The 131725-nt window shown below is 39.6% G+C and overlaps 8 protein-coding genes across 24 annotated transcripts in view; 4 read left to right on the forward strand and 4 right to left on the reverse strand.

Moving 5' to 3' along the window:
- The window catches only part of camk2g1 (calcium/calmodulin-dependent protein kinase (CaM kinase) II gamma 1), a 74627-nt gene extending 55487 nt beyond the window's left edge, over window positions 1-19140 (reverse strand). For 4 of the 9 annotated variants that reach the window (XM_017681626.2, XM_037544087.1, XM_017681627.2 and 1 more), the window contains exons 1-2: window positions 18931-19139; window positions 17875-17969 (exon numbers count right to left, since the gene is read on the reverse strand). In XM_017681626.2, the coding sequence (XP_017537115.1) occupies window positions 17875-17969; window positions 18931-18995 (160 nt within the window). In that variant the 5' untranslated portion in view covers window positions 18996-19139. Of the gene's footprint in view, window positions 1-17874; window positions 17970-18930 lie in introns of all 9 variants that reach the window. The other 5 variants (XM_017681624.2, XM_017681623.2, XM_017681621.2 and 2 more) reach the window with 2 other exon arrangements.
- A 25394-nt stretch (window positions 19141-44534) lies between these two features.
- On the reverse strand, window positions 44535-66601 carry sec24c (SEC24 homolog C, COPII coat complex component). 6 transcript variants are annotated; one of them, XM_017681613.2, is made up of 25 exons: window positions 66379-66601; window positions 63908-64098; window positions 63083-63169; window positions 62225-62342; window positions 60647-60819; window positions 59812-60510; window positions 55909-56051; window positions 55329-55397; window positions 53864-53975; window positions 53485-53612; window positions 52486-52624; window positions 52141-52256; window positions 51893-52017; window positions 51558-51749; window positions 51380-51473; window positions 51111-51227; window positions 50779-50949; window positions 50535-50631; window positions 50251-50396; window positions 50020-50158; window positions 49754-49872; window positions 49429-49608; window positions 48077-48268; window positions 47213-47302; window positions 44535-47028 (listed from the first exon to the last, which is right to left on the reverse strand). In XM_017681613.2, exons 2-25 carry the CDS (start codon window positions 64077-64079, stop codon window positions 46888-46890), a joined length of 3759 nt encoding a protein of 1252 aa, XP_017537102.1. In that variant the 5' UTR covers window positions 64080-64098; window positions 66379-66601; the 3' UTR covers window positions 44535-46887. The 6 variants fall into 6 exon arrangements, with proteins under 6 accessions (XP_017537102.1, XP_017537103.1, XP_017537106.1 ...); XM_017681614.2 differs by having other exon boundaries at window positions 46888-47028; window positions 60647-60816; XM_017681617.2 differs by lacking the exon at window positions 63083-63169 and having other exon boundaries at window positions 46888-47028; window positions 60647-60816.
- Window positions 66602-66693: 92 nt separating this feature from the next.
- On the forward strand, window positions 66694-74735 carry hexdc (hexosaminidase (glycosyl hydrolase family 20, catalytic domain) containing). 2 transcript variants are annotated; one of them, XM_017681620.2, is made up of 13 exons: window positions 66694-66840; window positions 67092-67231; window positions 67318-67433; window positions 67537-67624; window positions 67774-67938; window positions 69369-69552; window positions 70164-70235; window positions 71165-71363; window positions 71466-71548; window positions 71721-71799; window positions 73591-73701; window positions 73840-73929; window positions 74223-74735. In XM_017681620.2, the coding sequence occupies exons 2-13, from the start codon at window positions 67130-67132 to the stop codon at window positions 74425-74427; spliced, it is 1494 nt and encodes a 497-aa protein (XP_017537109.1). In that variant the 5' UTR covers window positions 66694-66840; window positions 67092-67129; the 3' UTR covers window positions 74428-74735. The 2 variants fall into 2 exon arrangements, with proteins under 2 accessions (XP_017537109.1, XP_017537108.1); XM_017681619.2 differs by having other exon boundaries at window positions 66764-66937.
- Window positions 74736-75130: 395 nt separating this feature from the next.
- On the forward strand, window positions 75131-87378 carry kctd2 (potassium channel tetramerization domain containing 2). Its single transcript, XM_017681634.2, has 6 exons — window positions 75131-75812; window positions 77267-77375; window positions 77983-78074; window positions 82475-82570; window positions 83066-83191; window positions 83486-87378. The coding sequence occupies exons 1-6, from the start codon at window positions 75474-75476 to the stop codon at window positions 83513-83515; spliced, it is 792 nt and encodes a 263-aa protein (XP_017537123.1). The 5' UTR covers window positions 75131-75473; the 3' UTR covers window positions 83516-87378.
- Window positions 87379-88381: 1003 nt separating this feature from the next.
- On the forward strand, window positions 88382-104289 carry slc16a5a (solute carrier family 16 member 5a). The gene is made up of 5 exons (XM_017681611.2): window positions 88382-88460; window positions 90543-90978; window positions 94861-95004; window positions 95757-96587; window positions 102911-104289. Exons 2-5 carry the CDS (start codon window positions 90696-90698, stop codon window positions 103159-103161), a joined length of 1509 nt encoding a protein of 502 aa, XP_017537100.1. The 5' UTR covers window positions 88382-88460; window positions 90543-90695; the 3' UTR covers window positions 103162-104289.
- Window positions 104290-104378: 89 nt separating this feature from the next.
- Window positions 104379-114635, forward strand: tap2t (transporter associated with antigen processing, subunit type t, teleost specific). 2 transcript variants are annotated; one of them, XM_017681610.2, is made up of 12 exons: window positions 104379-104618; window positions 105654-106210; window positions 107329-107443; window positions 107527-107657; window positions 107849-108054; window positions 110037-110234; window positions 110439-110567; window positions 111492-111677; window positions 111845-112018; window positions 112761-112920; window positions 113000-113136; window positions 113701-114635. In XM_017681610.2, exons 2-12 carry the CDS (start codon window positions 105682-105684, stop codon window positions 113908-113910), a joined length of 2175 nt encoding a protein of 724 aa, XP_017537099.1. In that variant the 5' UTR covers window positions 104379-104618; window positions 105654-105681; the 3' UTR covers window positions 113911-114635. The 2 variants fall into 2 exon arrangements, with proteins under 2 accessions (XP_017537099.1, XP_017537098.1); XM_017681609.2 differs by lacking the exon at window positions 104379-104618 and adding an exon at window positions 104930-105104.
- Window positions 114092-121590, reverse strand: faap100 (FA core complex associated protein 100). Its single transcript, XM_017681608.2, has 9 exons — window positions 120828-121590; window positions 120635-120750; window positions 119780-120408; window positions 118994-119254; window positions 117493-117649; window positions 115702-116584; window positions 115434-115550; window positions 115257-115343; window positions 114092-114812 (listed from the first exon to the last, which is right to left on the reverse strand). Exons 1-9 carry the CDS (start codon window positions 120972-120974, stop codon window positions 114684-114686), a joined length of 2526 nt encoding a protein of 841 aa, XP_017537097.1. The 5' UTR covers window positions 120975-121590; the 3' UTR covers window positions 114092-114683.
- A 3206-nt stretch (window positions 121591-124796) lies between these two features.
- LOC119264932 lies at window positions 124797-129442 on the reverse strand. Of its 2 annotated transcripts, none has more exons than XM_037543888.1 (6): window positions 129064-129442; window positions 128137-128166; window positions 127816-127850; window positions 126896-127051; window positions 126730-126822; window positions 124797-126048 (listed from the first exon to the last, which is right to left on the reverse strand). In XM_037543888.1, the coding sequence occupies exons 1-6, from the start codon at window positions 129092-129094 to the stop codon at window positions 125752-125754; spliced, it is 642 nt and encodes a 213-aa protein (XP_037399785.1). In that variant the 5' UTR covers window positions 129095-129442; the 3' UTR covers window positions 124797-125751. The 2 variants fall into 2 exon arrangements, with proteins under 2 accessions (XP_037399785.1, XP_037399784.1); XM_037543887.1 differs by having other exon boundaries at window positions 127789-127850.
- Window positions 129443-131725: the final 2283 nt, after the last annotated feature.

Below are 131725 nucleotides of genomic sequence, written 5' to 3' on the forward strand. Positions count from 1 at the left end.
GACATTGGGGTAGAGGGCAGGAGGGAAGAGGGACGGCGGGGTAAAGAGAGAAAGAAAGTGATGCAGACATTGTGCTGCCTCTTAACAGATATTGCTCATGTTTTAATGATAATATAATTAAATACAATAAATAATGGGAAATGTGTTGAAATGCAACATTAAACAATTTCCTTTAACTCCTGTTTCTGCAATAACATTAAAAAGCATAGCTGATTCTTCTTGCCCCGTTCAACTGGAGGGATTACTGGCCCTTCATTTAACATGACAGTAGGCAGAACAATAGTGTGGATAAATGCATCATCTTTCAACAAAAATAACTTTATGGTGCTGTATTGTGTGCAACACAGAATAGGTTTTTGACAGTCCCAGGGTGGTGCTGGATGAATGCATTGTTCAGGGCACAGGTTCTAGGGCGCACAAAAGCTGCATTCGGTCACTCAATCTAGAATTAGGGCCGTCATAATATCAGTATTTTGACTTGAATACTAATCCCAAATGTAGTACCACAATGCACCAGCACCAAACAATATCATGGCAAAAAGTAAAAAAGAAGAAATTTTTTTGGGAATTGTGGCACGATGCCAATATCCAATGTTTCTCATGTATATTCACAGAAAAAAGGTACAAAATTTTCACTGGGGTACGGGCACAAGGTGGTACCAAGTACTTTTAATCAGGGAACATAAGTAAACACATAACTAACTACATAACTATTCATATTTTGGGGGTGGCAGAATGACAGTATTTTATCTTTACTGTGATAAATCACATCACAGTATGCTTTTCTGAGAATATAGAAGATATCATCTGTACTTAAAAATAAAATAGCCAACTGAATGTTTCATTACAAAAGAAAATGTTTTAAATACGTCAATTGTGTGTGAAACATAGAATAAAATTCCCTGTATTCATAGTTTCTAACAGTACTTTTTAATGTAATATTACTGGTTCTTATTTGTCTGTTCCAACTTAATCTCAGAAAAAAATATACATATATTTTCATACTTATCATGTACTGCGAAAATGTCTTCATTGGACAGATCATGTGTGGTGATTTTATATTTTTTGCTACATCATCCATCCCTAATCATATTCCACTTCAGTTACATGTTTTTACATAACTAACTCCACACAGTTCATCTTGACTCCAGGCTTTTTATTCTTTAATTTTATTTTTGTTTTAAAATCGTAGGTCATAAATAGGTACGCAACTATACATGTTTCCCCAACGAAACTAAATGCAGTGTTTCTCCAAAATTGGACCTTAGAACCCTTTTTTCACCTTTGCTGGTATATTTACACTATATGTAAATAGATAAACAAAAAAGTTACCCCTACAGAAAGCCTTCTTCCTGGCAGTGTACATTTCTGCTGATGCTGATACACAAACACTTACCTTAGACAATAGAAAAGGAAAAAATTTGAGACTTTTAGACGGTTTCTCAACACCACAGAAAACCTGTGCTTTAAAGTGCCCCAATCCAATGTGCAAGCCAAAAGCAACTACGTCAGGCATAATCCAATGATACAATATGCTATTCTACGATACAATGCAATGCATACACCCATATGTTTTCTATATGCTTCTAAGCATATTAGCATGCATATTTTGATTTGCTTATAAGCAGAACAACAACAACAAATAATAGAAAGCATTGAATGTTACCGTACTGATCCTTTCAATACATCAGGCAACTCTACCTGGACTCACTGTTCAAGGTTACAGAACAGTATAGTGGTTTACAAACACAGCTGGAGCTCACTTTGTTCCTTAGAAATGAACTGGTTTACAGAATATTTCAAATACAGTACAATACAAAGCCAGAGTATTTTTGTTGTGTCCCTGGCAATGGATACTCATAATGACCATCCTTTTTGGCAGTTTGAATCCTAATCTTGGAAAGCAGCAGCGTTGATTGCAGTGCACAAAACAGGAGTAAATAATTTTCTGCAATAAACACACAGGGGTTCAAGGGGGGTGAGAATTGTGAGGATTGTGAATTGTGAGGATTCTAGATTTGGTGCACTAATCTAGTCCTTATTTTGACACCAAACTGTTGATCAAGCCTAGAGCAGCAGCAAACAATTATTTCAGCCATTAGTAAAAATAAAATTAAATTAAAATACAGTGTTTTAGCTTGTTTGTACATAATATGAATGCCAATGTCAGTCAGATCTTGTGATGTGATCACCTGAATATTACTAAATTAAGCATTGCAATTAAGCAGATGCTTAATCCAATGATCCACAGAACCTATGCTGTGTGGTTTTTATGATGACAGAATACTCACAGTTGTTAGCGACTGTAAAAAATGGGGATGTTTATCAAGACTGAGTGACCGCTGCACGTGCAGCGTCATACAGGTGGACTGCTGCTTATTCAAACGGAATTCTTTTAAAACAGAGCAAGTGCCAAAAAACGTTAATATGCTGTCTTAGATCAAAAAAGTAGGCATTTTGCAAATTTTGTAATAATACTTAAGTGTTAAATTAAGTGACCCTTATTAGTCCCACAACGGGGAAATTTCACCTCCACATTTAACCCATCTGTGAAGTGAAATAGCACATACACACTAGTGAGCACACACACACACTGGGGAGCAGTGAGCACACTTGCCTGGAGCGGTGAGCAGCCTTATCCGCAGCACCTGGGGAGCGGTTGGGGGTTAGGTGTCTTGCTCAAGGACACCTCAGTCATGTACTGTCAGCTCTGGGGATCGAACCGGTCGAACCGGTCACAGGGCGGTTTCCTCAACCTTCAGCCCCCACCCCTAAACATGTGTAGGTTCTACCGAGATACAATAGACACAAGATAAGCTACACTGTCCTCTGAAAATCAGTAATTTGGCCATAAGAACATTTCACCTTCTCTCAAACAAACAATGCCTCAATTCTGAACAATTTACATTTGACAGCATGACAATACATTACTATTTGTATTGACAACCTCAATACCATGGTCATCACATCAAATATGTGCTTCTTATATAAATGCTATTTAAGACTTGTTAAACATCATCAAACTGCACTAACACTCAACAGACTACATTTAAATTATCAGCTGGTTCATTTCACTCTGCATTTAAAAAATATTTACAATATTTATAGAGGATCCTGAAATGGATTCAGCATGAAATATACATCTGTAGTCCTGTGAGCCCCTTTCTGAATGCTTTTCAGAGATATATCATTATACATACATACCGCATTTGATTAACTTCACCACACATCTTGCATTGACAAATGCAATAAATCTGCCAAGTAATTGGGCCAGTTTTAATAGGGTTAGGGTTAGACTGGCTGCAAACATGATACACAGTATTTCAATTTGGCAATCCATGTGGCCACTCTGTAGTGGCAAAATCAGCGATGTCAGGTTTGTGGAAACAAGCTCCAAGTGAGGAAGCGCTCACATTGGTGATTTTACATCCCGCTGTCTACGTCACATGTGTGTTGTTCGGCTCACGCTTGTTCATGTGATTTGATGAGTGCTGACTCATTCAACGTTAAGCCTCTTAAGAGGAGTCTGTCTGTCCCCACAGGAACACAGAACAGAGAGACAGAAGGTACATTTTCCCTCTAAAGGTGCACAGGCCTTCCACAGATGTAATGTTTGTCGCATTTCATTCTCCAGATTTTTGTGAAGCATTGTAAAGATGTTATTTACACATTTAAAAAAACAAACAAACAAAAAAACCAAATGCACACAAGTTTTCCCCTTACCCCTAATGCATGTTGTCTTGGGTTTGCATCTTTAGCTGTGCACTGGCGCTATGAGGCTGATGTTTATTTCCCCATTTACAAAATAATGATTGCACTACTACTTCTTTCATCAAGCAAAAAAAGAAAATTTAGGCAAAACTTCTTATAACAAATGTGCAGTGACCAGCTATGGTACTAAATTAATCAGAATTATTAGCCTATGCAATGGTGGAAAGGTGTTACTGACAAAAGTTTAATTCTTTCCTCATCTGGAAAGCGTCTCATCTTTTTTTTTCCCCCGTCATTTATGAAGCTGAAAAGGTTTTAGTTTGGATTACACTATGTTAGGGACCTTACTTACAGCTCAACATGTAACCAGTAACACAGTTTAAAGTACTCTAAACTTTATCTGGGTTACTGTATTCAGTAACGGTCAGTTTAACATGATCTCATAATAAATAATGTTAAAGGAGTTAGCTAGCCAAGTTAGCTGTTCTTAATATTGCCACTGACAGTTTGATAAATAGGTTAGACACTGTTCTGCACTGTGTATAATGTGTACAATTTTCTGCATATGGATAAATATAAACACCACTATTCATGCAAGCGCTTCATATTGTTTCATTAACCTATGACCTTGTGGACCTCCAGATGAGTCCTCCTCAGCCAGTGATGCCTAATAGCTTGTTAGCTTTAGCTTTAGCTCATTTAAATGGGCAGCTTCTCTTGCTCCATCTTCCTTATTCAGTTCAGTTCCGTTTTAATAGGAACCACATGAAAGACACAGAGTTGTCATTTCACATCAGGATTTCTCACATATGCGTCCTATACACAAACATACATCTGCAACTGTCAGGCGCTGCTAGAATTTGGTAAATATTACAAGTAATTCACCTTAATATTACCAGCTAATGAACCAGGCCCCAAGACTGCAGTGTCTTCTGATGCAGCTGAGAAGTGAGGCAGCCCTGCAGACAGTGAGAGAAGAAACTAGCTGGATTTCATGCTACACTACTGTCTCAGGCTGCAACTGGCTAAACAGTGGGAGATAATGGAACGGCTGCTACATTTTTTACTTGTACTTGAAACAGGACTTACTCAGCCATTCAGCTGAAGGAGATAATGAAAGGATTACAACCCAACATTAAGTTCCAGAATCATTATTTTGCTTGTAATTAATCTACAATTATCATGCATATGTCTGCACTGAACATCCTATAAGGGAAGGTCATTTTTGAGTAAGAAAATATTTTTTAAATGTACTCCTTTGTGTGAATTTTCCTGTGCTAATACTGAGCTATTTAGTCTTTTAGTACCAATGCTAAAGATACTACTACCACATTTCCTTAGTTGGAATTATGTTGGCCATAGCAACAACAACTAAGTGAACCGAGACTGATCAGTATTTTGCAAAGGTTCAATTAGCATAAAACTGCTTGTTTCAGCGACTACGCACTTGTATCAAACGGCATCAACCTGCGACATAAACCTGGTTATGTGGTTAAGACCAGGTATGAAATACTTTTGTTAACTTTATGAGTAGCAGCCATTTTAAAACATTTTTTAAAATTTTATTCATACTCTTGCCATTATTTGGACATCAAACATGTCTTGGCTGATCTACATTTCAGGTATGGAGGTAATCTGTGTAAATTAGATTTTTGCTGAATTATTGCCTTAAGGGCTAACTTCGCAGAAGAGTTGATGCACTGAGGATGTGGCTTGAGTTTGGGGTAAAACTGTTGCTAAGCAATGTAAAGTAGAATACAGGGCAGTGCAAAGGTGCCGACTTGGTGTCAGTCCAGGAGGAGTGCAGTCCAGTGCAGCTGAAGAGGGGCGTCTGACATTTCCACGATGGAATGAAGCCACTGCAGAGCCCAAGAGAGAGAAAGGGGGGCTAAGAATAGCAAAGAGAGAAGGTGTGTGTCCCCTCAGACATGGGCATGGATATATTTGGAGATGAAGCCCTCTGGGAGTGACCCCACACACATGCACATGCGCACACATGAGGGAGACGCCCCTCATTTTCTACCCCATAAGCAGTCTCCGCCACCAGCCGTGATGAGCAGCTGCTGGTTTGTCTGAGGGGAAATCAGCATGAGACGTTTTCAATCTTACTGTTCCATCAAGGCTGACGAGGACAAAGAACATAGTGGCTCTAGAGCATATGGATCAACTGCACTTCAGAAAAAGTAATGTTCCATAGAAGCTCCAGAACAGCTGCTAGTTCACAAACACAAAGAATAAGAATCGATCATGACCGTGCTTAAATACAATCCTGAAAGCCATGCTCTAGGCTTAATGAGCTATTACGGTGCATGTGCAATGCGCACACTTTCCTCTGAGAAGACAAATTCAGAATGAATAGTTTTAGAGGGAAAATTAAATCAGAGGGATTACATAATACAAGCACAAGAGAAAGAAAAACATTTCATTATGAATGTTGCAGACAGATGATGGTCAAATACAAATGCACAGCATCCCTTGAAATATGAATGCACTGTTAATCACTAGAATCCATCATGATAAATACTAAACAAGATGCTGTCCTCTTTAAATCTGTTCGCAAACCATTCAAAACATCAAAACACTGTGTACCAGGCCTATATCAGCATGTGTCCACTTGCTTGTCATCAATGCAGTTTGTAGAGGAATAACACAGGATGACGTGCCAGGTAAAGCAGACCATTTAAGTTTTGTTTTCACGCTTGTCTTGAAAACTTGGACCATTCCTAGGTTTGTTTGAGGGAGAGGCTCATTATTGTAGGTTTCTCACAGCAGAAATTGTTCCAAACTGTGGATCAATTGAACAATTCCATACATCACCTCTGTGAGTACGGTTACCATCAGTAACATGACAAAATGAACAAAACGTGTTACTCGATGTGCAACACCAGGGGCCAATATCTTTCACTCGTGTTGCTGTCCACACTTAGGTCTGCTTGAAGCAAATCCCAGACCACCACTTTCAGGAGGACCAGGACAGCATTTCCTTGGACCAGCGTTGGAAAACAGCTTTTACAAACCATCCTTAGCTTTCAGGGCAAATATCACTAGAAAAGAATAGTACACACATGTTCCTCTTATTTTTCAGCTAAGAAGCTACCTACTATATCTCTATCAAATTGCCATGCAGGCAAAGACAGCTCAACATGCTTGGAGTTGGATGTTAAATGCTCTGTTACACAAGGCTCAGTGGGTATGAACATTGCAAAGAAAAAGTGTGAACATTGTGAAGTTGTTTGCCTCAAATATATTACAGGTTACAAAACAGTCTAATTAGACAGTCACAAAGCTGTTTTGTCAAAGACAGTACCAATATAATGACACCAAAATTTTAGTAAACCTATACGAATGTTAAGTTAATAGTGTTTTCATACTCAAAAGGTGGGATGTTACCAACATATCAAACCAAAATATGTTTTAATAAATCACGTTTATTGTCACATGACATTTACACAGGTGGAAAGTAAGTGAAAATCTTAGGTGCGTAGCCCCCTTATAGAATTTAAATACAAAAAAAAATTAATATCTATCTATCTATCTATCTATCTATCTATCTATCTATCTATCTATCTATCTATCTATCTATCTATCTATCTATCTATCTATCTATCTATCTATCTATCTATCTATCTATCTATCTATCTATATCTATATATCTATATATATATATGGATGGATGGTGGTCGTGGGCTGGAGGATAGAGTACTGGTCCTGTGACCGGAAGGTTGTCGGTTCAATCCCCAGCGCTGACAGTGCATGACTGAGGTGTCCTTGAGCAAGACACCTAACCCCCAGTTGCTCCCGGGCACCATGGATAGGACTGCCCACCACTCCAGGCAAGTGTGCTCACTGCCCCCTAGTGTGCGTGTGCTCACTAGTGTGTGTATGTGGTGCTTCACCTACAAATGCAGTCACATGAAAAACCCAACATGGCCTACACATTCTCCTATTCTGGAATACAGTAAATGAATCATCAAAAGATTTGAAACATTGGTTAAATCTAAACATCTAATGGCAATATTTTCCCCCAATATAATTTTGATATTATCAAGCAGCTATATTTTCTGAATTCACTTTCCATTTCTCTTTTTCATCAGTGGTTTTAGACGTACTTCATGTTGTTGCCACAGTGTACTAATGTTCATAACTTCACTCAAATGGTGTCAGAGAATGGCTGGATGATTAAGAAATACTTTGGAAATAAACTGCCTTCTGTTCACATAGGAGCCCTCAAAATAATTTCCCTGGAACAGCACTAGGTCGACCAGGTCTCTCCCAGGAGGGTGACACTTGCGTTTGATTAATTACCAGTGAATTTCTATGTGGAAGTGAAAAGTAAGATTGAGCTTACAAACACACAACCAGTAGCCAGCTCTTACACTTTGACTCTTATAAACTAATGAACCGAAAAGTACAAGACCAAATGCTAAGATGAGCTCTGCACAATTACTATTTGCATATATTATTTTTGCTGTAGTTGCACAGCTCAAACTGAATAGACACACACACGCACACACGCACACACACACACACACACACACACACACACACACACCTGCAAATGATTTCTAAGGAAAAACACCAAACCGTAACACGCAGGCAAAATTCCAAACAGATCTTTTGGGGAATTGAATAAACTCACAACAAACTCAGTCACACTGAAGAGCTCTTTGTTGCAGCGAGAGTGTGACAGTTAAAGGTGCTTGTTCCCTCCCCTCTGGTCTGTTTGTGGTCAGTGTTTGTGAAGTGGCTGCTGGTGTGGACGGAGCCCTCATCCAGAGCCCTGCAGCACTGAAGAGAGACTCCTCATGCAGCCAGCATCAGTGTGCTCAGTAAACCTTTTGTTTGATAACAGAGACTCTCCCATTCTTTCACGCCTCTCACACACTCGCCCACGTTCAACAACACGTCCTCATATTCGCAATGTACCTCAGCTCGTAAAAGACTGTAGAGTAACATTTTAATGTAATGCTCCTCATTGAAATGTAAAAAAGTGGCTTAATCCATTAATGAGAGACAGAAAATATTCAACTCCCCTTTTTGGTATTTAACAATAAACAACTGTGATATGTCTTACATGCTTAAGCACAAGCAGCACTTAAGAAATACATAGTGACTTACACAAGAGATGCACTTGCACACACTGTAGTGGAAGGCAGCCTGGCCCACCACAGTGCCCTGCTGGAGTATCTTGAGTACACCATCAGAAGACCAGGCTCTCCTTCACAAAGCCTGTCACCACCAGCAGTGCTCAACGGCTCCTTTACTGAAGTTAAATATCACAAAACACTTTAGTACACCTCACTTCCTTAAGCTCATAAGTACACCCAGCTCACTACCTTTATCTACAAGAGGCACAGCTGAAACTGCCAGGAGTTTCCATCCAACCGCCTCTGCACTCTACAAATGCAACAAGTCCCAGCTGAAATACGCTTATCAGGAAAGAGAAGAATACATAGTTGTCCGTGTTTGTGTCAAATTTGCCATTGAAAAATGATTATGTTATTACCAGCAACCGTTTAACATTTTGACTAAAAAAAGTTAGAACAGTAAATGTATCTACCTGTCATATAATAAAAACCAACATGTCAAAAACTTTACACTTTAGCCAACAAAAGGCATCCTCCAGTGCTAATGTTATGATGTAGCCAGCATCAGCAGTGTTTCACTGGTAAATAATACTTTAGACTCAAGGTACTTCAGTGTCATACAAATTCATAGCATGGCAGCAGCTGGAAATAACTATTAACAACAAAGCCATCAAAGGAGACTGGCATTTTAAGCACTGTATCTGACAGAGAAGGCAACAATAGCAGTTCATAGTATCAGCACTTGAGCAGCTTGGATTCATGAAACTACGACTGGGACCACTAAAACCTCTTTTAGTGTTTAAAACAAGGTATTAAAAACGTTCAGGAAGTCAAGGTGTTAGGACTACTATCAGCATTTAAATGTTTTTAACGTTAACCTACTCTGGGCACAGTAAGAGGTTGTAGCTGGGGCTTTTGCTTTTATGTGTGCAGAGAGTAGCTGGTGTGGAATCAGTAGCTAAGACTAGCGGAATCCATGGAGACTGAGAAACGCTCGCTCTGGCCTGCATCCTGAGCTCTACAGAGGAGTGAACTGCGACAGAGACACAGACAGAGGACAGTATGCCTGCATGAGAAAAGCAGGCAGGTCCACAAACAGACAAAGTGTGTGCATGCATATTAATTCTTCGCATTCCAACTTGGTGCAGTGGAGCAGCTGTGTACTGCATTACACACATCGCTCTGTCACTCGCCATGTGCAGAAACACAATCCAACCCAGAAGAGGCAGGTTATAATGACTCTTTCAAAAACACTGTTTTTTTTGTGTGTGTGTGTGTGTGTGTGTGTGTGTGTGTGTGTGTGTGTGTGTGTGTGTGTGTGTCTGCATGCAGTAAACTTGCCCACTCTGTGTCAACTGCACCACACCACAGCGACACAGCCAACCACATAAAAACAGAACAAGAGAAAGACACACAATCAGAAGAGCTATAGAGACTAAGAGTCATGAAAGAGAAAATTAGCAGAGAAAAACGATAGATTGCAGAAGACAGATAAAGACACTTGTCAAGAGAAGGAGAGAGTGAGACACATGACTTCAGGGAGCAAGAAAAAGAAACTGGAGAAAAAAATAAATGAAAAGACTAAAGAAAAGAGAAAGAGATGGGGAAAGCAGGGTTGTCACTATTAATTATAATCAGCAATACCAGGTATTTTGAGTATTATGATTGAGTTTCCCCACAATCTCAATTTCATAAAATCCAAAGTACTTGAGTCCAATGAAAAACATGCATTTCCATTTTTTTTATTTTCTGCATCATTTGAGCTCAGCAGCTGTCCTTTACAATGTGTGAACATTTTATGATGATTGGACCAACAGAAATGCGCCAAAACTGCTTAGAATAAAATCTTTTTCCATTAACTTACAATGAAAGTAAAGAACATTTTTGCCCTCTCCTGTAAAGTTACCATTTCAGACATACTAGATTTTTCCTTAGGACAGTGATGATATTTTGCCATAAGTGCAAAAAATTACAGGTGCATCAATCAGGAATTTTTATGGAGAATTCCCATTACTTTACAGCCAAATCAGCTAATAGCAGAACTAGCTTTAATTTATTCAGTCACAATATAAATAACATATTTTGCTCTTTAATGGGCCAAACTAGCATTTTTAAATTGAAAAAGTGGACAAATGTGCTACACCATGTACAATCGAGTCATGTACAATTAGGCCAATATAAAACTACAACACAATGCAGCCAACATCAAAACAATAAATAGGCTGACTGCTGATTTCATGTTTTAAACAAAAATCTGTCCTATTCTGGTAGTGCATCCTTAATACAAATGGATGTGTATTACTGTAAGAGTAAAGTAAAAATATGCATTAAATATTTTTAAAAATTGTATTACCATCATGCAAAAGCCCAGAACATCACTGTCTATTCATCAAGATGGTACAAGTAATTTTAAGGAATCATGACATCTGTAGGTGAGAGTAATGGCTGAAAAGAAACAGAAGACAGAGAGAGAGAACGAAAGAGCTTGTGCGCCAGTGCCAGGAGAGAGCACTGTATTAGCTGACATTTCATAAACATTAGAGCACAGCATGCACTGAAAGATGGGCCAAAGTATTTACTAAGTGTTACTGGAGGCCCAGGGTGATTTATACAGCCCTGTAGACAACACACACACAGAGTTAACAGTAAAGGCCAACATCAAATAAACAACACAGAGCTCAGCCAATATTTATACAGAAGAGGTTGAGGTGTTAGGGAGGGTGTGTCATGCATATGTGGATTAGCCATGGCAAACAATGTAGCAACAGCTATAAAATCCCCTTTGGAAAAGGCTTGTCCTGAAAGGCATGATCCTGACACACCTAGATTCCTTACTTCAACACTGACCTTACTGTAAACATTATTAGGAACTGTCACTATCAGCCATTGCGCTCACGTTCTCTTCTCAGGTAAGCTAACATCCTAACCAAATTGGCATCTCCCCTGTAACTGACAACGTGTAGGTAGTCAAAACCCTCTTAGTCTGTGCCTTCATGTCAGGGTGTGTGTGTAAGTCTCAGAGGATTGGGCTTAGCTTAAGTCAGTCGTAAGAGCAGTCAATGACGCAATGACACCCAGGCAGCCTCCAAACCACTTTCAGCATAAGGCAGATAGAGCCGTGCAGACTGGGAGAGGAAGGCTATTGTCAGCATTTTTCAGAGAGTATGGGATTTCAGCCTTTCAAACCATTCCTGTTCATTTTTCCTATAAGTCTACTGTCAGCACAACATGATAAGTGCATGTGTATGTGCCTTATTTTAGTTCAGTGATCACAGTTTCTGTATTCTTGTTAGGAGCTGCTGGTCAAAACATGTCATTGATTAAGCCTGAACCTGACCCCGTTTCATTAAAACTGAATTAGGGCTCATATTATGCTGCCTATAATAAAGTGCAATCAGCCAGCCACACCTTAAATTTCCATTTTATTGCAGCCTACATCTTCAGTGGATGATTAAAAGGACAGTTATTTGCATGCCAGGCGACATTTCAACAGATAAAACCGACTATGTTTCCTGAGTCACTCCATTATAGTCCACTACATTTGAAAGAACAGCTTGGTATAGTCTATTTCATGTTTCTCCCTATGCTAATCCTTCTGTTTCCCTCACTGCCTCAACATTTTCTGTCTTTTTGTGCCTTCTGTCTGTCTCTGTTGCTGTTTCTCCGTCTCCAGGAGGCCGTTTGGAGCAGCTGCCAGAGCAGCCCATTCCCACCTCCCCACTCCCACTCAGGTGAGTAATCACATTGTTCTGGCTTCCAAACCTCTGGCTCGTGCCCAGCTCTTAAAGACTCCCATCCACTGCTGTTCAACTCCCCATTCACCCCCCTCCCATTGCTTTCATAAGCGCAGTGGGCGGAAAATTGAGCAAACTCAATTTCAGTTAGAAAATGCCAACTTGATTTCACAATATCTTGATTTTAATCAGAGTATCATATCAGAAGATAAGCAATGAGTAAGAGGAGGTTTGCAGTGAGAACAAGTAAGAAAGAGCAAGAGAGTGAGCCTGAGGAGGAAGGGCAGGGAGGAAAGAAGCAATCAATATGAGTTCCACAAAAAGGCACAGTATGGAGTCACGTAGAACAAAGTGCTCAAAAGAGGCGCAGTGGAAACATGCGTAGCTCTCATTTTGAAAGGATGGTCATGGATAAAGCCTGAAATAAAGCCATTCCACTTCCTACTGTTAAGACATGTTCGTATCGTTCTGTAGTCTGGTCCTATTAGCACCTCTCCACTTGACACAATACGACTGAGAATGGTGGGGAACAAAAGCAGCCAGCTGTCCCAGAACAGACTGCGGATAAGGGCTGTCTGATATATACAATGAATAACAAGGGTACTGATCAACTGGGCTGGAGATCCAAGATATCTGGATAGTTTCCTACCAAGTGCTCCACAGGCCAATCACATAGTTTGTATGGAACTAATAAAGAGAACGTGATTAAATCCAGGGGCTGAAGAAGTGATAAAATACAACTGAATGCTAGCATGTTATTGTCCCATGATTAGATTACCACAACACAGATACCGAGACAAACCCAATAAAGGTAAATCACAAACAGTGCTGCCCACAACACAAACTAAACACAAACCTGAATAACTCTAATACCTTTTTGTATATTATGTAATCTACGGCTGTCACAAGCATGAAATTGCAACTGATAACTGACATAAATGAATAAATATGATTAATGATTGTCTTTTCTTTTTCATTATATGCATATAATATAGTATAAACCAAAAGTGGAAAAACTGCTTTATTAGCTGGCTTGCTTCCTAGGTACGTTTAGTAAATGTCTAACACAGTTAGGACTGTTGAACTGGTACACTACACACTCTCTCACAAATGCCTGTTACATAGAATCATGCGTAGTCGAGCAAAAAATCTCATTCTGTCAGCACACGTGCTGAAAACAACACAATTAGCTACATCAGTTCTTTAAACAAGTCAGAACATCTTTTGTTGTTCCCATGGCGTGTCTCAATGAATGCATTTACTGTTTTCTTTTATTTACATTTATTTGCATCAACCCAGCTCACTCAATTCACATTTTGTTTGTTGCAGCTTAATATTTTTGGGAAATCTGCTGTGGAAACTATTACAATCACCTTAAAAAACTGCAATCATCTAAAAAAATTCAAATGTCTCAAATAATTGTGATTAAATGACTATGTAATAATTGCAACAGGCCTAATTAAGTTATTGGAAAATGTTCTGACAGTGAGTTCATATTACCCATCCATAGGGTGAAGTAACATTCAGAAGCTCGCTGTATAATAGCATAATATACATCTAATCTCTTGAATGGCTCTCTTGCTAACAAAAATGTCTGCATCAGCTTCCATAACAACCTACCTCTATATTACATAAATTGGCTTAGCCTAGTGAAAATAGCAGCACTCCCAGAGCATAGTGAAAGCAGCAAGACTGCAGCAAAAGACTAACCTAATGAAGGAGTCTGAGAAAATGTACAGCCAGGGTGAGATGCATACAGGATAAGTGACAGTGATCTTAATGGGCCCTGATGTCAAAATGGGTTTGGATGCTTCTGGTCAGATCACTGTGATGCAGAGGGGAATGCTGTAGGGCAGGCTGACTCACTCAGGGCAGGCCAACTCTTCACATGTGCCTGCATGGCAACCCATTTTTTTCTAAAGCAAACAGCCCCATGCATAGAGAAATGTATTTAGGTTCCCTAAAAATGAACTCTTCTTTCATGCAGACTCACCACTGACTGCCATCTTAATGGTTGTAACACTGGACCAAAAACCTCAATTAGGCTGGTGGAAGATGACCAAAGCATGAGAGCTAGCTCCTTAAACTAGCTCGGTGCCGCTATAGGGCACGTGTCATTCTCAGTGATGCTCTACTCAGAGTACGCTACACAGGACTCTGACAGCTCCTTTAACCCACTTCTGTCTTACGCAATAACCAACATACAGGACATAAAGTTCCATCTAAATAATTTATGTGTCTTGGAGGATAAAACATCCATGCATGAAGAAACAAGTGCAAAACAAGAGAGTCTGCAATGGGATCCCCCTGGGTCTTAGCCAGATACAATTAAATAAGTGGATTAACCTCAATACAAAGCAATCCCCCACGCAAATAAAGAGAGAGGACGAGATGGATGTAGAGAGCACAACAAAGATAGGGAAAGGGTTTTTCCACAGACAATTACACCAAATAAACATGGTCAACAGTAACACACAATGAATAGCATTGGTAGTAAGGTAATGGACAAAGCAGGGGCAGTCAACATAAGGCTTTTTGTTTAGCCTCAAGAAACAACCAGTGCGAGTCACTTTGCCATTCATACACTATTAAACTGTCTCTGAAGTGTGAGTCAAGCCGGCAAGGGTCATTTGGATAGCATTTAAGTCACTGTAGGGGACCGTGCACCTGACAGCCCTAATGGCCCACTCTATAGCCAACCATCTCCACCCCTCCGCCAGCAAAGATAATGAACTGGGGGGGGAGGGGGATGCACAGACAGCCGGCTCTATTAGGAGAGAATATAACAATAAAGAAACAGGAAGCCATCCCCACACCCAGGACAACACACAATGGTGGCAGAGCCACAATCAAATAGATATTCACATCTATAAACACTATAGGCATTCAGATACACATTTATTACAGCAAACCTTCACCAAAAAAATAAGCCAGCAGGTCCCCGTTCTTCTCGGAGTATGGGTCAATTCCAAGTTGTAAGTGTACAGAGTAAGGCTTTGTGATGTAAAGCCCTTAGCCATCTCACGTGTGGCTCCTGGTCAGCCCTACAGTTCACATCAGGGCGCCAGGCACAGAAGGAGGGATTAGGGGAGATTTTGTTCATGAGAGACTTCTCTCTTTCATTTCTTCGTTCATTAGTTAGTTCCCTTTGTCTCCCTTTCTCCCCCATTTCCTCTGGACTCCAGCTATCTGCCACCAGCTCAACTAGTCTTGTCCTCCTCATCTGCACCAGCCAATCAGCAACAGCGCCAGGAAAATGGTTGCCTAGCTACTGCAACAAGCTCTGGGTCAAAGCCTCCAATCACTGGGCCATTATAGTTACACACTACATCTGAGATGCTTTTCAGTTCAACCTTTTCAATGTCTGTGAAGACTGGCAAAAATAGGACAGAAGGAGGAAAAAAAGGCATGGCACAAATCACCATTTGAGGTGGGGGTATTCAGGGCATTGATCTACTCTCCAAATACATGCCAACTGCACAGACATCAGGGAAACTGGGTTTGCGGCAGGAAAAGGCCAGCTAAACCATACCAGACAGGCACTGGACGGATTGAATCAAGTGTTAAACCAAGCAGATAGGTCTGAATGGTCCTGGGCAGCCATGCAGTTTCTCCATATGACTGGCCTGAGCTTTTGGTCATACCCCTTGCTCAGCTAACAGGACGTCTGTAGCATAGTCCACTCTAGCAGCCCTTAATTGGGCTGGCTGCTGAAGAAAAGCATCTCCTCAAAGACAGAGGCCGAGTCCCAAATGAGGCCCTTACATTCTGTACAGAGAACTACTTGCGCCATTAACTGAATGAAAAATGCCTGTTCTACACAATAAGGGAGAGTAAAAGACTGTATTTAAGGAACAAGCCCTCTCTTACACACATAGTGACTAATGGACATACTCAAAAATGCTGACGCAGGAGCAATTAGATCTCATTTGACGGGCCACAATACAACTAGTCACAATTGCATAAGACATTCATATTTCATTAAAAATAACTGGATGGTTGAATATGATTTATGTCTACAGGAGTCAGATCACTCATTTAGGGGTGAATGAAGATCAGTATTTGATGTGCTTGTAATTAATCACTATATAAAATTTTACATAATAACCAAAGAGGCCTGTAAACAGCTACAACAGCAGAAGATTCTCATATTGCTGAGTGCTTTCTAATGTATTCTTGAGGCAAGTCAACATCTTGATTATACTGCCAAATCTTGAAGGTAACAAGGAAATAAACTATACTTGAATAAAAATAGAAGAGGGTAGAGCACAGACCATTAAACACAACTTACAACAGTAACTATATGGTTGTAAAGGCCTGAAGCATACCTTATGGGTACATACTATGGAAATTATCTTTAGCAATGATTACAGAAAAGCAAAGTGTCAAAACACACCATTCACTCCGCATTCCACACAGTCCATATGAACAAGCCAAGCTGTGAAATTTGCCTGTATTGAACTCACTGTTGTCACAAAACACACTGCCTAATCAGCCCTTAGCAGTTTAGTCCAACCTTTTGACACTGAAGTTATAAGAAGTATTTCAGCCTGAACTTTTGAATGAGGCACAATACAGGGCAGCCAAATATCATTTACATGTACCAGTCTTCAAGGCACAGTAACAAAAACAGCTGGTTAATTCTAAGGGGTAAGGAGATGTTGGAAAACGATCATGTGAAAAATGATGGCTGTTTCTGGTACATAAGACCACACAAACATTATAACAGGCCCAGGGTGATTGAGTGGGGGAGAATAAAATTCAAGGAAAATATAAGACATGGATCCTTAACATCATACTGAGAAGTCACCCATGTAATAGTGCAAATACAGAATATTTCTGAAAGGGAAAAGACAAAAGCACATTCAGATATTCAAAGCAGGCTTTAAAAAATAACACATTACAATGCATGAACTCACTTTGACAACACAAAATCAGTTCTCTTAAAACCCTAAAACAAACCAAACACCAACACTGCACTAATTAACATCAGTACCGATTCACTGTGCATTTCGTTTGCTGCTCTAAATACTAGCACATGACCAGCGAGGATTTTTCACCTCAGCATCCCTGTAAAAAAACATGCCAGGGCACAGCTGGAAGGCCTGCAGACACCAGGAGCTGCACAGAGGAGTCAGCTGCCCTATTCTAAAGAGCACTCTCTTCTATTAACGACATGTAACCCCAGGAGACAGCAAACACACCAGATCTTCTGCCTCCTCCTCCCCCAATGTACATAGTAATAAAATGCAGAGCAGGTTTATCTTGGTGCAGTGCAACTGAGCAGGTGATGTCACTTGAGTTGATCCATACAGGCTATAAACGTGCCACAGCAGTCTTACCTCTTGCTGATAGTTTCTTTGTGTTGATAATTTTAGCAGCATATTCCTGGCCTGTGGACTTCTTCACGCATCTGCGCACCACTGAGAAGGCACCCCTATACAAGAAACAAGATAACGTGCTGTTGGTCAAATACACTGGAGGTTGAGTTTCCCTGAAAAAAAACAAAACAGATAAGGATGCAATCCAACTGACAAGTGGGAACGCGGAGAGGCTGCCAGTCACCTCGGACGTGGAGGACCCTTTACAAATGCATGCCAGACAGAGTATGAATGACCCACTACACAAAGCGCCACACAAGGCACTGCATTTCAGCGTGATTTTATTTTAATGACCAAATGCAAACGGTTCATTTCCAACGTCAGTGAAGTCCATGTAAAATCCACGGCAGGAACGAAGCTATAGGCACGCACAGACATCAACATCTGCTCTTCTAAAAAGTGAGATGTAATTCTCAGAAAAGGCGTCACCACTCGCTTACACAGCTTCTTAAACCCCACCTTATGAAAAGAACCCTCATAATGACACGGAGAAGTGATTCACTGTGTATTTGTGCGCGTTTCTATCCCAACCTGCGATGTATTTGATGTTTCACGAGCTAGCTAACTGTTACTAGCCTACAGTCGAAGCTTTTTGTTATTATCACAGCTAAACTGCTGCAGAACCAAACAAATCGCCTCCGACAACAGTAACACCACGAAGGCTCTGCACTGTAACAACAGAACGGAGCCGTTAATCGGGCAACGCGATAGAAATGAATAGGAAACAAGTAGCAGCAGAAGGAAAAGGCTTCCCGTCTGACGAGCCCTTCCTTCAAGTGGAAGGCGTAAACAGTGAATACTGAGCATATGCTGAAGTGTTTCGCCGCGCTCGCTCCGCAAGCAAACACAAATACGGAATCGATACATCCTCGGGTCTGCTCCGCTCCGCTCCGCGAAGCCCCACCGAGCTTCACGGGTAGCTCGCGAGTCATTTCGCTTCTGTCAGCGTCCAACTACAAACAATGGGATTAAAGGAAAAGGCTGCGAAGTTACGCGGAAGGCACCGAAGTGACTTACTTCCCGAGCTCCTCGTAAAGCTGGTATTCGTCAGTAAACCTGGTCGAGGTTGCGATCGTAGCCATGTTGTGTGGGGAGGGGGTTCTCCGGCCGCTTCGGTGACTGCTGTGCTCGTGTTTGGGGAGGAGAGCCTCCGAATTTCATGTGTTCCAGAGAGAAAGGCTGCGAGAGAGCGAGAGACGGAAAGAGAGAAGGGGAGGGAGGAGAGAGGAGGGGGCGGAGGGAAAATAACGCCAACTATCGCGAGAGTTCACAGAAGCCAGCCGAGTCATGATTACGGGTAAGATGCAGGAGACTCTGTTGAAGTAGAAATAACGCCACACGGTTTTTTTACGTAATTTGCGTTCGGTATCTCTTTATTTTTTTTACCACGGAATTCAGTTTGGAAAGATAAAGTTGTTCATTCAAAGACCCTCTTTGTTTGACTTTTTTGTTGTCGTAAAAACAGAACTCAGTAAAATAAATTTGCTCCTTCTCAGCTAATTTAAATCACTAAAAAGAAAACAAGAATGTGAATAAAGTCTGTAAACTATTTTGTCAGATAGGTTTAATGGGTATACAGCTATAGGAACCGCAGCTGAAAATGAACCCTTGGTTAAACTAGAACATACAGAAACGTTCAATTTCTGTAATTTGTGCTTGTAAACTGGAACTGCTGTAGGAACAAGTGTCCACAAATAGGCCCAATTCTATCACATTTGAAGACCATAACATAATTAAATGTGTTTGCAGCATTTGTTTATAATATTTAACTTTAAATGGTTTAAAAATAGACTCTTTCCAGGACTAAAATATGTGTTTACAAACAGAGCAAGTTGTGTAAAACGACTATAAAATTTTTAAAAATCATATTGTTTATGTACAGAATAATCATTGTTGATACATAAGCAGTGCCTAATCGGTAACAGAGATATTGTAATTATAGACTGTGCTGTAACTGTATCCACCATAAAATAACATCTTGCACTCCTTTTTGCTGAGGTTTTTGTCTGTAAAGAAACTGATGTCTAAAAGGTCTGACCCTGCCTAATCATGTGATATTACAGCTTGAGAGAAAAGGCTCAAAAACCAACAGGAAAAAAATGTAAATTTATCATAAAACAGCAAAGTTTAGTACTTTAGAGTCCAATGGGGAAAATATAGGCATTTCACCCTCTATGATGAGTCATCCAACCGAAAGGGTTGCCCATATTATTATATCTCACATTTTGTAATGTGAAACATTGAATTACCCTCTGGTAATTCTAAACACTTTCCCCCCATATAAACACATTGTCCTTCTTTCCTTTGGCCATAAAGTCTATATAAAAATCAGGTCACACTCCACACAAATGCCCAAAAGATTTCTTACCTCTGCTATGGCTGGGTTATCTAAGGACATGTTGTGTTCACTCTGTAAATGCTTCTGTGTCACTGTATAAGTGATAGTGTGCACATAGCCTAATTCAGTATTATAAAAGGAAAAGTCTGGTCTGTATTCAAAGAGGCATTAAACTGACATACAAAGTGTAGTATGCAAACCTTTCAAGATAGGATTGTCGCCAGAGAGTGGTAACGTTTATATTGGCTGTTAAGTGTCCATTCTAGCAATAGATTCCCTTAAATGGTGTTCAGCACAGAGCACTCATGGAATGGTTAGTGCCCTTTCTCATCGCCAGCTGGTTAGTGGTCTTTGCTTAATCTCTCCTTTACTGGCAATCTCACCAGCTATGGCCCTTAAATAGGCCCTTAAATTCAAGACCCCAGTCCCTCAGGGGTTTCAAGGGGTCTTGGCTAAACATGTTTGAAAAATTCAAGTTCTTTCTCCTTTTCATTGTTAGTGTAAATGGCTTCTAACTGGATGTGTTCATTTTTATTTACAGTACTGGTATTATTCAGAAAACAATCAGTCACAACTAGTGGAGTTATTTAGCAGTGGAATATTCAGCATGATGGAAACATTTTGCTTGACAAAAATTGCATCGGGTGGGATTTGACTTTACAAGTGAGGGGACTGACATCAAGAGGCTTTAGCTTGTGTACAACGCTAGCACCACATAAAAGTTCAGATTTCATACATAGAAGTAGATAAAGAAAGTATGGTGGGTTACCATGATCTCATGATATCTAATTATATATATATAACATATATACATATGTAACATTTAAACACAGAAACAAACAATACTATTAATATTAATTACAAATGAGGACACTTTGTAGCATAGCTAGATAATAATTGCATAATTCTGCTCTAATGGAAGGTAGTAACGTTAACTGTTGGGCTACCTGCTTTAGTAAGTGATGCTGCACACCAACAGAGACTCTTCTTGGTGTAACTTGGTGTAGGCGCAAATATGCCTGACTGGATGCATGGTGCATATTCATTATTCTGAGTAGAGAGGGAGTTTTAACGAGAAATATTATTATTAATATAAGCAATGTACTTTTGTAGACAACCGTTGTGTTATTACATAAGTCTTACGTACATATATCTTGTGGAAATTCAAAATGATATGCATTTGCATATCATGAGTGGCCCATCTACATCCAGAAGCAAAAATCACACTATACAAACAGCATTCTTATAGGATCCCTATCAGAAATATTTAAATGTTTAACGAGACAGTGATAGAGATAGATAGAGGTGCTCCTAGCATTCAGGCTCTATCTGACATTTTTGTCCAAATTGAGTCACATATACTTATTCTGTGATAACGTCTTAACATTATATGAGGTTTTTCTTTTTGACCCTTTATTCAGAAAACAACAAAGTTCTATCTCTAAATTCAAACTCAGTCCTATAAGGTTCTATGTGCAAGCCAGTCAGCACATTGAATACACACAGGTCTTCTTGTAGTTTTTTAAAAACTCTTATTATCTTACATATTATCAATTTTAAGCCTTAAAGACAATTAAATAGTTTACATTTGAGTTGACAGGGTCTTAATTACAATATAAACATTCATTTAATTTGTTCATTCAATAAGACATTTTGCTGCATTGGATTTAACAGTCCTGATGCAAAACAAAACATGCTGCATTTATACTGACCTGCTGCACTTGTTTGCTAGGACAGTTTATTACTGTAGCTGGTCACTAACTAACCCAAAGGAAACTTAAACAAATGGTTTCTACCAAAAATTGACCTCTGGGCTAGACAAAATATTAGCACTGACCTTTATTCTTAATCTGCAGTGATTTTATGAATAAAAAAAATTCGATTTGTCCTAAAACAATGCCATAAAAAGCATTTAATTTAACTTTCTGACACAGGTAGACTCTCTGATACAACATTTTAATTGTATATTTTAAAACAAATACTAGTAAACTGTTTGTGTTCCTTTAAAATAATTGCTTCTTTTCATGTTTTGCCAGATAGAACCTTCTAATTCCAAGCAGAAAATGTTCCTAGGATTAGAAGGTTCTGTCTGCATTTGACCTGTTCCAGAAAACTCATTTACAAATTTGATAGGATTTTGATATTGTATATTTAGAATAAATTCAGGGCGTCTACTATTTGGAATGTAAAATCTTTGAAGCTCAATGTCTCAAAACTGCTCACAACGCAGATAGAACCTTGTCATTCCAATGGGACGATACACTGAGAAGCTCATAATCAAACGAAATGAAGTCATGCTAACAAGAAGCACCCTCAACAAAGCATCCTCACCATGCCAGAGCAGACAGATGACATGGAAAAGATGATCTTCAGAGTATGCATTACCACATTACAACTTAAAGAGTTATCTAAATGGTTTTCTTTCTTTTTATATATATATATATATATATATATATATATATATATATCACTAGTCTTACTACTGTAGTTGAATGAACTTAAGTCAGACTTCTACAACTCATACTACAAAACAAGGCTGCCTGGTGAAAGGCACATGAATTAGTCATCAGTCAATACAGATCAATTGACTTATTTTAAACTGCAGACAAGAGACACAGGGCTCTCTTCTGGTCCCAGAGTGAAGTATCTAGTCTCAGCTGCTCTCAGCATTTGGCCACTGATTGCAGCTACAGTATGCATACAAATTCACAGATGGCACTGTGTGAAGAATGTATGGTATCTTCATGAAATATTAATAAAGCAGCATGTGAAAAGTTCATGACTTGCTTAATGTATGATATTTGTAATTTACAGTGTCTAAACCCAACATTAAACATGACAGACAGAAGTCTCGGAGTTGTGTCAGGGTGCCATAAAACGCAGAAATCTTATTTTATCATCAAAATATGTTATCTATGGAAACGTTTGCAGACACATGCTCATCCAACATATCTTCTGCTGTCAAAGGTATTAAATGGCCCATATAGTGGAAAACCAAATACATTTTCTCTGCTTTTTATGAAAGAAAGGAAATTGAAGTGAAAACACTGCAAAAACACTGCTTCAAAACATACCATTCTCTACGCAGTCCATAAGGTCCATGTATGAAAACTATGTTGCAAATACAGCTGTTCAGCCTACAGTAGCTTAGCTCCACCCATTCAAGCTGAAGTGCTTTGTGAATGAAGCCCGTTTAAAAACAGCCTGTTTAATTCTAAGGGAAAAAGAGGTTGGAAAATGGTCACGTAAAATGTCCTTTTTAGCACATAAAACCAAACAAATGTTATAAATGGACTTCAAGTGAAAAACAAAATACAAGAAAAATGTAAGATATTGACTCTTTAACAGACAGTAAGCAGTAGTAGATTCCAGGAGTTGGAAAAGTATCTAGAAATTATATTTAAGTGATAATATGGGTGCTGTGTCAAAAACTTAGCTCAAAGTATGGAAACAAAACTATATGTATAAGTAAATGTAAATGATTTATCACATGGAGAAAAATTAAGTTAGATGCTGAGCATGAGCTGATCCCTGACCACTATACATGATTAACATTCTCCTAAGTCTCTTTTCTATAACATATTCTAGGTGTGGTGCAGTGACTAATGAGCAGTACTGGTCTTTGCACAAATTAGAATTAGCACAGTTGTGTTGCAGTTTAATTTTACACTGATATGAATTTTTAAAAAATGTAACTGAATGTAACTCTTGTAACTGAAAAATATTCAGTTTCAATGATACTTAAGTAAATGACAAATCTTCTAAACTAATAATTAAGTAAAATAACACAGTATTTTCAGCATGGGTAGTTCGAGTTCTCTACACTCCAAGGCTGAGGGCTTCATACCTATCAAGCTGATGCTTGGGCTCATGTGTAGCTGCTTCAGAACATCCTATTTAATTGTCAATAAAGACTATAGCCATGTGCACAATTGAACACTATAAATGTATACACTATAAAATATCTGTTTTCTAAAATATCTGTTATCATCAAATGCTGTGCTGACAGGGCATAAAACACAAATTCTTGTTAAGTTAACTAAAAAATTTAAAGCAGAACAAACACTTAAAAACAGACCTAAAACTTTTGAAAGTTTTTTTACAGTGATGATGATCATCGATAAATGGTTGATTAAATGTTTAAACTGGTTAAAATACAAAGGACAATGAACAATGAAAGAATAAATGCGTGTAAAATTAAATCAAAAGGCCAAAAGGCCAGAGCAGCATTACACCAACACTTAGATATGTCTCTCTGTTTCCAGATTCATATATCAAACTGGTGACCAAATCTTGAGGCAGATAAGTTTTTGTTGTTCCTAAAATACTACATATATAATATTGAATTAAACATGAAAAAGTAAAAACTCTTTTCAATTCTATAATGTTTAAATATACATTGTTATTAAATCTACCAGTTGCAGATAAAATAACAGAAATATTCAAATATTGAAAATATTCAGACGAGATTTAAAACTTGTAGAGTACAAAATGTATAGATCCCATTACCAAGCTCTGAAAGGTATATAGTCATTCTAAATTTGATGCCAGCAACACATTTCAAAAAAGTTGGGACAGGGTCATGTTTACCACTGTGTTACACCACCTTTTAACAACACTCTATGAGCTCTATACTAATTGCTGTAGTTTTGAAAGTGAAATGTTTCCCATTCTTGCTTGATAATGGACCACAAGACACTTGTCCACTTGGACTCAGTCCATCTTGAGCTCTAGCCCAGAGAAGGTGGTGGTGTTTCTGGATCTTGTTCATATATAGACACTGTTTTTCTGTAAGTGTTCCAGAGTTCATGCAGTAATTTCCACTACAGAATCGTGTCTGTTTTTAATGCAGTGCTGCCCGAGGGCCTGAAGATCACAGCCATCCAATACTGGTTTTCAACCTAGCATAAAAATATTTCTTGGGATTCTCTAAATCTTTTTATGATATTATGTATCATAAATAATGAAATCCCCAAGTTCTTTGCTATTTTGCTTTGAGAAATGTTTTTCCTGAATTGTTTCACTATTTGTCTACGCAGACTGTCACAGAATGGTGATCCCCTCCCCATCTTTACTTTAGAAAGACTCAGCCTCTCTGAGATGCTCTTTTTATACCCAATCATGTTATTGGCCTGTTGCCAATTAACCTAATTAGTTGTAAAATGTTACACCAGGTGCTTTGTTAGCATTATACAATTTAACCAACTTTTTAGGAAACAGGGTTGCATATATATGTATATATATTTAGAAAGAGTGAGAGACGGTAAATGAAAGATGAAAGTAGATTAGGAAAGGCACCTAAATGTCACTACCACTAGCACTATCTGGATTCACTTGCTGAGAAGGCCTCTGACCCCCTCATTCTTCCAATTGAAGGACAGTTTGTGCATGGTCTTCCAGCACATGCTCACTCATCCCACACAGAGTCGTGCATCTCTCTCATACCATCTGAGTGTGTGTGTTAGTCTGAGCTGGGCTGAGAGATTCACTTTATTTCAGCATGTCTACAAGAGTCTGACATCTGCCTGTATGAACAGCACTCAGGATGGAGAGCAGCCCTACACCAAAACCTGTCAGCGGCCATCCACAACAGCAGGGCTGTTTAAATCCTGATAAATGTTTGATACATTGGAGAGTCAGGAGCTGCCCATTCCATTAGAGCAAGGCAGCCTTCCTCAAAAGCAGAGCAATGTTATAAAAGTGAGCAGCGTAGGCTTCTGGTGTGGGTGGAGAAGAGAGCATGCACGAGGCAACCATTCCACCAAATTTGCTGAAGGTGGTTTAGAGTCGTGCAGTAATGCATGAAAATGTACAAAATGCCTTCTTTTGTAGAGCTTTGCTAGCTGTCACTGCTTGGTTTATGAACAGAATGCCATACTTTAAACTCTTATTTTTGTATCTGCCATTTACTGGATAGATTATCATTATACATTTTTTTTGTCTGCTTTTGATTTATTTCTGTTCAGTTCATTTTAATTTATTCTATTCAATTCAGTAACTCTTCTATTTCTATCAAGAAAATGATATGTTTTTCTGTTTATATCTAAGTGTATTTACCTCAGTTTTTAGTTGTTTTACAGCCATTGCGTACAGAAAAACAGAACACATATATTCAGTCTGTTTACGGACAAAAGGATGGACAAAAACACATTTTTTCAGATCTGAAGCAAGAGTGGAACTTGATTTTCTTTTCTCTCTCAAAGATGAAAGATTTAAGTGCTAGTCATCTGATGTGGCAGTTCTTGTGGTCTACCAGGCGTTGGGTGGTTGTTAAGGGTTCCATTTTCTCTTCTTTCATTTCAGGTCATCTTATATCTAATCTCCTCAGAAATAGCTCCCAAAGGCTGCTTTAACTGGAAATTAAACAAAAGAAAGAGGTCTCAGATTTTGCATAGTACTATATAAGTTTTAATTAAAAAAGTAGTCTAACACAAACATTTAGATTAACATTAGATGCTACTGGGTAGATTGACATGTCTTGAGAGCATCAACCTATTTAAGATTTAATATTAATTAAGCAAGCAAATTACATTGTCATTTTTTAATCACTGAAAGTGATTTTCATAAACAGGGCTCATTCATTTTTTTCGGCATGGAGGCCCATAACATCCTAATTACGCCACTGATGTAGGCATACAAAAAAGCTTTCTGAGTCATATATAGACAGTGATGGCTTGATTAGAGTAGATGATGTGTACACTGAGAGCTTGTTAATGCCTGGTCTTTTTTCACACATTATCGACTAGGATGCTTTGAGTGACAGCAGTTGTCCTTATCCGGAGAATCAAGCAGCCCGGCGGTGGAAGAGGCTGTAATTGGGAGATTGTGAGGACAGTATGCTGCAGGAGAGCGTTAGCTTTATTGTTAGCCACAGTACGCTGGGCAGCAGAGGCCAGTGGGATGGTGTCCCGCGGCCCTCCCACATCGTGTTTATGTAACAGAGAGCAGCACACTTCAGCTCGTGTTAGCAGCTTCCCTCTCACCACACGCTCCCAACTGACCCGCTTTATACTCACACCACACCAGAGAGAGAGACGGAGAGAGAGAGAGAGAGAGTGGGGGGAGAGAGAGGAACAAAGGAAAGAAAAGAAAACAGAGTGAAGAGTGAAGAGAACACTGAGCTGAGGGAAGGTGGAGGCGAGAGAGAGAAACAGAGAGAGAAGAAGAGAAAGAGAGAGAGAGAGAGAGAATGTGTGAGTGAAAGAGGAGAAACAGAAAAAGGGTGTGTTGGGAGAAGAATATAGAGAGAAAGATGTGGATGAAAGAGTGATAGAGAGAAACAGAGAGTAGTAGAAAAAATTAGTAAGACAGAAATTTAGAGAGTGAAAAGACTAAAGATGAGAGAGAGTAAAAAGAATGAGAGAGAAACTGGAGGAAGAAAAGAGTAAAGAATGGGAAAATAGGGGAGAAGAGAGGAAATGAAGTAAAAGAGAATGAAAGAGAGTGATTGACAGAGAGGTGGATGAAAGGGGAGAAACAGAAAAAGGAAGAGATGGTAAAGTGATAGAGAGAGAAAGAGATGGATGAAAGAGAGTGATAGAGCGGGAAAGGAGTAGAAGAGAAAATCACTAAGAAAGAAATTGAGAGAGAAAACGGAGAGAAGAAAAAAGTAAAGAGTGGGAGAAGAGAGAAAGTAGAAGTAAAAAAGAGATAGAGAGGTAGAAAGTAAAAAAGTCAGTGCAAGAAAGAAAGAAAAAGAGTAACAGAGAACGAAAGAGAAAGTGAATGTGAAAGAGAGAGAGAGAGAGAGATGGGATAATTGGGATTAAACTATGAGAAATTCATAAGATGAACACAAAAGAAAGGGATGATGTTCTTACTGTATCAAGTTTACACAGTCTTGACTCTCTTTCAGCTCTGTGCTCCTCCAGACAGCGGTCAGATAATGTAATGATTCTGGACACTGTAACTTTACTACCAGCACCTCTTCCTTTTACAATATTTAACAGAGGGAGTGTCCCAAGGTTGGAGAATAATATGCAGAGAGTGATTCGGAGAGATGGAGAGAGGGGGGAGATGTGGAAAGAGAGAGTGCAAGAGTTTTGTACTAATGGCTTTGAGCAATGTGCACGCTATTCCCCATCTGCTGCCTGTTAAGGCCTGCTTCAGTCCCTTGGTCTCATTGCAGCACACACTCTGCAAAGGTACCTGTAATGCTTTACCACCATTTGGTGCCTGTGTCATGTTGACAGATGGGAATATGCTAAAAGATATCTGGAGATCACATCTGCAGGTTTAAAAACGGATTTCATCCATTTCTCAAAATTTCTGCATGATTCAGTCGCTGAGATGTAAATGAAGAAGTAATTCAGAGTGATTGGATGTCTTTGTAGTGGTGGTGATACATTATACATATACACTATTGCCAAAAGTTTTCACTCATCAAGTCCAGCCACCTATGCAATAATTCCAGTTGTGAAATGTTCTCACTACTAAATATTCCACAGTCAATGGTCAGTGGTATTTTAACAACATGCTAGCGATTGGGAACAACAGCCACATAAAATGACAGAGCAGGGTCAGTGGATGCTGAGGTACATAGTGTTCAGACGTTGCCAACTTTCTGCAGAGTCAATCGCTACAGACCTCGAAACTTCATGTGGCCTTCAGATTAGCTCAAGAACAGTGCATAGAGACCTTCATGGAATGGGTTTCCATGGCCGAACAGCTGCATCTAAGCCTTACATCACCAAGAGCAATGCAAAGCATTGAATGCAGTGGTGTAAAGTGCCACCACTGGACTCTAGATCAGTGCAGATGTGCATTGTGCCAAGTGTAAAGTTTGGTGGAGGGGGTATTATGGTGTGGGGTTGTTTTTCAGGAGTTGGGCTCGGCCCCTTAGTTCCAGTCAAAGGAGCTCTTAATGCTTCAGCAGACCAAGAGATTTTGGACAATTTCATGCTCCCAACTTTGTAGGAACAGTTTGGGGATGGCCCTTTCTGTTCCAACATGGGTGTGGACCAATGCACAAAGCAAGGTCCATAAAGACATGGACGAGCGAGTTTGGTGTGGAAGAACTTGACTGGCCTCCACAGAGTCCTGACCTCAACCTGATGGAACACCTTAGGGTTGAATTAGAGCGGAGACTGTGAGCCAGGCCTTCTCGTCCAACATCGGTGTCTGAGCTCACAAATGTGCTTCTGGAAGAATGGTCAAAAAAACCCATAACCACACTCCTAACCCTTGTGGAAAGCCTTCCCAGAAGAGTTGAAGCTGTTATAGCTGCAAAGGGTGGGCCAACATCATATTAAACCCTATGAATTAAGAACAGGACACACACACACACACACACACACACACACACACACACACACACACATATATATATATATATATATATATATATATATATGTGTGTGTGTGTGTGTGTGTGTGTGTGTGTATATATATATATATATATATATATGTGTGTGTGTGTATATATATATATATATATATATATATATATATATATATATACATACATATATCTCTTCTCAAAACTGTCATAAAACAATGTGTGAGACAGTATGTCCAATCATATTGTATAATGACGTGTAATAACGTTCTGTGAGGAAGATTTTAGTCATTAAATGGACATCTGGTTCTTATCACTTCTGCTGTGAATAATTCTGACTCACTAAATTTCTCTAGAGGGGAGCATTTCACATCAAATCACTCTGAGTGACCGGTTTACATTTAACAATCTAATTATGAGGAAATGTTGGAAAATAATAATCTAAATAAAAAATATGTTTATTAATATGTGTGATGATAAACAAAATTAAGATTTATGGTCATGTCTATGCTCCTGGCAATATCACTGAGAAGTTGTCATGCTGATGCTTTCATAGCTGATTTTCATAGTCTGGCATAAGCTAAATGTGCTCTATAGTTTAGTTGTAGTGAGGGTTCTCGTTGTGCAGGGGCCTGTGGGTGTCTTGTGTCACTGTGACTCTCTTTCCTCTTGCCAGACGAGCGAGTGACACATCCATGACCGTCCTTTTGTGAGTTTATGGGTTTGCATGTGTGTCTGAATGGCAAAGTGAGCAAGCCAATAATTTTGGGTCAGAAACTCAGTGTGGACACTACATGTCCATACCCTTTATTATTAGTGTATTTAGCTACTTTAAGGTACACTCACTGCTGATACAGACCTTAAATTCACACACATAGTTTGTATAGTCTCCATAGAAACGCACTGCCAATAGAATGGGACTGTCTAAGGCAGCCTCACAGGAGCCTAAGGCTGGTTGTTTCAAATGGTTCTTTGGAGTAACACCACAACAACATAACAACCATTTTTGATTCCCTAAAATAACTTTTCAACCGTTGCTTATTTAAAGGCATACCCAAGCATTTTTCAACCATATCTACAACTGCCGTATCTATAGCATGTGGTGGGTTACCACGGACAGTAATTTAGATGCTTCTACCTGCAGTTAGAAAACTTACATGATAGAATATAATGAGCAGTATGTTTTGGTCAACAGGTTTTCTGTTCTGGGAAATGCAATCTATCTGTGGAAAGCAACCTTAGGCTACAGATCAGTTTTTTCATTTATTTTGCTTTGTATCAACTGTAACCACTTAAAATTTCAGGCTCATTACATACTAAGGCTTGTTGTTCCATCATTGCAGGGACTTCAGTGCAAACTGGCTGAATTATTTTTAGGTTTCTAGAAGTGTGAAATAAAACTGTACACAGCTGTTAAGGGTTTTTCCTGGGCCCACTGGACAAGAGACTCTAGCTCTGAGTTCTCACCTCTGCACTATAGATACATTTATAACAGACCACTTATAATAGGCAGGATGTCCACTGATTTGTTTTTTTTCATTAAATGCTGGAAAAAGTGTTTAAGTTGTTGTCTGTGCTAATGGGCCATAGTGTGCAGAGGAAGCAAAAAGATTAGATTGAGAATATTTCTTTAAAAACCATCCACTGAAAGGTTCCTTAAGTAACCATAGGTTCTGTGCTATTTCTTCAAACAAGGATGGCTTACTTTGCTGGGCTTGTGGAACAAGTGCCAAGGGGGGCTCTAACTGCCAGAGGCTGGCCTGGTCAAAGACATGGGACAATCCACTTCAGATACAAAACCTGGGTGAACTAGTAATCCTTAAATTTCTACAAATGACTGAATAAATGAAATAAATAAAGAAACGTTACCTTTCCACATACCGACACCATTCCTATCTTAAGTAGTACTATATTATATGGAATGTTTTTTTATGATTTGTGGCCATATTTCAGACATACAAACCTTATTCAAGAGGCATAAATCAAGAGGATGTGAACACAATATGCTACTGCACATATATAAATCATTTTTTTGCAGCAGTGTTCAAAACACAAAGAAATATAAAATGGAACTGTTAATTAAAGGAATGGTTCTGCGAAAAAAAAAAAAAAGTTTTCCACTTACGCTAGATGAAATTTATCAGCAAAGACATGTTTGGTGTGTAAATTTGCTTTTCTCAGTTTCCAACTGGAGCTATGAGGCTCCCAACCTGCTCAAAGCACATACATGTCCACATTAAGGTTATGGAGTCTTGACAGTCTGATGTAGTATGATCCACTGTGAGGTATAAAACCTAAGAAAACTTCACAGCATAGCTGAATGCTGGGGGCAGCCGTTTTAGACAAGAAGTGTTTTGTTCTTTTTTCATTATAGCTCATAGTACGTCTTATTGTGTCCTAAACCACATCGACAAGTCTGTATAACCTTAATGGAGACCTGTAAGTGGTTTCAGTTGGTTGATGTATTTACAAAAAAGTATTAACTACTTTTTTGTTAGCAACGATAGCATTGTAGCTCCAGTGCTAAACTAATGAAGAAAAATCTGGACACCAACCTACACTAACATATCTTGGCTGATCTACTACATCTGTTGTAAAAGGAAAATTGTGCAGATCTGATTTTTGGCCAAATCTTTCCTTTATGTCATTTTTCAGATTTAAAAAAAATTATCAATTTATTTTAATACTTCTGTATTTGTTGGTATTTTGACACATGCATTATTGTTGTAATGGGTGGGAAGCCTCCTTAGATGCTTGTGTCTAGGGGTCTCGCAAGACTGTGATCCATTCCAAGCTTATAAGAACTCTTTTGTCATCTTTATTTTAAGAGTGTTCTCTCTGCTGTCATGATATTAAAAATAACAGTGTCTCTATGCTGTGCACTGGCATAGCCCAGGCCAGTTTGAGGGCATGAAATGCTACATTCTCTGACCGCATGACTAAGAATGTGAATAATGAATGAAGAGACATATACTGAAGCAGAGAGAGCACTACAGTTCAGTGCAGTCTAAGCAGCTCACTTTGCATCTGTGTGTGTGTTTGTGAGCCAATACACACTCATTCAAGTGTAGACACAAGGAGATCTTCAGAGGCAGTGACAGCAGCAGTGCAGCATGAGCCTGCTCTATTGTCTGTGTGGAGTATGAGTGTGTGTGTGAGAGTGCGCTATGTGGGCGCATCTCTAAGGCTGGCTGAGATGCCAATGATACACGACGGCTCATCTTCTTTGCTAAAAGAACGAAGCCCACGCTGCAGTCAAATATGCATCCCCTCTGCAAACACGTATCCTTGTTGCATTTTATAAGCTCTTTCTTATTTTGCTTCTGTCAGTGCATAACAACAATGTGAGAGCCAGAGAACACAAAGATAATGTCACTTTGATCAAATACAAAAACAAATCCATAGCCTCCCTCTCCCTGCTCCACCTTGCACATGACAGGACAGAGCAATATGGTGGAAAATCTAATCAGCCAACCAAGGGGGTTGTCAGGGAGGCAGCCAGACTGCTAACAACCATGCATTTATTTAAAACATGTGCACACTTGCCCACGATGAAGCAACACACCCGCTGTCAGTGAGCTTCTGAAGACACACTGGATTAAGTAAAGCCCTTAACCTGATGACCTGCATTACAAAATTATAGCCACATGTCTGACCTTAAGCATATTCCAAAATCCAGCTGTGCTAAATGCAATACGTAAACCTCTGATGAAGTAACAATTCCAGGATTCTTTTTTTATTTCTCTCTCTGACGTAGGAGTAAAAGCCCAAAGCACACTAATCCAGAAAATAGAATAAACCCAGACAGTGTGCAATACCTAGAGCAGGGACTGGCAATCCAAATGTTAAGAAGAACCAAATGTTAAGAACTTTTGTCCTTTCAATAAAAATCAAACCACCTTGGGAGCCACAACATTTTATGTCCATTTTACCATCTTGGCTATAAATATGTCTCAGTATGTGATACTAGCATATGCTAAAAATATAAATGAAAATGCAGACTTACTTCACTCTGCTTTTAGCTTTAGTTTTTTCTCGCATCTCTGGTAGGAAACGTTTCTGCAAAAGTAGAATAGTTTCTTATAGAATGTCTTTCAACATTCGACTTTTTACAAGGCCAAAATCAGCTTGTCATTCACCAGCTTCAACTTCCCGTTCCACCTTAAATGGTGCCTGGGTCACCAGAATGTAACTGCTGCACCTTTAAAGGTGGAATGGGAAAATTTGAACAAGAAGACTTCAGCTTTGTGACTTTTTAGTGTTTGACAGTTTCTTATTGTGAATTAAATGTTTCTGCTGGAGTGATTACGAGTGCAAATAAGTCCACTTGTCTCTAAATCATTGATTTAGATTTGTCTTTCTCTATCTATCTTTCTCTTTGCCTTTTCATTAGCTACTAGCTAGGCGAGACAGCAGTCTGCATACCAACCTTCAGGGTTAAAGGTTGGTGAATTAGCTGTTATAGGGTACATTAACTCTAGTGTTTAAGACCATTTCTTGCTAGAACTGTGTTAGAATGTTATGTCAAATGATTAGCAAAGCTTTATTTTACTGCAGTGTGGGATTATTTTATTTTTACCTAAAAATCTAATTCTGCTGTGGAGCCACAACAGGCAGTAAAAAACCCACATGCGGCACCGGAGCTCCATGTTGCTGACTCCTGACCTAGTGTGACTGCAGGGATTCTCTAGAACTTTCTCATCTCTCTCACATTGTTCTAGAATCTTCTCTCCATTCTCATGCATCTCTAGATTTTTCTTCCATTTTCATACTGTTCTAGAATTTTCTTCTCCTTTCACACTATTCTAGAACCTTCTCTCCATTCTCACGCTGTTCTAGAATCTTCTCCCCCCTCACACTGTTCTAGAATTGTCTCCCCCTCACGCTGTTCTAGAATCTTCTCCCCCCCTCTCACTGTTCTAGAATCCCCCCCCCACTCTGTTCTAGAATTGTCTCCCCCTCATACTGTTCTAGAATCTTCTCCCCAGTTTTTCCCTTAACACTGTTATTAGATTAATTAGCTCTCTGTGTGAAATGCTCTGCCTCTTTGTTGAGCTGCTAGTGATCAATGATGTGTGAAATGGGAGGGCTGAGAACCCCCTACTGTGGTAGGCCATGCCAGGATGAAATGGACAGTCCGACTTTCTCAATAAAAAAAACTGGATAAACCACTACAATGTAAAAAAAATATTAACACTTGTATAAATGTTCACTTGCTTGCTTAACTATAAAGACTAAACTCTAGCTTTGCTTCCAGATTTGTATATCATACACACTGCCTTTAAAATATATTCCACCAACATTATTGAAGACAAAAAACACAATTCAGCAGAGGGACATTTAATGACTGTGAAAAGGGGTTAACACAAAATTCCAGCATGTAAAATTCAAACTTCCATTGCTTTACACGTAGTAGTAGTTGTTGAGTTTTGGCCATTTAAGTGTTGATGAGTATGAAGAGTGACTAGATGGGTTGAATTTACATGAGAGATTAAAAAGAGCTTTGCCGCTACTTAGACTGTATGCACAGCTCTTTTAAATCACATCATGGAGCACAATGCACCATAGAATTCTGTTCTATTCTACTCTATTCAATTCTATTCTATTCTACTCGTCACTCAGGCTTTAAATATCCCACATCTGATCTTTTAAACATTCACCAAGATAAATGTGTCTAAATCAGTCCAATGTTATTGATGAAGAAGCAGAGAAAGAGACAGAATAATCAGTCTGATGTGATCTGTCATCAAAACACATAATAATGGTAATGAAACATGAGATATTGAGACTGTCTGTCCTCAGGACAGTGGCTACTTTATTTAACTTTTGGTTGATGGTTGTGTCGCTGAAGGAGGTTATCTTTGGAGACGGCAGAAACAGCAAGATGAAACTGCGGGAATAGTAAAGACCTGGGTATAAGGAGCCCAGGCAAAAGCAGCCAGACGTATAAACAGACTGAAATTATCCAGCTCCAAATGTTTTTCTGAAGAGGTTTCAATCTCACGCTGTGGAGATTCACACAGCAGGGCATCAGTGCCAGTCCCCAGTATCCTACACCTGTCCTCTACACACACACATACACACACACCAGGCGGCAGTGTAGATGGATGACTCAGGAGCCAGCGGAGCCGGTGCCTGCGTGTGCGTGTTGGGGGATGGGTGTAGATGATGCTTCTCCTCTCACACGTACGCAACTACCCATCTGGATCAAGAACACAAGACAACAGATACTTTTTAAAGGTAGGATTGTGTAAGAAACCGACCTGATAACTGCCTCTATTACATAATCATTGTTGTATCATCATTGCTGTAACAAAACTTTCTGTCTATGAAATGATAACTTTATATAATGTTCTTAACTTTAATGCACATTAATACAACATGCAGTTTTGGATCATTTCTATTGGTTCGTTCATCATAAAATGGAATTATGAAGTTTTGAGGCAGAGATGATATACGGTACTGTGCAAAAGTCTTAGGCACCTCAGAAAATTATATTTGAAAAAAACTATCTGGTGTTTATTATTTTTTATTTTAGGTGTTCATTGGAAAAAAGAAAGAAAAAACCCACTAACATTACGACAAACAGAAACAACCTTAGTACAAAAGTGATTTTATGCATTTTATTGCGTTTGCTTACCTCCCTGCAGAGCCTAGTTCCAACCCCAACTTTCCACATCTGGTTCAGTTAAACAACCTCTTCCAAAGTCCCTGATTGGCTGGATTAGGCATGTTAAGTAAGGGGCAGAGCAGCTTATTGGATGCAAGTTGGACCTTATGCTGCCTTCAATTCCTCTTGGAAATATCAGATTTAAGAGATGAATGCACATAAATGGCACCACAATTTCATATTTACTAGTTGGAAACTCTCAGTGAGCCTAGAATTTCTGAGTTGGGGTGCATCAACAAAAAAAGTAAAGATAGCTGCTGATAAACTAGCCCTATTTCAGTTATTCATCTGCCATAGCATTAACAATGCAGGCTAAAACCATCCACACATGGAAATACAGATGCATAAGCATGTTATGTGATACATCCAACTGCATAAAAACATTACTCTGCACGTAAGCATCCTCTGCTCTTCAGTGAACCAAAAACATTATTTCCAGTGTATCTATCTCATTTCCAACCAAAACCACTTGAACACAAATGAAACCATACTTATAACCTCCTGAGTCGTGAGAAGGGATTTGAAGGCAGCATCAACCCTGCAGGAAGGTACACCTCCAGGACCAGGGTTGGAGACCACTCAAAACTAGTTTAATTAAAAATAAATAAATAAAAACTTCATTACTGTCCCACATTTTCAGGTCACCACTGAAACACAGAGTTGTAGTCCATATGTGGAATCTTATTTTAGCCACACTCCATTTTAGAGCCAGAAGTGAGACTGCATCCCTGTCCCTCATGGCCACACGGTGAGCAGTTAGATCTTATTGTTTTGAAGGGAATGTGTCCCAATATCTCAAAACACGTATTTTCTGCAATTAAGTAAACGTACTTGCATTTTATATGTATATTATGATTTTATGTGTACACATCTGTTCAAAGCTGTGCTCGCTAGTCATGTACTGAGCTGGTTATGCTCAGGATTAGCTAAAATTGGCATTACCAAAACAGACATTACCAAACATTCAGTGAAGTTTTGGAGCTGATGTTGCATTGGTAGTGACAAAATGAAGGTTCAATTGTTTATTTTAATGAAATAAATATAATTAAACTATATGATCAATCCAAGCAAAAGTCTAAGTCAGTTAGATCGGTCCAAGTCTATAATGTGTTTTCAACTCTGACTTTGAACCAATTCAGTGGAATGATCCATACAGCATTTGTTAATAGAGCTAGTACTTCGCCATTTAAATTAGCTGTGAATAATGGTAGACTCTTGCGTTGGGAAGTCTGTCTGGTTTACTGGGTCTGTCCTGTGAAGTGTGAAAGCATGAGCCATGGGCAGTTTAGTGTCCTTGACAGAGGACTGGTGAGAGCGACGCAAATGGGCTGTTTTCAATATGGGTCAGTGCAAGCGTGCTGCTGTAGAGGCGAGAGCTGATTTGGGCTCAGTTTTATTTTTCCCAAGCTCTTCTGATGCTATTCTTCATAAAGTCTCACGGCTGTTCCTGGGTCAGTAAGAAAATGCTGCCAGACGCACTCGCAGCTTCTCCTTCGCGAGTCCTCAGCGAGAGCCAGACACGGTGATGGACGAGCCGGGGGGCCAAGGGAGTGCGGAAGGGCGCAGCATCCCTCCCTGTTTCCATCGCTCCCTCCTTTCTTCCTTCTCTCCTATCTCATCATTAGCACAAACGCAGACTATCTATAGTGCACCTCTGACCTCGTTTGACAAGAACATGAGCACCTGCCTTCCTCTCGACAACAAACAGAAAGTGTGTGTGTGAGTATATTTGTTTTTGATCACAATCAGGACAAAAATGGACAGACTTTGTAGAAAAAACAGAGAATAATCTAATACATGAGGGCTAAAACTGGTCTAGACTGTTACAGGGTTGTGTATTTATTTTCTCATTATCACCCCCATCAAGAGGGACATGGCACTATAAGCTGAATATCAGAACAAAATATTCCATCATTAATCCCTTACACCTTTTTATTCAGTTATTCATCTTAAAGTTTAGTATTCAGTTCAGTACATTGCCCACGATTATCAATAATTCAGTAGCACCTGTAAAAGTAATAAGTAATTATGAGACTAGGACATTTAAATTTGGGACTAAATACAGACTCATAGGGTTTAACTGCTTAAACCTTGTACTTATTACGTTGTTAATTAATCTTGAGACTTATTATTCTGTAACTACTATTAATTATCCAGTAATTACTATGGAACTGACATGAAAGTCATGTGCAAGGAGAATAACAACACAATGTACTGTTTTGTCCAATCGGAGCTTTTCAATTCATTTTGCACAAGTATTGAATAACACATTCATCTATAAATAAAGTACTCAAGTTTAATACTGATTGTATTGCTTTAAGAATTGCTAAAAGCAAGCTTATAATGAGGGCAGATCTTCTTCTTCTGAAAATATCACCTCCTCTGTACCTCAAATTCAAGAACAGGGAGGAAAAACTTACTCCTTGTAAGCACATTTTAGCTTGTTTGCTAGTGTGGGATTATAAAATATTGTAGTTTTATAATGTTAATGGGGGCAGTCATGGCCTGGAGGTTAGGGAACTGGCCCTGTGACCAGAAGATTGCCGGTTCAATCCCCAGTGCCGACAGTCCATGACTGAGGTGTCCTTGAGCAAGACACCTAACCCCCAATTGCTCCCTGGGCGCCGTGGATAGGGCTGCCCACCACTGTGGGGCAAGTGTACTCACTGCCCCCTAGTGTGTGTGTATTCACTAGTGTGTATGTGGTGTTTAATTTCACGGATAGGTTAAATGCGGAGGTGGAGTTTTCCCCGTTTGTGGGATTAAAAAAGTATCACTTAACTTAAGCACATTAATAAGATGAAATGGAAACAGATTTTCAGGCACTCATTATTTTAGCTGTATTGAAAAATGCATTGAACCAAGACAACACCATATCGTATTGAACTGAAATATATATGTATGTATGTATGTATGTATGTATATATGTATTTGCTACTACAGCAAGTAGCAAGTTACTACTATAATACTACATTTTGGTCCTTATAGTTAAAGGGGTTAGCATTAGGCATAAGACTCGGGTACTATTTAAGCATTTCCTCTTTTAAACAAACCTGAAAGTAATGCTGGGCTGCATCTCAGAATCAGGGCAGGTAGCTGAAGAGACGCACATACACACACAGCAGTGACCCACATAGCTGACAGGTAATGAGGCAGGAGGAGGCAGGTGGTCATCCTGTTGGGCGGGTAGAGCTGTCCGTTATACACACACGCACACACATACACCCAGATGGTCCCAGAGTCCTGCCCCTCATCTGCCTCTCTCAGAGTGGACTGAAGTTCATCAGCAAGTCTCCAGAGAGGAGAGTGCTGTGGAACATATGCATAAGTGTACAGTGAATTGGCTATGAAAAGGGATGCTGAAGAGGATACAAGAGTTTGCCAGAGCATATGAAGCACAAACAGCAGCATCTGCTGGACAAAGTGGTGAAATGCTGTGTTACAGAAAGCAAAACTTTCTTTCTCTTTAGAGCATGAGAAGCAAGAAATGTATAGGTGGGATGAACTTATATAAGAGGTTAAAAAGAGCTTCTACAGCATTCGTGTACAGCTCTTTTAAACCACTCTAAGCAAAATAGGGCAATAATCTACAGATTCACACCTCAAAATAAACCAAAACAAATGGAATCAATCAGCCACCTATTGATTTTAACAATACACGTCAAAAGTCTGGGAACACCTGACTATGCTTTGTTTATAATCTTACACACATTTTGCTCTAAAGAATACAATAATCGTGCAAAGAGGGGTAATTTCTAAACAAATCCAAAATAGAAGATTTAACAATGTTTTGATGTCTGAACTATCATTCTACAGTAGAAAACAGTAAAAATTAGAAAAAAGTATGTGCAAACCTGACTGGTAGAGTATATAAATTATAGCTAATTTTCTGTGCTGGTCATGGAGGATTTCATTGTTCTGGCTTTTTAATGGTTTTTAGTCTTGCAAGCCAGACTTCAGTCTATCATCAGAGATACATTATATGGCCAAAAGTATGCGGACACACCTCCTAATTGCTAACAGGTGTAAATCCAGCACATAGCTTTGCAATCTCCGTAGACAACTATACTCTTCTGACAGATCTGCCCCCATTAGCTACAAGTGCTATAATTGTAAAATGGTATCTTGGAGGCATAACAGTTGAGCCACAAAGCCCCCTTAAAGACCAATCAATCTCACAGCCTGGGGCCACTGAATGTCCTATAGCACATAGCCTGTAAAAAGCCCTCAGTTACATCACTCACTAAATGTCCCAAACTGCCTCTGGAAGCATTCATTTAAACTGAAACAGCTCCTTACAGAAAGTTGCAATGGTAATAGGATTTTAATAGCATATAGCAAAATAATAGCTTATTTTGACAAACTATTACTGCATAGATGCACATTGCTTAAGGAATGATCAAACGAATTATATTTATCATCCTGACATTTCTTATGACCCATTCTAACAAAACAAATATATGCATTTTTGCATTCTTTCTGTGTAACAGTTTAGTAAAGCATATCAAGGCACGTTGGCCATACTAGTAGTTTTGGAGTTCTGGTCATTTAAGTATAACAAATGAGTGGACTGAATTTACATAAATGAGGTTTTAAAAAGGGGCTTTGCCATTTCAACAGACTTTCTGTAGGACAATACACCATATAGTTGTACATCCATATTAACCAGACTGATGCCACCCACTGTCATTTCTCTCAACAAAGCTTTAGTAATGCTGAGAGGCTTCTCCTTAGTCTACATAATGACCTTTAATGAGTATAATTATCTTCAGTCCAGTCAGGGTCTTGCTTTTAGTAGACCACAAAAACTCTAATTGCATATAGCAGAACAGAGTAAAGATAAAGATGTGCAAAGGGAAAAGTGGTCAAAAGTGACCAGAGGCAAAAGAGAGACTCTCTTGCAAATCACTAAACAGTGCTCCCCTGGGACTGAAGCTAATCACTACAGCCTCAGATTCAAAGCACTGTGTGTGTGCGGGGTGTGAGGAGGGGTTGGAGTGATAAGGCCTTGTTAATGTTAAATGTCTGATGAAGGATGGGATTGATCTCACAGCAGGTATCAAAGACTTAATTGGCCTCAAACAAAGACCAAGTCTCAGCAGGCATTCTGCTGCCAAAAAGCCAATAGCAGTGTTAATTGGACTTCAATTTTGAAGAATTTGGAATAATTTAAGATATGCATATTTAGACACACGTCGATAATTAGCTCCAGGAGAATCCTATTACATCTTACTTCAGGCTATACCATATGCATGGACAGTGGGGTATGTAGTATCTCAAGGGTCTCAGTACAAATAAAAATATACTTCCTTGGACAAGAAAAAGGGCTGATGCACAGTTTTATCAGAATCATATCGGTAGCTGCAGATATCTACTTAAAAACGACTGTGCATAGGTGAAAGATGGTTTACAGCAGTGGTTCCCAGTCCTGGAGTGTCTCATATACAGTGCATCCGGAAAGTATTCACAGCGCTTCACTTTTTCCACATTTTGTTTTGTTACAGCCTTATTCCAAATTGAATTAAATTAATCTTTTTCCTCTAAATTCTACACAAAATACCCCATTGTGACCATGTGAAAAACGTTTTCTCGAGAGTTTTGAAAATTTATTAAAATTAAAAAACAAAGAAATCATATTTACATAAGTATTCACAGCCTTTGCTTAATACTTTGTAGAACCACCTTTGGCAGCAACTACAGCCTCAAGTCTTTTTGAATATGATGCCACAAGCTTGGCACACCTATCTTTAGGCAGTTTTGCCCATTCTTCTTTGCAGTACCTCTGAAGCTCCATCAGGTTGGATGGGAGACGTCTGTGCACAGCCATTTTCAGATCTCTCCAGAGATGTTCAATCGGATTCAAGTCTGGGCTCTGGCTGGGCCACTCCAGGACATTCACAGAGTGGTCCTGAAGCCACTGCTTTGAGATCTTGGCTGTGTGCTTCGGATCGTTGTCCTGCTGAAAAATGAACCGTCGCCCCAGTCTGAGGTCAAGAGCGCTCTGGAGCAGGTTTTTATCCAGGATGTCTCTGTACATTGCGGCATTCATCTTTCCCTCTATCCTGACTAGTCTGCCAGTTCCTGCTGCTGAGAAACATCCCCATAGCATGATGCTGCCACCACCATGCTTGACTGTAGGGATGGTATTGGCCTCGTGATGAGCAGTGCCTGGTTTCCTCCAAACATGACGCCTGGCATTCACACCAAAGAGTTCAATCTTTGTCTCATCAGACCAGAGAATTTTGTTTCTCATGGTCTGAGAGTCCTTCAGGTGCCTTTTTGCAAATTCCAGACGGGCTGCCTTGTGCCTTTTACTAAGGAGTGGCTTTCGCCTGGCCACTCTGCCATACAGGCCTGATTGGTGGATTGCTGCAGAGATGGTTGTCCTTCTGCAAGGTTCTCCTCTCTCCACGGAGGAACGCTGGAGCTCTGACAGAGTGATCATTGGGTTCTTGGTCACCTCCCTGACCAAGGCCCTTCTCCCCCGATCGCTCAATTTAGACGGCCGGCCAGCTCTAGGAAGAGTCCTGGTGGTTCCGAACTTCTTCCATTTACGAATGATGGAGGCCACTGTGCTCATTGGGACCTTCAACGCAGCAGTAATTTTTCTGTATCCTTCCCCAGATTTGTGCCTCGAGACAATTTTGTCTCGGAGGTCTACAGACAATTCCTTTGACTTCATGCTTGGTGTTTGCGCTCTGACATGCAGTCAACTGTGGGACCTTATATAGACAGGTGTGTGCCTTTCCAAATCATGTCCAATCAACCACAGGTGGACTCCATTTAAGCTGTAGAAACATCTCAAGGATGATCAGTGGAAACAGGATGCACCTGAGCTCAATTTTGAGCTTCATGGCAAAGGCTGTGAATACTTATGTAAATATGATTTCTTTGTTTTTTAATTTTAATACATTTTCAAAACTCTCGAGAAAACTTTTTTCACATGGTCACAATGGGGTATTTTGTGTAGAATTTTGAGGAAAAAGATTAATATAATTAAATTTGGAATAAGGCTGTAACAAAACAAAATGTGGAAAAAGTGAAGCGCTGTGAATACTTTCCGGATGCACTGTAATATTAGTGTCTTCTGCCTCAAAAAAACAGATCCAACTACACAGTTTATCAACAACTCCGTCCACCGTTGAAGTGAGTGTGCTAGGGCACTAAAACATTAAAACATTCAGGGCAGGGGTAGCCCAGGAGTCTGTCTCACAAAGCATGCTCAACTTAAACAGGGTTCCTGACTTTCTGCTTCACAAAACCTTCAGGGCAATTTGTTCAACAACTTTCTCTGATAACCCAAGTTTATAGTGACCAATATCGCCGTCTTTGACATCACTCACCCTAGCCGATCACATAATACCCTACTGGATATTTCCTGGCCCTAGGCATTGTAGGATAGCCAAGATTAATCCTTGTGTGCATGCACATGAAAGTACAGCATTTACAACAAACAGCAGGCATGGGAAACATAAGGAGTCCAGTGGATTATTTTCCAAAGAAGGAAAGAATCATATTATGTAAATATGGAGAAAGTAAAGCAACAGCAAAAACTCTTGCCATTTACATGTCAGCGGTTAATTGCGTGATGCCTTTATATTTGTGATATCTATGAAGTTTGATTCTTTTTTCATTATATTTTTCCACTAACATCACAAAGAAAAAAGCGACTCAAAAAGGACACAAAGGGTCCACCTTTGTCAGAAGCTTGGCTTTGATTGGCGCATGAGCTGTTTACGAGCCAACATCCCTAACTTAACCAGCCCTGGGGCAGGATGGTTGTGCAGTAGAAATTGAAATGGTGATTTAGCCACTGTGCGAAATAGCCCCTGGTATCCCTTTAGAGGCACAGAATGAAAGAGCCATGTTTGTGTCCGTGTGCGTGAAAGTGAGCATGTTACAGATGGGAAAACAAATAAGAGTATGAGCAGTCGAGCAGGTGTTTCATTTACTCAAACACTCCCTACAAGCAGAGAGATGGAGAGAGAGAGAGAGAGAGGGAGAGGGAAAGGGAGAGGGATTTATGAGTGGTAAGCCTCCACTTCAAAAAAATGAAGCATAACCTACATGATGTAATTGAAAAATACAGTTGGCAGAGTGTAATGTGCAGATATATGAGCGAGAAATGATCCATTGCAGCCACCAAACTGCATTACCTCTAAGACTCACTGGGGAAAGTTTCACTAAAAGCACTCTACCACAGTACAGGGACTTCCGAGGCCTTAAAAAAAAGCCTAGTGTGCAACTTCTAAAAACACACCAGAATACATCCTCAGCACTTCTGGTTTCAAAATAGCAATACTTTTATCAACACAATAAGGCAGTACACATTTGTGTAATATTCTAAAACAACCACTTTAATAGTTTGATATTCCAATTTTAAGGTCATTCCTGGGTCACACTTCTTTTGCAATGCCATGAGTGAAAGGATCAGAAGAGCACATACAAGTGAGAAACATACAAAGAGCAAACTCAGAAAGTGATTCATGAGGTGGTGCATACACTCAACCGCCTGCAGAAGCCATTATGTGACAAACAAAGCAACCAGTTTATTTGCAGTCAGATGGCAAAAATGGAACAGTAGATGTCAATTCTAAGCTTATGAACAGATAGTTGAATGACTGTGAGGTTCTGGTGAACAAAGCCAGGAACAGATAGAAGGGTTTGGAAAAAAAATACAAAAGAAAAGCAAAAGGACAAATAAAAGTCACTGTTTAAAGGCAGATCCCTCAGTTCTTCATATGTTTAAAGAATTTCACTGGGATGTGCCTTTGAACAACACAAATACAGGCAAGATTACAGTGGGTTAGATATCATTTAGAAGTTCTCTTAGACCCTCTCCAAATCTCACTTCACCAGGGCACAGGAGCAGTGAAAGTATTCTGGAAGACAAGGGAAGACTTAAAAACGAATACAAAGAAACAAAAACAGAACATCAAAAGAAAGACAGATAGAAAGAGGAAGTCTGAGATGGTGCAACACTCTCTGTCCTAGCCTTCACAGATATGATGGGCAGTTTTTTTTCTTTTTTAAAAATCACTAAACGCAGCCAACAAAGCACACTAATTGAGCGTAGTTTTTAAAATGTGATTTAATTCTGTACATGTAATAAATGTGATGACAAGGTATTCAGTGTTGATTGCTTTTCAGGTCACAATCCCGTATGTGCTTGACAACAGCGCTCACTTTGAAAACGGTTAAGAAATCACCCGTTCTAAATCACTCACTCCACTCTTGCCATATTCTTTCATTGTACAAAGATTTTGCTAGAAAGAAAGACAAAAGCAGGGCAGGCAAGTGCTCATGCTTAACTTTGCAGAAACCTGCACCAGACTGCACGTGCCCCAGGATTATAACCTTTCAAAACAGATTTAGAAAACAATATTAGATCAAAAACGAAACAGGATGATCAGGACATTTGTGGTTAACAGTGGATCATAAATCGAAACAGAAAGGAAAGAAATAAACAAAATCCAGACACCAGGAACAGTAAGGTATATTTTTGTTCCTGCTCTTTTAATATATGTCCAAATAGTGAAGCCTCGTTTGAAGACAGACTACTCATATGGACTACAATTCCCCATCCTCTTTTTTAGAAAAGCTCAACTGATGAATTCCCGTCCAGCTGGCTTATCTGAACTACAACGTGCGGCCCAGTCAGAGAGGTATCCAAAAGGGTCCATACCCTCTCCACAATAGGAGAATCCTTCATCCATTATCAGAGCGCGTACCACATCACAGCGCTATGTATGCCCACTTAACAGGAGGCCCAGGACAGATAATTTCTGTTCCCATTTAATTTAGATAACGCAGTTCCTCCATCCGCAGCTAAGCTGATGCATAGAATTTTAATAGTGAGTAATATCTCAAGAGTTAAGATGTTTGTATGGACAGTGAAGAGCACACTTAAAATACACTCAGCTTCCCATATAATCTATTAGTCAAAGGTTTCTTTTCACACTTTAAAAACAATAACGATTACAATGACTCGTAACAAAAAAAAAAAAAAAAAAAAAAAAACCACAACAGAACAGCAGGAGAGTGGGTGAGAAATGGGATCAGTAAGGCCATGGTTGAAGGAGAATAACGAACACAAGGATTAACTGAACAAAACAGTGATAACAATAAGTTATTTGGAAGGTTTCTTAAGGATCTCATTATGTTGTTTTAAGAATGTCTGGTTCAATCATTAATGCTGTCAGTTTCTTCACCCCCCAGCCCACCCTACCCCACCCACAGTACAGTGCCAGGGTCCCGCAACCCCAAATATCAACCTGTTCACAGTCCTAACACACAAACATGCACAAGCACACATTTTTGAAGCTCGTTTTAGCTCCAACCTCTTGATTGTTAATTTTGTACTTAATGGTACTTTTCTTGTTCTGAATAAAAGTGATCCTTATATCAGTTATGAGGAGGGGTGAATCAATCAAAACATCTCATACATAACTTATACACACACACGGACAAAGTCTCCTGAAACTTGCAACCTTCAGCAAAAACCATCCAGACCTCTAGTAGAGTCTAGCAGAGCATCCTTGCCTGATCCCAACAGGTGCCCCCCCCCCCTCACCCAGGAGAAGATTACATAAGAGGAGGAGATGATGATGGGAGGAGGAATTTAATTTATTATTATGTCAAATAAAAAGGATAAAGCGCATCCGAGTAAAAGTGTCGGGGGGAGCTCTCCTAGCTCAGGAGCTGGCGAATCTCCTTGTGCATGTGACACAAGAAGTCCACGTAAGACGCCCCACCACTGTTGTTTTTATCCTCCACAAGGAAGTGCTTAAAGATGAGCTCCAGTTTATCTTCCTGCTTTACCACCATCAGCTGAAACAAAGAGGACACGCAGTGAAGCACAGATAACAGGGAACAACAAACAAACAAACAAAGCCAGTAAGTAAGTAAGGGGGGGGCACAGAGCAAAAGGCAATGTGACTGAATGTGACAGACTGAAAAGCAGAGCACAATAACTGCACATAAGAAGCAGAAGGAAGCTGTTGACATATTTTACCTTCATGTAACGTGAGCGCTGTGCACGGAAAGACTCAACAATCTCCCTCACCCTCTTCGAGTAAGGATTATCCAAAATTGGCAAAGATGTCTAACAGTAAACATGAGAATGCAAGTATGAGATAGACAATATATACACACACAAAATACAAAAAAGCCATTTACACAGACAGGCCAATTCATCAATTATATCTCCATGGTTCTATATTTCTTGTCCATTCTATCAGTTCCACTTACCATACTGATGCACTTTGTAGTTCTACAGTTACAGCTACAAAGTTTGATTCACTGCCTACTTTGTTAGCTTCCATTTACCTTGTTCTTCAATGGTAAAGAACCCCATAGCACCACCACAGAACAGGTTTTATTTAGGTGGTGGCTCTCTTAGCTCTGCAGTGATACTGATGTAGTGGTGTTGGTGTGTGTTGCGCTGAACAGCTGCTGGAGTTTTTAAACACGGTGTCCACTCTATTAGACACACACAGTTTGTGTAAGTCATCCACTAGTACTTCATCAGCAGTCAAAGGATACTGTCCACAGTATGCCATTGGCTGGACAGTTTTAGTTTGGTGAGCCTGAGCCGCTTGTACCAGCGCAACACACACTAACACGCCACCATCATGTCAATGTCGCTGCATTCCTGAGAATGATCCAATACCCAAATAATACTTATCCTGTGGGAGTCCTGACCACTGAACAACAGTGTGAAAGGGGCATAAAGTATGCAAAGAAACAGATGGACTACAGATTACTACTGTAATTGTAGAACTATGAAATGCTCATATGGTAAGTGGAGCTGATATCACGGACAAGGAGGTATACGTAACAAAATGGTTGGTGTTTATTAGGTTATTACACGTCATACCATGTTGGAATCTATCTGGCCGAAGGCAGGAGTGCCAAATATGTTCTGAAGCAGCTCCTGCTGCGCATTGGCCCCCACCCAGAGGAAAAGGTTGAGTCCTGTCTCCAGCAGGTATATTCCTCCTTTAGACAGTCTCTCTTCAGAGTCCCGAATGGCCACTGGAAGAGTGTCGCACTCCACATCCAGCTTGTGCTACACACAGAGAGAAGATGGATGCCCATATTGATATATGTATCCGTAATCATCATTAAATGCTTCATTTAAATTAATTATTAATTAAATAATTAATTTAAATAAATTATGTTTAAATGTTTATATTAGTGCTGTCAAGGGAAAATTTTTAACGCGATGCATTACAAGATGACTAAATCAAGTATTTTTCTGACTTGACCCTTCTAACCATCCACAGTAGTGCAGGCTGACGCCCAGCTGCTTGTATGCTTTGTTACCAAGACAGAATCTGCAACTGCAGATTTCTCAGTCAAATGCAACTTTACAATGGATTTTAAATCAATACTCTCAGCACTTCCTGACGACTATGCTGGACAGGACTTGCAGGAGACCTACAGATAAATCAACTGGTAGCAAAATAATAATAATAATAATAATAATAATAATAAATCATCATCTCAATGGAAGGCTATCATTAACCACAATTAAAAACAAGCTCTAAGAACGAGAGAGGGCTATGACTGCTTAAACTTTATGCATTTTATACATACATATATACATCAACAGCAGTTAATAGTTTTACTGATTAACTATAGCATGTGTTGGATGAGAACTACAATAAATACTGAGCTGCCATGAGTAGAGGTTTAGAAATGGTCATAAGAAACCCCCGACAACAGTAAAATCACTACTTATTGAATTAATATGCCTTGTTCTTATTGTAATATTGGTGCTTGTCACAAATAAATGCTTATTCACAAGATAAACAGATATACTTGAATAGCTTTTGCACAGCTTTCTAAAATACTTTAACTGCACTTTAATGCAATTACCTACACAAAATAATAAGATTAATCACAATTAAGTATTTTAATGGTTCGATAGCTCTAGTACAAATGCATTACCGATTTATGTATTTCAGCATGTAAGTGTTCAACATTAAAATGCCAGCATCCTCAAAAAATTAATTCTAAATCAAAAAGTTTTTTAAAACTGATGGTATAGATCGTGGTTGCTATCATTTTCTGTTAGTATGTCCAAAACAGTAATGACAAAATAAACAGAATAGTAAGACAACAGTTCTTGACCAAAATGCTATGTTATACTGCTTGTAAAACACTCATTCTGTCTCCAGCATTTAGGCAAAAATGAAACTCATTTTGTGTGCACGCATATCTCACCACTGGAAGCAGTCGTGGGTAAAAGAACACATGGCTCTCTGCCACATCCATGGCGCTGACCAGCTGTCTCAGGTAGGCACGATCATCCAGGGAGACATCAGCTCCAGGGTGCAGAACATCACTCTTCAGTACACAGTTCAGATAAACAGGGAGCAGCTTCATACACTCCGGGAGGATCAGCTGCACACATCCAGACGTGAGATAATTAGAAAAAATGTTTATTTAAATTCTACTTTGCTCTGGTATGCTTGTCACAATTAGTCAATTCAGATCAAATAAAAATTCCACTATTAGTAGAAACAGCATGGAGTGCAGCTGAATTCACCTGTCCAGCAGAAGATGGGCTAGCACAGTTCTTGCGGTAGCATGCCAGGATTTGGGCGCACTGGTTCACTAGACTGTCCCGCACATTCTTCGTAGGGTTATTCAGTACACAGCGATATGCTATAAACACAAAAACAATTGATCAATAATTAAAATATCAATAAATAAATTAATTAATTAAACAAAAACCCACACAACTGTGCTGCAAAGTTCTTCAAGGAGTAGATCAGACATAATATTGGGATGACATGACATTGTCTCACTTACCGTACTTGGCGAAGAAGTTTATGATGGTATCTGTCTCACAGTTCCTGTAAAGGTCAGCCAGCTGGGCGCAGCAGTTAACTGCCATGTTGTGGATGCGTAGCCGCCGCTGACCACTACAGCTTGTGTATAGCACAGCACACTACAGACATACATAGAACAAATAATGGTCAGCAAAAGGTAAAAAAAAATGATTCAAGCTAGACGTTAACACCACGTTCCCTCGATACAAACCTGCATGAGTGCACCAGTCTCCTCACTGAGTTTGTCATCATGTCTGAACTCCACTGTGACAGTCTTGTCACAGTCTAGGCCTGCCAGCTCCACATCAGTGGTGTTGCTCATGTAGAACGAACCAAAAAAGTCTGTGGCCCGGATACCTGACAGAGCATAACCCAAAATTCGGTCTCAAAGTCTGCTCCAAACGTTCAACCCTTTCTGTGCATTGGCAAGTGGCCACCAGGCACTGTGCATTTTAGTTATAGCACAAAAGTACTGAAAAGCATATGTACACTCACCAGTGCTGGTGCGGACTCTCATCACTGCGTCAAAGCCCACCTTTTTCTGTATGTCTTTCCTCAAGTCGTTCAGGAACCGCTCCTGATCAGACTGGGCCTAATACACAAAGTTTCACAAATGACAAATGAAAATATGAAGTGTTTTATTATCCCACTCTCCAGACATGAAGAATACAGATACAGTACTTGTGTGATTTAGACCTACATAATGAAACCATTCATGAATCTGCAGTTACCCACTCACCTGGAAATAGGTGTATTTGTAGACAGAGCCACCTGTTGACGTGGGAACCACCCCTAACGTTGCCACATCCACATACTGATTAGGGAACAAGAAGAGATCCACACAGCAGCCTTGCGCCACACACTCCTTTGCCAAGTTAGCGTAGAAACTCACCTGGGGCTGGAATAATGACTGAGGAAAACAGTAGTGAAGAGTGAAATTTGAATTGATTTAAAAACACTTTCAAGGCATCATTTATTAAAAATATATTTTTTAAAAAAATCTAGTAATGCCAAGCAAAATTGTTTATGCCCATTTCATTTTAGACTTTAGTAAGTCTAAGAGGAACTTACCTTTTCTTTGTCTGTGCCCACTAGTTTTTTGTCCTCTCTGTTCTTCAGCTTGCCTGGCGCCTCAGCAATAGGGAGAGAGGTGTGGAAGACAAACAGCTTCCCAGCACAGTCTGCAGCCTAAGATAAAGAGACCAGCTCTCTTATAGCATTTTCATTTATATTATAAAAACATAGCAACCTTTCTGCTGCCCTGTAATGTGATTAATGTGAACAACCTATCAGACTAAACAACTGGTGTTTTAAAGCTACGTAGAGACAGCTGTAAATACCTTGAGAGCTTCCAGTCCTGCTTGGATAACAGGGCCAAACACTGTCTCGGTCTCCCGTGTGTCTGCAAACATGTCGGGTATCTGGTCCAGCAAACTGCAAATAGACAAAAAGATATTTATCAGTGAAAAATATTTATCATACTTCAATAATCCCTTTAAAAAATAAGGCCAAACCTACCTCTCAATCACAACTCTGGACTCTGAGACATTGACAAGGAATCCATCCAGTAGGGGTACAAACATGTCTGCCACATCTGAGACCACCATCATCTGAGGCTGGGCCAGAGAGGCCTTTACGTTATAGAAGTGCAGTACCTTGTTGTAGGTTGCAAACCCTACTCGTATATTGGACTGGACATCAGGGTTCTCTCTAAAGAAACACAACACAATATCAGATGCTGAGGTGTGTTAATAAAAGTGCTGATTCTGCTTTCTAATCTAATTGTTCAAAATACCGGCTATCAATCCAAAAAATAATATCAGAATTTTACACTAACTGCTATACGGCTGTACCTGGGCAAATAGTCCAACAAGGTCTTGAGCTCCTGGCACACAATTCTCACCATGCCATTTTTCACAGCATTGTATGACACATCAATCAAGAAGATGAAGGCAGGGGGCTGAGGAATCTTATTGTTCTATGAACAAAGAACAAGGAAGTAAGAAATTAACACAAACAAACAAAACTTCCAAACCTACTCTACTGTGTCTGTTTTGTGATCAGACCTCTTGAGGCCTGAAAAATGACTGGAAATGCACACCTTACAGTAGTCCACTGTGGCTAGGAACTCATAGCTGCCCAGGGAGAGTTCCGGTCGGTCATAGCAGTCTACGCGCTTCCCTGTGTGGTCCAGATGCTGGAAGTAATGGGGAGGCACTGTGACAAGAAACAGTTCAATAAATACAAGCGAGATCATATACAAAAAGAGCACACACCTCAACTACCCCTTTCAGGCAATCATGATGGGTCACACCTAAATCTCAGTCAAAGATGTCATTCAAAGTTCCATTCACACAGCATTGAAGGACAAAGTTCATGTTCAGGACATTAGCGTACTCTTACAGCACCTGATGACTAATAGGCCACAAAAAGCTGGCACACTCACCCTCTGTGACGCAGCTGCAGAAGCCACACTGGAAGCGCCGGCCACCCTCAATGAACTGCATGTAGGGACACATGTAGGCCTTACAACGATTACAGCGAATAGGGCCGCTTTCCCCATGGTCCACTATATATGGGGAATTCTGTAAAGGAAAATTATGAGGGGGTTAATTTTCTCATTGTTCACAAAGCTTTGGAAGTGGATTACCGAGTAGCAAAAACACAAATCTGATTAGTAGGTTTTTTTCTACAATGGATGTGTGAATAATTTAGGTTTGAGTATCAGTAAGAGTTAACAAACTAGCTGTTTAGTCAACTGCATGGAAGATGTCAGTAGTGCTTTAATCAGTGTACAATTCAATAAAGCAATAAGCCCCAACAGGCTGTGCATTACAGCGGTGTTATCATGGGTGTTGTTAGGCCCAATGCAAAGTCCTATGTGGAATTCAGATACATGTGTGCAATTCCATACTGGACATTCAGTTGAGATTCAGCCTGGTTTTAATACTGCTTAAAGCTGATTTAACTAAAACATGGACATTTGAAGCATGTTAATACATTTGAGTGACATCTTTACTTCTTATACTGCAGTTTCACATTGTATACAACATTAGTAAACTTAATGTAAAGCCTGAGAAAGCAAGTAATGGAGGCTGCCTGTTCAGATGACACAAACACCAGAACTAACAGGTGCAAAAGTAGATGGAAGTTACTCATCAAAATTTGTAGGCTTTCATGCTATTTTTTTTCTTCCTCAGTGAATGACATGTCAACACGTTAATTTGTCAAGTAACTTGTTAAAAACTTTTAGCTCTAGGTATCACTTGTTAGCCTAGTTGCTTCTCAATCAAGTCTTTAACAATTCAACAACTTGTATTTGGTAGTAACAATATTCTATAACTTACTATACTTAGAGAACCACACTTACTAGTATCTGAATACTGCTACCGTGTGGGAGAATACAATCGTATTTCAGACTTCGTGCAATAATGTAGTGTCTTACTTCATCTGGAGGCAGAGTAGCCAATGGTTTGATTACTGCAGCCAAGGGCACCTGGGACTGTTTGGCCATGTCTGATGTGCAGGGTATGTTATAGGCTGTACAGCGGATAAACCGTGGACTGGCATTCCCTGTAAACAAACAAAATACACCCCTTAACGTGTAAATGCGACAGAGTAAAAATGTTGATTACATGTTAAATCCAGCTGAATTAATCTTTATTCAAATCAAAAGGTGACAGCTGGGTTGAATACCACGCTACAGACACATGGTCTCACTGTGGTGCCATTTCAGAGAGTAATACAAAAGGACCATGGAGCAATGACCTGCAATAACCATGAAAAACTGATGAAGGTATAAGAGGTCTAATAAGATCTCTTACCTTGATCTTTAACATGAAAGTTAGTTGTGACAAGGGGTGGGGCTTGACCTCGGACCCCTGTAACAAAAGGCTCGCTGCCCTTGTTTGCTTTGTCATCCTCAATCACCTGAATCTGAGAGAACAAATACAATGAAACAGTAAGTCGTTAATCCAAAATTCATATTAACACACAAACTGCTTCCCAAAGAATATAATCACATCTACATTTCACTGTAGGATTAAATTAATGTTTAGATGTGTGATCATGCCAAAAAAAGAAAAGTAAACCACTGTCATTCACTTAGCTAGAGGGCAAGTCATGTAAAGGCTGAAACAAGCTAGCATGCAAGGAGACAGGAAAGGGCAAGACTGAGACAATACCAATGACCTGCTACATGTGACAAACACCATTAAGACGATATGCAATATTCATAGGGTGTTTTCCCACTATACATCAAATACCAGAAGTGACCCTGAAAGGAATCGAGACCAATTTTTCTAGTTCTAGATCTTTTCCACCTGCGTGAAAGAAAACTGGACCCGTTATATTAACCATAATTAACTACTGGTTTTTGTTCATTTTACGCCACACTAAACCATCTAATTTGGCTAATTAGCTAGGCAGCTTAACTTGGCTGACATGAAATGTTACACTGCACTGTTCTACATGGACACTCAAATGTCTATATTTACACACTTACAAAATCACGCAAACTTCTAACTCCTAAGAGCTTTAGCTTAACATTAGTTGTAGTTCTACTCATGAGGGTTTATAACACAGAATCATAGGTAGAATTAAACGAAGCTTAAGCATAAATGCTAACGGTGTTAGCATAATCACTACCTACTTAGCAAACATTTTACAAAGTATTAATTCTAAAAAAAAAAATAACATTTGACATCACTACACCATTCTAGTTTTCATTTTGGTGTACTTTTTGGTGACTTAGTGTTTGGAGACATATTCACCTGGAAGAGAAAAGAATTTGCTAACTTATCAAGGACAAAGGAAAACACTAGTACCATCAGACCAATGATAATCTTAAAAAGGTATCAAAAAGACAAACTGGAACATCCAATGGCAAAATGCTGGATCAGGTACTTTGTGCAGTGGAAAAACGCCCCTCATGCTTGAAATTCAACTGGTCGCAACAATCCTGTAAGCAATTAGCTGAACATGTTTACCCTAAAATGACATCTATACACAAGCTTGCACTGGCTGGATAAAAACTGAGCTGGCCCAAAAATGGTTGCCAATCATGGAGTAATTTGAAATTCTATGATCATCTTTGAGCTCAATTCATAATTTAATACATCTACAATGATTTAACTATCTATTTAAACAACTTATGTGAAAACACAAACCAAAATCTAATTGGAGTCATTGGTATTACAGACAGTTGAGCTGGGATAGGAATGAGTACTGAGGAAAGTGATTAGGGTTAGTGCAACAAGAGAGAAATGCAGAGAGAGACAGGGCACTTACTGGGCTGGGAATAGCGTCTGGGTCTATTCTATGTCTTGTTTTCTGCACAGGCGGTATGTCAGAGGCTTGCTTTATATTTTAACAATTTAGTCCAGCAAATTAAAGAGAGAAAAGAAAAGCAAAAAAAAAAGAAAAAAGAAAAAGAGCAGAGAAAAAAGACGAAAAACAGAAGTGTTACCTCTGCTTTTAAGTTTAGAATTACGATGATTAATCACATTATTTAGCAATTCCACTGAACATGGATGCAGATATTGCCAGCAACACATGCAATATTCAAGCAGAGCTTTTTGTAGCCTTGACAGACACGAAATCTTCTTATGCCATCTATGTTAACCCGCCATAGTGCATGCATATCAGACACAGGAGACTCCAGAGAATGGCCTTGCTTACACAAACCACTGCATATTTTAACTGATTACAATCATTAACACACATTTATATAACTGAATTGGACTGTATATGTACAAATAAGAAGAGAATAGAAAAGTGAAGTAAACTGAAGTCTAAAAAGACAAAGGATGTGCAACATGTTAAAAAAAAGACGCGTAAAAACTAATCAGAAGATGTAATCTGTATGTACCGGGCTAGGGATGGAGTCAGGGTCGAGTCTTTTCGGTGCAGGAGGTGCAGGAGCTTGCGCAGGAGGCGCAGCTCCATAGCTCTGCTGCCCAGGATATGGTCCAGCATAGCCAGGCTGTGGACCCCTCACCTGCCCAAAAGCACCTGTCCCACAAAAAGCATACACATACTTCACTACCACAGAGAGGAGAGAATATTTACAACAAATTCACAATAGGTCAGGCTTATGATTATGGCTTACTATAACAAATTATTTTTAAGCATTTGAAACATCTTCATACTTGCTTTAAGGTTTTTATCATTATAATCATTAGAATGATAATGACACCAAACATGAATTAGATGTTTAAAAAAAAAAAAAAAAAAAAAAAAAAAAAAAAAAAAAATAGTAAAGCACCAAAACCACAATCCTGGGCTTCAATTCAGCAAATACAGGGCTGTAACATGAAACCAAAAAAAGGCTGACAATAAATTAGCTTATGTAAAATAAACTATTACAGTATGTGTCACAAACATTCTCAACAAAAGTGTGCAGATGATCAGCCAAGGCAATGACTGGTTATTTTTCAGTTATACACTGCTCAAAAAAATAAAGGGAACACTTAAACAATACAATGTAACTCCAAGTAAATCAAACTGTCCACTTAGGAAGCAACACTGATTGACAATCAATTTCACATGCTGTTGTGCAAATGAAATAGACAACAGGTGGAAATTATTGGCAATTAGCAAGACACACTCAATAAAGGAGTGGTTCTGCAGGTGGGGACCACAGACCACTTCTCAGTACCTTTCTGCTTTCTGGCTGATGTTTTGGTCACTTTTGAATGTTGGTAGTGCTTTCACACTCGGGGTAGCATGAGACGGACTCTACAACCCACACAAGAGGCTCAGGTAGTGCAGCTCATCCAGGATGGCACATCAATGCGAGCTGTGGCAAGAAGGTTTGCTGTGTCTGTCAGCGTAGTGTCCAGAACCTGGAGGCGCTACCAGGAGACAGGCCAGTACACCAGGAGATGTGGAGGAGGCCGTAGGAGGGCAAGAACCCAGCAGCAGGACCGCTACCTCCGCCTTTGTGCAAGAAGGAACAGGAGGAGCACTGCCAGAGCCCTGCAAAATGACCTCCAGCAGGCCACAAATGTGCATGTGTCTGCACAAACGGTTAGAACCCGACTCCATGAGGATGGTATGAGGGCCCGATGTCCACAGATGGGGGTTGCGCGCACAGCCCAACACCGTGCAGGATGCTTGGCATTTGCCAGAGAACACCAGGATTGGCAAATTCGCCACTGGTACCCTGTGCTCTTCACAGATGAAAGCAGGTTCACACTGAGCACATGTGACAGACGTGAGAGTCTGGAGACGCCGTGGAGAGCAATCTGCTGCCTGCAACATCCTTCAGCATGACCGGTTTGGCAGTGGGTCAGTAATGGTGTGGGGTGGCATTTCTTTGGAGGGCCGCACAACCCTCCATGTGCTCGCCAGAGGTAGCCTGACTGCCATTAAGTACTGAGATGAGATTCTCAGACCCCTTGTGAGACCATATGCTGGTGTGGTTGGCCCTGGGTTCCTCCTAATGCAGGACAATGCTAGATCTCATGTGGCTGGAGTGTGTCAGCAGTTCCTCCAAGATGAAGGCATTGAATCTATGGACTGGCCCGCCCGTTCCCCAGACCTGAATCCAATTGAGCACATCTGAGATATCATGTCTCGCTCCATCCACCAACTCCACGTTGCACCACAGACTGTCCAGGAGTTGGCGGATGCTTTAGTCCAGGTCTGGGAGGAGATCCCTCAGGAGACCATCCGCCACCTTATCAGGAGCATGCCCAGGCGTTGTAGGGAGGTCATACAGGCACGTGGAGGCCACACACACACACACACACACACACACACACGCACACACAATACTGAGCCTCATTTTGACTTGTTTTAAGGACATTACATCAAAGTTGGATCAGCCAGTAGTGTGTTTTTCCACTTTAATTTTGACTGTGACTCCAAATCCAGGCCTCCATTGGTTAATAAATTTGATTTCCATTGATGATTTTTGTGTTTTTGTTGTCAGCACATTCAACTTTGTACAGAACGAAGTATTCACTGAGAATATTTCATTCATTCAGATCTAGGATGTGTTATTTGAGTGTTCCCTCTATTTTTTTGAGCAGTGTACTTCGCACTTTGGTACTGTTTGAATTTATTTATGATTTAAAAACTGCGGCTACAGCTGTCTTTTGCTGCATTCTGCATATTGATCGCAAAGTCATGTTTTCAAGAGGTGTCAAACTCGTAGGAGTTCTTGGGTAGGGTACTTTCTCTTGATATTTGGCATGAACAGTGCTTACAAATCACTCATGTAAGGTTGCTCATAGCAACCATGAAACGGTTCCACACAGCCGACATTTTCACTGTGCTGTGCTCAAACTATTTGACTCTACACTATATTTCCAAAAGTATTTGCTCGCTTGCCTTCACACGCATACAAACTTGAGTGACATCCCATTCTTAATCTATAAGGTTTAATATGATGTCGGCCAATGCTTTGCAGCAATAACAGCATCAACTCTTCTGGGAAGGCTTTCCAGAAGGTTTAGCAGTCTGTTTATGGGAATTTTTGATCATTCTTCCAGAAGTGCATTTGTGAGTTCAGACACTGATGTTGGACGAGAACGCCTGCCTCACAGTTTCTGCTCTAATTCATCCCAAAGGTGTTCTATCGGGTTGAGGTCAGGACTCTGCACAGGCCTGTCAAATTCTTCCATACCAAACTCGCTTATCCATGTCTTTATGGACCTTGCTTGCTCACCAGTGCATAAGTCATGTTGGAAGAGGAAGGGGCCGTCCCTAAAACTGTTCCCACAAAGTTGGGAGCATGAAATTGTCCAAAATCTCTTGGTCTGCTGAAGCATTAAGAGTTCCTTTCACTGGAACTAAGGGGCCAAGCCCAATTCCTGAAAAACCCCACACCATAATCCCCCCTCCACCAAACTTTACACTTGCAGTCAGACAAGTACTGTTCTCTTGGCAACCACCAAATCCAGACTTGTCCATCGGATTGCCAGATGGCGAAGCATGATTCGTCACTCCAGAAAACACGTCTCAACTGCTCTCAAGTACAGGCTGAGTTGCTATCGTTCCCAATCACTTCCACTTTGTTATGATACCACTGACAGTTGACTGTGGAATACTTAGTAGTGAGGAAGTTTCACAACTGGACTTGCACAGGTGGCATCCTATCATGTTACCATACTGGAATTCACTGAGCTCCTGAGAGTAACCCATTCTTTCATAAATGTTTGTAGAAGTAGTCTGCATGCCTAGATGTTTGGTTTTATGCACATTTGGCCTTGGAAGTGATTGGAACACCCGAATTCAATTATTTGGATGGGTGAGTGAACACTTTTGGAATTATAGTGTATGTGCCCTGATGGGCCATGAAAACAGAGGGAAGAAAGAGAATTTCTAACTACTATTTCTCATTTACAGTACCATTAAAATTATTTGTGAAATCTTAGAGATTGACATATCATTGAAAGCCTATTTAATTTTTTTTTCCAGGTCAAGGTTTCTTACTATTTTTCCTCCTTCAGCTATCAGTACTAACTCTTTTAGGCTGAGCATTTAAGAACCCCTTTTATGACCAAGACTACTGCAGTTACATAATTTTCTTTAAATTTGACAGAAACAGGTTCAGTTAAACAATGTGTTTGGACTGGTGGCTGCTGGTGTTAAAAGATAATTCATTAACATAACAAAAAGACACATATGGTGTTGACAGTTAGACAGTCAGAAAGAGGAGACAAAAGAAATATAATCTTTAGCATTTAAGACCAGCAGCAAATGTTAAGCATTTAAACTCAACCTTGGCTTCCAGATAGACAACACGAATATCTACAATACTCACCATTCTGCTGAGGTGGATAGCCCTGCATCCCTGGCTGTGGTGGTGGTCCTGCCATACCTGGAACAGGGGGCCCAGCTAGCATACCAGGCTGTGGGGGAGCTACATGGTTTGCTTGGGACATCGGAGGCCCCTGAGAGGCCAGAGGGGGACCCTGTATACCTGGGTGTGGAGGCCTGGGAGGAGCACCTCCTTGGGGTGGAAATCCAGCAGCACTAGTCGGTGGAGGAGGAGGTCCTGAATGGAAAGAGGAGGGCTGGGACACTGGAGGCTGTTGCATGGGTGGTCCAGTATACTGAGTTGGGGTAGAGGTGGGTGGGGGTCCTCCAGGGAATGCAGCAGGCTGGGAAGTGGGAGGTGCTGCCCTGGGATGAGATGCCTGCACAGGGGGAGGTGGGCCTCCATATGACGCAGGAGGAACCTGTGGCGGAGCCGAAGAAAATGGAGGCTGCGAAGGAGGAGGAGCTTGAGGGAAAGTCTGCTGAGAGGCAAGAGGAGGACCAGGAGGCTGGGTGGGACCAGGTGCAGAGAAAGGTGGGGCTGCAGTTGGGAAAGGCTGCTGAGGAGGAGCCCCATAGTAGGGCTGAGGTGTACCCTCAGTTGATGGGGGCTGTGTAGGAACAGTAGATGTGGGGGCAAAAGAAGAAGGAGCTGAAGGTGTATAAGCAGCAGAGACAGAAGGCTGGGAGACTGTGGGAGGAGCTTAAAAAGAAACAAAAAAAAAAAAAAAAAAAAAAAAAAAACAAACAATGAATGATGGTTCTTTATAGGATGAGAGAAAATGTTGCTTTGCTCAAACAATCCTATATATCTTACTATTTAGTCAAAAAATATTTACCATAGCCTGGGCCAGCAGGAGAAGGTACAGTAGACCCAACCTGCATGCTTGCCATTTGAGTAGTCATCTGCTGCATACTGGTTGGTGGTGCTCCAAATTGCTGGTTATATGGAGGTTGGGGACCAGAGAGGTTCATCGCTCCTTGACTGTATGGCTGAGACACTGGTGGTCTACTGGTGGAAGGGGGGCAATACATGGTTTAGAAACTGCATAGCATGCAACCTGAGCCTTAATGTGCTACAAGAATGAATCTGCTTGGATAGCCAGTGTTTGTTATAATGCCTCTTGAACTGGAATCAAATTTCTATTTATGCTGCCATGGAGATCAAATTTCTATTTGTCTTCCATTTGAAAATGAGAACATGTACATTAACAGACACAACACTGACAAATGTAGGATAACACAATTATGCATCAGTTTTCTAATAATGCTGAATAAATTTCACTCCACATAGAATCTACAACAGGTATGTATTATAAGGACAAACACATACAGACAGACTGCACAAAAAGAAGGGGAAAACTGATCTTGCAAATGTGAAAAACTTGACACGACACTTTAACCAGCACAAATGTTTTAGACTAAGTGTTGGGGAAAATATAAACTGTTCTACTGAAGTTCTGGCTGCAGCTCATCTCAAGGCTGCTTGACAAACTTTCCGACTCGCTCTGTAGCCTAGACACAAAAGAATTACAACTTGCATGACATATTACAATATTTAAGTACTATTTAGATCTGTTCAGATCTCAACACACATGCATATTTATCTTATACTGATCAATTCGTGGGCTGGAGGTTAGGGATCCAGCCTCATGACCGGAAGGTCACCGGTTCGATCCCCAGAGCCGACAGCACATGACTGAGGTGTCCTTGAGCAAGACACCTAACCCCCAACTGCTCCCTGGGCGCTGCGGATTGGGCTGCCCACCGGTCCGGGCAAGTGTGCTCACTGCCCCCTAGTGTGTGTGTGCTCACTAGTGTGTATGTGGTGTTTCACTTCACGGATGGGTTAAATGCGGAGTTGAAATTTCCCCGTTGTGGGACTAATAAGGGTCTCTTAATTTAATTTAATTTAATTAATAGAGAATTTAGAGCATTTTATGTACAACCTAAATGGAACAACAAAAAGTTACCTACAGGTACATAGCATAAGTTGTAATTAACAAGTAGTCAAAACTTGCATGAAACCAAAAGAAAACATCTAAATGCAACTTCAAACAAATGTAACAAACTTTGCTACCCAACTAGTAAATTAATAAGAGTATGTGTCTTTTTGCACTGTCAAGGCACATGACTGGAACTGAAGATCATAACTGATATTTACTCCTAACAAGCAAACGGCAAAAGACCAATTTACTTTTATTGTGGCTGACTGGTGTGATTTTATGACAATGTGAGCCAGTCAAGTACATGTGCTGCGTATGAATGCATCTACTAGTCTGTTGGGCCTACCTACTAGCACATGTTTTTCATATCCTTCTGCATTCATTAAAGACATTTCACCTCTGTATGAATGTGCCCTACCAGGGAGACCAAGTTTGAAAAAGTAAGCTGTCAGAAGTGCACTAAACACTGACCTCTGTGGTGGGGCACCCAAAGGTGGTGGTCCGTTCTGTATGTCACCCTGTCCAAACTGTGAATATGCCTGAGCAGCAGACACTGGGGGTGCCCCGGAGGTGGGGGGCCCTCTCATACCTGCCGGTTAAGAGTGGTTATGATTTAGAACAAATCTTCTCACAACATGTTGACTGCCTATAGTCATTATACACATTTCTTATATCACAGCAAATGGCAGCATAAAGCTAAATATTCCACACTGGCACTATAGTCATGCAATATAACAAATCAAATATTAAAAAAATGAATTTTTTTTTTTTTTCATTCAAATTAGTTTGCCTGCAGGGTACAAGAAAAACCCAATTACAAGACATCATGACAATGGGCCTCATTACCCAACCATTCTTAGGAGGAAATTTCTTCTAAAAACTCATTTACACAGTTCTTGATGAAGAATCTGACATTCATTAATGCTTTCTTATTTGGGACTTGTTCTTAGGTAAGAACAAAATCTAAACACACTCAAGAGCACAAAAGCGTGAAAAATTCTGTGGTTTAAGAACACATAAATCTGACTTTTTCTTGGGTCCCTTCTTGAGAACAAATGTAAATAAATTTAGGAAGACGTTGAGGCCCATTGTCATTGACTTTACGAGGCATCATTTTGAAAGAAGAAAAGAAAATGCCATTCAGGGACGTTGTGTATAACTGACTGACTGTGTCTGCCACAGTATAAGGACACTGGGCTATGACAGGATCCTGCTGTCTCTGGGAGCCTGCAGGTAAGGCATATCCCAGCTGTCCAGCACTCTACTGTCACTATGAACCACAGGGAACAGGGAGGAGGACAGGCTGCCAAGCAGAATTAAACCAGTTACCTAAGTCAAGAGGAGAGGAAGAGGACAGGTCAGAGACTAAGTTTGCTGCAAGAGCCTTAGAGGGAAAGCTTGCATAAGGAGAATATCCTGAAATACAAAAGAGAGAAAGCAGTGAAAAAAATGGGAAATGCAAGAAAACAGGATACAGGAGCCAGGGGGCATGGGTGGGAATGATTCACACTTGACTGGCGTTTCCTCATTTTACTGCATAGAACCACACCAGACCTGAGGCACTGTGACTGTTTATGAATAACTACTAATGAGATTTGCAGGGCTTTTTTTTGGGGATTCTTTAATTGAAAATTATGTTTGATGTCACAGAGGTCACCACAGTCAACTTCCTACGGACTTCAGTTCCAAGGCAACTCTACCAAGCATGATCCAGCTAATCCACTTCTACTGACACGCAGAGAGTACTAAATCAGAGTGGCCAACATGGGGGGGTGAGAACTCATGATGACACAAGTTTACATATCACAATATTTTGTTAGTTTTGGAAAATATGGTCTTGTTTTAAAAAGCTATGAAAGAGCATCAATCAATGTTAGTGCTTCTTCTTCACAGGCTCTCCATACATTGTTTAAGGCAAGAGTACACCAATGGAGCACACATGAACAAACACAATGTTTGGTTCATATGCCATTCAGTCAATCTTTGACACGTTCAGTCTTTCAGTGGTCTAAAACTATGATATGCCTGATATTACTGTGACAGTAATGAAAGTAAATGTCTGAGAGCAGGACTGGTGAAATGTAATGATTTATGTAGCGACTGGTACCTAGTCATAGGAAGTATACACAGATCTTGACAGTTACATATAATCACCTTGAGGTGGGCCTGGTTGATAGGCAGATGCAGGGCCATTGTATGGTGCGTATGGTGCTGGATAACCCCCTGGCACGTGCTGGCCCCCATAGCCAGACTGGGGGTAGCCCTGGTAGCCAGGCTGCGGCTGCCCATAAGGAGAGGCCATGTGAGGTTGCTGGTTAACATTCATTTTCAGTTCATCCCTAAATCTGAAAAGAAAAAAAAAAAAAAAGCAGGTCAAGCAACTAGTTAAGTACTACTTTGTTAACATTGTAGACCCGTTATACTTGACTTTCATGTTTCAACTCATGACTAACAGATCAGCACTCTTACGCCAAGCTGAAATTCACCCATGTGAACATGTAAATTATTTAATCAATCACAGCTTCAGCATATCTTAACATAGCCCAAGCAGGTGGCACTGAGGCAAGTTATTTTCATAAAAAAAAAATTATTCATTAATATTCAAGGAATATTAATCCATTGCATAATATTCCAGGTAGCAAGGAATATTAATCCATTGCATGGATATTAAGCAGTAATGATACAGCCTACCACACTCCAAAGACCAAACCAGAAAGAAACCCTGTATGCAGAGTATACACATGCAATACCATCATTTCGGTTGGACACAGACAAAAGTAAGGAAGCACCAATTATGTACCAATACCGATATCTGATATTCTTCATACATACATCTGTCAATGCCAGTCTCGAAACATAAACATTTAAAATATATAACTAACTGGTACTAGCTCTACCAGTATTAGGATTACAGAGAAAATAATGTTTATTTCTACAGAGTTACACAAGTAGTAAAATTAACAAAAAAGCACAGATCTTGGTATAGATGTCCAGTACGATAAATACAGTAAATATCAATTTTAAGTACTGGTCAAATCTAAAACATTTCTCAGATGCCAATTTTTTAAATCTGATTTTTATATATTTTATTATCATTATACATCCGTAGACAAAAGGACTCCAACGTCTCTAAAATAAAAATTTGGTATGTAATTGTAGGTGTAAAAACACTTTAACCATCCAAATTGTGAATGAAAGTAAAAAACAGAAGTTGAAGATTACAGACTGGGCCTAAATGTACAATGGACAAGAAAGCCAAATGTAGTTGTGTAAAGTTAATATAACTTGACTCTTAAAGCTTCACAGCCAATCTGAGAGTTGTATAATAGCTACAGCCAACAAACCCACTCGTGCCAAAATACAATGCAACGCCGTTTGGTCTTAAGTGTTTCCCACATAGTTCTATTTTCGCATTAAATGAGAACTCTTACTGCTCGTATTAATCAACGTATAGTTTTGGAAAGATAATGACTGTATAAGGGGCTAACAGTAGCCCCGTACACAGAGGCCTTGTACGTTCAGTTGCTACAAAGTGCATAGGTGGACTTTGTGAAGGGTATAAAATGATTAAATCTCTTGCGTCAGAAATCTTCAATGCTTTGTGAACTGGGAAATACCAACAAAATGAACAAGCGCAGTACGGGAGTTTCATAGCAGGTAATATCAGCACTAGCACAACATAGACTTTTAAATAATTGAATGAAACCGACACCGTAACTGTATAACTTTCAGCGTGTGTAACGCTTTGGCGACAGTATCAGCTGGTTAACGCTAACACACTGACGGAGGCCGGTTAAATGTCCCAACAGTTTAATAAATTTCGCTCGTCTGCGGCTAATAAGAGCAAGTTTCGCGGAAAGGCCGTAGAGTACAACAGCTAGCCGCCTTTCATGATCAGTAGCAACGACAGGTTAAAGTTGATTATGTAACACACACCGTTTACACTCAATACGCGTTACCAAATACATACTGAGGTTAACGGCATTCGTGTAACTTTGCTAACCTATCTTACTCAACAAGAATAGATGCGTTAGCTTGTAGCCAACCTACCCATCTCTAGCTGGGTCACTGCAGGGCGCTGTTAGCCAATTACGCTTCCAATGTAGGAACTTAGCCAGGTAGCTAGCTCTGCTAACGCCGTGTCTTCTACAACAACTTGGCAGGCTAGCTAACACAGTTTCCTAAATCTAGATGGCAAACCAGCACTGGCACACAAGTACATACTAACCATGACGTAAACTAAGCTATTTACTAGAACGACTAGTAAAAATGATCGAAACCGGGTACAAATATTACTGGGCCGTAAAATGAAATGTACACAGCTAGGTTAACTCACAACTCACTTTGTTGCTATCTTGCTAACGTTATCAAACAATATAAATTCTCTGAGTCAGGTAGGTTGTCAAGCCTACCACATCTTAGAAAATTAGCTAGGTTAGCCGTACTGCTAAATGACATCTGACAGGAATCAAATTATGCCAGATGAGGACGAAACTACCCGGCGATCATCAACGTTCTCGCTAGCAAGCAGAATAGCAACCAATCCCAACATAACACAGCTCCAAAGCTAACACAGCATAGCGAGTCAGTTAGCTCCGAATTAGCAACTGCCACTAACCACTTACCTCCAAAACAGACAGATACACAAACGAAAACGCCAGCAGGACAACTGCTCCTTTTTTCCAGTCAATCGACAAAGGCGGCAGCGGTTCTTCTACAAAAAGAAGGGCACAAACGTCGTCTTCCCGAAGCGGTCTCGCCGTTAGCCGTCGTTAATCCCTCTTCCACCTCCTCGGTGTCTCCGCTACAGCAGTGACATTCGCACCGGATCCACAGCAACTTTGTGCCACGTCCACATCCGGGCTGCGAATGGTTGCCCACTTGTTCCCTAACTAGTACTCTTGCTTGTCGGACTGCAGACCTCTCTCCGACCGAGAAGCGCACTTGCGCTCTAATAAAAGCGCTTGGCTAGTGCGCAGAATTGCTATGCTAGTCAAAGCTTTCTTATACGCACTGAAAAAGCGCTCTAGTTAGTACACGAGCGCACATATTAGACGACAGCTTCAGTTCCGCGAGAGTTTCGTGTGGTACGTCATCTCTCACACAGACATAACGCCGCAAAACCGGTAGAGTTAGTGGATGTACAAATATCGCTAGTTAGGTTCTTTGTGTAGGAATGGCAAGGTAAGGCAATTTGTAAAACGGTAACAGGACTAGTGTGCGTGAGAGTAAATGAGTTGCAAGACAAGCCTCGAATTCTTACAAGTAGCTAATGGAATTTGTAAGATATCCTGGATGGATCCGAATTAATGCAGAACGTTATTTTTATTATTTCCAGCTATTAGGAACAACTTCAGTCCGTTTGTTGCCGACAGCATGCCAGGATCTGCCATGGACCCTTGTCCATTGTCAAGAGGCAAGAAATTGGTCCATTTGGATTTAAAGGGGGCTCCTCCCAAAATCAGTTATTTACATGAGGTACAACCGACTACATTTGTTTTTCTGTTATTCCTCCTCCTTTTTCGTCCTTGTGAAAAACTGTGGGTTTTATTATCTCTCCTCAGCTGATACATCTTTTTGCTGATCTTGGTGCCACTGGTATACTTGTTGAGTATGAGGACATGTTTCCCTATGAGGGAGAACTGAAGATTCTGCAGTCAAACGCTCATCCACCTTACAGGTGAATAGATGAGCCATGTGTCACAAAATTGCTATCATGAACATTGAGTAAAATAATGCCACTGAAAGTTTGTCTGAAGTTCTTGTAATGGTTCTTCACACAGCCGTGAAGACATCATTTCCATTCAAGAAATTGCTCATTCCAGAGGGTTGGAGATCATTCCTCTCGTGCAGACATTTGGACACTTTGAAGTGAGTAGGATGATAAATATTACATACTGGAGATATAATATGTGTCATATTCCTGATTGCATTCATTGCGCATGTGATGTGCAGGTTTGGTGAGACTGTCATTTGCAGAATGATTCTAAGAAAAGGCTTTGTTATAATTTTTCTTCAAGTTTGTCCTGAAACACAGCACCTTTAGGAAGCTGCGAGAGGTCAACCACTGTTTGGGGACCTTGAATCCACACAGCAAGCAAGGAGTCGCTCTAGTCCTGAAGATGTTACACCAAGTCATGGAGCTCCACCCTAAAAGCACTACCTTGCATATTGGAGCAGATGAGGTACCGCCCAAGATAGTGTTATGTCGTAAAGTGACACCAATCACTCATGTCAGACTATATGTGTTTAACAAATTACACGTCTAGCAAGTATTCTAACTGAAGTTTTCAAAGAAGACTTCCGATGCTGGGTTCAGTTGGAGAAAAAAGGCTTCAATTATTATTACAGGGAAAGTGCATTCAGCCTGGTCATTAGTCTCTGGACCCAAATGAGAGTACAATGTACAAGGTTCCATACTTTTATACACCTTTCAGAGATGAGATAATCTACTTTCCTTCTTTTGCTGTGTCATAGCCTGATTTGCCTAGAATGAAACCAAAGATTTATCACTTTTTTTGGACCCAATTAAATTTGACCCATTAAAAAAGGTCTATTTGTCTTTTTCTTATCTACTTATTAAAAAATGCAAGCTGCATCTCTGGTACTCAGCACCTCCCTTGGTGCTTATCAAATGCCTGTTTATATGCTGGCCTCTTTGTGGCTTGTGGTTCAAAGGGTTCACAGGCCTCTGCTGCTTGGAAAGGTTCTAATTTTCCAAAACACAAAGTCTCAGGGGCTTTGCTGTCTTATGCATACTTTTCAATGTCCTATGTATATACCTTTTATTAATGATGTTCTCTTTAATCATCATGTTTGATTATTATGTCAAAAATTTTCCTTTTGTTCCCAACAATAGTACAGTGACTGCTGAAACCTGTGGCTGAGTGAGATACAGCCCAGTGCAAACTGCTCACGTACTGATTGTGCCTTGTAGTAACCAGTATACAGTATCTGACCTGCAGGAATTTCTTTAGTACAATTCCAGGTTAACAACTCAGTGTGTTGCAGTATGCAGCGAGTGCTATGTTTGTGATGTACTGCACTGCATAAAGCAACATGACCTGTTGCACACTATGAGGAGTAGCATGTAGCATACAGTTAATACTGCAGTGCACTATTTGAATACAAGTTCATGTTTAAAGCCACGTGTTTGCTCTTTCATTGTAACTATGTAATAAGTGGACCAAGGCTAGGTACCTGATGCAGTTGGCTATTTGTAAATTCTAAGCATTAGAATTCTCGCAGTATACTATTTTTATACACACATCAAGTGACCTCAATAAGTGGTGATGTGCTTTATTGAATATTTAGTCCCTGTTGGAACAAAACCTATTATTGTACATAATATGAAGATTCCATGGTCCCTTTCATAATGAATAGGCTAATAGAAGTTTTCTAAAATTACTTGGAATTAATTATTTATTATCTTCAAAATTCAGTCTGTTTTTCATTCTCCTGAAAAGGTACCTTTTTGGAGATACAAGGTTTTGTCCTGACAGAGAGCATTTTCAGAAATCACCACCTGTAAAATGTTCTGGATTGAAGCGCCTGCTAATATGTGTATATGTGTATATATGATTAATGTAGTGATGTGAATTGCTCCTTTTCCCAGGTGTACATGTTGGGTGAAGGAGAGGAGTCTAAGAAGTGGTTAAGCATTCCAGGTCACAATATTAACAGACTGTTCCTCCGCCATATCACTACAGTGGCAAACGGCATTCGAGAGAATTACCCCAGCCTGAGCGTGATAATGTGGGATGACATGCTGAGGAGCATGACCTCTGACACCATTAAAGGTGAACACTCCTGTTCCATTGTTTTCCTTATTAGTCCTTAGAAAGAATAATACTGAAAATTGTTTTATTCTCTTGTCTAATTAGACACAATAACTTCATAGACTTCAAGACCATAAAAATACATAATGCACTGCAGGGTGTCTGCAGATCCTTGAAAAGTCTTAATTTGTCCGAAATTGCATTTACTTAGATTTTAGGACACTGACAGTTGTCATTTGAGTTTTTTTTTTTTTTATTGAATTACATTAAGCACATATTGAATAAAACAGGTTTACAGTAGTTTACATTAAAACTAATTTTATCCGCTATTGAGCTGGCACATGGAGAGAGACAGTAATACAGGTGTGAGTTGCTTTGTAGAATGGTCTTATATTTGATATATCATAACGGCAGCAGTTTTGGTCTTGACTATGTTTGAAGTGGCACTGTGTTTTACATTTAACTTAAGGATATCTGTAGAGTCTTTATGAGAACAATAGTACTTATTAAAACATCAAAGTCAAAACAGTGCAAAATGCTGTTAAATTGCACATAAATGCCAATGCCTTTTCTAAGAGTCAGAACATTCAGTACACTTAGAGAAAGCTTTCCATTTTATTTTGCTGTTTTAGATAGTGGACTTGTTGGACTGGTCCAACCCATGCTATGGGACTACAGCCCTGTTCTGGATGTTGAAAACAACAGTAAGTGTTCCTTTGTACAGATTGCAGTAGGCAAAACAGATAAAATAAGTGAAACTGATATTTACTCAAAAGTACATTTTAGCATTTTGTTTTGTTCAGGCTTTGTAATATAGTTTTTGGCACAGGGGTTTACTTGAGAGGTTTCCAAAGAGTGCCAACCAGAGTTATGAAGTGGATGAAAAGATTTGGTATTTTCACTATGTCAAGAATCAAACAATAACAAAATCAAAGCATTAAATAAAATCTCAGAGCAGGAGATAATATCTGAAATTTAGAGAAGTGTACAGGGCATTTTAATGGTATTGTAACACCACAGTCATCATTAGTGAAAATAGTAATTAGTTACAAATGTAAGTTACGTCTTCGGTCTGAAAGGTTTGAGTTTATACTTGCACATGAAATTTAGAGCAGAATTTAAATATCATGTGGAAACCATCCCAGACAGTTCAGGAAACTCAAGGCTTTATTTCGATCAGATATGTTAGACGTCTGAACCTTTTGCAAGACTTCTAATTGAACTTTAAAACGCCTTGTTTAAAGATAAAATACACATCAAACATTCAACCAGATATAAATAATATTATTAATAATAATATACAATTTATAATAAGATAATTATAAGTTAATATGCATATTACCAAGCTATCATTCTAGTTAACCCCAAATTAGGAGTAATTGAAGTTAATTCATAAAACAGTAATGATACATAGTCATGTAAAAAAAAATTAGGACACCCCATGAAATGCTTTGTTGTTTCTAATATATTTAAACAGATGGACATTTAATATTGATTTTTACATATTTCTTAACAAAAAACTAAATATATAATAGGGTGTCCTAATGTTTCATATGACTATATACCATATTCAAATAATCAGTGAGAACTGATTTTAATAAGATTGTGGAATTATTCTGTTCTTTCTACACAGTTATGCTAATGGAAAAATACAAGTCTGCTGGTTTATTACAGCAGTGGGTTGCGAGCTCTTTTAAAGGCTCAACCACTGTACACACCTGTGTGACCAGTACCCAAAGGCATGTGGACAACCATCTCCATTGGTTAAAAGTGGCATCTGGCCTTTCATCTGGAGTTGAACTACAGGGCATTGCACTGACTGGGTGGCAAAGGTATTTAGATAGTTAAGACTGAATTGGAGGAAAGCAGAAGTTTTTGAGGAGAATGGGTTCTAAATATTCTTTGTAACGTTTGCTGTACATCTTTTGCTGAAGATATGATCACCTGTCTGTATTGTGTGAACTGATGCCACTCGGCTTGCACTCTCTTGCCTCATGTCTACAGTGTCTTCTACATGGTTAGTCTCTTTGCTCCTCTTTCTTCTTCTGTAAAAAAAAAAAAAATACACATTACACTGAACAATTATAGCAAACAGTGTTATAAACATATAATAGTATGCTTAATAGGTCCACAGACAAAGATAACAAATCTCATGGCTCTTCATTCTGTTTTCAATGACTGTGTGTTAGGAAGCTTTACTGAAGAGGCTCAGAAAAAAGTAATGGAGGCACTGGGCACAGGAACAACTGAAGTAGGAGACATAGAAAGGTATAACATATTCAAACAAACTGAAGGAGAATTCAGTGGAAAATCTTATTTTATGTATTATTACATGTTATTGAATACTTGTCATCAAAAGCATTTTGGGGGAATTTATCCAACTGCTGTAAATCAAGAGGTGTCAAAGTGGGTTGCTTCCAGGCCACAGCTTCTTAGAGATGTAGTGTTTTCCCTCTTCTTACATTCTGGTTTCAACTTGTAATGGCCTTGCTAATTTGTTCATGAGCTGAATCGGGTGTGTTTAATGAGGAAGTAGCAAAGCTTGGGTCCGTATGTGGAATGCTAATAAAAACAGGAAGCAATGGCCAGTAAATTACATTTGACCTATATTAAATTGCATACAAAAAAATTGAAGACACTAATTGATCCAAAACACTAATTGTTTCAAAAGTGGAATTTTACATTTTTCTGTTGTACAAGTCTGCACAACCACTTGGTGCTTTCGCTGTCATATTTTGTGCATCATAATGCAGCACGTTTTCTGTTTTCAGGAGACAGTTCTGGACACTCGTACATGAGCCAAATGTGACTTAGTATTGTCATGCTGAAACTGAAAAAGATGGCATCTAAAAGTCAGCATGTGTTGTTGCAAAATGTATTTTGAATATATATTTAGAAATTTTCTGTTTGTGGTGCCCCATGCTATCAACACTAATACATTCTCATACCAAGACAGACCACCATACCAAGACAAACACACTAGAGACAAGACATATCAAGGCAGCTAGTAACAATCTAGATAGTCCTTTTCTTCTTCGGCTTGGAGGACACTACTCCATTACTTCCATAAACAATCTGAAAGTTTAATAAACAAAACAAAAACCAAACAAAAAAAAAACAATCTGAAAGGTTGTCTTGTCAGACCACAATTCATATTTCCACTGTGCATCAGTCTACTTTGGATAAGCTGAAGCCCAGAGAAGTTGGCAGCGTTTCTGAAGGTTGTTGACATATGGCCTATGCTGTGCATATTACAGTAAGGCTTAACTTGCATTTGTGGATGCAGAGGCAAACTGTTTAGTGACAATGGTTTGTTGTAGTGTTCCTATGTCCATGTGGTGATATCCATCACAGTAGCACAACAGTTTTTAATGCTGTCTTGTCTGAGGGATTGAAGTTCATGGGCATATATATGTGGTTTTCAGATTTCTCCTGGTTGGCTGAATCTTTTTATTACATTCAGCTCTGTAAAGAGAAAAATACCTTAAATGCTTGCAATTGCTTATTGAGGAATGTTGCTTTAAATGGTTTGATCATTTGCTGATGCATTTTTGGCAAAGTGGCAAGCCTTGAACCATCTTTATTCATAAGGGACTAAGCCTTTTCTGGATGCTCCTTTAATACCCAACTTGTTTCATCACTTGCATCACTTGTTTAAGACAAGTTGTTTTTTAGACATTTCACAATATTGCTCCTGTCTGAACATTTTTGGAATGTGTTGCAGACATCTATTTCAGATTAAGAAAATGTTTACAAAAAACAAAGTTGATGCTGAAGGTAAAACATTACATATCTTGCCTTTGCGCTGTTTTGTTCTTTGTCATAAGTTCCATCTACTCACATGGTCAATCATTTATGATGACTAATTTACTACTTGCTTGTTTTGTTCAATTACAAAGTGACTGAGCAATGTTAGGAAATTCTTGCAAAGTGATTTCTTTAAGTTAAATAAAGTTAAATAGAGTGTTATTATAACCTTTTAGCTTATAAAAGAGAATTACCTGATGTTACTTTAAATGTAGGCTTCCTGATTGCATTATTGTTTTCTCTGTGGTTCAGATTGTCTCAGGCTAACACCCGTGCATATCCTGGGCTGACACTAGCTGAGATCATTGTACAGCTCACAGCAATGCTAGAATCGGAAGAACTCCGACACTTTGAAAACAATCTGTAAGTTGGGAGAGAATACTGGTAAAATATGGTTCTATTGGTATGAATTAGATACTTATGGGAGAAAATGAATGTTATACCAGGTCATGTATCTAATCAAACTGCTTTGTAATCAAACTTTTGTATTCTTGTACACAGGTATGTAAGAGGCTGGTTCTCTCCCTATCACAGACAGAGACAGATCATCAACCCTCTTTTTGCTGAACAAATTCAGAAACAGGCAAAAATGTGTGCTTCTATTCATTTTTGTAAACTGCACTTTAACACAGTTCTGATTTCACACTGTCAAACCAGACAGAGCTGATTTAATTAAGTATGCTTTACATGTGACTAGTTACAGGCCAGGTCTTCCATGACACAAATCATATCATCAACATCTTATAGTTTCTTATAGATTGTGACAATGTCAATGGCAAAGCAGAATCAGCTCACACACCCTGTTTGTCATGCTGTGATATCTGCTTTATGACTAGTCTTTAAACTGAGAATATATCCCATTTATAAATCTTCCCTTCCCCCAGGTTCCTGGAAGCTGTAGATTGCAAGGTGCATGAGCTGCAGCAGGAGATGTGCCTGCTTTACCCAGAATCAACAGTGGAAGAATGGATTGCACAGCATGTCACTCCAGTGCTGAAACCACTACAGGATTTACTGAAGGACATCCACACTGCCCTGGAGGACATGGGGCTGTTCATTAGCGATTCTGCGTCTCAGAGTGGGAACTAAAGAACAAAACTTGGATGTACTGTTGAATGGAGAGTAAACAGGAGGGGAATGTGGTAAAACAGCTTTCTGCTCAGTATCTGCTGTAAAATATTATAGTAAAGTTGTATGTTCAATTAAAACTGAAATGATACAGCTATAAAGGCTGGATGCTAATTATAAGGAAGGGCATTGGTTTAAAGTTCTGGGTCTGTAAAGTTACTGAACCAAGTTCCAGATGATTTCTAATGATTGCATTACACAGGAGTCAACAGTGATCTGATTTTCTGAATATATGTACATCTTTTTAATAAAGCAGCATGAACATCAAATGTGTAGGCATTCTATTGTAGCTTCATTCACTTTTTGCACAATGCACAGATAAGAGTTTGATAAAAAATTCCTGCTGGAATCTCTTGTAAACTAAAGGCCTACAAGCATGGTCACACCGCGAATGCTAGAACATATTATAGTGAAATATTATTATTATTATTAATAATAATAATGAAAAGAAGAACGTGCTTAACAAAAAAATCATAAACACAAGTAATGAAAAGGGTGGAAAAACTAAAATGAAAGACAAATAAGGAGACTTAATTCCTGGTTGTGGTATCATAAATTACACTTCATTACTCTTTTTAAACAACCTTAAAACTGCTTCGGTATATTTTGTAACGTGGACTCTATGCTCTTATTATGTCATGTAGGGGTGCTACCGACCCGGTAGCACTCTCCTGTAGTTCCCATAATAATTGTAGCTTACATGAGTCGTTTGAATAAACAAGGCGGATAAATGTCGTTTTATATCCAAGGATAAAACATGTCGACTCAGGCCAGCGTTACTCACAGGATGCCTCGTCTTCGTCGCTGTTATCAATGCGTTTAGAGCGAGCCCGTTTCGTGTGTACAGCGCTCTCCGGACAGACACCTCTTTAGAAGGAAAGCTGTCTGTGGCTAGCTCGCTAGTTGCCTAGCCGGCTAGCTGTTGTTTACATAATTAGCTAGCTGGCTGTCGGAATTTGTAACAAACATCCTGCGGGTTGGGACGGACTGTTTGGAGTTTGGAAAATATGGCTGAGTTACACATTGAAGGGAACGCGACTGGCATCTTGGAGCAGAGCGAGCACCGCGGCTCGGTTAGTGTGAGACTGCCCTCGCCCACCCTGGTGCTCCCGCCTCGCAGCGGCTTGTCCAGTCCCGGAGTGTCCGGCTCCAGAGCCGTGTTCGGCTTCCCTATGAAGAGCAGCCCGAGTTCCCCGTCAGAACCTGCGGAAAAACCGGGCTCCCGGTGGGTCCGGCTGAACGTCGGGGGAACTTACTTCGTCACCACGAAACAGACCTTGTGCAGGGAACCCAAATCTTTTCTGTATCGGTTATGTCAGGAAGACCCAGACCTGGACTCAGATAAGGTGGGTTTCAAAGCATTTACTTAACATTTACACCAGTGGACACCTGCAGTAACGGCAGTACTTCTGCTGCACTTCAGGTTTAAAGCAGTCGTTGCCAGTGTCAGTCATGGCCTGCACATTTTTGTGTTTTCTTTTCAGTAATACACCTGACCAAGCACATGAGTTTGTTAATTAGTTATTAACCAGAAAAGTTTTGTTGAAAAGCGTGTGCAGAGTTAGTGTAACAAAGTGTGCAGATCTGTCCGTGAATCTATGCATCCAAATGGTCAAAAATGTATGTGTCCGTAATATAAGAGTCAGCAGGTTTTTCACATGGATCATATTACTAGACAGAGCCTACAAAAGTTGCCCTGAGGATTTCCTCTCCTCACACACATGGTAGAAATTCCAGAAGACGATGAGAGTCTGAGAAGCAGATGCTTGCTTGTGCTTGGTTGAAAACCAGGCAGTCATAAGCAGGACCAACCTGAGAAGAGAAAACATCTACTGTGTAGATATAATTACACACACAGGTTATCTGGACAAACTGATCAGGAGGGCCGGCTTGGTCCTAGGGACTCCTCTAGACCCAGTGCAGGAGGTGGGAGAAAGGAGGATGCTAAACAAGCTAGCATCCATGCTGGAGAACTACTCCCACCCCATGCATGAGACTCTGGCAGCACTGGGCAGTTCCTTCAGTGACCGGCTCCTTCACCCCAAGTGTGTGAAGGAGTGCTATCGCAGGTCCTTCCTTCCTGCTGCTGTGAGACCGTTCAACCAGCACTGCTCCCAGTAGACCACACACACATACAATATACATACACACATAGAATATACACACATACAATATACAAACATACAATACACACACACATACAGAATGCGAACATTCTTCATTGTGCAATATGCTAAGTGCAATACAGATTTCTATGCAACTCTTATTTTATTTTATTATTATTATTATTTCCTGTAAATAGTCTAGAGATTTAGCTTAAATTTTTTATTATTTATAATGTTGATCATGTTTATACTGTTTCCCATTTCTATTACTGAGTGCCTTACTCCTGTTACTCTGCTGCTGCTGTAATGCTGTGAATTTCCCCGCTGTGGGATTAATAAAGGATTATCTTATCTCTTATCTTATTGATTTGTGATTAGTATGGCTCAGCCTATCAGGCTAAAACATCAGGTTTCCTGCTTATTTTTATCTGTCATTCAGAACTTAACTTTCACTGTTCTGTGGTATAGTATGAGTAGAATATGTCTATTGAAGGTGCGCAGAACTGGAATGGGTTAAGTTACCAGAATCATCCAATGCATGTTCTTTGAGACAGTTGTTTTATAGTTCACGGTAAAGAAACAGCCATCAGTCCTCTAGTCCTGCAGTGGAAAATATGATATTTAAGTGTGATTTTTGCTGGATCTTTGGCCTTTCTTTGCACCTGATCATAACCTACTACTCTCTTCCTGTATAGGATGAGACAGGAGCTTATTTGATTGATAGGGACCCCACATACTTTGGACCCATTTTGAATTACCTGAGGCATGGAAAACTGATCATCAACAAGAACCTTGCGGAAGAGGGTGAGATGCTTTGGATGTTCTGTCTTTGATCCATCATAATAACAGTAATAACATGGTTCCTTTTAGAAGCAATTTTTTCTGTAACTACATTATTACTGGAACACAGCGACCCCACAGTGTAGGGAAAAAGCTACAAGAATGGTACATTTTTCTCTTAGGGAAAGTGTGTGTCCAAAGTGTTGTAGCAGACATAATCACAGTCTTACGGTGTAATAGTTAAACTGTCTTACGGTCTCTTTACCCCAGCTCTCTCTTTTTGAAACTTATGATTTGATACAGAATCTGAGCTCTGGGTAATTAGCTTAAATGAGTTTTACATAACTTTCTGAAGATTTTTTCCCCCCAAAAAACCCATTTTAGGTTGTGCTCACAAATTGAAACTAAACTTTTGCTTTTCACTATTTCAGATTTATATCTTAATTCAGTGATGTCCCAGTAACGTATAGTAGAATATGATTCCTAAAATTGCAGTAAAAAAAGCATTGTGTATTAGTCCTGAATGCACATTTTAACCCATTGGGGAAAAAATTTACAGGACTAATAGGTTTTTAATTTCAACTAACCTTGTTTGAAATTTGTTACAATAGTGCCTTGTCTTGTTTTGCAGGTGTTCTTGAGGAAGCTGAATTTTACAACATTGCATCACTGGTGAGGCTGGTGAAGGAGAGAATACGAGACAACGAGAACAGGACGTCCCAGGTGGGAATAGATAAAGGGGGGTGTGCTCTTGATTTGTGAGCTTGATTTAGCTGTGCAGATGGATTAAGTCACATAAGTAATTAGTGATATAAATTGCTCCTTTGAATTTTTTCAGGTTCATAAAAAATTAATTAGACAAAGTGCTGCATTTTGTTATAGAATTGCAGTGTGCAAACAGAAATAGAAAGGATATAAATGGAAATAGAAGGAAGTTTTTGACCACTTGTTTTCCTAGATTGGCATAATCACAATGAACTGATACCAATAGTGCTGCAACCAACAGTTTGATTAAGTTAAACTATCTGTATTTAATGAGCATACAACTGAACTTTACCTATTATTTAATTTCTTTCTTTAGTTCTTATACATCATGTCTTGCTGTGTGACTGTTTTTACTGGGACATAATTAAGACATTGAGAAACTCAAACTCACTACTTTAGCATGTTTGGTTTTTATACATATTGTTATTGTTATTTAATATAATTAAATTTTAACTGTAGCTTTGTATATACACAAAAAGTATGTATTGTTAAGCATAAAAAAGAAATTGATAAGGAGACAAGTATTTAGACACTATATTAATATATACATATGTTTAAAGTTTAAGGCCAAATTCTACATATTAATGCTGCGAAGAAAGATTCTAGTCTAAAATTCACCAAGATGCTGCCATTCTTTGGGAAGATTTTATGCAACATATAGCAATCATGTTAAAGGTGAAGGAGCTTCCTAAAATTTTCAGGGCAACATTATTGAACAACACTTGAATAGAAGAAGCTGCAGAACCCTGCGAAGACCTTAAATGTTCCCGTCAACATACAGTGCATCACAAAAGTGAGTACACCCCTCACATTTCTGCAGATATTTAAGTATATCTTTTCATGGGACAACACTGAATGTACAACTCAAATGTATCAACTGCACCTGTAGGTGTGGTCATGTTAGGTCACACACACTGACAGACAAGTTTTAACAGCTAAAACAGCTTGACCATTGAGGACGACCAATGTGTGCAATATGTGTTCAGCACATTGAAAAAATATCATCATGACAATTTTATGCTTTATCAGTTGTCCCCATCAAATTAGGAAAAGTCATGAAATATGAAGCAAAAGAAAAAAAGTTACTATTTTTTAATTGATAAACATTGAATGGGGTCAAATTGACCCCAAGGACAATAGGAGGGTTGACTCTCCTGGCATGGAGTTTACCAGAGCTTCACAGGTTGCCACTGGAATGCTTTTCCACTCCTCCATGACGACATCATGGAGCTGGTGAATATTCGAGACTTTGCCCTCCTCCACCTTCTGCTTGAGGATGCCCCAAAAATGTTCTATTGGGTTTAGGTCTGGACACATGCTTGGCCAGTCCATCATCTTTACCCTCAGCCTCTTCAATAAAGCAGTGGTCATCTTAGAGGTCTGTTTGGGGTCATTATCATGCTGAAACACTGCCCTGCAACCCAGTTTCCGGAGGGAGGGGATCATGCTCTGCTTCAGTATTTCACAGTACATATTGGAGTTCATGTGTCCCTCAATGAAAAGTAACTCCCCAACACCTGCTGCGCTCGTGCAGCCCCAAACCATGACATTCCCACCACCATGCTTGACTGTAGGCATGACACACTTATCTTTGTACACCTCACCTGATTGCCACCACACATGCTTGAGACCCTCTGAACCAAACAAATTAATCTCGGTCTCATCACACCATAGGACATGGTTCCAGTAATCCATGTCCTTTGTTGACATGTCTTGTGTACAGACTTCAGAAGAGGCTGACCCCCCACCTCTTCAATCTTTGCAGCAATGCTGACAGCACTCCTGCACCTATCTTTAAAAGACAGCATTTGGATGTGACGCTGAGGACGTGCACTCAGCTTCTTTGGACGAACAACTCATGGTCTGTTCTGAGTGGACCCTGCTCTTTTCAAACACTGGAAAATCTTGGCCACTGTGCTGCAGCTCATTTTCAGGGTGTTGGCAATCTTCTTGTAGCCTTGGCCATCTTCATGTAGCGCAACAGTTAGTCTTTTAAGATCCTTAGAGATCCTTATTCTTCGCCATGAGGTGCCATGTTGGAACTTTCAGTGACCAGTATGAGACTGTGAGAGCTGTACTACAAATGACAAGCAGTGCTCAATTTGGACATTTAGGGGTGTAGTCTCTTAGGAGTGTACTCAATTTTTTGCCGGTGGTTTAGACATTATCTGTATATTGAGTTATTTTGGGGGAAGAATACATTTACACTGTTATATAAGCTGCACACTGTCATTTTGTCAGTGTTGTCCCATGAAAAGATATACTTAAATATCTGCAGAAATGTGAGGGGTGCACTCACTTTTGTGATACACTGTAATATGAAATTGGAAAGTTCATGGAGCCACAACTAATGGTCCCTGGACAGGTGCACCATGCAAGACTTCTCTCAGATTATTGTGGTTATTGTAGGATTATTGTAGGATGACCTAAAATTAGTAGGTATGGTTACACAGAGAACAATAAGCAAAGAACTACATGACAGTCATTTCTGTTCTCCTATACCCAACACAAAACTCCTCTGTTAAAAAAGAAGCATAGATATACGTGTCTAAACTTTACACACAAGCATGTAGGCAAATTAGAATTGTTTTGGAACAAACTTAGAACAGTGGGATCATTTTATTTTTTTTTTTTTTTTTTTTTTTTTCTTTTCTTTTTTCTTTTCTTCATATTTTTGAAATTTGGGTTTGCCTAAAAAAAAAAGCTATAATAAGTACAACCCCGATTCCAATGAAGTTGGGACGTTGTGTAAAACATAAATAAAACAGAATATGATGATTTGCAAAAACTTGTCAACCTATATTCAATTGAATACACTACAAAGACAAAATATTTAATGCTCAAACAGATAAACTTTATTGTTTTTTGCAAATATTCACTCATTTTGAATTTGATTCCTGCAACACGTTCCAAAGAAGTTGGGACAGGGGCAACAAAACGCTGGGAAAGTTGAGGAATGCTCAAAAAACACCTGTTTGGAACATTCCACAGGTGAACAGGTTAATTGGAAACAGGTGAGTGTCATGATTGGGTATAAAGAGAGCATCCCTGAAAGGCTCAGTCGTTCGCAAGCAAGAATGGGGCATGGTTCACCACTTTGTGAACAACTGCGTGAGCAAATAGTCCAACGGTTTAAGAACAACGTTTCTCAATGTGCAATTGCAAGCAATTTAGGGACTTTCTTCATCTACAGTCCATAATATCATCAAAAGATTCAGAGAATCTGGAGAAATCTCTGCAAGTAAGCGGCAAGGCAGAAAACTGACATTGAATGACCGTGACCTTCGATCCCTCAGGCAGCACTGCATTAAAAGCCGACATCATTCTTTAACGGATATTACCACATGGGCTCAGGAACACTTCGGAAAGTGTTCATTGTCAGTGAACACAGTTCGTCGCTCCATCTACAAGTGCAAGTTAAAACTCTGCCATGCAAAGCGAAAGCCATATATCAACAACACTCAGAAACGCTGCTGGCTTCTCTGGGCCCGAGCTCATCTGAGATGGACTGAGTCCACATTTCAAATTGTTTTTGGAAATCATGGACATCGTGTCCTCCGGGCCAAAGAGGAAAAGGACTGTCCAGATCTCTGATGGTATGGGGGTGTGTTAGTGCCCATGTCATGGGTAACTTGCATATCTGTGAAGGCAACATTAATGCTGAAAGGTACATACAGGTTTTGGAGCAACATATGCTGCCATCCAAGCAATGTCTTTTTCAGGGACGTCCCTGTGTATTTCAGCAAGACAATGCCAAGCCACATTCTACACGTGGCCTCGTAGTAAAAGAGTGTGGGTACTAGACTGGCCTGCCTGCAGTCCAGACCTGTCTCCCATTGAAAATGTGTGCCGCATTGTGAAGCGCAAAATACGACAACGGAGACCCCGGACTTTTGAGCATCTGAAGTTGTACATCAAGCAAGAATGGGGAAAGAATTCCACCTACAAAGCTTCAACAATTAGTGTCCTCAGTTCTCAAACACTTACTGAGTGTTGTTTAAAGGAAAGGTGATGTAACATAGAGGTAAACATGCCCTGTCCCAACTTCTTTGGAATGTGTTGCAGGCATCAAATTCAAAATGAGTGAATATTTGCAAAAAACAGTAAAGTTTATCTGTCTGAACATTAAATATCTTGTCTTTGTAGTGTATTCAATTGAACATAGATTGAGAAGGATTGGCAAATCATCGTATTCTGTTTTTATTTATGTTTTAGACAACGTCCCAACTGCATTAGAATTGGGGTTGTATATAATAACCTTATATCTCTATTTGTCTCTATTTTATCATCTGGTGTTTACAAGGTTTTTTTGTAACTGAAAAATGTAGACGCAGGACATAAGGTTTTTGCCTTTTCAGGGCCCTGTGAAGCATGTATACCGTGTACTCCAGTGTCAGGAAGAGGAGCTCACCCAGATGGTCTCCACAATGTCTGATGGATGGAAGTTTGAGCAGGTGAGCCTTTTTCTCTGTGCTTTACCCTTTCATGAGTGTGTGTGTGTGGTCGTGTTTGTCATCGGTGCAAGATATTTGTTAGAGCAAATTGCCATTCTGAATGATGATCCCTATTCAGTGGGGCAGATCAGTTAGCATTCTTTGTATTGAGCTTTTTGCTCCATTTCCTTAGAGCTAGTATTTGGTCATTGAAAATACCCGGCTGTAATTTCAGCATAAGTGAATTCTGCTTGATTAGATAAAGACCTCAGTGGGTGATCTTGTCAACTGTTTGTTCACACAGAACAGTCATGGATCTCTAGTTATCTCTTTTTTTTACACAGAATGCAAGCCCATGCATGTCCCACACAATGTTGTCAAGGTAGAAGAATGTAAGACGTCAGTCAAGTGAACATTTTGTGTCCCAGCATCTGTTTGCGTCAGTTGACCCCCTTGTTTGGTTTAGAGTAACTTTTGTGATGGTATGAACCTGATTCAACTTGCTTGCTTTTTCAGCTCATAAGCATTGGATCCTCTTACAACTATGGCAACGAGGACCAGGCTGAGTTCCTGTGTGTGGTTTCCAGGGAGCTCAACAATTCCACTAATGGAATTGTTATTGAGCCAACTGAGAAGGCTAAGGTGAGTTCAAACCCAGATGAGCTGTACCGTGTTTAAAGCTTTTGCAGTCCAACTTTGACCATCTCAGATGTTAATTGAGCACAGATAAGAAATGTTAAATACCTACATGTCTCCAGATCCAGATTTGAATGCAGGATCAAAAACTGGCTTTCTGAGCGAAAAATAGCCATATTCTTTCATCCTCAGGCTTATCCAGCTATCTTTATTCAGTAAACCATTAAAATATTGCATTATGTTTAATGCAGTAGTGTCTGGCAAGATTTCATGAATCTGTTGGTTTTCCTTGTTTTACAGATCCTTCAGGAGAGAGGTTCACGGATGTGAGGAGACCTTCTTAGCTGTGCTGACATAAATCTCTCAGTCCCTTCTTCTCCTCACCACTTCTCTCCCTCCTTCACCATACAGCACACTCCAGGTTCATCAGCTCACACACCCGCCCTTCCTGTTCTCACCCTCTTCCCTTGTGCCTTTCCGCAGTGGGGGTGTCCTGACCCCCCTCCCTGCAGTGCTGCAACATCTCCCATCCAGCACCACCACAAGTGATCACTGCTGTTATCAACTAATTGGAATTGCAGGTTATTTCAGAAAATATGTGATGGTTGCAAGACTGCCAGTGGCGGCTAGGGAGGAATCCAAGTAAGGTTTACGAGGTTAATCTGTCACTATAACCTTAGACATCCACGTTGCCTCGGAACATTAGCACCTTCATATCCTGCTCATAATCATCATAATATACATTGTTGCTAGCATGCTAGTTTCAAGGAATGTGCCCTGCTCAGCTAGGCTGTGTCTACATCACTGAAATCTCCTCAGGACTTCCAGGTGCACGAAAGTAGAAACAGAACTGTTTATCCCCCACTCCCTACTCCACTTCTCATACCAAGCACATTAACTTGTTAGCACATGAGTGACTGAGTGAGTGAACATCTGCAGCAACTCTCATCTACCGCGCCTGGCCTGGTATAACACACAGCGTGGAGCAAGATTGCTGGGACATAGAAGACGGCCTCTGAACATGCAGCATTTTGTGTCTAGTTTGTAGTGTGTTGATCTCTTTAAGTCTGTCTGCCCTCTTGGATATGGCCCAGTAATGACTAGATGGGAAGGGAGTTCACAGACAGTTTCCCGGTTGGGCATCCCACCCAAGTTCACCACCATGAATTGGAAAATTTCTCCCATAACTCATTAATTCAGGATGATTCATCTCATCCTGGAATAGGTTTTTATTTTCTGTTGCCATAGACATTTCACCCATTCAAACAGCATTAAACAACATTAAAATAAGTGTGCATTTTTGGGGCATGTAAGAATTATATTACAAATACATCTGTTACAAAAAGGCTGAATGCAAGTCATGTAATTGTTAATATCTGTACCACAGCAGTTGTGTTTAGCAAGATGAATTACTCTTTCTGGGAAGGTTATGACTTGACCCATGCCCCTAGAGTATTTGTCCAGTGCCTGGTCACTGATATGTACATTTTTGTATTGTGTTCTCCTTCCAGCTTTTAATCTATGACTGGAAAATGGGAAACGTGGTCTTATTTCACACTATTTCTCAATAATATTTTTGTTTTTACATTATAGAAATACATAAATTCTTCAGCATATCATATAAGAGCTCCATGAGACTGTTGATTGAAAAAGTGCCCAAGTGTTTGACGTTGGGACAGAACTATAGTTGTTCTCTAGTATGATTGTTTGAGAGTTCAGCCCCAGTATTTCCTAGAACACCATAATATTTTGGCTATTTAAAGAAGTTATGTGAGGTATAGCGGAGTTGCGTTGGATGTTAAGGGCACTATTTTACATGGATTGAGATACTCACCCTCTTGTCGAAATGTATTATATTACTTCAGTTAAACTGCTAAATTCATCAATGTTTTGACATCAAGGACAGTATTTGGTCCTCTTTTACACTGAATAAATTGCCCTCGATGTTTGATATTTAGCCAGTTAAGACTAGATTATGATCTAAATCTTTCACTTGTAAAGTTGTGAAATTCAAGAATCTGCTCATCAGCTAACGTACAGTGTGATTCATCATGTATTGACAGTATTTTGACATATCTCTTGTTCAGTATCATTGTATGGATAATGGCACCACTTGGTGTAGGTTATGATGTTCATGTCCATTGAAAAGCATCTCTCTGTCAGCCACAGGCAGCATTACGTACATTATGTCAATGTGAAGTTTTTCAAATGTTGTGTGTTTTTATATGTTGGGAATCTTCCCTCCCCTTTCCCTCACCTTTACATTGGGTTTTCTCACTCTTCAAAATGAGCAGCAAGAGAAGGGGGACTTAAATGTGCTCCATTTGCTTGCTTTTAATATTTTTCTTTATCAAAGCAGGTTTTCTCAGTTGGCAGGATCATTTTAAGTTCAAATTGTCCAGTATGTCACTTAACTCTTCTCGTATTTGGACACTAAGAGTTTGGCTCGAGTTGTGTGGCTCACTAAGAAATCTGTCTTACTGAAATTCAACCCCTGGAGTTTCTTTGTTCAACCCCAGTTGTTTGTTTTTGAAATTCTCATAATGGGCTTCTGAACTACAGACCCCCCTTTGATCTGTGCCATTGTGTTTCTTTTAATAATCTTGTAAGGCATGGGCCAATCTGATTTGATGAGCGATCATCATCCTTGTAGCAAGTCCAGCTGTCTGATGCCACAATGTCCCACTGTGTCTCCTTGGAATCTGTCTTGGGCTGGATTCCTAGACATGGATTAAGCCTAATCTTGGACAAATTTGAATGCGATTGGTGTTTCATCATGGAAAATCCTTATTAGGTTTAATGTGGGTCTAACTAACTGACCCTTAATGTTAAGACAGGTGTCTAACTATATTTGCTTGTTGGTCATTTGTTTCAAATACTGTATGCGTTTATCATATCTTAGCTTTTCAGATTGCCCTTGTGCCATTTCATTTTTTTCCCTTGTGTCATAAGAAAATATTTAATTTGTGCCCTTAATCTTGTACTTGCACTTTAAGTATGTCCATGTCTTACATTTTTCTGACCTCCATGGAGGTGTGCTTGTATCAAGGTCACATAAAAATGTCAAACCGCTGCAGTTTTTGGGCTATGTAAAAACAGTGACGTCAGAGTGACCATTACTTTTAGTAGTTTTAAGACGCACTTAGGCCCACTGGCATATGTAGGTAATATAATTATTTTTTTAATGTTATTCTATCAAACATTTCCTTTCCCTCTTCATGGTCCTCCCATTTGTTTGTGGTCAAACAGTTAGAAATATAGAGGTAAAAAGATGTTTTTGTGGGGGGAAAACAACTAAGCTAAATGATATACTGTTTTCTGTAGAATCCAAAGGGGAGAGAGGGGGCCCTTGTTTTTTGGTATGTGGACTTGAATGCATGCAGTGTGTTAAAGTATATAATATTATATACTGGGACATTGTCTGGCCTTGTGTTAGCGTAGGGGTAAAGTGATGCATGGACAGTGATTAGAATCTTGGAAATGTGTGCGAGGTGGTACTTTCAGACAGTTGGTTTGCAGCTCTGGGCTTATACTTGGTCCCAGAACTCTGTGGTTTTTATGGTTTGTTTCATTTTGTCTCGTCCAAACACTAAGTAATCTTTACCACAGGATACTCAGATTAAAATGTTTAGCGCTGAGCGGTCATTTGGAAGCTAACCTAACTGGAATGCAGGAATGCAGACCTCTGTTATGTTTATTCAAGTTAAAAAAGGGTTCGTCAAGGGTTTAGTTTTCAAGACTGCCATAACAGTTAGTCTGAAACACCTGCATGCTTTGATACACAGTACACACACGTGTGCATGTGCACACACATACCAAGACATTTAAACGTATTGAAAACCTGCTACTTACACCAGATGTTTTGAGTGTATTAAGTTATCAGCTGTATTGATGTCAAGTGTGACCTTTGTCTAAATGGAGATTGTGGAGCTAAGTGTTGGAAATGAATAGTCTTGGTCAGACTGTCCTTTAATTTTTTTTTTTTTTTTTTTTAAGTTTGTCTTCTGATGCATTTTCTTTCAATGTACAGATTGCAAAGAGGAAAAATGTCTGATTTTTATCATAAACTGTATTTGTGTTCAAAATGTTGTAGTTCTCATTTTATCACAGAACTTTGTTGCAATTGTTTACCAGAGAACTGAGCATGTATGTACACCGTATCTGAATAAAAAAATGTTTTACAGAAGCAGAAATCTTACCAACAGTGTGTAAATTCTCAGATCACCTAACATCCTTAACATCCTTAAAAAGATATATTGTTTTCTTGCTGTTTTCTTTTCTTACCTTTCCAAAACACAGCCTGAGCAGAAATACAAAAGAACCAGGTCAAAAGACTACTTGAGTACTGTATAACTTAATAACCTGCGGTGGAACTTTAGTAACCCCATGCTCTATCATAGGAACTGAAGTTTGTCGTCCAAACTGTTCTACTTTTGATGCACGTTGGGTCTAAATTCAAATTTGAGCTAAATCTGTGATGTCAGAGGTGTGACCAGATGCTGTCAGCAATCTAACATGGTGAAAGTAAAAGGGAATTAGTTATTAAATTTGAATGACTACAGTAAGATTCATTTCCTCAAATAAACTGGAGTAGAAATGAAGCCATTTGATAATAGTCAAAGTATAAATCCACCAAAAAGACTCTTGAGTAAATGTAACTGAGTGAACTGTAGCTGGTACACTTAAAATAGATGGTTCTTCAAGGGCACGTTAGTAGACCCACTTTCAAGAACGTTCTATATAGAACTACATACAGTATTCTCCACCAATGTGAAGAACTAGTTCAGTCAGAGAACCTTTAAGCATGCAAATTGTTCTCTGAGTTTTAATAGCTCTATATAGAACCATGTTTTCTAAAGAACCTGTATCTTTTGAAAGAGTGTTCCCATGTCTGGTTGGGAGCAGGGAAAACTAAAAGATGCGTGTTTGGTTTGGGAGCAAAAGAACACGAACAGCCGTCCAATCGCGCTGTTATCTGTGCGTTGGTGTGTGAGGCTGAAATGCCTCATGTGGAGTTCTCACAGTTCATCATTCAGCGTACCGCCACTGCACTCTGCCATTACTAATAAAAGCACATGGGTAAACCGTGGAGAGGCTGAGGGCAGATATAATTGGTTAATATTTGCCTAATCCATCTGCATATCGTGGCGTGGCCCCGCCCTCCACACAGCGAACATGATCCTCTGTTCGCCAACGCGGCCCCAGCAGCAGCAGCAGCAGCAGCACAAATACAGCACAAGATGACCGAGCAAGTTCATATAACGACGGGCTGAAGGTAGGTGGTTCATTTGAGCGGCTCGGCCATGAGTACAAGGACAGGGAATAGGACAGCGGGCGTACTGCCAGACTATCAGAAAAGCGCAGTTTGATATTGAGTTAATGAGGTGTGAGGTGACCGAACGGATTTTAGTTCAGCACACATATGTATAGCTACGTGTTAGCTACCTTTTCTGAAGCCTTTCTGCTCTGTTATTTCTTTCTTTTCTCATGTTTGTTATGACTTGCGGCAAGCATGACTTAAGTTCTGTGGTCTCTGCTGACCATGCAGCACTGACAGTAAGCAGAGCAACAAGTAGCCAGTTTTTTTTTTTTGTTTCTCTCTTGCGAAAACATCTCCCGGAACCAAACTGCTGAATGTATGATATATGTGTGAATGTGTGATTATAAGTCTGGGAGGTCTAGGAGTCTAAATCACTGCTGGACACACATTTCTGAATTTCTAATGACCGGATAACTTGGCCAGTCCAGAGCCAAATGTAAACATGCCGCTGTTTCCTGTGTAGGCTAGAGGGCTTGGCTGTTAGGGTGAAACTGACAGGCTAGTGTGGACTGAAAAATGATGATAGAGATGACATTTTAGTTTGTATGGCTCTATAAGTCTCTGTGAACGTATATATCAGCTATTACAAGAAGACTTAAAAATAATTATAGTCTAATGTAAAGTTTTCAACCCCTTTTGTGACCTCTACTTTAAAAAAAAAAAGCCTCAGTTACATGAACTAGAAGAGTATTTATTTATATAGCACCTTTTCAGGCTGAGGTCACAAAGTGCTTCCCAACACAATAAAAGTGAAGAAATGGGCATTATTATTATTATTATTATGATAATAATAATAATAATAATAATAATAAATGTAAGCCACTAAACATCCATCCAACATTAATATAAAACAATGAACAAAAAAGAAGAAAATTAAAACATAAAAAAAAAAAAATGCAAATATAAAATCTTATCGTATTAAAAAACAGCAAAGGCAGGAGTAAAAACAAGTATTAGGACATTACTGAGCTTTTAAAGTATTGTCCAGATGAAGAGAGCTCCAGAGTTTGGAAACTTACACATCAAAGCAACTCACTTAGATTTTAACTTATGGGAATAACTAAATTGCCCGGGCCAAATGATCAAAGCGTCTATACATTTTTAAGGAGATAAAAAATATAAAATATATACTTTTTAAGAATTTGATTTGGTTTTTAAAATAAAAGCTTGGTGCTCAGCAAAGTCACTCAGTTACACTTATAGGACTGTTAGTGAAACTTGTTTAAACATGGTGCTCACATGGCTGACCTTTCTGCCCACATTTACAAGTTGTTGGCCTTGGCAAATATTTTTCAATCTATTACAGATTACTCTCTCATATTTCAAACTGCTTACAGACATCACCCTTACGCTCTGTCATCCAACATACTAAAACACAGATAAGTACATAAAGCAGCCAGCCTGCTTATAAATGCAGTAATAAGCAGTATATATGAACTCACACAAGGCTTTTTCCTCTTTGAACCAAGAACACAGCCTTTCACTGTTTGTTGTCCTCTATTGTATGGACATGTAAGATTTTAGCATTCATTTTTTGATAATTAACAAAAATTGTACCTAACAGCAGCAGTTGTGTAATATAAATGTATTTGCTGATGTTAGTACACTGGAGAATTACATTTACTTCATGTTAAAATGCTTTGCGAGTATGCTCTATTTTTCTTTTTGTGTTATTTTTTCCGTTTGATTTCTCTTAGGGTTTGGTTTGTCATTTAGACTAGTCTTTCTTAGTCATTCTTGATCTGATATCCTTTAAGGCCTTATATTCTTAATAGGGACCTTTAAGTAAAATTTATGTTAAATGATTAATAATTAAATTAAATATCTTTATTTATTAGGGGCTTAATATGGTCTGTTTAGAAAAATTACTATTTCCATATAATGTCAACTTGTTTTTAATACCTATAAGGAAAGTACTTCTGTAAGTTAGTTGTTAGCTCTTTTTTTACATTCATTTAATCAAATTTGGCAGTTGGTGCTTGTAGTTGGTTACAGTGGAGTACAAATTAATCAATCATGTTTTATTTTGTCCTACAGAGACCTCTTGTGTTGTGGAGAGGTGACATGGAATGCACAGAAAGGTGTAGACCTGCCTTCAAAGCATTGCTGAGACCACCAAAGAGGGTCTTGGGGCACTAAAACAGATAAAGACAGCATTGAATAGCAGACAGTCACTCTCACAAAGCAGACATGACCCCACAAGAGCAGCACCTGGCAGAGTGTGAGGCTGACGATGGGGATAAAGAAGGGGCAGATGCACCCTTGGCTCAAGCCCGTCCAGTAGCCATTACTGCACCAGATGGTGGCTGGGGTTGGGTGGTCCTGATGGCCTCCGTAGTGGTTCTGGCCCTGACACTGGCTTTTCCATCTTGTATGGGCATCTTCTACACAGATCTTCAGAAACAGTTCAGTGCCAGCAACAGCGTAACATCCTGGGTGCCATCTATAATGACTGCAGTCCTACATGCTGGAGGTAGAGATTCAAAAAAGCAGATTTAGCCTATTGTTAATAATAACATCTTTACTGAATGAAATACAGTAGTTGGTCTTTGGAGTGTGAGCCTATGTCCCCATAAACAGCAGGCTTATGCAGGAGTTACTAAAAGCTATTCAGTATGATTCATCACTTTAATCTTCAGTTTTGAGCTTCAAATCAATTGAATTTCTAAATCTAAGTTAAGCAATTTTTAAAATGTTTATTTTGTTAACATTCCATGAGGAGTTCAGTAAACTCAACATTTTAAGGCAACCAGGTTACTTGCTTTTTCAGAGGGCCCATATCCTACATGTTTTCTCTGAGGTCCTCTTATAATGTTTTTGTGGCTGTATGTACCAAAAACAGTCACAATACATTTTACATGACTGTTTTCCAACTTTTCTTTATCCCTTAGAATTAAACAGGCTTTTTTTACTGTGACCTTAAGACTGATATATGTAAATGACCTCTATTCTGATTTATTGTTCTGCTTTGTGCCTCATTCAAAAAGCAGTCTAGGCTAAATCGCTCCTCATAACTTGGGTATAGGCTGGGTAGGCAGGTATATGTAAATAGGTTGTTTCCCACAACATCACAGAAGCAGTAAATTCAAAGCAGCTTAGTTTTTATATATAGAGTGTATGGGCTGGGGAGTGACCGGTATGTTTTTGCAAAACTTTAGTTTTATTTATACTCTATATCAAACTCTTTTATTTAAAATAAAAGAGGCATTTTTTTGCAAGATATTAGCTTTTTAATTTAAAATATCAAATCTTTTTTTTCTTTTTTATAGTACTGTGAAAATAATATGTAAGTTATGTAGATATGAAGTGAGAAACTGAAGTATAGATCCACATACAGACATGCAGTTTAAGCAGCCTGTTTAGAAATACTCTATATTGCCAAAAGTATTTACTCACCCATCCAAATAATTGAATTCAGGTGTTCCAATCACTTCCTTTGCCACAGGTGTATAAAACCAAGCACCTAGGCATGCAGACTGCTTCTACAAACATTTGTGAATGGGTGACTCTCAGGAGCTCAGTGAATTCCAGCGTGGTACCAGGATTGGATGCCACCTGTGCAACAAGTCCAGTTGTGAAATTTCTTTGCTACTGAATATTCCACAGTCAAATGGCAGAGGTATTATAACAAAGTGGAACGACAGCAACTCAGCCACGAAGTGATAGGTCATGTAAAATGACAGAGTGGGGTCAGCGGGTGCTGAGGTGCATAGTGCGCAGAGATCGCCAACTTTCTGCAATCAGTCACTACAGACCTTTAAACTTCATGTGGCCTTCAGATTAGCTCAAAAACTGTGTGTAGAGAGCTTCATGGAATGGGTTTCCATGGTCGAGCAGCTGCATCCAAGCCCTACATAACCAAGCACAATGCAAAGTATCGAATGCAGTGGTGTAAAGCACCGCCACTGGACTCTAGAGCAGTGGAGACGTGTTCTCTGGAGTGACGAATCATGCTTCTCCTTCTGGCAATCTGATGGACGAGTCTGGATTTGGTGGTTGCCAGGAGAACGGTACTTGTCTGACTGCATTGTGCCAAATGTAAAGTTCGGTGGAGGTGAGATTATAGTGTGGGGTTGTTTTTCAGGAGTTGGGCTCGGCCCCTTAGTTCCAGTGAAAGGAACTCTTAATGCTTCAGCACCAAGAGATTTTGGACAATTTCATGCTCCCAACTTTGTGGGAACAGTTTTAGGGACGGCCCCTTCCTGTTCCAACATGACTGTGCACCAATGCACAAAGCAAGGTACAAAAAGACATGGATGAGCGAGTTTGGTGTGGAAGAACTTCACTGGCCTGCACAGAGTCCTGACCTCAACCCGATAGAACACTTTTGGGATGAATTAGAGCGGAGACTGCGAGGCAGACCTTCTCGTCCAACATCAGTGTCTGAGATCACAAATGTGCTTCTGGAAGAACGGTCAAAAATTCCCATAAACTCCCACTCCTAACCCCTGTGGAAAGCCTTCCCAGAAGAGTTGAAGCTGTTATATCCGCAAAGGGTGGGTCGATATCATATTAAACCCTATGGATTAAGAATGGCATGTCACTCAAGTTCATATGTGTTTAAAGGCAGATGAGTGAATACTTTTGGCGATATAGTGTATTTCAGAACTTTCATTTACCATAATCTGAAGGCAGACTGTTTTATCATTAAAAGCACAAAAACTTGATGCTTTGAGTTGTTTAGATCTCTGCAGTTGTCAGGAAAGTGATGGTATCTCTTAAGAGCAGGCACAAACCCTGGGCTTTGTCTGACTTCCCTTTGTGAACAGGAAGCTGTGGTCGTTACTTCACATCTGCTCTGTATATTAAGACTGATACTTTACCACTCAAAGACACACTCACATTACACTCCAGCCAGTGTTCATTTGTTTCATTCCCATTTTCCACCAAGGCCCATTTAATGCCAGATCACATTAGTCTTCTATTGTCAGTAATGAGACAGAGAGAGCAAGAGATAGAGATAGATAGATAGATAGATAGATAGATAGATAGATAGATAGATAGATAGATAGATAGATAGATAGATAGATAGATAGATAGATACTATATTGACCACCAATATTTGCTTGCTCATGGTGACCATGTAGAGCTCTTTGTATACACAGTGCTATGTAAGAGTCATGCAGTGTTCTTGTTTGTTCAGGTAATAAAGGGCATTTCTAAGTATTTACTCACTAGTGGCTAAGGTCAAATGTCTTCATTAACTACTTACTTATCTTGTTTACAGACCATGTAAGAAGTTTCTTTGGTAATCTAGTAGTCAAAAGGTCATTCTTCAAAGCCAAAAATAATTCTTCAATGTAATTAGGATGTGATGTGGTAAATCTGGTGTATTTTCTCTGCTGTTTGCTGTCTAGAAATTTAAAACTAATCTAAGCAAGAAATTTACAAGATTATGCCAGTCTGTTGATTTTGGCCCCGGAGTACTACTGCCCTGCACGTTTCAGTGTTTCCCTGCTCTAATACACCAACTTCAACCAGAGGATTAGATGGATCAGTTGTATTACAGCAGAGCAAACTCCAAAATATGCAGTGAGTGCAGTAGTTCTTTTGTTTTCATTGCTAGGTACAGTGGGGTTCAGAAGTCTGAGATCACATTGAAAAATCTGAGATATTTTTTCTATATAAACTAGTAAACAAACAGAACATTTTAAAAAGTTTATTGTTTGAAAGGTTTTAAAATTTAAATGACTAAAAGTTATATTCACAGAAATTGTCAGAATTCAGTTCTGTTTCTAATTCATATTTAATCAAAGTTGTGATACTGACATTGATGTTAAGGCTTTAAACGAAAGGATCTGATTTTTTTGTCATCTCTTTCATTAAAACACTTCATTCAGAAGACTCTCAAGTGGATTTGATCTATACATCAGAGACTTTTGAATAAATCTTTGAAGAAATGTGGAATGTAGAATTTTGGAACCCACTGAAGATAAAACTGGGCATTCTGGCTGATACGTGTTCTTAAACTACACTTTGACCTCCAAAATTAGCAATTTCCTGAATAATGCTGTTTTAGCCGCCACTGACTATTTGTTGTTTCAGAGCTTAATAAGCATTCTGGGTGAACATTACAATTACACTGTACTGTTTCTGTTGTCATAAAATGTATGTGTATGCTAAGATCTACATGATATTTTAAGCAGCTATGCAGAAACAAAGTAATTTCAGTATGAGACATACAGCAACGCATATTTCACGCTGTGGATGAACAAACCACCACATTGTCCCAAAGTAGTATTTAGAGGAGGGCCTTGTGCAAAAAATTCTGTTGGATTATAGTATTTAATCCCACAAATCCCCTGTGGATTCAAGGATTTGTTTGATGTGTTTTTTCCCTATTTTTCATTCTCAGGTCCACTGTGCAGTGTGTTGGTGGAACGATTTGGTTGTCGAGCAACTGTGATGCTGGGAGGAGTCTTGAGTGGATTGGGGATGGCAGCCAGTGCCTTTACAAATTCCATCATCGAGCTTTACATCACTGCAGGGTTAATTACAGGTCTTTACATACCCAGTCACACCTACAGCCATGGTATTTGCAAGATTAAATGAAAGGACTTATTATCTCTGTGTTTCCCATGCACACACGATACTTGAGAGGCCCCCAAGTAAATAGACAGTGACGTCAATATATTTAGTCTCATTTTAACAATTTCCAAGTTTAATATTTTTTTTATTATTAGCCAGTTTTTACTGTTGGTTTGGCTATTGTTTTGGTTCAATGTAGGGACGGCAGTGTTATGTTACTTAAAGACATTTTCATAATATGTGATACGTATCACAACTTTGGACACACACACAATGCACCAACAGTACCTTATTTAAAAACTGCCAAAAAGTCAGTAAAAAGTGGTTAGTCAGTGGTACTTCTTTAAGTACAGACAAAATCCTGGATATGCTCAGAAAATCACACTGTTTATCATGATAACAAAATTTATTGTGATTACAGTAAAATACTGTCATAATTCCCTCTTTATGGTTCAATGCTCAGTAAATAACTTACATTACAAGACAGTACACAACTTCTTATTACTTTTACATTCGGAAGCATACATGCTTTATAGGAACACTCAATTAAGTAAAACAAATCCTGAGCTACATTACAGCTGGGAACCTTTTCCAATGAAGTTACTATTTGAGAATTTCTTATGACAGCTATGATATACTGTAGAATGCTCTATTTTATGAAGAATAGTGAAAAATACAAAATTTGTACCCATATTTTTATACCAACTATTTTTTCCTCCATAGGCCTAGGGTTTTGTTTCAGCTTCCAGCCTGCGGTCACTATTCTGGGCCACTACTTTGTGCGTCGTCGAGTCTTTGCCAATGCTGTGTCCTCCACAGGCACAGCTCTGGGCCTGTCAACGCTGCCCATGCTGAGTCACTATCTGCACATTGAACTGGGCTGGAGGGGCAGTTTCCTTGTGCTCGGGGGTATACTACTCAACAGCTGTGTCTGTGGAGCTGTTATGAGGCCACTGGGCCCACGAAAGCCCAGAGCATCTAAACGGTTGAGCAATGGCACTGCTGCAGCAAGTGAAGAGGGCCTGAAAGGACATATGTTGGTGCTGTGGAACAATTTAGTGTCTTCTTTACGTTGCCACATGGCCTTTGATCAGTTTTGCAATAACCGGCGTTTTCGCGTCTTCTCGCTGGGCATCACCTGGATGATGCTGGGATTTGTAGTGCCACTGATTTTCCTCATTCCTTATGCCACAGATAACGGCATGGATCAGAAAGAGGCTGCCCTGCTGCTCAACATCTTGGGCTTCATCAATGTCATTGTGCGGCCACCCATAGGGCTGCTTTTCAACCTCTCCTGGTTCAAGGTCCGCCATGTCTACGTGTTCTCCATAGCTCTTCTGCTGAATGGACTGAGTAACAGCATATGCTGCATCGCGCCCAGTTTTTCAGTGCTCTTGCTTTATATGCTGAGTTATGGCCTGACGATGAGTGTGGTGGGCTCACTGGTTTTCACTGTGCTAATGGACATAGTGGATATGACCCACTTTCCCTCTGCACTTGGCTTGCTGGCTATCATGGAGAGCGTCACGCTGCTGATTGGGCCGCCACTTGCAGGTAGAACAAGAACCCAAAGTGTGTCAAAGTGTGTGTGTGTGTGTGTGTGTGTGTGTGTGTGTGTGTGTGTGTGTGTGTGTGTGTTTAAGGACAGAAACCAGAGAAAACCAGAAAAAAAGATAACCTACAATGTCAAGGCCTACAAAATGGTCCTGACATTGTAAAGTGCAAAGTAAAATGCATAGAAATAAGAGAAAGAAGAAAACAGAGTTAGAATAGTTAATTCCTTAGGGCAGCCGTGTGAGATGTTTTGTTTATTTAAGCTCAAGCTATGTCTGTCTTTAGTTGGTATCTATTATGTATCAGCAGTCAGGAAGCAATATTGCTAATCAGCCATTTTGGCCACTTCAGACTTGTACATCAACTGATGCATACAATGAACTACTAATTGTTAATCACAATTATTTTTATGGCAAAAAAATGTCAGCTAAGATTAGTGATCCTGATCAGAAGTGAGTTGTATAGAGGGAAAATAGCAAATTAATGCAGGAAGTTAGCAAGTTAACTTAGGAAGCTTCACATAAAAGAGGTTAAAGGGGACCTATAATGTGTTTCTGATTTTTCCCTTACGTTTTGTGCAATATATTGCTTTTTGAGCATGTAAATGGTTTGCAGAGTTACACACCAGAAGGTGTAGTTCTCTCCCATAGAAACAACTTTTCTCAGCTGCCTGAAATGCCTTTTTGGAATTCCATTTTAGTTTTGTAGCAGTGTCGAGAAGACACCTGACTTTCAGAATTGGACTCAAACTGATATAGCAGACCTGATGCCATTGGGAAAATAGCCACACCAGTGTTTACACCTGCTCAGGAGAGAAAGGTCTGTCTGCAGACTGCAAGACAGACAAAACGTGAAGGGGCGCAACTGGTCTAGCAGTTGGCCAGTCAGAACATAGTGGGTGAGCTGACCAATCAGTGTACACTATGCTCGCCGGGAAGGGGGCTTAAAGACCCAGGAGCTCTAATAGAATTTCAGACAGAGGGTGAATAGAAGACACCCAGAACAATGACAGTACCATATGTGAAAAATAATGTGTTAATTTAAAATGAGCATAATGGGTCACCTTTAAGATGCTTTGTAGATTGAATTGCATTGGCGATGGCGATCATTAAATATTTCACTCTTTTGTATCCAGTCTGTACAGTCTGCAAATCTTCTTGGACACGACAGAACTGGTTTTAATTTTTACAAGAGTTTCTTTACACCCACCTATTCAGTTGTGTGCTTCACTCTCGAGTGTGCACGGAAGAAATAAAGGGGAATGGAATGTTCCCTGAATTGTGAAAGAGAACTTGGAGGGCAAGGGTGGGGGTGGTACCAGGGCTTCAGGCTCTCTCTGTGGGGTAGGTGAGATTGACTGGGCAGCTGGCTCCCTCATGTAAGCACCATGCCAACTCGAAATGTCAATTATGCAACCCAACACTATCCAACGCATGGATTATAAAGTCTGGCCACTTCAGTGAACAAGTGAACTTGCATTTCCTATGAAAGGTGCTCTCTGTAGTATCTTTAGAAAACAACTTTAGTTCAATATGTTATGAGAATATAAGGATGAATAAACTAGTATGTACATTACATGGTCAAATGTTTGTGGACAGATGACATGCTCATACCTGTATATGCTTGTTGGACATCCCATTCTAAAACTATATGTAATATGCACTTGGTCCACTTCTTTATGACTGTAACAGCGTCCTGTCTTCTGGAAAGGCTTTCCATAAGATAATGGAGTGTGTCTGTGGGATTTTGTGCCTATTTAGTCAAAAGAGCATTTGTGAGGCTGGATACTGATGTTGGATGAGGTTTATCCTTCCTCTTCCAAACTATTCTTTCTCTACCTGTCTTAACACTGTACATTCTGGTAGGTTTTGTTGTCCTGGCATCCACTCAAACTAGATTTATCCGTCAGACTGCCAGATAGTGAAGCGTGATTTGTCACTCCAGAGAATACGTTTCTACTGCTCTACATGACTTGACCATGCTTGGCATTGTGCATAGTGATCTCAGGGTTGTGTGCAGCTACTCAGTCAAGGAAACCCATTTTATTAAGCTCTCAGTTCCTGTTCTGATATTGCTTTCACAGTTTTGAACTGTCTAGTGAGTGATGCAGCAGAGGATAGGATTTTCAACTTCCTCATGCTTCAGTACTTTATAGCCTTGCTCTGTGAGTTTGCATGGTCTACCGCTTTGTGGCCGAGCTGTTCTTACTCCTAGACACTTCCATTTCTCAGTAACGTCAAGTACAGTTCACCACAGCAGATCTAAGAGAAATTTCACAAACTGGCTTGTGGCAAAGGTGGCATCTTATGACAGTGCCACCCATTCTACTGCCAGTGCTTCTTCTAAGGAGATTGCATGGCTATAGCTTGGTTTTATACACCTGTTAATATTAAGTGTGGCTGAAATTTGTGAACTTGGGAACTAGGGTTTATATCTTCAGTCATTATGTATACATCTGTGTGCATTTTCCATTTATCTGTCTATGTTTGCATACTCCATATATGTCTCCACACAGTATGTCTACATATGCACACTGTCAGAAAAAAGGTATTGTACAGATACATTATTTGTTTATTTTGGTACAGTCAATGTAAATGTACTCTCAGTGGTAAAGCAATGGTTTTAACATACAGCTGTGTACGCTAAATTTAAAGTTTCTGCTGGGGAAAAGAACATATTTGCACTTTTTTACAACCTTGTTTTAAAACAGAATAAGAACAGAACCTGGAGTCAAGTTTTACAAATATAATTACAATGGAATTTGGTTCAAAGATGTTTCCTATTTAAAGGTACTGAAGATGTACTCTTGAAGGTACCACTCCAGTGATGGTTCAGTACCGTTTTTTTCTGAGAGCGTAGAGATAACTCTACATCTCTGCATACGATATATATATAAAGAAAGATCTGTCTATCTAGATCTGCTTAAGTTAAGCATGAAACAGCTCTAGTATTTAGTATGTGATGTATTTTACAAAACTAAATTCCCATAAGTATAGGACAGTACGTGAAATGAAAATAAAACAGAAAGTATTGATTTGAAAATCTGCTTTAACCTGTGTTTAAGGAAAATAGTACAAAGAGAACCTATTTATTGCTTTCCCTTATGAATTTATTTGTGTTTGTAAATATTCACACAGTACTAAACTGATGCCTACAGCACCTAATAAGGGGAAAGAAGTCATTTAAGACTAAGAATGTTGTGAAATGCTCAAAAAACATCTAAAACAGGCGATGCAATCAGTCTTGCATATAAAAGAAGCATCTTGGAATGGCTGCAGTCCTTTATGAGCAAGAATTGATTAAGGCTCACCACTTCAGTGAGTAAACCAACAGTTTAAAAACAATGTTTCTACAATGAGTGATTGAAAGAGTTTTAGGTGTTTTACCCTCTATAGCATTTTCAACCTTTTCACACAAAAATCTGGAAAGATTTCAGTGTGTAAAGGGCAAGGCCAAAAATCACTACTAAATGCCTGTGACCTTCAATCCCTCTCATGGCACCGCATTAAAAAACAAAGTGATTCTGATTGATGTTACCACATTGGCTTGGGACTTGTTCAAAAACCCATTGTCAATAAACACAATTTGTCACTACATTCACAAATGCAAGTTAGGACTGTACTATACACAGCAAAAGCCATATTTCAACAATGTCCAGAAAAGCCACGGCTTCCATGAGCTTGAGCTCTTTTGAAATGGGCTGATGCACAGTGGAAATTGTGGCTCTGATGAGTGAACCTTTCAGATTGGTTTTCGAAACAATGGAAGTTGTGTTCCAAAGTCAAAGAATAGAATTAACAACCATTTGTCACCGTGTTTCACACTGTGAAATTAGACCTCTGCATTTAACCCATCCGTGCAGTGAAACACCCACAAACATGCACACTAGTAAACACACACACTAGGGGGCAGTGAGCACACTTGCCCGGAAGAGTGGGCAGCCTTATCCATGGCGCCCGGGGACCAATTGGGGGTTAGGTGCCTTGCTCAAGGGCATTTCAGTCATGGGCTGTCAGCCAAGGGGATCGGACCGGCAACCCTACAGTCATAGGGCTGGTTCCCTAACCTCCAGCCCATGACTGCCCCCCATGGTATGGGGTGTATTACTGCCCATGGCAACTCCCTCAGCTGTGAAGGCACCAAAAACATTGAAAGATTTATATGTTAGAGCAACATATACTGCCTTGTAGATTATATATATTTTTAGGGATGTTTGTGATTATTTCAAAATGACAGTGTCAAACCACATTCTGCATGTGTTACAACAGCTTAGCAGCTCAATCAGATGCAGTGCTAGACTTGCATGCCTGCAGTTTAGACCTGTTAACTGAAAACTGAATATGTGTGTTGTATTATGAAGTATAAAATACCATACAGCTGAAGACTTGTATAATGGAAGGATGGCAAAAAAAAATTCTGCTTTCAACAAGTGAATTAGTGTGTTCAGTTCACAAGCAAATATGAAGGGCTGTTAAATGGGAAAGTGATAACACTGTGGTAAACAAGCTCCTGTCCCAACTTTTATGAAACATGTTGCAGGCATCACATTTCAAATTCAAAGCATATATTTACAAAAAAAAATGTTTTCAGTTTAATACAGGTCAAACAGAATTTCCTAATCATTGCGTTCTGTTTTTATTGCAATTTCATGTATTGTCCCAGTGTTTTTAGGATTGAGGTTTGTTCGATATAGATTGATACCTACAATTTATGTAGGTTACCCCGTACCTGCATTCACTTGCCGTATTATTAGGCACACTGATAGGTTTGTTTTTAAGGTTTGCAGTTATTGACTGCAGACCATCTATTGTTGCACAGTTTGTCAGCCATAATCCCATCCATCAAGGGCCTGAGACCACCATAGGACCACAGCTGACTAAATATTATTACGTGGTGGACCATTCTTAGCACAACAGTGATATGGTAGGGGCGTGTTAGTGAGTATGTTGTTGATACAAGCTTATCAGAATCAATGTTACTGCTGATTTGATCATAATCCACCAAAAAAGGGCTACTGAATAAGTTATGCATGGAAAAAATTTACTTCACAGTGTGTGCACCTACAATTTGTGCCAACAAGGTGCGTTTGTCCATTAAAGTGACCAGTAAGTGAACACAGTGTTTAATAAACTGACCTGTGAATAGTCCATGGCTCAAATATCTGCTCATTGGTGGTCTTGTGTGGGTTACAGTCTATTGATGATTGAGGTACAGGCAGAAAAACTGTGCAAAACAGAGGGGATTCAGTCAGTATTTAAAATGAAGTTCATAGAAGCAAAATACAAAAACATAAGGAAATTACAGGCAATAGGAAAGTATAATTAAAATGAGCTTATTAAAAGTGCAGTGCTAAAAGAAAGTGCAGTAAGAATCATGCAAGTCTTAGATCTTAATTACAGACACACAAACAGAGTCATATTTTTAACCTGGATATAAAAATCACTGTTTGTAGCACATCTACAATCTTCTGGGAGAGTATCATAATAGCTAAACGCTGCTTCACTGTGTTTAGTTTAGACTCTAGGCTCTACTAGATGTGTCCATGGATCTAAGACACCTACATGGTTTATGTTCTTTAAATACATCAGAGGTGTATTCTGGGCCTAAACCATTAAGCCAGTGTAAAGATTTTAGAACTAGAGTTATGTACTCTGTTCTGCTGGTTCTGGTTAAAACAATGGCAGTAGCATTCTAAATGAGCTGTTTAATGATCTTTTTGGGAAGTCCAGTTAAGAGACCATTGCAGTAGTCTATCCTGCTGGAGATAAAAGCATGGATGAGTTTCTCTAGAACAACAAACCTTTGATTCTGGCCATGTTTTTAAGATGATAGAAGGCTGTTTTGGTGATTGCTTTGAAATGGCCAGTGAAGGTGAGATCCAGGTCTATAGAACATCAAAATTTATGACTTGGTCTTTGATTTTTGGAGCCACAGAATGAAGCTGTGAACTAGTATTAAGTCAAGCACAATAATCTCTGTTTTTTTTAAGAAAACTTCAATAATGTGCCTGTAATCATCTTAGGTAATCATCTATATTTGCAAAAGTATGATAATGAATGCTGTTGTTCTGTAAGATTTTGTCCAGAGGAGGCATATAAAGCCTGAAGAAAAGTTGTTCTAGGACTATTCCATGGGGGACTCATAGCCACCCTTTCAGATTCACATCTGCTAAATCAGACCTAAACAAATTGAGGAGTGACTTTTGGAAGTCCTCAACCTGTCCAGAAGTATTCTATTATCTACAATGTCACAATTTTCAATGTGGTGTAGTCTGTTTGACTGATATAACTGTGTCTCATATATCTGTCTCTCTGAAATTTTAGGTTATCTGGTGGACAAAACTGGAAAGTACACATATGTGTTTGTGGCCTCCAGTATCACAGTGGCCTCTTCGGCTTTGTTTCTTTTAGTGTCCTTTTATTTCCTGGACCGCCATGATGCAGCCCAGAAGGAGCCATCACCTTCCCCAGGGTCAGCAGCTTTTCAACCTTCAGACTGCCAGTACATCAGAGTCTCCGCAGGTGCAGCAGACAAGCACACCGCCATTAAAACCGAGCGTGTTACTAGTGTATGAACTGTATCCATTCAGGGCTGAAGGTCTGGGATAGTGTGGCCCTTAACAAAGAATATGCATATTATCTTCAAGCTTTTTTTGGTCATAGTTTAGTCATTTAGCTTATGATATTCTTTAATATACAATGTAGGATTTGTAAGGTTTTGGGCATTCAGAGAAGTCTATATTGCTATGATTAAGGAAAAATTGTTGTGCACACTTTTATATTTGTAGCCTCTCCAGTTTATGAATGCTGCAATCAGTTGTCAGTTTCACTGTCAAATTCTGGGATAACACAGCATTAAAAAGGCACAAAGCTCCTCGTTCAGCTGCCATGTGTCAGGTGTACTACCGATTGCACTTATGATTTTACACTTAGTTTTATTTGTGTGGTTCCCTTTTCTGGAAAATTTTCTGGTTTACCCACCTGAAAAGCAAATTTGTTTTTTTGACATTTTTGCCTGCGTACAATTCCTGACTGCAGGAAACCAACAAACATCACAGTAACTTCATCAGTAACAGGTCCTAGTTCAGTGAGACAAACTGATACAGAACCATTGCACAGGGAGGTCATCAAACCTCTGACAAATCAAAAGCACTTACTATCAATGTTTTACATTTCAGCATTATCGTACATATCTGTACACAGCTGTTAACTAAAACACAACACTAACTTGAAGTTAAGGGTATTTCTCAAAATCATCTTTGCACTGTTATATGGTTGTCTGAGTCTGTTTCACTGGTAATGTCTAATGGTGTCCAGGGATTGTGCACAAATCAGTGCTGTATAATGGAGTATTTATGTAGTCCCAGGTTTTTGGGAATAAAGGCCAAAGTTTCTTCTGGTTTTGTTGCAATACTGTGAGACTCATATAAACATGTGTTAACATTTATTGTTAATAATTTTTTTATCTTAAATACTGTAATTTTCTCTGTCATGCTTCTTTTGCTGTTCTGTGCATTTGCCAAAGTTGAAAGAACATCTAAAAGGAAGAAAGGGCTAAGTGTGTTTCTGTGGAGTATATCATTTTATAATGTAGTTAATTAGTAGATGTTCTGTTTTTTCCTGAAGAAACAATCCAAACTAAATATTATTTTGTTTCAAAAAGCAAATGTGCTGTTGAAAATAAATTCTCTTTGCACTATGAATGCGTTTTTGTCTTACAGTTCGGGTCAGATCTGGGGGATGGGTGGGCGGATGTCCGTTCATTCCTGCAGCGCCATCTGGTGGTCAAATTTATATGACGGACATGAGCAGGATTAAAACAACACTGGAGCAACGTTAGAAATGTGCTCTGTCAGCTCTTATAATGAGTGTGACAGGGCTGAAGGGTAGTTTTTAGCATTGAGGAACTTTACTTTGCTCGTTTATGTCTTTGTCGGTGAGTCTTATTGTAAACGGACGTGATTTTGCTGTAAACATGAAAGTGAAAGTAAAACTGATTGCTGTACACGAGAGGAAACATTAAAGGACAACGGTAAGGCCGTTTGGCTGTATGTATTATTGAGATATTTTAAATGTTATTTAGAATTTATTGCATACTGCATACGTTTACACGACGAAAAGGCGGTCTGGAAAGCGCCTACACTTCAGTGGAAAGAAGAGGCTGAAGCTCGTTCTTCTGATTAGCAATGTTAGCAGATAGCAGCAGCCTTGTGGATTCCCAGTCTTATAAACGCTGTTTTGGTGCGCTTAAGAATAAAAACGTTTAACGAAGAGCAGACAAAGGACTACATCATGTTAAACTGCTTTTATCGTGGAGTCCTGTCTGTTTAGACTGAACTATACTACTTTAGGTGTGGTTATGGTGACAGTTCATTAACCATGAAGGAGTTGTGGAAACAGTAGATGTAGTCATCAAGTCATTCGCATTAGGTTAGATGGACTTCATGGCTTAAAAAAGACATTGGTCAAGGGGTTATTAAGGCAAGCTGAGCCCACCTGCGGTCATGTACTTTAAAAAGTAAGCTACCGTCGTTGTTTGTAGTGATTGCACCGCTTTTGTTTTCCTTAGGAACATTTCAACGGATGGATCTTCAGTGAACAGTTTATGTAAAAGGGATTTGTGTGTGTGAAAGTTTTTTTTCTGTCTAAAGCTTAAAGCAATACGTCTGGGGCAAGCATGCTCAATCCTGGTCCTGGAGATCTATCACGTTGCAGAGTTCATCTCCATATCCCTATCTTGATACACCTGATCCAGGTGATGAAGTCTTTCAGGAGTATCTGAGCCAGGTGTGTTGGATCAGAAAGTCTCAAGGTTGGTAGATATCCAGGACCAGGATTGGACATCCATTTTTCTTGGTATTTTTCTTCACAGAAAGGTGTGAACTGTGTTCATCCAATGTAACCCCTCATAGCTTACTAGCATCTTAACACAGAGCCATAACACTGGACACACACACACACACACACACACACACACACACACACACACACCAGGTCAGCTGTGTCCTAAATAATCCGACGTCCAGTATGGTTGATTTTAGTTGTCTTATTTGTCTTTGTCCTACAGAAGGGTGAAGATATTGAATGGTTCCTTCATGATGGCTCATCCAACTGACCGTTCTGCAGTGTGTGCATATGGACTTCTCCTGTGCTGTGACCTGATCCTCTGGGTGACCTTAGTGACAGTACTTCTGTGGTGTAAAGGCACCTTTATTCTAGGCTTGAGCTCGTTATGGGCTTTCAGGGCTCTTAGCTGGAACCTGCTTAATAAAGTCAGCTCTGTGCTGGTGGACCAGAGTCTACAACCTCTACTGAAGCGCTGGATGACTTTATTGTGTTTTTTGCCTGCTGTGTTTGATACTCTGAGAACACTTGTGTCAGGAGGTGTGTGCGGCTTCAGTCCTGTCCCTGAGCCAGCCATGGTGGTCTTGAATGCAGTGTCTGCCACTCTGGTATATATGGTGTGGGAGATGGCATTCCCTTGTAATGGATCTAAAAGGGATGCAAAAAAGGAGAAGAAAGAGCAAGAAGCCAAAGCACTCCTGACTAGAGTGATTCAGTACTCTAGACCAGACTGCTTTCACCTGGGGGCTGCCTTCCTTTTTCTCATCCTAGCTGCATTGTGTAAGTTGTCCCATTAGTCATCTCTGTGGTTTGTCTAACCTAGAATTTAACTTTTGACTGTAACATAAACCTAAGGGTACTATAATCTGAAATAATAATAGATCACGTGTCAGAAATGATCACATGATTTTAAGTCTTTTTTATATGCATCATTTAAGCAATGTATACAGCAGTGGTTTCAAATCCTCCTGTTCTGGACACAAGCCTTACATTTTAGTGTTTTTCCTGCTCTAAAACATCTGATTCCACTAATCAGCTAAAATAACTTCCTACTGAGCTTTAATGGGTGCATTATAGGAAGTCTATTGCAGGACAGACAGCCAGGTATATACATTCACACACATCAATCACACACACATTACAGCATACACAGACAAGTGATTAAAAAATAAAAATAAGATGTCTTAACAAGTTGATGAGCCACCACAAGCTACCAGAACAACTTCAGTGCACCTTGACATTGATTCTGTAACTTAATGATTTTGGTCAAGTGTTCAGACCTGTACTGGACTCTTTATGTATGCCACACATGCCACTTGCCAGTAAAAATATGGTGAAGGTTGACGCATCTGCCCATTTCACCATTTCTATTGTTTTTTGTACAACTGAACTCTCAAATGTGCATTAATCTTTGTAATGAGGGGGCTTTGCACTTATTATAGACCTACTGTGATTTCCCTCTTCCCTAAACTTCCCTAAAGTTGTGGATGGACTGTTTTTGCTGACGGAGTTATTTTCAGTTACCTAAACAGCAGTTGCTCTTACGTTTGTCCTTACATATCACACTAATGCACGATCATCACATCACATCAATGAGCGCAGACTTTCAACCACAATTTCCAGCTGTATTTACTGATGTCTTTCCCATAGATCTTAATGCAGATGTTACTTTAGTCACTGCTCCTGTTGACACTCAGTTGAGCAACGTTTGTGACGGAAGCTTGTGATATCCAAGCCCCTTTTATAGTCATGTAGATGTTTTGCTCTTGCCATTTGATCTGGTAAGCTTATCTGGAAGTATGAATAATCCTCTGAATTATTCAGGTTTATCTTTATTTTGTCACTCATCATTACTAATCATCATATTATATTTTTTAATAATGCACTTTTGCCTCCAGTTGAGTCATGTATTCCGTACTATGTGGGGAAAATCATTGATGTGCTGAGTGGAGAATACCAGCATGGAAACTTTATGTGGGCCATTGGACTCATGTCATTGTACTCTTTGGGAAGGTAGGTGTATTTAGATACTGTAGTTGTTTTTTCTGTATTTGTGTAAGTGTTCTCTGTAAACTAATGTGTGTTCTTTCTTCCAGCTCTTTGTTTACTGGCTTGCGAGGGGGCATGTTCATGTGTAGCCTAAGCAGACTCAACAGGAGAATTCGACACATGCTGTTTCAGAACTTGATGAAACAGGAAATCAACTTCTTTGAAGAAAACAAACCAGGTGATAATGCAAACATAAATCAGTGCTTAAGACTCTTGTAGGGACAGGTGACTTTTCTTAGCTATATTGATAAAATGTCTTTGAATAATTACATAATGGTCATCGCAATGAATGTAATAGAAGCACTATTTCATAATGGTGTAGATATTCAAAATCTTATCCTTCAGCAAATCTCTTTCTTTCCCTCTCAGGAAGTCTGACCTCGCGACTGGTCTCTGACACTGATAAAATGGGCCGCTCTATAGCCATGAATGTGAACGTGCTCCTGCGGAGCCTGGTGAAGACGTGTAGCATGCTCGTCTCCATGCTGAGTCTGTCCTGGCAGCTCACGATCCTTACATGTATAGAGATGCCTCTCCTTGCTCTGCTGCAGAACCACTACAACACCCACTATCAGGTAATTTCATTTAGAAATTATGGTCTACATTATCAAAATAATTGGTTTAGGTTTTAAGTAGGGAAATTTAACCTAATAACACAATACTTGTGAACTGCCTGTAAATAAGTTAGACCAATCAGAGGCAACCAAACTGCCAGCTGTAGGCAGAAGCAGAAGCAGAAGGTAGAAATGCAAACAGCATACTACGATATCTTATGTCAGATTTTACCCATTATTGGGTTTCAAGAAATCTGTTGTAAATACCTGAATTTTAGTCCAGTAGATGGCTGTACTGTGCAAAAGTCTGCTTATTCTAGTTTCATATATTGTTTTCACAAACAAAAACAAAAACACACTTATTGCCAAGGAAAATACATTTCATGGCTGCTTAAGACATTTGCACAGTACTGTATTTACTATGAGCTACCCTGGAAGTAATTTCAATAGAAAAGCATTACCAATTAAATGGGACTCGCTGGATGTCTACATACTTTAAAACATACAGTGCCCCTTGTAAATATGAGCAAACAGGCTGTAAAAACATTTTTCTTGCTTATCCTTTTTGTATTTCATTCAAGTACAGTGATTGAAAAAAACAAAATCTTCTCAGGAAATAAAAAATTTTCTCTAATCTATTTGTGCCAAATTGCTGGCACCCCTTCACTTTGTGTAGCCTCCCTTTGCAAAGATAACAGCTCTGAGTCTACACTCCTATAATGCTTGGACTGGATAACACATGGCAAAGGATCTGAGACTATTTCTTCGTAGAGAATCTCTCTAGATCCTTCAGATTCCGAGAGCCACACTGTAGACTCTCCTCTTTAGTTCATCCTACATTTTTCGTGGGGTTTAGGCCAGGGGACTGGGGTGGCCATGGCAAAACCTTAATTCTGAGGTCAGAGAACGATTTTTGTGTTGATTTTGAGGTGTGCTTTGGATCATTGTCCTGCTGAAGGATCTAAACCTTCGCCCAATAGAAACTTCCTGGTTGAGGTAGTTAGGTTTTAATTTTATTTCTGCTGGTACTTGATGGTGGCTGTGATACCATGTATCTGAATAAATTGCTCAGGCCTTTGAAAGAAAAACAGCCCCACAGCATGACAGATTCACCACTACATTTCACAGTGGGGATGAAGTATTTTTCTGCATAGCTATCTTTGTGTCCATGCCAAACTCACCTCTGGTGTTTGTTGCCAGAAACCTTTCTTTTGGTCTCATCTGACCATAGAACGCGGTCCTGCTGAAAGTTCCAGTAATGTTTGGCCATTGAGTTTGTTTGTCTTTGAAAGTAGAGACCTCCCTCTTGCAACTACCCCCAAACAAGTTGTGCTTATTTAGGTGGTGTTTGATTGTGGTTTGTGATTTTGACCCCAAGACCTAACTAATTTCTGCAACTCCCTGTCTGTGATCCTTATAAATTCCTCTGAAACCATCCTCTTCACTGGGCATTGGGTCAGTACAGACATACATCTCTCTTCCCAGCATATCCTGTTGTTTTAAAATTCGTTCCCTAGTGAAACAGCAAGTCTGACCATTTACAAGTTACTAATCGACCAGGTGAACTTAAAAACAAATTATGAATGGGAATATAAAGTTTGATTTCACTTTTAAGAATTTCTAGGGGTACCAACAATTGTGGCGCACACAGATTTAAGACAATATTTATTTCATCACTAGATGTAGTTTTTTCTTTGAATTATATATTAAATAAAGGGTAGATTTTTGGTAATATTTTAAATGAAAGATCAAAAGGGTAAGTAATTAAGAAAATATTTTTACAGCTCATTTTGCTCATGATTACTAGGGATGCCTGTATTTCTGGCGATCACTGTACAGTGTATGCAATTTATTTTTAGAAAAAGTTCTCATTATAAACCAGCTAATTCAGACCACAAGTTTTTTATCAGATTACTTAAGTGTGTGTAAAGGTGCTTGGTAAAGTATTTTCAGATCTTCCAAAATTTCATGTATATAATCTTACTCAATGTTACAATGATCAGAAAACATCCAGAGAGCTGCAGGACTGCAAAGCTGAGATTGAGCAGGTGGCATCTTCTGCAATTAATGCTGTGAAGACTGTGCGGAGCTTCAGGGCTGAGGCCCAGGAGCAGAGGAGGTATGAGGAAGCCCTGGAAAAGAAGCTCAAGGTTCTGACATGCAAAGGCATTAACAGTGCAGTCTACCTCCTTCTGCGCAGGGTGAGGCATCCCACCTAAACAGCTGTGCATTCACTATATGGATGCTCCAGTCGCATTCACTTAATTTAAATGAAATTCCCTGCTGAATTGTCTGAATTATTCCAGCCCAAAGCACACATTTTAAGTGCTGCTATTGTTGATTACTTACCTATCTCTGATTTCCTGTGTAAGGGACTGTGTTAGTATGTGTGTTTCCGGGTGTAGGTTGTATCAGTGAGCTTGAAGGTGGCAATGCTGCTTCTGGGCCGCAGCCTCATCTCATCAGGCCAGCTAACAAGTGGAAGTCTCCTGGCTTTTGTGCTCTTCCAGAAAGATATGGTGACTAACATGAAGGTGAGCTTAATGGCTTGAACAGTTTAACCGTGTATGTAACTGACATACTCTATCGTAGATGTCCTAAGCTATGTTCAGACAGCAGGTAAAAGAGGACCAAATCTGATTTTTTTTCTCCTTGGATTCTTTAAACTTTGCTTTCAGACTTTTAACTGTTCTTTGAGGCTACAGCCTTGTTCTCCTATAGCCTTGTTCGGACATTTCTTTCAAAATCTTTTTAAACATTGGTTTGGATAAATCTCTTATAATATTTTTCCAGAAATATCACCCCAAATATTTATGAGGTCTCGGCAGTGCAAAATTATGACGAATGTAGAGTTGGATTGACGTAAAAGCTGCATGAATTCCGATCTTGCTGTTCAAACTCGATACGTGTTGGATTTCAGTGGCCTAAATCCGACCTTTTTCTTCATATGGGACACAGATGTGTCATCTTTGTGGCATTTTCAATTCTGATTTGAGACGCTGTCATATGTGGTACTGAAAACTGATACATATCCGATCTGCAGCAATCTAGCTCAAACTCATTCTGGGTAACGAGCCCACCTGTCAGTCAATAAAGTTTCATGATCGCTCCTATGGCGCTTGCGAAGATGAAACTGAAAGTTCCGGGAGCTACTGGGGTGCGTTGGAAGTTATGATTGTTTACCATTGCGATGGATAGTTGTGCCAGGTGAAGCAACGTGACGTGTTGTTCTTTTGTGTATGCAGGTCAGTTTAGAAACGTGATCTGTTCAGACTAATGTTACGTACAGGTCGCATTCAAAGCATAATGTGAACAGCCTAACAAAAAAATCTGATTTATTGAGACAATCAGATTTGGGCCACTTTTACCTGCTGTGTGCACGTAGCCTTAGATGCTAAGTTTCTCTTTTAATGTTCTTCTAACATTTGCATGGTATTATGTTGATTTGGTGTTCTCAGCATCTCGTGTATGTTTATGGAGACATCCTGAACACAGTGTGGTCAGCTGAGAAGGTGTTTCAGCTGCTAGACAGAAAGCCGAAAGTGACAGAGGCAGGTGTCTTGGTGCCCCAGAAGCTAGAGGGAAGAGTCACTTTTGATAATGTTAGCTTCTCCTATCCTTCACGTGATGGGAAAGCTCTTAAGGTAATATATATATTTTTTGTGTTTAGACCTTAATCTAACCTTAACCTCAAAAATGGATGCTGTATCTTTTCATGTTCCACTGACCATTGAGCTGACAATTAGTCTATGGTGATACTAATTCCGTCATATCATGAGGATGTCTTATAACTATTCAAATGTTATGCCAGTCTGTGAGTCTGGAGCTCAGTCCAGGAAAGATGACAGCGCTGGTGGGCCCCTCTGGTGGTGGGAAGAGTTCCTGTGTTTGTCTGCTGCAGAGGTTCTATGAGCCTCAGGAGGGTGAGGTACTTTTGGATGGCGTTCCACTTCATCACTACCAACATCAGTACATGTGCAGCCAGGTAAGTACTGTTACACGCTACCAATGTAACGTGTAATGTCTCTATACTTTAACATGTAATTTTATGTAACATTCTGCTTGTCCTTGTGTGGAATTAATTTTTTTTCAGTCAGTATTATTTTACACACAGCTAATGGGGCTCCAAATAAACCAGTAAACCAGCATAATGTGTTAAAATATGTAGAGCACTACTATACTAAATATTGAACCATGATCTAAATTTAAACACCTTAGTGGCAAGAGCTTAAATGGGAATTCCAACATTTTTTCAAATTATATGCATAATTTAATTAATTCTTAGTGTTTTAGTATGAAATCGTGCAGCGTAGATGAGTGATGAGAGGAGCCAGGGGTAATGATGTCTACAATGCAAATATAGCCATTTTATTTTCCAATCAAAATGATCAGTGAATCTACATGGCTTCTTAGTTTTTAAGCTAAGCTTTATAATAGTTTGAAAAAAAAAATGTTTTTGTTGGGTACTATTTTGCCTAATAATGCCCTGCATGTACCTCTCAATTAATAATGGGTTTTAAAAAAAGAGTTGATCTCAAAACTATTGTAAAACAATATCTCAGACAGTGTAACCATAGACGTTTTTATTCATTAATTTCATAAATGTCTGTGAGGTAGCTTTTAAAACATTAAACGCTTTGGATGCGACATTCCTATCACCTGGTTCTTAATCATTTTGACCATCAATCTCTCTTAGCTGTAACTAATATATGTGTCCATTGGCTCAGATCGCAACTGTGTCCCAGGATCCTGTGCTCTTTTCTGGCTCAATAAAACACAACATTGAATATGGCCTACATGGCTGCACCATAGAGAGGGTGAAGGAGGCAGCAAAGAAAGCTAACATCCATGACTTTATTTGCAAACTGGATCAAGGCTATGATACAGGTGAGGTACTAATTGGTTATTATACTACTAATATAGTAACAGGAATTCCCTTATTCCATGGTCTTTTACTGTACTTCAGATGTTGGAGAGCATGGAGGGCACCTGTCCGCAGGACAAAAGCAGTGCATTGCCATAGCCAGAGCCTTTATTAGGAACCCTAAAATACTTGTCCTGGATGAAGGCACCAGCAAACTGGACATCAACACCCAGGTTGCGGTATGTGTATGTCATGATTATTCTCATGATAATTTTCAAATATGCCAACCTTAATCTATCATTCTTCTTTCAATCTACTCCTAATTAGAATTGAAAATCTGTTAGACATGGCCCAGGTGGTTTGACCTGAGAAGTTAGCGTTTGGGCTGTCTGGGGCATAGCAAGCAAGATGTATAGTAAAAGAAAAGTACAGTATTCATGACATGAATGCATTTAGCTAGGATTCATATTACATTGTTTTTTGTGGTCCCTGTGGCTGCTTGAAGTTTCAAAAGCTCCCTGCCTAGCAGACCTAACATACTTTTTCTTACTGAGTAGAGTCTAGACACTGGCTTAAGTTATGAGCTAGTTTTGCAAGGTGTTTTCCTAACCTGCTGAGAAAAAAAATTAAATCAATAGAACATACTATACTTTTCTTGGTTTACAAATATGTGTGCTTAAGGTTAACAAATGCCAAACTGAACACAAGCTAAGCTGTCCTATTCGGTTATTCTGTTACAAGCCAACGGCTAAACATGGTTCACTATGAACAGCAGTTTAATGCTTGCCCACACTTCTTGCCAGGTTCAAGAAGCCCTCTCTGGTTCAGCAGGTCAGACATTGCTGGTGGTGGCCCATCGTCTGCAGACTATAGAGAAAGCAGACCATATCATCTACATGGAGGGTGGAATGGTCATGGAGCAAGGGACACATGAGCAGCTAATGGCCAAAAGAGGGCGCTATTACCATCTTAGGGAGAAACTATTTATACTAGATTCTGAGCAACAAAACTGAAAATACTTTTATTTTTACTAGACATGTTTATAGTGTACTGCTCTGGGTTCTATGATACACTCTATAATTACAGAATAGCAATAAGTGATTCACTTATTGTATTGAAGGAAGCTGACTGAACGAAGTGACTGGAGAGCATATTGTCTGTTCACACATGGTTCTGATACAACATGGATGAACATTTAAATCACTCATTGCTTTATTCTTTATTATCTGTATGCTACAGAAGCAAAAACCACAGTGTTTCAGCACATCATTGCGTAAGAGGTAAACTCTTACTTTGTTACAGCATCTAAAAAGAACTGTAATCTAAACTAAAGCATCATTTGTAACAGTGTTATATAAATACTGTGTGGGTTAAAGTCTTTTTTTGTTGTTGTATTTAGTACATTTTTACTAGAAAATTCAGGGTAGGTCATCAGAGATTTTGATTTCACTAATATTCTTACTGTGTTAATGATTGTGATTTTGCACACTAGGTGAAATGTTAATCTAAATAACATGATTATTACTGATGAGCAATAATCATGTATGTGTGGTCATTTTATTTTGTTTAATATACTGTGATAACAGACTTTTGTACAACCATACATATAGTAGAACCATGAACTGTATAAAAAAGGCATTCTAAAATCCAAATGACTGTATTTTCTGCCAATAGTGGCTCAAATTAACCCTTCAAGTATATGCCATAAAAGACTTTTAAATAAACAACATGTCCATTACTTCAGAAACTGGTTCCTGGACTGTGAACCTCCCCTTGCCTCTGTAAGTCAGAGAATGACCAATGGGTTCTCCCTGAGTTGCAAGTAGAGATCAAACAGTGACTCAGAAGTCCTTGTCTTCATCACACCACCAAAAGCAGCTGAAGACTGAGAGTCCTGGAGGTCCTTATAAAGAGACTGATCAAGGAAATGTTGTTAATGTGTGAAGGTATATGTTTCTTACTTTTCTTTTAAACACTTAGAAAATAATTCTCCAGTAAATAATAAAATAACTTTTATGAAATGTTGCTGTTTTTATAATCAACATCTTACACTTTCAAAAACATAAGCCAGTACTTAAGATCACTTAACAACTCTGTACAGTTTGAGGCAAACGTGATGATATAAACATATAAACCATGCTAACTTGTGGGCTATAAGCTATATATAATTACTTGTTAGTTATATTAGTCCTGTAGCTCCAGTACAAAACCAAAAAACCAAACCAAGCATAGCTTAGCTGACTGATCAAATCTGGGACAATGAGAACATTTGAATGAACCTGGTTTTCACTACACTGTAGCTTTAAGTTTATATAGGCATTAGTCTTAGCATTGTTAACGGCTAAGATGTGGGTTTTACCTCAGCATGCCGAACAGCCTCACACAAACGCTGTCCTTTCAGCTGCCCAGGGTTTGCACATTTCATGGGAGCATCTTTCAGAAGGCTCTAATGAAAAAATCATAATTCATGAAATCACTTGATGATGGCTTACTTTACAAAAAAAAGTAGCAATTTTTGTTCTGTGCATCTTTTCACCTGCACACGCCGCAGCACAGCGTGATGTAGTCCAAATACTGCTGCCATGGAGGAACTCTGCACCTGAACCTCCACCACAGACAGGGGCCCTTCAGAGTTAACATCACTCAATATAACCTGGAGGCAAGATATTGACAACAATACTTAACACAGCCCGTATATCAATTAGGCTTCCGCTGTTTGTTCATTTTGTAAATCATTCTAAAAATGCAAGCTATATAGACATCACAATCTCTAACTGAATCCATTACATCAAACACAAGCTTACCTCTTTGGCCAGCAGTCTAACTGGTTGTCTATCTGGCCCATGGGCACACACCACTGCACTCTCCACAAACTTTTGTCCCCCTGTCTCAAACATTCCAAATAATAGCCAGTTAAGCACAGAAACGCACAGCACTGCACTGCTGCAATCACGGAAACTAAGCACCGTTTTTAGGAGATCAAAAGATATCCGAATTGCTACTACATGGTGATCAGGCTTTGGCATAGGCTGCTCCTCTGTGTGAATCCGTCTGGAGCTCAGGAAAATGCAGGTGGCTTCCCAAACGCTATTTTGTTTGGGAATCTCACTATGTGAGGCCGGCTGTCCAATCCTTAAACAATCTAGCCAGTCCAGTGTTAGAGTATTCAGAGTCAGACTGATGCAGCTTTTGTCTTCAAGAAAATGAGACACCGGGATTTCACTTGCTGAGAAGTTTCTGCATTCCTCTTTGTGAAGTAAAGACTGTAGGGAGTAGACCAGGAAACACTGGATCTTGACTGGAACAAATTCCTCACCTCTGCTCTCAAGAGGTAAATTCACTTCCATTTTCTGACCACAGTCTAATTTCTTCAAAGCAAATGAGTAAGTCTTGGAAGTACCCTCAGCAGTGAGAGAATAGGGTGACTGGACTTCAATGCAGAGAGTCCATCCTTGGTCCAGCACATAAGCACTTAAGTTTTCCAAAGTACAAGTAAGAACCAAAGCTTCTTTTTGTAGCAGTGTACTCCACTTTGCTACACCATGACAGCTGATTGGTGGCTTGCAATCCTTGCCCTCTTGACTGCTCTTCTGATAGGTCAAAAACAAGCTGCAGATGTTGATGACTTGGTTCAAATGCTTCAGGACATTGTTCTTCAACTGTAGTTGGAGTTTCACTGATGTTGCTCTGCAGAGGTAAGAGCCAAAATGTTGGCAAAAATATTTTACAATATTAAAGTATTTGACAGACAAAGTTGGGCGCTATCTATCTATAAATCACTTCACGATAAGCTTTTCTGAATGCATAGGTTACGTTCCAACCTAAACCTACAGAGTTAGAATGGTTCACAGCTATGATGATAAGAACCAGACATCCAAAATGCCTCTAAAAACTGCCTCACAGAAAGGTATCACATCAAACAGTTACACGTACACTACATGATGCCCAAGACATTTACTCTAATTTCAAGAGAATGTTTTGGCCTAAAATGTATTGTTTTTAAATCTTCTCAAGGTGAAGATGCATGTAGTAAGGCAAAGACCCCTAGAAATTACATATGAAAACTGAAGATGTGAGTGGTTCACTGGTTGTTTTGGATAGTAAATAAAAGTTATTGTTGCATAGTAGACATCATGACTCCTGGTTCCCATCACCACCACTGTAAAGACATGAGTTAGTAAGTTACTCTACAATGAACCATTTTGTATCAAACCACTCTGAATAACTTTATGATTGAATTATGCATTCAATTTCTGAAAAATTTGTGAGCTTTTCTTTTAAAGAACACTGACCAACTGCATGTTTCATTAAAAACCAAGTGGTGTAGCTATCTAAGTTTATCACATTGTCAGGAAATCAAGAGTTCAAATCCTAAAATGCCAGGAGTCCAAGAGGGCATAACCAGCCTTGGGTAATTTGATTAAGTGTTAACTAGCATGGCAAATACTAAATAATAAATAATTTTTAGCATATTTAAATACAGCACAGCTTGTGCATTGTGTCTGATCCAACTTATGCATCATGCATTATGAATAAAATGAAGCTATATTTTTTGCTATACTGCCAATCTATATACAAAGGTAACTTGATCTAACCTCTCCCAAACATTTCCAATACCAGCAAGGAGGTCTTTCACTGTCTGGCCCACTTTTGATGAAGTAAGTCGAGACACAGAATCTTTATCTGACTCCTGAGGAAGAGTCACCTGAAGAAGCCTCCCACTGTGAGACAACAATAGTAGCTGCACATGACCTACAATTCATACACACAGACAGTAATATTAGAATAACTCTCAGTATAGATATCAGGGTATAATCAGTAACTGAGAGTCAAATAACAGAATAGAACAGAAAGACGTCAAAAGATAGACATAACACTACTGAGAAAAAGAGAAAAAAACTCTAAACCAAGCCACTCCTTAAATTAAAATGTCTTTATTGTATTGATGTCTTAATTGGACTGTTAAAAAACTCCAGAACACATTAATTTTCTGGATTTGGCAATCAGTATAGATGAGAACAGTCTTTTTTATAATTCAATATATCATAAAGACAAGGACAAGAGTACAGTATTGAGTGTGGACAGTTTTCATCCAATGGGACTTAAAAACATTATCCCTTTGGGACAGTTCCAGGGTTTAGGATGCATTTAAGACGAGGAGTCCATTTTTGAAGAGCAGGTTAAAGAAAATAAATCCAGATTTTGTGAACAGGGCTATCCACCAGCATCATCAAGGGTGCAATAACCAAATCATGTTTATTAACACACAGGGATCTTCTAAATAAAAAAACCTGTCTCACAAAAAAAAGTGTTCCAGTCCAGTTTTTTTGACACAACATAGGTGCCATACCCAAAGAATTAAACAAAGTCTAACTGGAACATAATGCAAAGTGATCTGACTTTAAAGATTTCCCTGATTCACCTTCCTAGAAAGGGACCATCAATAAAAGATGGACTGGTAAGGAGCCATCTACCAGATTTTAAACCAGGAACATGGCTCCACAAAGACCTTTTGGGGACATTTAAATGTGGCAGATGAAACCACTGTGAAGGTGTCATTTAGAGCAGAACATTTTTTGTGATTTAAGAACACAGAGAAAGCACAGGACTAAAGGTTTTCTGAATTGTAATTCTGAGTTTGTGTTGTGGTGTCTGCAATGTCCTTGCAGATGCTTTGATGTAGGTAAAACAAAAAGAAAGCTAAAAGAGTATTTTGCTGAACATAAATAAGCAATCTGTGTTAATGGTGAAGACAACATCTATGACTAATACTACAAAGAACTATAGTACTATAAGGAAAACACAACTGTATATACCAGCCACTACGCATGGACATTTTTTTTAACAGTCCAGCAGGACTTGTCAATATAATAGTCATTTTAATTTAAGGAGTGTCTTGGCTTTGAGTGTTTTTTTTCTCTTTTTCTCATTGGATTTTTTCCCTTCACACCAAAGAGCACCCGAACTTAACATTTAAAGAAAAGATTTGTTTCAATTTAAAGCACGTCTACAACTACCTTTTCAAAATCATAACGTCAATGTTACTGATTAAGGTTAAGTAATAAGATTCTCTGAGGGAGGAAACAGGTTTAGTACCTGTAGGAGTGACGGAAGGTTCAGCTAGTGCAATCACTCGGGACACACTTAGACAAACAGCACTCTGAGAGAGCAGTGCAGGCTTCTCTTGCCTAATGCTCTCTCTCTCTCCCTCTGCTGCTGTGAGGGATGAAAATGCTGACGATGTTGCAGTCTTGCTCAGAGGCAAAGCTAGGAGTGTTGTGGAGGTACTGTAGAACAGATGTTCACCATTCACACAGGCGCACACCACAGGTCCCCTCACAGTCTGCTCAATGAAACCTTTAAAAAGAGAGAAATATCAAATATATTAAAAGTTTGGAATCACTTCTCATACTGACACATTTTAATTTTACATTCAATAATAACTTGTACAATGTAGGTAAATAAATGTTACACACTATTTACCAATGGATTTTTTTAATGTTTTATTTCATATTGTAAGAATGCTTTTTCATTTTAATCCCACTGCTATATAACTTTCTTGTTCATTTTAGAATTTTCTAGGACTGTAGATCATTCGAGACAAATCTAAAGTTTCTTAACTTTTCTCATGTCCTGCTAATTGCCTAACATAGTAATGAACACACTTATACATTTTTTCTGCAACCAAATTAGTTTTATATTGTTAAAAAACTGATTCCAATTTTTTGGTACAAAACCACTGGGTAGTTAATGACAAACAAAACCCTAATTGTAGTTACATTACTAGCAGTCTAAAAAAGGTTCATACTTTCTAATGTATTAATCTGAAGGTGGAGATTCACCTGCCTTGACTTCATACTTTACATTATTTAAAAAACTCACCACAATCTGCTGCCTTTCCATCAGAGCTTGTTTGACTGGCCCTGATCAGCAGAATTCGACCCATCTGACCAACTATGACCAGACACTGTGGCCCCTGTTCTCCTATGACAGAGGTTCCCATGAATGTTACTGGCTGTTCCAGGCTGTGGAGCATCCTAATTCGTGGCTTTTGCTCTCCCCATGAAGGGAAAAGTAGCGGGAAAAAGAAAAGTCGCCCATCTGGTAAACCACAGAGAATTACTGGAGAATGAACAAGAGCTGCATCAACTCCAAATAAGAGCCTAAAAAGGAGAGGCTCAAGAAGGTAATGTCCTTGACATGTACGTCCCTTAGATAAAGAGTCCTTGCTGGGGTAGACAGAGGCCAACACTGGAGCTGAGCCAATTCTTGCACCCACTGTATTCTGAGAGACATGGACACTGGCATGCTTGCGATAGACTGTGGCTCCTGTCGAACAATTTGGCACTTTATAGAGGTCAAAACTCCAGAAAGACTCTTGCAGACTGACAATGACTAAGATGCCCTCTACTAGGATGAACGCTTGCATTTTCCCATCCTCAATAACAATTGAGTCCCTGGATATTGTGGACACGGAGGAATCACACTTTTGTGCTGACACTGATTGAGAACTGTGAAGGAAACATAAACAACGCAGAAGGGAAAACTGAGATTTTAAAGGCAAATGGTGATCTTTAATGCTTTAATAGTGGACCGCCAGATGTCACTGGTAGTCAAAAAGGTAATGGAAAAATACATTACGTCACTTTAACAAATTAAGAGACTAAGAAATGGCGTACAGAATGATAAAATTCTCCACATATGAAGACATGATTTTCCAAAATGTAACTACATTACCTGCATTCCTGTGGGAAACTCGTACAATAAAGGCCATGGCTCTGGCAGAGAGCATAGAGGCGGTTCTTATCACTTACAGCCAGGGATGTCACTGGAGAGTCAAACTGCAAGATGCTCTATAACAGTATAACATTTTCCTGTCAGTCGCCTTAAACAACAATGAAGCAAGTGCAAATACAGAAGCTTTACTTGCCTTAACTCTTTTCTCTTGACCACTGAAGACCAGCAGGTCGCTGGTACCTGTAGTTAACAGTACTTCGGTCCCAGTATGAACGACTCTTCCCGAGAGTAATTCACCAAAATCTGCCCAGCAGTCCACGGAGCACCTGACCGCTTCCATAACCTCCTATCACTCGGCGTGAAACGCTACACCCATTCTCTTCTTGCTTATGTAACTCAAGCGTTAGCTACAGCCTCGAAAACTACAAACCCGACGCTTTCAGACGTTTCGCCGTCCCATCATATCCCACATTAGCGAAGCGCGCTAGTTTTGACTGGCCAATCAGAATAACTTTCTTCTTCTATTGAAATCATGAGCTCAGCAAGGGACTTCTGCCACCTGCTGGTCTGTCTTATTCTTATTTTTACCCCTACCCCTTATCTTCGAGCGTCGCCTTGCCCCTTGGAACCGAGTTACAAGGGGTACTGGATGAAATCATACCCTACGAAATGGAACAAGCCTCAAATAATAATAATAATAATAAAACATTACTTCTAGGCCTACCAGTTAGGAAATGAGTGCAGTACACAGCACCAGCAAGAACGTTTAGAGTCGTCCAGTCCAGACTTTCTTTTAAAGCCACATTCCACAGCTCCGGTGTGGGAGTATTTTGGCTTTAAGCCAAATGAGCGTGGAGAACCCATCAATGTGAACGAGCCGGTATGTCGACTTTGTTTCAAAACGGTGTCAACGAAAGCTGGCAATACAACTAACCTGAGGTCACATTTAAAGCACACCCATCCAGCCCAGTTTTCCGAGCTGAAAACAAAAACTTCAGCTGGAGAGGGGTCTTCCCGAGCAGGAGAGGGGTCTTCCCGTCAGGTGGCTATTACGGATGCCTTTGCTCGGCAGTGTAAATACAAATGCGATAGCGCAAAATGGCACACACTCACAGATATAGCCAAAGAGATGCTGCCGTTAAATACGGTCGAAAAGCAAACATTTATAAACTTTTTGTGAATTTGTGATTCGTATCACTGTGATTCATAGCATATACATATATGATCAGATAAGAGAGACTCCAAGTACCTTTGTGTTATGTTCAGAGTTTTAAAAAGTTGAATTAATGTAAATGTTACTTTAATATTTATGTTGTTACTTAATGTTGCAATGCCATTCTTTTGCACTTTTTGTTAAAGAGTTTATTTTGTTATAAAGGTCTGTTTAATATTTTGTGCAATTTTCTCAGAATCCACAGAGCCCAAGTGTGGTTGTATTTTATTTGTTTTATTTATTTGGGATATTAAAATATTTTCATATTGGAAGCCAAATGTCTGTTCTTAATAATAAAAAAGTTCATTTCACGTTAAAGTGGTGTAATTGTATTATTATGCTACTATTTTATTATTGTGGCACATTGTCTTAAAGCTCCTTTGGGGAGCCCAGAAGCAAGAAAAAATTCTATAATGGCACTTTAAAATGACAATATTATCGTTTATCGCAATAATTTCTGGGACAATATATCGTTCTGAAAATTTTGTTATCGTGACAGGCCTAATTACTTCATTAACAGCTTACTACCAGCGCTCAGTGGGCAAACCTGCCAGTCTGTAGTGATAGCAGAGGAGTGTTATAGTTCAGCAACCTTGCTGCTGGTTTTTAGTTAAAATTAGGGTATTAAACTAAGACAATACAATGCTTATCATAATTTATTTACATATGTAAGTCTTCTTTGGCCGCTCGCGCAGCCATCTTGCTCTTTTTTTCTCATATCACTCCGTTTGGAGTGTGCCTCTGAAAAACCTCCATTTGGAGGGCCATGTTGCCCTAAGACTTCTCCTTACCCCTCCCTCTGAACAAAAATCGGGACACCTTGCCCCTAGGCACGAACGTGCAAAACTGAGTCAAGAGGAGAAATGGGATTGGACCTTATTTTTCTTCTTCTTCTTCCTGAGGTGGCTGGCATTGCCTCCACCTACTGGACTATAGTGTGGACAAAGCTGTGAAAGAGCTACTCTAATATTTGTCCAAATTGAACTAGACACACTAGATAAGTTTTCATTTGTTTTCTTGAGATCTTGTGATATTATCATGGCTAAACGAATGCTGTTTTCTCGAGATCTCAAATTATCATTATCACAACTACATCTGATAATTCTAGGATGTTTACAGTTTTTAGAATAAATGATAATTGTGCACAAACCGGTCTCTGTCCTCCACTGTATCTGCACTGATGCTCTGATGCAGAGGATTGTGGGAAATGTAGGCAGCGAATGATACATCTACTGTTTTCAGAACATGGCCGAACGGAGGAGCCTCAGCAAATCGCGTTTTACACAAACATTCGGCCATGACTGGGTGCCTTCCTGCCTCAGAGCACTGTGTGTGTAGGCAGCGTTCAACACACTTCAGTCAGAAGCGCTATTCATGATACATTTTATTGTGTGTGACCGCTGAGACTCGGAATTGACGTTGTAACGAACTAGACTCACCTTCTAACGAGGGAATTCAGCTAATTTATGGCACTCCCGCTGCTGACACACGTTATGTCGCCCCTATCATTGACACACAGTTCAGTTGTGCGCATATAAGCTTTACAATCTCCATCAAAAAGCACTGCTAGAAGGGGGCGCTCTGGAGCAGCCTCTCACAAGCATAGATTGGCAGGAATGCTGGTCTAGGATCTGCTCCTGTCAGTAAGATTGTCATAAATAAATAATGAATCGGATCTAGAGAAGGCATATAGGGTGCCAAAAGAGGAACTGTGGTACTGTATGAGGAAATAAGGTGTAGCTGAAAAGTATGTTAGGGTGGTGCAGGACATGTATGAGGATAGTGAGACAGTGGTGAGGTGTGCAGTTGGAGTGGAGTGGTGTCAGGGCTGATGTGTGACAGAAGGATAGCAGCAAGAGTGAAAGGGTAGGTTTACAAGACAGTAGTGCGTCCTGCTATGATGTATGGTTTGGAGACTGTGGCTCTGTCTAAAAGACAGGAGGCTGAGCTGGAGGTGGTGGAGATGAAGATGCTGAGATTTTCGTTGGGAGTGACAAGGATGGACAAGATTAGACATGAGCAGATCAGAGGGACAGTGAAGGTGGAGCAGTTTGGAGATAAAGCCAGAGAGGCCAGGTTGAGATGGTTTGGACATGTGTTGAGGAGGAATAGTGGATATATTGGGCAAAGAATGTTGGAGATGGAGCTACCGGGTAGAAGGAGAAGAGGTAGACCTCAGAGAAGGTTTATGGATGTAGTGAAGGTGGACATGGAGATGGTTGGTGTAAAAGTAGAGGAGGCAGTGGATAGGGCAAGATGGAGGATGATCCGCAGTGGCGACCCCTAAAGGGAGCAGCCGAAAGAAGAAGAAGGTCCTCTGTTCCTACTCTGACGGGCTTTAATACACACAGAAAATGTTCGTGCTTCTGCCTTAATCACAGGGCCCTCGTTCTCAACTCGCACAGCTACTATATCAGCACTCTGATTTCCCTCTGCTCCCTGATGTGTTGTAACCCAGATGAACTTTAACCCAAAGCTCCCATATCTGTGTAAACTTTGTTTACATTTACAGCATTTGGTGGACGCTCTTATCCAGAGCGACTTACAGTTTGATCATTTTTACACAAGTAGGCGAAGGTAGTGTTAGGAGTCTTGCCCAAGGACTCTTATTGGTATAGTGTACACTGTAAAAAACAACCTATAGAATCTACTCAATAAATGTGAGGTAACAATTTGCACTCAGTTTGTTTGGGTAGATTTCACCCCATATATTGAATAAATATTACTTAAATGTATCAGTTATGACACACTAAAAATAGTAAGGTAAAACCTACCCAACATTTCTCAATACCGTTTACTTAAAAAAATGGAGTAACATTAACATAATTGTTACTTTTTTTATCTACTTCATTTATTAGTTATATATTATACATTATATTCTAATATGACTAGCTAACCACTACTTGTTCAGAGAAGGTTAAATTTACTCTTTAAAAAAATGTCAGACAATTTTGAGGCCAACTTTTTTTTATTAAGTGTGCCTTCAAAAACACAAAGATACAAAAGTATTTTTTTCACTATGCACACAGTTAAAACCAAAGTTTCTTGAACATGTACATCCTCTCAAACAGTCTTATGCTTCAACACGTTTGAACTGCATCACAAAATGTTATAACACTATCAACTCATGAGTCTATTTTTCAACTTATACAGAGACCAGCCACTTCATTAACACCATTAACAGCTTCAACACATTTCTTGAACAACTGCATTACAAAACAGTAGAATACTTAGGTCTGGGGTATTTCAGATTGCTGAAATTAAAGGAACATAAACTATCACTTTTTTCAACTCATGCCTATTTGCAATTTTTTTACAGAGACCAGCCACTTCTTTTACTACACCCATTGTCTATTTGTCAGCTCCACCAAACACTTTGAAGTTCTATAATTAAAGAATGTAATCACTTATTATGAGGGTGGTGGGTCATTCAGTGACACTGCGATGGTGTGTTAGTGTTCACAGATGCGTTGGTCATCCTCTAGTCCTTCATCAGTGGTCACAGGATGCTGCTGTGCTGAGAATGACCCACCACCCACATAATCCCTGCTGATCACTGGAGGTGAAAAAGTGGATGAGTGTAGAAAAAAGAGATGATGTGAATAAGTTGCAGATGGTGTAAAGTGCTTATGCTATATCTGATTTAAAGAGTACACATATACTTCAACAAAGACAATGAGGTGCATTTCAAAAAAGTAAGGTAACCAGAAAATCAAACACTGCTTTGTCAGTCAGTTCAGTTACATCAGTTGGTACACTCCAGACCAAGCAAAATCAAAACATGTAAGCAACCCCAATAACAGGTAATAATCTCAGATACCAACTTGAATAGAGTATAAAAGAGTATAAAAAACAAGTATAAAAACAAGAAAAAAAGTCTGTGAACAAATGTGTGTAAAACAGTTCATTCCATTAGCTTACTTTTGAGGCTGTGGACCCTCTTGAGAAGTTTTGCTCCATCAAGCTCCAAAAATATTTTCTGGAATACTTCGAAAGTGTACTTGAGCTTCTTTGGATATTCAAGGTTGAGGGCATAGATTAAACCCATCAACAGCACACATGCCTTTGTCTTGTTTCCACACCCCTTCAGCACTTGGATGCCCTCTATCACAACAAAAACATCTGCTGGATCATCTTCGGACATGGCATCATGGATCACAATCACCTTCATGGTTTGGTCTGTGTGGTCTTCATGTTCGCTCTCCATGTTAAAAGAAAAAACAAACCATATGCATTTAATTTACAACACGGCATTTACGATGACAAATGACTAATTACAAACCTTTTTGTATTATTCAGCAGGCCAATACAAGCAGGTGACAAATAAAAGGCAAAATCTGAATGGTCGACCCACAGTATCCCATTAGGAAATTTACCAACCTAATCCACTGCTGAAGATTGAAAAATAGCTGGACAAGCCACTCCCTTCAGGGCAAAAATGTGTAAACATAAAATGAATTCATAACAGACCACAAAAATTTAAGGGTGAACCATTCAGATTTTTATAATTAATGTGTGCCTATCTGTATATTTTACAGATAGCACCTCATATAATGTTAAGCATAATTACTGATCGCATGCCATTCTTAAAGGAGAACTCCTGTGTGAGATGAACTTGGGGTGTAGTGAAACATTTTCAGATCAGGTTTAAGACCACTGCTTTAAAATGTAAGACCCAACAATGTGTTTAACATCTTATAATGATAAAAAAACTGTAAAAGGCAGGGAATGTGTACAGTAATACACTGAAGGTCAGGTAACTAACTGGCTGATTTACTAAATCACAGTTCTGTGATGGGCATCAAAATTGAAAATGATATCAGCGCAACCCTGTGTGTAATCCTTTGAATACCTCATGTTGATCGATCGCTTAATAACATACCTGGCAGTCTTGGAAGAGGTCTTCTTGGTGTTCCCCAAGGTACTCCATGAGGCAGCAGACAACAGCATCCCTTTTTTTCTCAACACTTTGAGACTGAAAAGAAACACAAATCAGTTTTTGAACTTTTGTGAAAAAAGTAAAGTAAACCAAACAAAACCATACACACCTCATTTACATCATTCAGGAGTGGATGCATCCTAGCACCAGCAGCTCCCCCTTTGGCACGAAACAGCTGTATAAGACGTGGTGTGTACCAGTCAAGCTTCAGCATGAACGTCTCTTCCAGGGCAACTGTTGTAATACGTCGGAACTCCGCTGTAATCTAGAGAATGGGTAAAGAGACAAAAAGAATACAACTATCAGAGATAGCCATCAATACCTAGAACAATTTTAATGTGTTTAGTTATTAAGAAAGTAAGGCACCATGTACATCAAAGCTTTACAACTCCATGCCTGGTGGGCCAATTTTCAGTACAGCTTAGTGGTTTCTCTACTAAATAATCTTCTAAATAGATCAACTAAACTAGCCAGCAGCAGTATGTGCAAGCAGGAGTATTTGAGTAGGTAAATAATCATTGCTGAACTACTAGACCAAAGTTGTGCACACCTGAAATAGAGTTTTAAACACAAATGTTTTAAAACCAGAGGTAGATTACAGCTTATTGTCTTTCTGTGTGGAAATAACATGAATTACACACTAGGCATGTGAAAGAAAGGAGCTGGCCTGGTTTAGTAGTCTGGGGGTGATCCCTGGACAAATGTGTACGTAATGCACCCCATGTCCTAAATGAGCAAGGGCAATCCGAATGGAGACAGGGTATGGACTGGTTTCGACCAAAATGCCCATGTTGTAATCTGTAGTGTTTCAGTAGAGCCAATCGTTTTAAGGATGAGAAATTACATATTTTGCACAACCAAATCATCTGCAACAAGGCAACACTCCCATTTTAGTCAGTTTCGGGTCTTCAATAAGTGCTGAGTTTAGTCAGACACCCTCTTCACAAAAGTACAAATATTTTGTGTTCATATATCTTTTGTGAAAACTGGTATAAGGCCCACAGGAAAGAGAGTCCAAGACTTGAAGACCTTCACACAGAGAAGTCCAGGATATGCAGTTAACACTAGGAGACAGACAAGAGTCCACCTTTAGTTTCATACTGAAATTATTTTGTTTCTCAGGCTGTGTAACTGTCACACAAACTTAGACATGCAAAGTTTCACGTTCGGCCATGCTCATTGCAACACTTGGATGTTAGTCTGGAGCCCTGTAGTGAAGGCTCAATTCTTTTCTTTTACATATATTCTAAGGGTTCAGTTTCATTTATTTGTCTACAAATATAGACTAATTAGAAATGACAACACTTCAGATTAACTTACATTAATGAGTAAAGTTAGGTGAAAACTTACCTTCAGGTTGAAACGATGTGAGAGTTTGGCCTGTGAGAATGCACATTACAAACAGGGGTCACATTTTTATCAACCAACAACAAGCATACTTATCAATAATAACACATACTAATGATGTCTAATAAAGTAAACTAACAATTGAAGATAATCTGCTAATCAGCTCCTTAACTATACGGTCCCTGCTACCAAACAAGCACAGAACTCACCAACAACAAAACGGCACCTTTCGACATGCCATGAGACCGACATAAACCTTTAGCTACACCACTTAGTCAATTAACCTTAACCAATTAAACTAGCAAGCTGAGGCTAACTGATTATTAGTCAGACTTGCACATAAAACATTAAATGCTTGCTGTGCTTTTACCTACCATAGCTAGCTAGCTAGCGATAATTTATCCAGCCACCGCTCTCTTACACACACCGCCACCGCCGTCGCCCATACAACAAATCAAAGTCGGTATAGGCCAAATTAACTAGGTTAGCCGATTTATCCAGCTCGTCCACAGACGGAGTTAGCGCGCTAGCTAAATGTTTTAACTAGCTTAGCTTGCTACACTAGCTAGTTGGCCTAGGTTAGCTAGCTAAATAGTTTATCCAGCCTCCACCCTCTTCCACATACCGACTTAGTGTGCTAGCCATCTGCTTTAGCTAGTTAGTTAGTTTACCTGTGTAATCTAGCTAATTTATCAAGCAAAGCAACCACCTTCGTCCACAGACGGAGTTAGCGCGCTAGCCAAATGCGTCAGCTAGCTAGTTAGCTTACCTAGGCTAACTAGCTAATTTATCCAGTGACCACCCTCGTCCACATACAGTTTGTGCGCTATTAAAATGCATTAGCTAACGTTAGTTAACCTATGTTAGGAACTAATTTAACCAACTACTCTTGTTCATATACAGAGATAACTCGCTAGCAAAATGCCTTACCAGACCAGCTAAATGTGCTAGTGGGCACCATATTCGGCTGTAAGTACTGTGAAGCCCGCGCGAGGGAAATAATCACAAACGTGCCTCCTGAGTCCAGTCCAGTGGCGTTCAGACAGTCACAGCCTGCCACTACACTGCTTGTGTTCCTATCAGTGTTCACCTCATACTAATTAGGGGAAACACTGAAATCTGCAGGGGAATGGCAGCTAATCCAGGTCCGGGAGTCAGAATCACTGGTCTAATCAAAATACACCAAACAGTGCCCAAGTTGAATTGCCCTACAAAGCCTCAGCAATGTTCACTTGTACACAACACAGACTACAAATCTTGTTCAAAGGGTTTACACTTACATTAAATTTAGCGCTCAAACACAGCAACATCTTACCTTCAAAACAGCAGCGCAGCAGCTCAACTCCCTCGAGGACAAAGGCACGCGGGTCCAGTAATTTTTGAGTATGTGTTACACTATTTTTTTAAGTTGCAGTTGTTACTGTTTACAAATAGGTAGTGTAGGTAGAATTTACCCATTATATATGTTTTCACCTGCTGACTAATATATTTGAGTATTTTTTAAACAATGTGCAAGGGTTATATATACTACCCTCCAAAATATTTTTTTACAGTGTAGGGTGCTTACCTAGGTGGGGGATTGAACCCTAGTCTACAGCATAGAAGGCAGAGGTGTTAATCACTACACTACACCAACCATGCAAATGTAACTTTAACCCAAAGCTCCCGTATCTGTGTAAACGTTGCTTAATATACTCCGCCTACCATGTTTGCCGTTGTAAACTAATTCTGAACTTGAATCAGGTCATATGATCAGACTTTTCAAAACGGCCCACAAATGTTCTGTCAGCTGGTGTCTTCTAAAGTGAAGCACATTTCCCAGATCTCTTTTTGCACCACGGCTTTCTAACTTTTCGACCAGAGCCTCGGTTCTGATCCACGCACAATAATCTAGTTTTGTTGCTGTCAGTGCAATACGTGTGGTTTCTAATACGGACCTTTTTGCTCCCCTTTCCTGGAACACTTCTTATGACCTTCTTGCATTTCTCAAATTAAATCGAAGGATTAACTGCACATCTTTTGTCAAAAGAAACCCTGAAAAAATTCACTGATTAGTCTTCTGACAATATCTGCTGGTCTATGTATGCAAGCTTGATACATGCAAATAGTAGGGTGTCACCAGCAGCCACACACAACATCATTCCAGTGAGCGCTTCACACACTAAAAAAAACACAAAAGAACATAAGAAAACATAAACACACAACACATCTCACACTAAATAACAACATTCACACAAATGTGCTTTTCCACTTTGCATACTACGCCCCTAAAACTGCGCATCAATCGTGTAGTCAAGTATGATGTACTGTCATGTTTAGTTCCATACTGCATCTAACACCCCACCCCTTATTAGAGCACCTGAAAAAGCACTCTATTGTTATCTCTCACACTTCTTATTCTTCTTCCACACTTTTCTGCGATTAATACAGCCCGAACCGCTTAACGTACAGACTCCGTTCAAACTGTGTTTCGAAGATCTCGGCGCTGTGACTTGTGCTGTGTATTTTTGGAGTTTTCGGATTGGTAGATTTTAATAAAATTAAGTTTAAAAATGAAAAACCTCCCATAAGAATGAATGGCGGAATGTTCTAGAACTTCACATTCGTCGATGACGTCACAGCAGGCCGCGCAGTCTCACAGACACAGCTGATCACGCAGGGAATCTGCTTTAAAATCCTTAAACTTTCACCCAGAAACTCCACTTCAGTTTTAAATGGTAAAGAAACTTGTCCTTTCTGAAACCTCAGAATAGCTCATCATTCTAGAACATTCCGACATTCATTCTTATGGGAGGTTTTTAATTTTTTTACTTAATTTTATTAAAAACTACCAATCCGAGACCTTCGAAACGCCGTTTGAACGGAGTCTGTACGTTAAGCGGTTCGGGCTGTATTAATCGCAGAAAAGTGTGGAAGAAGAATAAGAAGTATGAGAGATAACAATAGAGTGCTTTTTCAGGTGCTCTAATGACACCACCCCCTCCTCAAACACATACATCTCTCTCCATCTCACACAAACACACACAAACACACTCACACTTGCAGCTGTTTTCTTGCAGTTCCTTCAGGAAATGCACATCTAGTTATATAAATAAGATGTAAATGAAGTCATTCGAACTGGCGCGAACACACGCGCGCGCCCGTTGCTTGGAGACGCAGATGAACAAACGCGAAGCGGCCCCGCCGCTGCTGTTTTCGCTGTTTGCGCTGACACTGTAAAGAAGAAGCAGGTAAAACACAGGGAGGTGAGGTCGAGGGTGTAAAGATGTGATCATTGTGGTTTTAAAGTTTTTGATGTACATGCTCGCGCCTTAAAATCAGTTCATTAAAAAGCTTCGCAAAGAATTTCTGTTCTGTATTTTTCTTTGCATATTTGCTGTGTTTATTTGCTGTGCTCTCAGTTTTCAGTGGCCGTTGGCGTGATCCGTTCAGACTGAGTCGCTGAGTGACCATACACTAACTTTGATTACGCCCTAAGCCAGGTCGAAAAATCAAACAAGATGACGTTATTCACTGACTCACCTGAAACGCTGCAGGGAGGGAAATGTGAGTCTGTGCCCCTCGCACACTAGTCTCCTTTCTCGGCCTCAAC

Source organism: Pygocentrus nattereri, chromosome 13, assembly GCF_015220715.1.
Source record: "Pygocentrus nattereri isolate fPygNat1 chromosome 13, fPygNat1.pri, whole genome shotgun sequence".
Classification (NCBI taxonomy): domain Eukaryota; kingdom Metazoa; phylum Chordata; class Actinopteri; order Characiformes; family Serrasalmidae; genus Pygocentrus; species Pygocentrus nattereri.

What these genes read in the sequence shown, in the direction of transcription:
- slc16a5a (XM_017681611.2), top strand. Translation starts at nt 90,696, where the DNA reads ATGACCCCACAAGAGCAGCACCTGGCAGAGTGTGAGGCTGACGATGGG. An exon ending in CACTGCAGGGTTAATTACAG is followed by an intron (nt 95,005 to 95,756) that starts GTCTTTACATAC and finishes TTTCCTCCATAG; the next exon opens with GCCTAGGGTTTTGTTTCAGC. An exon ending in GATTGGGCCGCCACTTGCAG is followed by an intron (nt 96,588 to 102,910) that starts GTAGAACAAGAA and finishes CTGAAATTTTAG; the next exon opens with GTTATCTGGTGGACAAAACT.
- hexdc (XM_017681620.2), top strand. Translation starts at nt 67,130, where the DNA reads ATGCCAGGATCTGCCATGGACCCTTGTCCATTGTCAAGAGGCAAGAAA. An exon ending in AACGCTCATCCACCTTACAG is followed by an intron (nt 67,434 to 67,536) that starts GTGAATAGATGA and finishes TTCTTCACACAG; the next exon opens with CCGTGAAGACATCATTTCCA. An exon ending in CGACACTTTGAAAACAATCT is followed by an intron (nt 73,702 to 73,839) that starts GTAAGTTGGGAG and finishes TCTTGTACACAG; the next exon opens with GTATGTAAGAGGCTGGTTCT.
- tap2t (XM_017681609.2), top strand. An exon ending in TCATTGTACTCTTTGGGAAG is followed by an intron (nt 107,444 to 107,526) that starts GTAGGTGTATTT and finishes TCTTTCTTCCAG; the next exon opens with CTCTTTGTTTACTGGCTTGC. An exon ending in ACTACAACACCCACTATCAG is followed by an intron (nt 108,055 to 110,036) that starts GTAATTTCATTT and finishes TACAATGATCAG; the next exon opens with AAAACATCCAGAGAGCTGCA.
- LOC119264932 (XM_037543887.1), bottom strand. Translation starts at nt 129,094, where the DNA reads ATGGTGCCCACTAGCACATTTAGCTGGTCTG. An exon ending in TCCTGAATGATGTAAATGAG is followed by an intron (nt 126,823 to 126,895) that starts GTGTGTATGGTT and finishes GTTTCTTTTCAG; the next exon opens with TCTCAAAGTGTTGAGAAAAA. An exon ending in ACCTCTTCCAAGACTGCCAG is followed by an intron (nt 126,049 to 126,729) that starts GTATGTTATTAA and finishes TTTAACATGGAG; the next exon opens with AGCGAACATGAAGACCACAC.
- kctd2 (XM_017681634.2), top strand. Translation starts at nt 75,474, where the DNA reads ATGGCTGAGTTACACATTGAAGGGAACGCGACTGGCATCTTGGAGCAG. An exon ending in ACGAGAACAGGACGTCCCAG is followed by an intron (nt 78,075 to 82,474) that starts GTGGGAATAGAT and finishes TTGCCTTTTCAG; the next exon opens with GGCCCTGTGAAGCATGTATA. An exon ending in AGCCAACTGAGAAGGCTAAG is followed by an intron (nt 83,192 to 83,485) that starts GTGAGTTCAAAC and finishes CTTGTTTTACAG; the next exon opens with ATCCTTCAGGAGAGAGGTTC.
- sec24c (XM_017681613.2), bottom strand. Translation starts at nt 64,079, where the DNA reads ATGAATGTTAACCAGCAACCTCACATGGCCTCTCCTTATGGGCAGCCG. An exon ending in CCACAGTGGACTACTGTAAG is followed by an intron (nt 52,018 to 52,140) that starts GTGTGCATTTCC and finishes CTTTGTTCATAG; the next exon opens with AACAATAAGATTCCTCAGCC. An exon ending in AAACTTCTTCGCCAAGTACG is followed by an intron (nt 49,873 to 50,019) that starts GTAAGTGAGACA and finishes TTGTGTTTATAG; the next exon opens with CATATCGCTGTGTACTGAAT.
- faap100 (XM_017681608.2), bottom strand. Translation starts at nt 120,974, where the DNA reads ATGGAAGCGGTCAGGTGCTCCGTGGACTGCTGGGCAGATTTTGGTGAA. An exon ending in ATTGGAAATGTTTGGGAGAG is followed by an intron (nt 116,585 to 117,492) that starts GTTAGATCAAGT and finishes TTACCTCTGCAG; the next exon opens with AGCAACATCAGTGAAACTCC. An exon ending in CTGTGCTGCGGCGTGTGCAG is followed by an intron (nt 115,344 to 115,433) that starts GTGAAAAGATGC and finishes TTTTTTCATTAG; the next exon opens with AGCCTTCTGAAAGATGCTCC.